The sequence below is a fragment of the Limanda limanda genome, chromosome 7 (genome assembly GCF_963576545.1).
Source record: "Limanda limanda chromosome 7, fLimLim1.1, whole genome shotgun sequence".
Taxonomy (NCBI): Eukaryota; Metazoa; Chordata; class Actinopteri; order Pleuronectiformes; family Pleuronectidae; genus Limanda; species Limanda limanda.
In genome coordinates this window covers 17,275,458-17,419,636 of record NC_083642.1, presented here as the reverse complement: position 1 = coordinate 17,419,636, position 144,179 = coordinate 17,275,458, and the positions used below count along the sequence as shown (strand labels likewise).

The 144,179-nt window shown below is 40.4% G+C and overlaps 2 protein-coding genes across 2 annotated transcripts; one reads left to right on the top strand and one right to left on the bottom strand.

The window, feature by feature from the left end:
* Nucleotides 1–50,341: 50,341 nt before the first annotated feature.
* si:dkey-178k16.1 (band 4.1-like protein 1) lies at nucleotides 50,342–71,145 on the top strand. Its single transcript, XM_061074628.1, has 22 exons — nucleotides 50,342–50,413; nucleotides 50,744–50,893; nucleotides 55,625–55,729; nucleotides 56,531–56,573; nucleotides 56,705–56,780; nucleotides 57,689–57,907; nucleotides 58,036–58,123; nucleotides 58,211–58,363; nucleotides 59,417–59,514; nucleotides 60,346–60,521; nucleotides 60,806–61,044; nucleotides 62,129–62,167; nucleotides 63,297–63,326; nucleotides 64,188–64,343; nucleotides 64,533–65,630; nucleotides 66,765–66,809; nucleotides 67,185–67,586; nucleotides 69,002–69,223; nucleotides 69,329–69,388; nucleotides 70,103–70,192; nucleotides 70,719–70,799; nucleotides 71,011–71,145. Exons 1-22 carry the CDS (start codon nucleotides 50,342–50,344, stop codon nucleotides 71,143–71,145), a joined length of 3,777 nt encoding a protein of 1,258 aa, XP_060930611.1.
* Nucleotides 71,146–78,606: 7,461 nt separating this feature from the next.
* Nucleotides 78,607–139,121, bottom strand: cntn3a.1 (contactin 3a, tandem duplicate 1). Its single transcript, XM_061074627.1, has 25 exons — nucleotides 139,017–139,121; nucleotides 138,684–138,851; nucleotides 138,129–138,290; nucleotides 137,812–137,869; nucleotides 136,051–136,183; nucleotides 132,166–132,341; nucleotides 123,697–123,792; nucleotides 112,772–112,975; nucleotides 111,966–112,068; nucleotides 111,439–111,623; nucleotides 108,586–108,725; nucleotides 103,172–103,304; nucleotides 99,404–99,554; nucleotides 93,480–93,607; nucleotides 90,015–90,190; nucleotides 86,741–86,858; nucleotides 85,009–85,167; nucleotides 84,677–84,826; nucleotides 83,857–83,927; nucleotides 82,904–83,138; nucleotides 81,926–82,041; nucleotides 81,506–81,692; nucleotides 80,809–80,921; nucleotides 79,555–79,723; nucleotides 78,607–78,698 (listed from the first exon to the last, which is right to left on the bottom strand). Exons 1-25 carry the CDS (start codon nucleotides 139,119–139,121, stop codon nucleotides 78,607–78,609), a joined length of 3,528 nt encoding a protein of 1,175 aa, XP_060930610.1.
* Between the last annotated feature and the right edge of the window lie 5,058 nt (nucleotides 139,122–144,179).

The following is a 144,179-nucleotide window of genomic DNA, read 5'->3' as shown; positions in this document are numbered from 1 at the left end:
GTGCGATGCCCTGGTGAAACCGGAGGGCATCAGCTCCGGAGGTGTCCCGCACTCCCGCCCGGGGTCCGGCGGCTCCGGGACATCCGAGGATGCGGTGCCCAAGCCCAGAGCCAAGCGCTGCACCTGCTACTCCTACAGGGATAAAGAGTGCGTGTACTACTGCCACCTGGATATCATCTGGATCAACACCCCCGAGTAAGAGCTGCTTGGCTGAATGCTATAAAATAATATGTAGAACATCTTTCTCCTAATCCAAACATCTCCGGGCTTGCACCTCATCGTCATCCTTCTTTGTCAGCGGTGGATAAAGAGCTGCTAGGCTGAATGCTATAAAATAATGTGTAGAACATCTTTCTCCTAATAAAAACATCTCCGGGCTTGCACCTCATCTTCATCCTTCTTTGTCAGCTTTGGATAAAGAGAAGCAATTAAGACTATTTAACAACCCCAGATTGGCATGCGGTTGATTTGGGAGCTCAATGGGAGCATTACAGTCAAAATACTGTTGCAATGCAAGCACGGTAGCTTCTTTCCCCGAGGCTCAGACGCCTTCTGGTTCAAGTGATGGCAGGCCCGGCTTTGAGGAACTCACTGTGTAAGGTCAAGATTTGACTCCAGAGAGGTGGCAGGGTTCTATTGGTGCCTCAGGTGCCTTGTTTTCCTTCACTAAACCAATCAAATGTTTAACCTTCTTATCCTCAAAGTGGCACAACTTATGAGCCAGATCATCTATTTTAGTCATATCCAGTGGACTAACCAGATGTAAAGTACAGTTTGGAAACTGTGCTGTGGGCCATTATACGGATACAACACATACACATACTAAAAAACACTTCTTTATTGAAAAAAGTCCTTGGCAAAGTTAAATTAGACAGTAGAAATGATGTCTGAGTCATACTCGTACAGTAAAGCGCTTCAATCTTAATGGCAAGTGGTTATTGATTAGGTTGCATACATCTATTTGCACGCAAAGGCCCAAGAAAAGCAAAAATCCACTACAGATTGTATACTGAATGCTAGATCTAATAAAGTATCCTCTTTCAATGCACCAATAACCTTGGTCAAAAGTAGATATCCTGATAATTGTGTGCTTGAGTTGTGTAGCTACTGTTTAGAGATTGTGCAAAGATCAGAGAGTTTTTTGGCGTGTTTGCGAGGGTCGGTGAGGAAGATCGCAATTTACTGGGCCAAATAGAAATTAATAATATTTATTAATAAGTATGGCACTTGATTTCATTTTGTTTATAAAATGTTATAAGGGCCTGAATGGTGCAGGTCCCTACCGGTTTCCGAGGCTTTAAAATGTTTCTCTGTCTTTCAATACAGTTTTTAAAGGCCCAAACAGGCTCGAAAAAGTTAAAAAGTTTACTCTAAAATGATTCATTAAATAATTCTAAATGATATATGTTATGGGTCTTGCACATACATGGCTGTACTGTGCCCATTACAGTCTTTAAAGTCAAAGCCCCTGCCCTAACCAGGCCCTAGATTAGCTTAGTCTTTCTTATGCAAACTCCTCCTGGGGAAATTAAATCGAGACAAATTTTGTCATTTCGCCGAACTGCTGGGGCGTTGAATTTCTTCGAATTTCTATGAAACAGAAATCAGTTTATGACCGGCCCGTACATGCTCAAATATGTTCCAGACCTCACATACCTCTTAAAATTATTGATTTCAACACATCCACAATTTTCAGTCTCAGTTACAGGGCCACCTAGTGGCAAAAGAAAAATACTGCCTTTAACACTTTGACGTCCTCATAGTACGTTGATCGTATCCATTTAAATTTAGTCAGAAAAGCCTCAAGACCCTGATGATATCAAATAGTAAATATCGTGAGTTTTCATTGACAGATGTCTTTAATCCTTCTGCATGAAAATATGACGTATTGTATCTACACTCCAATTCTGTAATCTTTGCCAAAACGTTTGATAAGAGTCCCAGTCTGAAGACATGTGCAGGTCAATCTTGAATCATAGTCATAAAGTCACCTATATAAAACAGAATGTTATTGGCTGTGTACTTATACTTATTACCTCTAGCATGTTATTTATATCTTGCTTAAATTTAGCCTCATAACACCTTCGTGATGGTATATAGTGAAGCTCCTACATTTTTGTGGCTGTGGTGGTATTGCTCATTTGCTTCGATTACTGAGAACTAGAAATGTTTTATTCTTATTTTGACGTTTCGTCCAAGTATGTTCCACAGATGTACCTAAGATCAAGGACGTCACTGACGTAGTGATGCATTATTCTGTTTGAGGGCCCTGGCATGATTCAAAAGTCCCCAAATTTGACACACACTTCAGATCTGATTGATGGCTCACAAGCACCCTTGCAACTTTTTACGAGTTGTATGTATAGGTATATGATTTAAATGCTTGACACATATATCACACACACAGACTCGAGTCGTATTATTTATGATATTGTTACTTTGCGGTTGCTCAGGAGCATCTTTCAGTTGTCCCTAATGTGCACAGCGGCTTGTTCTCCATTTACAATGCATGACTTTTCTACAAAGTAAAATCAATGCCCACTACATATGTGTGCATCATGCATTCATACAAAAGAAAAGTCTGTTGTACATAGAATTCATTCATATTCCACAACTAACGCAATATATGGCCTGTGTATGAACTCCAACATGACAAAGTGAGGTAGAAAAAAAACACATAAACCATAATGGAATGCAAAGAGGCAAGAACTCTGTCTATCTTATCTTACTCTGTCCAGGTTTTTGCACTTATTAAAATAAACAAAAATCTACAAACAACAAACAGTGATACCAGTGTGCAAAAAACAATAATTGCAATTAATTTATCATCAACAGAACAGTTTGCTCCTTCGTGCAAAATCAAAGATCATGGTGGTTAAAAATCCTGTCGTTCCATAACACCAGAGCATCTGCATCACCTCCTGACAAAGGTGCGAAGGCCCATCCTTGCTGCTGGCAGCTTCAAATAAAATGATGATCACTGTGCTATTGTCTTATAAAATTGTCCTAAGCATGCAGAGTGGCCATGCCGTGAACATTTTATGCTGTCACGTAAAAAAAACCCGGAGGAAAGCACATAATGAAGTTATTATCCTCCATAATAGGCATAATAGAAGTCATTTGGCGTAATTTGGCTCTGGGATCTTGGTTCTGAGACAAGACACGTTCATGTTCTGCTCAATAAGAGTCAGGGCCGGTTCTGGCCGGAGATACTACATGCTCCATAGCTGCTTTAAGCTGGTGCTGCCGGTGATGATGAACCATGAAACATTTCAAGCTGGCAAAGTTCCAGTAAGTGGATTTTTTTTCACAATATGCCCTCGCGCAGAGTAAGTGTAACATGTCCTAACATACTTTAGATAAGTATCAAACCTTAAAATATGATTTTGAACACCTTCTTGTGTAGAGGAATTGTGCTTTGTTCTACCATCTCCAAAGTGCATATTAAAATCCTTGGCAGGACAGTAGAAGAGCATTCTTTCTTCCTCTGTCTTCTTGCGCCAACACTGCTGTTGGCATTTCAAGTAAAGAGCTCACTTTATTACTGCTTAGCAAGTTGGGACAAATTGACATAGTTTAAAGACCGAGCGGGATGTTGACATACGCATCCGCAACTAAATATAAATGCAACAAGTGAGTTTTCAGATATGTCTGCTCACATTGTGTTCCTTTAAGTAGAAACCCATGATAGTAGGTAACTAAGAGGTTGTCTGCCCCCCCATAATGAAAGGCCTTTACCTTAAATGCTCCAGATGAGCCACTTGTTGCCTCATGCTTGCAACACTGTGTCAGAGACCTTAAAAGTGTCAATGTGTTTAAAGCCCCTTTTAAATATGTAATACAAAATTTGGTTGTTGCTAATTTCCAACCTTAACATTAACCGCTGTTTACTTATCAATCCATCAGCAACATTTCAAGTTCAGCATCAGTCTCCATTCATTCGCCAAGAGCTGTCTCCAGTGGTGAAGAGACATGCCAATGTAAACTCTAGTAATGTGAAGTAAGCATGCTAACCAGCTAGCCCCATAGTACAGACATTACACCATATTCAGGCCGGCAGAACCAGCGGCACATTGTCTGTATCTGTGCATCGTCTGTACAGTGCAAGATAGTAAAAGCTGTAAAAAACATAATAGATTTTTTGATGGGACGTCCACACAGGCAAGATTACTGAAAAAATGTATTTTGATTAAAGCTGGCTGGGTGGGCTGGTGCCACCCTGTTCTATTACTGACTATGTGTATATCACCTCTTGCCTTGTAAATGATGAATATGATAACTGTTTATCAGCTACGCTCAATCCCTGCAAGAAACTACATTCGCTTTCATGCAGGACATTTAAAATAAACCAAACCAAAGAAGCCGGCACAATGCCAGATTGCATGCCAGCGTTCTGGAATTAAAGCGGCAACATGAAACACAATAGCGTCTCTGTCCTGCACAATAATAATCCCCCCTCTCTTTTGAGAGCATACCTTTTGTACAGTTAAGTAAGGTGGCGTAAGGACACAACACGCTCACCTTGAAGAAGCTGAGTAAAAGGGGCAAATGATTCAGTTTTCAGTTATTAATTCTCCTGTACTCTATAATTAAAATCTAAATGCTTTTACTATACAGGAATTCCTCAAAGCCCTTCTTCTACCATCAGATAATACGCAGACATTATTAGAACCTTTAGTGATACAGTGAGAAGTAGAGGCCATTTCACTCTGAAAGAGTAAAAGGTAAAAGGCCCTTTGATGCTCAAATTAGTTTTAGGAGAAGAATCTTCTCCTTCCTGCCTGTCCCTCAAGACTTTAAGGCTCCAAAATCCACAACACACCATTGTATTGTTTGATAAACCCACACATGGTTAAAAATAGAAGAGTATAAACAAAGAGCAAAGGGAGAGAAAGGTGATAGCAATCTGAGAAGCATTCAAACAGAGATATCCAGAGGCAAAGAGTAGTGTTCGAACAGGCAAGTATACAGCAATGAACTCGCTGACTTTTGCAATTTGATCCATGTAGTTTGATCTATGGATTTCAAATTTCAAATTTAGCTTATTATTCACTTTCAAAGACCTCTCTGGCAGCCCCTTTTTCTTCCACTACCTGATACAAGGGGTCACTTAACTACACAAAAAATGTAAGCAGGAAAAACGAGTCATCTATAAAAAGGTAAAACACAAGGCACTTATGTGCATGATCCTCATTGAAGTATAAACTTCTATAACATGTGATATACCCATATCTCACACTTTATGGATTGAAAAAAGGGTATATATGACACAAATTATTAATGAAAATAATAATATTCCTAACAATAATAATAAGTATTGCATCTCTAAAAACATGTTTAAAAATTGCTTCTTAGACAAAAATAGAAAATACAGAGTGCAATGCATAACTGTGTTTTTTTCAATTCAATCAAGAAATTGAAACAAATTTAAAAGACAAAACATTATTTAAGAATAGATAATTAAGTAAAGTCAAAAAGAGAAATGAAATCTGTAATCAAAAGCCATCTTATAAGAATTAGAGATAGACTGTGTGATTCCCACATGATGGTTATTCCACAGTTGAGCCTCTCAGGCCTCCCCCTGGGGACCAAGAGCAACAGCTGCTTTACTCATCTATGAGTTCAACCACGTATTTAAAGGGTGAGAATGTCTGTAATGTCGATGGTTAAAGGCTGCTCAGTGATTCAAAAACAAATAATGAAATCTGTTTGTTCGTTCAGCTCTGTGCACCGTGGCGCCTTGTACACATGGAATGCAATGAGGCAAGAATAGGGGACATGTGTTTATATTATGCAGTTCTTCTTGGTGTGATTTATAGATGTCTGGAGCCATCTGACTCCAGATTGATCCTTCCATGTTGTGGCACTTACTAGGTATAACAATATCTGATGTTTGTTTATATATCATATATATATACTCAAAAATGTGATTTGTTTCATATTTTTTTATCAGTAAAATAAAGCCTCTGTCTGCTTTAACTTCGCAGACACACTGTACCCTATGGAATGTCGAGCTACCAAGGCTCTAAGAGAATCAAACGGGCAGTTGTTGGACGACCAACAGAACGTCAGGGGGCAAAGACTCAGCGTTGCTTCTGTGTGCTGGACGCAGACCCCAAGTGCCAGGATTTCTGTCTGTCAAGGTCAGTCTGATTATTTATGTAAAAAAAAACATTGGAGCCTAAGTTCTCATCAGTTATATTTACATTAATTATACTGTTGTAGAGTTTCCGAAAGTTGGGATATGTGAGTCAATTGTCCACAAGTAGACATTTGTGTTTAGGTCAAATATGCTGAATATAATTTTTTTACTATTTAAATTAATACAGATTAAAGTTATATTATTTCACTACGTTTATATCTCTTGAGGAGCTTAATCAAAAATCACATGATCGCTTTCTGTTTGCAACCCTTCACTTTTTCCAATCGCCCATCCATGATGGATGATAATAATTATTAGTGGCCTTTATCCAAGGCAAACTCAGTGTAGACAGACAGGGTTGGCAATAGCAGCGCGGAAGCAGCAACAGTCGTGTGGACACACACATGCCTAAGAGCCTCAACAGCTCAGGGAAGTAGCCGTCATGCACAGGTGAGGGCAAAAAGTCAAGCATTTGAACTCATCAATGGTCCGATTGACCCTTCACCCCATTGCCAAATTGTCCCTCAAGCCACTGTCCAGCTGAGATTAGTGAAAGTAAGCTTTCAAGAGAAAGACTTTGTTACAAAGTGCGTATTCATTTTGAAGGTCTTTGAGTATTTATCAGGAAGAGTTGGTCTAATGATGAGGTACTGATTTTTGCACAAAGGAAAATCTATTTTTCTGAGCTTTAACCCGACAGAAACTATGTCGGCCTCTGCAGCTTTGGTTTTGACCTGTTTTAACCCGTCTCCTTTGATATCGCTTACATTATACAAGTTTATTACTAAATTACTGAGCCATTTAATTTATAATTTGATGATGATCTTGACATGACATTTTTCCTTCACAGCCCACTGCAGAATGTGCCAGCCAGGAGTCAGGAGGGACTTGCCGGCCCTGGATGACAGTTCGAAGCCCCTCTGACCTCTTTTCTTCACCTCCGGGGCCACTGACACTTTACTCCTATTCGGCCCCTTCACTCACGGCTTGGCTCTCCACAGGCAAACTCAAGTCAAGCAAAGAACTTTGGAGCAAGTTTGATCAGGCTGAGCGGTTTCAAGAACTCTTCAGCAAATTCAGCAGAGATCCCTGGAGGCTATCCATGTTGCGTTCCCTCCTAAGCATCGCATGAGGATCATAATGCAACATAATGGAACATAACACAATAACCAACAATCTCCCTCCTGTCAAGTTTGATTAGACAATCCTCCGTATTCATGCCTGGTAACTGAGGGCTGGGGACTATACTCGAGTCTTGGAACATGTATCAACCTATTTGAGACAATTACTACTTCTGTAAAAACACTGAGAAGCTAAAACATTCTAAGGAAAGTAAATAAGAAGCTTGGTTTTCTTGATCCTTTCAAATGCCAAAACATTCAGTAAGTTTTTATCCACCTGTGTTCTGAGACATACTTTAGAGCTCTGGTTTATATAGCTACTTATAGCCAACCTCTAAATAACCATAATACTTAATTATTCCTTAAAACTGCATAGCTTTGGAAATGGGATCTAAAAGAACAAGTTGCCAGTTTTGGTTCGATCACAGCTGAAGTGCGTTTCATTGGCTTATTGTAAATAGTCACCTGTTCACTGAAAGTTCTTTCTGATAATTTATTATCCCCAATCTCTATCATCTTTTTGTATTGGACTGCATTGTCTCAAAACAAAAAGGTACAATCAAGTAAGCAGACAAGGCTTTGTTTGTGTCTGAGTTTGGGTCCATGTAATTACAGAACACTGAGACCATTTCCATGAAAAGGAAGCATAAGCATTGAAACCTATTCTGAGGCTGTCATGGCTACATTCTTATTAATTGTTGCTAAACAGTATCAGAATTGTAGCTGGTTATTCTTGCCTTTTTGTTGATGCTACAACTTAAATCAAAAAGTGGACATCTAAAACTTATTTCCATTCTGAAAGTTCCGATCTCATTTGTGTGGCTCATTCCAAAACTAATGCTACATCCATATTGAAATTTCATTCTAAAACAGCATTTTAAAACTAACAAAAGGTAAATGTTGTCTACTCTGTAGTTGGTAACTTAGTTACAGCAAATCTTAAAAACCAAAAACAACAATGGTGAAAAGTAACAGCAAGGATTTATTTTCTTGGGCCGAGGATTCGTTGACAGTAAGTGTTTGCAGCTTTGCTGCTCGTAGTCAAGTCGTGACTCATAACCGATCACAGAGTGAATGAGGGCGACTGCGTCATTGATTCCAAACGTCGGAAATATTGGCCGCTTTTTTTGCCAGATTACAATACCACCATGGAGTTTTCAAATTAAAATGGAGCCAACAGCGTATACAAGCTTCTAAGTTTTAGGTGCTCTAAACCTCCGAAGTAGCGTGTTATGGCAAGCGCAAACAGTGACGCATTTTATTAAAATTAATTAACGGTGTAGTGCGGATTTGGCCTAACTCTTATCTTCAAACTGACTATTTCCTCTGCTGGTCTGTTGCTGATGAATCAATAAACATCATAGATATAGATTTGATATGAGTAGATCACAAAATACTACCAACACAGTGTCGTAATTGTGTAGTCAATTGTGTCGATAAATATTTGTATGTTAGTTGCCATGGTAACCTTTTTTGTGCATGTATTTGTATGTGAGTATCGGAGAGAAACAAACAGAGAGCAAGTGAGAGACAGAAGGTGGACAGTAAAGAATGTGTAGAACTTCATACAATGGGAACATTCAGATCAATGCACAACAGTCTTGTAGAATTTTAAAAAGTGATTATTTTATGAGAAACAGGCAAATTACTGATTAATGAATAATCACAGAATTCATAGTGTTACAAAATCCAATGGTGAAACCCTTCTCCTAACAGGACAACAATCATTAACGCAATATGACGTTTAGGAAACATGGAGGGTAAAATGTGTACCCTTTCACTTTGTATTTGCCTCTTCACTTTGTACAGTATGTAAACTATGTATTTATGTACATTTATAAATCTCATATTGCTATATCTTTTTACATGTATTGGAATAATATACAGGGAACAAATATGGAACTGGAGGTGGACTGTGACAATACATGTCAGAAACTATGCTGTAAACCTGTAACTGTTGTAACTGCTCCTATTTATAATTTGTGAATAGTCACTTTCCTGTTTGTTATCAGCTAGTGATTGTGCTTTTACTGTTACTATGGATTCTAATGTTAAGATATTCATTTTCTTTCTTTAACCTGAATTTGATGTTTTCTACCAAAACCGATTTTGTCATTACCAGACTAATATTGTCTTTATGTTATTTTCATAAAATTAGCAATGACTGTTAATTTCACTCTTATACACGGCATCAAAATAAATGCCATTGTATGCCGGTCCCTGTGGTTTAATTAAGCACCACAAGTGGTTACACTCCTGTTCTTATTATTAAACATAAAGTAATTATTATGCCTTTAATGTAAATTGTCACTGTGTGTTTGTACTATGCTCTTTATATGGATAACATAGAAAATATTTATTCTTTTAGTCTAAACACATTTGCGTGCAGTGAACAACCCGCCGGTGTTCAGTAGTCTCAGAGCCAGACTACACAGTGGAAATAAGTACATAAATCCTAGGGGAGTAAATGTCTCTCATGGGAATGGTTGAGCTTCTCCTGTCTAATGTGGAGAGGTGGTGCACAGCTGGACAGCCTGGGGTCTTATTGCCTCTTGGGTGTGTACAAGGTCAACAGCAGTTCTTTAAGTCTTATTTTCCCTACATTGTATGCTCAAGGACATTTAAGTAGTATTCATGTACACAGAGTTACATTTTAACATCGTCACCAGTCCAGACCTACCCCACATTTTTTTTACTGAGCTCTAAAAAGCCCCTATATCCAGGTATAAGCCTGCCTTCGACTGTCTAGGCTACCTCTGGTGTAATTTCATATTTCATCTCTCTTGAAACGGCCTGTTTATGGTACATTTTCCAAATTTTGAATGTCAACCTGTCAATTTGTACATCAAAATTTAACTGAGCAACAGTGCCTGCATGAGGTGATTATGAATTTTTGGTTGTTTTTTTTTGCAGATGTAGATCTTGCACAAAAGTATACAACAGATATTAATAGGAGCCTTGCGAAGCCACGGCTGTGATATTTCCCCAGTATCACCAGATCTCATGTTAATTATGTTGTTATCTTGATCTAAAGTTATTTTCTTCCCGATAAGATCAATTTCTCATCATAGTGAGAAAATAAAATATAATGACCTGTGATGATGGGCTAATTTTCTTCTTGAATTGAGAAAATACTCTTTTGTTGTCTTGAGATGACGAGAACATAAATCCAGTAATAACAAGGAGCCTATTTATCATGAGATCACAAGATTATTACACTTGATAGCGGAATCGCAAGGCTTACTAACTTTTCTTTTCTCTCAAGTTGTTGACCATAAAATACAACATGTTATTTTGTAATAAATCAGAGGCTGTGTTTCATACGGAAGAGCAGGCTTTCTGTGGCACGAACACCTTTCCCCCCGTAGCCTAGAATGTGAGACCAACTGGACTGTTTGAACCCCTAATACCACCTATCATCCTGGAATGTCGCGCTGAGTCTACCGCAAATAAGCCTACCCTGGAGCCTCACTATAAACTATCTGCACTAAGCAGCAACAATATCAGTCCGTGAGCTAGGCCCTATTCCCACAGTACACCCTGGGAACAGTTCCCGTGCAGACATCCTGACCATTCTACAGGAGGTTCAGGGCCCCTACATAGCTTGCAGTTAATTGTTTGTTTTCACTTTTATTAAATCAATAGACATTTGATCACATACCCTTAACATTTGCTAATTACTGACAATTGGAAGATAATGACCACTCTAACCATGTAAGTCTTTCCAGATATGATGATAGTATGTATTTTGCATTTGATTTGACATATTAAACATATAACATAATATCTTACATTCAATTGGTCTCTAAGAGTTTTGCATTATACTTAGCTATATGCATGAAAGAAAAGCCAATTGTTTAAAAAAATTTAATTAATTATGAAATACGAAATATCAAAAATTAAAGCCATCTCTTATCACAATATTGGATTATAATATTTATAATAATCCTTCAGTATGTTTTTTGCTAACAAAGTTTAGAGATACATTTAAGGTCAATGCTAGAAGAGGGTGAAGGTCAAGCATTCTTCTTGGTTAGGGTCAGGGGTAGGGAAGGTCAATGAGAGTGTGTGTGTGTGTGTGTGTGTGTGTTTGTTTGTTCTTTCTTTCTTTAAAGCCTTCCACCTTCTTCAAGGATATTACAACCTTAACCCCTTGTAATCAAAGCTTACTCCAACCCTAACTTTAACTAATACTTTTGCAACCCGAAATCTTAGCCTGACCTTATCTGAACCTTACAACATGTCTTCAGCTTAAAAATTTAAAATGTACATCATGGGGACTTACTTGTTACCACTCACACTCACATTTAGTGTGTAAGAGCCTCTTCTGTTCCCTCTGTAGTGTTTAAAGAATTACAAGATTTCTTTGAGAAACCTCCACAATGTCATTTAAAAACATCCCATATCACACTGTAGCACGTTTTCCCAAATCTTGAATGATTATGCACTGTTTTCTAAATTATTAAATGTGTCCAATTTTTAGTTAAAGACAAAAAATATCAATAGTTACGTTGAAACTCTTGGTTTATTTATATTTATTTAAAATAACATGATTTTTTCCACATCTTGATATCTATTCATCGTTAATTAAATTTTTTTTATTTTATCAATAAAACAATAACTATCTTTCTGATAACTGTGATCTCTCTGAGGAAAATTGCAAACTGTAATTTTATATGTTATCTTATTTTTTTAGAGTCAGTATCTTTTAATTATTTGATTTAAGCTAATTTGAAAACCATTGTATTAGTTTTAAAAAATGTTTTGGCTATTAGGCCAGCACTTTGATTAAGGCGATTGAGATTTTAATTGCTTTTGGGTTATTTCAATTCAAATTCAGATGAACATAAACAAAACAAATGCATTGAGAAAATGGAACTATTAAAGCTAAATTCAATAGTATCTAATATGACTCGACTTGTTTGCACTGATTTATTAATGCAACTTCTATTGACTCTAAATGGCTTGGATGCTCTTTCTCAGCCACAATAAAATCCAGTTAAAAAATCAAAAGTGAACTGTGCCTTCTCCTATACCAAGACGGCAGTGAGAGTAATTTGATCTTTCAGTAATTTCACCTTTCCTTTATTTTGTATAACACAGAGGAAAAACAATAAAAGCTTGAACATTTACCTTTTTCATTGAATCTTCTCACATAAGTGCTTGGAATAAAAAGTGTTGCTTTAATAAAATTTAAAATGGGGTTAGTTTAATAAAATATTAATTACAAATGTAAAAGTGCAGTAATTGCTCAATATTTTATTTTAGTTTGTGTGTCAATAACTGGCACACAAAGACAGTGGTCGGCATGCTTACTTGAAGGGAGATCAAAAAAAAATATAAAACAATGCAGTAGACATGTATTTATTAACATGCTCATTATCAAATTATAAAATGGAGCGAGTTTTATAAATAACCCCAATATTGAATCCATGTGGAAAAAAAGGAATGACCTGAGCTCAGCATAAACAGTCCAACAATGTAGTTATCGGTAAAACAAACGTGAATTTACACGTTGGTCGAGCTATCAGATATTCAAGTGATATGTGCAGCTATTTATACTTATTAATAGAAGAGTGTCCTTGGGCCCTCATTGACCATCTTTGACATTCCTGAAATTATCAAAACATGATGTTTTTAATTAAGGCCCTATTTAGGAATGTGTGAATCAGACGTATTATACATTTTCAAACAGACAACAACAGTGATGCGTCTCTCTGTTGAAACAAAGTCTTTTGTTGGATGAAAATGTTATTACTTATTCAGGCTTGGTAAATTAAGACGGGTACAACCCAGGTAGATGTGGGTTTGTAGAGGAGGGTAAAGATGTGGTGGGTGCAGATGTAGACGTGACTGTGTAAAGGTCATTAAAGGCAAACTACAACAGAGTGCACTGGAAATTTGCAACATTTTCTATTTTTGGAGAACCCCCATTGCACCTACAGGATAAATATCAAAATGCACACTTCCTGGCCTTCAAGGTGGAGGAAGTTAGCTTCAGGGAGTTTTACAAAAATGTGTTTCCACCCTGAGGCACGAGTCTGTAGAATTCTTCACTAAAGTAAATCATACAGGTTAAATTCTTTCACAACATTTGACTTCTTAAGTAGCTGAAGGTCTAATCTCACATCAAGGAACGGTGTAACATGCAAACACTGGTTCATTCAGGTGGGGAATGTGAGGAATGTTCCTATTTGAACTACCGTTCACACTCAATGACCTTGATATTCATCCTTTGGTTTATTAACATAATTATAAATAACAAATTAAGCTTTGTGTGTGTTTATGTATACCTCATGAGATCACTGTCTCATTTGTTTGCCTTATAAAAGGAGAAAAACCTTCTAAGTAAAATAAGCGTGCAGTCTGCAACAAAATTGCATTTACTTACATTTTTTAAACAAGGATTGAAAGGCCTAGAACAGTGGTTCTTAACCTTATTGGAGGTACTGAACCCTGCAAGCTTCATCAGTGCATTCACCGAACCCTTCGTAATTGGACAAATAAAATATTATTTCTTTAAAACATAGGTATATATTTTGTTAGTGCACAAAATTAACCATGAATCAGGTGCACACAAAATCACTGTGTTCAAAGAACAAAACCAACAAACAGGAATTTCACACAAAAACATAACTAATATAATAAATAATATTTATTGCAACTAGCGACTTTTGCTGTTGCCTTACAGATACAGCGTCAGAAATGCCCGGCTTCACCTTGGCAAGTGCGACTCTTATATCATTTTCACAACAAAGTCTGTTCCTTTTCTTAATTTTCATGTCTACCATACCCGAAAAGCATCGCTCGCAAAAATAAGTTGTAACAAACGGTGTGAGTATCTCAAGGATCACCAAAACGTTTAGAGCGTTGTTGTTCTGAAGAGTTGCTGTTGAAGCTGGCTCTGCTGAATGACGTACAATTAGGGTTGCAAAAATTCCGGGAATATTCAAAGTTGGAAACTTTCCATGGGAATTAACGGGAATTAACGGGAATATACGGGAATTAACGGGAATATACAGGAATTAACGGGAATTAAAGGGAATAAACTGGAAATGTTGTCGGTGATTTATACTAAGTGTATTTACCTTGTCATATACAAAATAAACATTTTGTTTTGTCATAGGCTGATTTGAGCCCTGAGGAAACTTTGGGCACTTGACTATATGCTTCTGCATCTTTGTGTCATTCTTAACATAGGTCTTTGCACAGTATTTGCAAATGTACACAGCCTTTCCTTTTACATTGGATGGGGTGAAATGTCTCCACACATGAAATAGTGCACGTGGCATTGTTCTGTAGATAAGATGAGAAAAAAGTTTGTAAAAAAACGCTAATGCAATGCCAGAGATATAAATAGTTAGCCAAACAATTGGAATCGTCTGTAAACATATTTTACAATTGATGGATAAATTAATGGAAATAGGCTAGATGATCATAATATATTTTCCCCAGTAATATCATCGAAACTTACCTGACTAGTCCTGCACACTACAGCAGGCCTCAATAGCCCTGCTGTAGTGTGAAGGATGCTGGGAGTTATCTGTGCATGTGATGGAAGAATGCACAGTGGAGGGTTGAAACTCAACGTGCAGCGTGTGCTGCATTCCATACATCTTTAAAATAGAGTTTTGAATGATGTTTTTATTGCTCAGCGTTTAATTTGCGAATTTTTTTTTTATTTTTCAAAATTCCCCAAATTTCCGAGCTAAACTTCCCATGGCAAGTTTCCGGAAAGTTTCCGGAAATTTACCGCCCCTTTGCAACCCTACGTACAATCACAACAGCCACAAGTCGACTACTGAGCGCACCAAGTTCCCTGCAGCACAGATATCAAAGCTAAGCAATGTGGCGTGATCAGCTGCAGCCAATGACAGCCAAGCGGAGGGGGCTGAATTTCTTTTGTGTAACTAATTTTTACTAAGCAACAAAATATTTGTAATCTGACACAGCGAAGAAAAATTGTGTGTTGCCAAATTGTCTGCAGCCAATTTTTTGACGGCTGAAAAAAACGGCCAGATATTGCCAGTGTGAACCGAGCTATACTGTGTGTGTCTTGACCCCTGCCGAACCCCTGAGAGTGCCTCACCGAACCCCTGGGGTTCGATCGAACCCAGGTTAAGAACCACTGGCCTAGAAACTTGTTTCTCCATCAGCTTTTTAGATGAGCAATGTAATACTACATGCACACACTTTCTTCTGTAAAAGTGTTGGTAGTTTCACATTAAAGATTTCTACATATTTTAGTTTTGGCTTCAACCGTTGTTACATTAAGTAACTAAACGATTTGAGCACTTATTGAGTTCATCAAGGCTCCATTCTAGGGACTATCTTTTTCACCAGTACATTATCTCAGCATTGCTATGCAGACAACAATCAGCTATACCTCTTGGTTATAGAGGCAGCTGAAACTTAATATGATATTGACTTAGCTTTGAAATTCTGCAATCATATCACTGTTGTTTAAGGTTTTTAACTGCAGTAAAGACATTTCACCAAACTCAAAGCCTTTCTCTCTAAATGACCTGGAGATCCTTTAAATGAATCACGAATGAATGGATTTTTGAAATATTCTCTGTTGGGGTCTAACCCTTCAACTCGACTGAGAGACAGCCAGCTGGTCCTGGCTGTCTCTCAGTCGAGGCTGAAGGGTTACACCATTGTCTATTTGCTGAAGAGTTACCATTTACAATTAAGTGTTTCACTTTCGTATACATATTTAAGGCTAGAGTTTCATTTAAGCTGAATAAAGAAAAAAAACTTTCAAAAACAATTTGGTCTTTTTTTAACATTATATACAACAAAACATTTTGTGTTTCTGTACAGCATAGGGTTTAGGTCAAGTCCCCAGTTGCTTCAAAACAAGAATGTTGATATGCAGCCAGATGTTGGATGGTTTAATAATGTTAAGTTAGTATGTATAGGAGGAAAAGGAAAAAATAAATTACGGCAACATGGAAGACAACTTTTGAGATAAAGAATTGTGTAGGAGATAAAAACAAAACCAGCCACGGTGATAATTCTTCTCTTTCTGGATTTATAACCTTTGCGAGGGAGGTTGTGTTTTCACCTGTGTCTGTTCGTTTGTTAGCAGGATTACGCAAAATGTCCTGAACTGATTTGAACCATTTCAGCTGAAGGGATAGGGCATGTACTAGATACAATGACGTAAAACTGATTAAAGAGGCGTATCCAGAAGATTTTATCACTTTCATTAATATTGTGAGGCAATTTTCATATTCACCACATTTACAAAATGTTTATCCATTTCAGTCATGTGTAGAAAATCCTAACCTTGGTGCACTTGGTGACACAACATTTAAAAAAATAATTGCATTATCGATATAAACAAGCAGTAGTTATTTATAACAATGTGTTAAAAAAAACATGAGAAGAAGAAATAAAAACTTCTTATCCCAAAAACATAGTGTAAAATAGCAAACACAGAGAAAAGAAAATAGGAGCTAATGGCATTCACAGTAATGTGTTATACATGGTCTGTGTCCTGAGTTCCACCAGTAATGATTTCGACAGACCAGTCCCAACAATGGAAAAGTTCTGTCTTTATTTGTCTGTTTTGCTTTTTGCAAATTGGTTCCTTGTTAATGAATGAAATTAATTTGCTTGAAGTTAAGCAAAAAGGACGGGGGCCAAGTTGTAAATTAAACATATAAAGACTAAAAACACGCTTCCTACCTGCAGTAATATGGTTAAATATTTGTACTCGTAAAAATCTCTTTGGGATGATGATTACATTCTCATTTATCTGAATAGACCTGTCTGTTAGGGCCTCATTCGATGATATGCCCACAGGGAGCGCAGAGGTATAGTGTAGCGGTGCATGTTGTAGCACCACACCTGCTGCAGGTGTAATTATGTGTGGATTCCTCAAAGAATTTAATAGCATTAACTAATGATTAGTTGGCCTTTGGGCTTGATTAATGTTTCCCTATAACATCTGTATTTCTGCAACGTGACATCTGGCGCTGTGTGCACCAGGTGTCACAGATGTTGCACCGCACAAATCTACAGTGCCAATCAGTTCTGAGTAAAAATGTGCTTTGTTCCACTTCACTTCAATATCTATGTTTGAAGTGTTGATAATTATATGTTCTACATGCACAATATGTGTTGTGTCAATCAATAATCATTATCATTGTTTGTTTTCTTTGTTATAGTAATTTTGAGACTGTTTTTTTTATGGCTTAAAGGCCGAAACAAAATAAATCGATCAATCGCGGGGGGAGGTAAAAACATATCAAACTGTTTATTGATGCATGAAACTATTCTACCGCGAACAGCTTATCTGCATATTGTCTGGATTTTTTTCGGAATTTGTTTTGGCACGCCTGAACAAGCCTCAAGGACACATTTACTGTCAGATTGATAAAGCGATTCGGTGTAACAGCACATTGCTCAGTAAATCAATTCATGCCTGGCGATGTCGAGATTATTGACAGATTTAAACTTGCACCTTCCAAAATAGCTCTACATGCAAGAAAAAAAAAAAGACAACCATAAAATATCTTATGTCACAGCTTTCAATTTCCGCACGCGAGTCAGACAAACTGTGTAACCCTGGTAGTAATTATACGGTAGCAGTAGACAATATACAGGTTAAGAAAGGAAAAAAATGGAAAAGTGGAAATGATACAAGAAATCATGACTCCACTCGCAGCCCCTCTACAATTCATCAGTCTGTGGGATGCAACAGTTCTTAAGTAACAAGTATCTGAAAGTGAGGAGGCTCAACCTTGATCCAGGTGGATGGGGTTCAAACAGCAAACAGCCAGAACCTCAAGTGTACCCTGGTTTCTTGGTTTATCCATCCATCCATTATTTATAACCGCTCATCCCTTTTTAGGGTTGCAGGGGGAGCTGCAGCCCATCCCAGCTGACATTTGGAGAGAGGGGGGGGGTTCTTGGTTTTTACATCAAAGTTGGTAACTGTTATGGAAATTTTCTGGAAGGTGGTGACAGGAGAACTCAGGCAGCAGCTGATGTCTTAATCAGAAGAGTTTAATGTAGACTTGATGCATCAAGGAGACCAGAAGGTGGAATAATATAAAATAATATACAAACGATAACAGAGTTACATGAGTAATTGTCATCCGTAAGTCTGAAGATGTCTCCCACAGCATCCAGGTATATCTTTCTCGACTTCCTTCACCCATTCTAACAGCATAACTATGAAAGGTTAGAATTGCTGTCGATCTCTATGTTACATGGAGGTGTTTGCATCCTTTTGGATAGTTAAGTCTAAAGCATGCATTCCTAAATCCCATTGTGTCCATAAGTCTTGCCACTGGTGGAATACACAAAAGAGTTAAAGTTTGTGAGAGTTGAAGTTGGTGTCTCTCTGTCTGGCGCATTTGAGTTAGATATGAAAGTCCCTCAGCGTAGATACTACAATGCACTGTTGGTTGATCCTTTATCTATAACCTGACCTTGGGTACTGCTTAGAGAGAGAAGGGAGCACCTGTGGAATTGGACAGGCACTATTCTCCTGTACAGATATAATGTGCAATATACAATATACATAATATATAGTGGCATATATAGTAATGTGTGAGAATAGTCAAAAATTCCTCAACAATAACAAGGATCTGTTATGCATTTAACGATAAGATATACGAAAATGATATCTATCCATGGTCACTGGGGGCTGGGTCCTTATAAGGTAAGTACATTTAAAACTAAAATCTACTATCATTTCATGTCGTACAAAGATTAATGACCAAATTTAATTCAAAAACATTTGCCTTGTACAATGGATTACATTACTGCACAGACAAATTATTAATACTAATTTCAGACATGTGACCCCAAGGCATACGGCTGTAATTTACAGCCAAAGTCTCGCACCTATAGTGAGAGAGAGAGAGTGAGGAGGGTGCATTTTTGTAGTTTAGTACAGAGACAGGAAGTGTAAGAGACAGGAAAACACTGTTTTTAGATTGTGATTTTTTTCTCTGCAGTCTTTTATCTTCTCTTTAAATGGTTTGAATCTTGTCTTTTCCACTTGTAGGGCTCCCCAGCTGGATAACCAGTGAGTGGGCGATAATGAAAGTTCACAGCTCTCTATAAAGGTATTATCACGTTAAAATGTCAGCCTCTCCACAGGTGAGAGGGATATTGCCAGGTCTTGCTCATATCACATTTGAAGTCTTTATTATAGGGTGAGTATTTCAGATGAGAATCCTGAACATGTCGGAAGAGTTTATTATAAAAAGGTGATGGGGTCACTTAGTGGGACCTAAGGGTCTTTATTCATAACCCACCGCGGTATGGAAAAGGGAGGAGTGTCTTCCATGTAGTATTGTAAAGTGAATATAGTGAATTTCAAGTACCAGTGATAGTCTGTACTCATTGGGTTCCATACTAGTCTTCAATATTTAACAGCTACATTGACAGGTATCTCTATTTATTCATTAATATATTCAGTTGTTGATGTTTTGGCATGGCCCTACATAATTTTGGTTTTAAAATAAATGTTTTTTTTTAAATGTGTAACCTCCTTAAGAACTTGAAACTCGCGAGCTTTTGCCCAGGCCAGAAAATACTTTTCACTCCTGTGACGGCTGCTTGGCCTCTGACCTACTTTTGTTTTTTGCCAAAATACTGTCAATTCGCAAAAAACAGTATCCTATTTAGGTCAGGTTGTGGGGGAAGGGCAGGTTCGTCTTAAAGTTCTTACAATACAAGCATTTCCTGTTCCCTCCACTGAGAGTGAACTGTTGCGTTTCCTGGGGTTGGCAGGTTAATATCTGTTATTGTTTGCCTCTGTAATGGCCCAACTGATGTGAAATATGTTGGTCTCCCATTTGTCAGCAGGCATTCGATCATGTGGAGAGTCTGCTGACAACAGCTCCTGCGCTTGCCGCTCCCCAATGGACCTGCCTTTTAGCTGCAAGTACATGCGAGTGATATTTAAGTGATATATGGCCTCTGACCTACTTTTGTGTTTGGTGTTTTAGAGCTGGGAGTGATTGATTACAGTGATATTGGACACCTGAATTGTGTGAATGCATCACTTTATGTCCATCGGCGCCTTAGCATTCACCCCCTCTCTCATCACTGGGCTGGTTGGTTGGTTGGATTTTGATTGTTTAGGTATTTGATTTAAATCTATCTCCCCATATTCACACATCCACGCACTACAAACATTACTGATCAACTGAAGTGCACATTCCTTAGTAAATTTATTTGCTTAAATAAATTCTACTTTGAATGTGTGGTGTCCAGTTTTGTCCTTCCTTGAGCAAGGTGTTGACAATTCCATAGTTAATTGTATAGTAGTAAAATGAACATAAGACATGCGCCTTGGTCCTCGACTAAAATGTTCCAATCACTTGTATAGGTTAGATTTAACAAGACGAAATCACAGATTGGTTTAATCACCTTCTTCATCACATTTATTTTCAGCAGCAGGAGTAAACCTGCTTTAGCATTGATGGAGTGCCTGAGTCATAGCCTCAGCTTCTATTGTGTGACGAAGGCTCATTTTGAACTGTGACAAGGCTGAACTATCAAGAAGTGTGTTATTTATTCAGATGTACCTGTTTCCACCTCCTCCTGCTCTCTTCTCATCCCTACTGTCCTCTAGAGGTAAATGTTCTGTATTAATACAGAGCTTTTCTAGTCTTGATGACCACACAAAACTCTTCGCAGTACAGTTTTGCCATTTTCACATACATACAGTGCATCTATTTGCAGCACTTTCTCTCACAAACATCACTTACACACTGCCGGTACAGCCATCAGGTGCCATCAGGGGTTCAGTATCTTGCCCAAGGACAACTTCCAGACGCAGAACAGGAGAGACTGGGATCCCACCACCGACCCTCTGGTTAGTGGACAACCTGGTCTGACATCCTGAGGCACAGCAGACTTGCCAGGTTAGCCATTCAAACTGCACTATTCTATATTTCCATAGGTGGATAAATATAGTCATCATTGCTCATTATTCCGATTGAGCTGACAGCCATAAAACACAACAACACTGTGAGATGCCAACTACAAGTCAGTGTTCAATGCAGCAGAAGAAGTAAATCAGTCAGCACTCTATCCCCATCACTCTTCCACTGCGCACTCGTGTGCCTTCAAATTTCGATTTATTTTTGATTTACAAACCTATAATCATGTCGAGGTGTGTGTTTGAAATACTTGTGTTAATAAATTATGGTGTAAAAAAAAGTGTCGGAGAGCTACAGATCTAAACTTCCGAGCTGGCAAAGGACCCCTGTTCTTCACCTACCTGAACCTGTGCTTGTGTCCTGACTCATCCGCAGCTACAGCAACAGGAGAAAACACTTCCTCCACCTCCTCCAGCCTGAACTGAGCCTTGTCTTCATCCTTTTTCCTTTTGAAAAGCTTCCAATTGCCTTCTAGTCCATGACACAAAACATAACGCAACAGCCATATTTAAGAAACAGTGTTGGCATGCAAACATGAATGAGAATGTTATGAGTGGAGTGTTTGATGGAAAGAAGGAGAAACAAAAAGTAAGGACCACGGCTATAGAGCACCTGGGGCAGAGAAGGGAACTTAAAATATCAGAAACTCAGAGCCCATGTGTATGCAGACTAAAAATAAATAGAAATAATGTGAAAGTCAAAGCAATACCAATATTACCAGGAGTTAAAATCTGCCCCAGCACAAAAGCCTACCCTCTTCTATGACATCTGTAAGCTTAATGTGGGCAAGCCCCACATCGCTCATGTATGGGTTAGCCCTATAGGTCCCCTATGTGTGCTGTCTATAGCAAACCCACACAGTGTGTGGGTTTGCCTCCATAGAAGTACAATAAGTGGTTGGGCCAGAGCTGTCTGGGGCTCAGTCACAACAGATTTATCAAGATGTCATCTTTTAAGGAGCATCATTTGATCTGCTCCACAAATTCACACACTCACACAAATTCACACACTCACACACACTCTCCCAACTCTCCCAACAGCATGTTTAACACATCCACAGTGTTTTGGAGAAGCTGAAATGAAAGCTGCCTGTCTGTAATGTAAGTGATTAGGTTAGTTTGCCAATAATCTACATGTAGGTGTTGACAGTCTGGGGTCCCTATGTCGGCCCACTATTGGGCTAGGCCACAGCAAACCCACATCGGCTAGCAAATTAGGGTCCCTACGTGGCCCCTGCATGGGCTTCTCGGAATCGTTAAGAAAACCACAAAGAAGTTAAGGCACAAATAGACAATGCAGTTTTTAGGAAATTAGTTTGGGCCACAAATAGTTTACAAAAATAAAACAATGAAAATACACAGATTTAATGTGACACATTTCACTAAGGTCAAAGAAGCATGGTGGTAACGTCAAATTGTCCTTGTATGTGATTGTAAGTTTTTTGCTGACTGAAAACTCTTGAGTATCATTATAGTTTGAGTACTATATGTCAAACAAGAAGCTGAACATGAGCAGGTCAAGGTCAATTCTTCTTGTGCGTGCACTGTCATTATTCCACCATTTGGAGAAATGCACTTGTGGCTTTTAAAAGGTTATGTAACTAGTGAGTTTGTCATTAGTCTGGGAGTAGTCTCCGGTGGTATGAAATTCAGGGCTTTTTTCTTGGTAGCACTTGAGCTTCAGTAATTTTCCCCTAAAGGTGTGTTTGTGCATTCTCCACAATCATTTTGGTATCTCGTTCAGTTTCGCCCTTCTGTTTAGTTCCTGCTGACAGTGACTGTACTGGTTGTTGCTTTAGCTGCTACAACTGTGGCATCAGGGTCTCTCAAAATAGAGAAACCAGTGTTAATAAAATACTCAACATCCGGAAATCTGCTGGCATTTCTGTTGGTTATACTGATCTCAGCTTCTCAGGTATGCTTTTACATCTATCAATAGTACCGTCCTTTGCAAAGGCTATTGGTTTCCTGCTTCAAGCATGAAGTCTACGGAAAATGGAAGGTATTTGTAACTTAGCTGATCATGACTGAGACCAATGATGTTGCACTTTCATGCTAGGAGGACAGCAGGATTATTACTCGAGATCCAGATGAGTTGCAAGAGTTTGCTTCTTTAGTTTGTTGTTTAGCCTGGGCCACACTGGCAGCGAGGGCTGCAGGTTTTTGATGTGGAACGTTTTGCTTTTCATTGGTCCCTCCATGTTAGACGATGCAGATTAGAGCGTCCAAACCACCTGCATGAGCAGTTCCTGTACTAGAGATTCAAGGTCTCACCTATTGTCTGCGGGCACAGCACAGTTAATAGCAGAATTGAGCATCAAAATGATCTTTCACCTCAATTTCATTATCTATCTGTTGACAATGTCTCAACATATATATTTGCAATACCTTCTGTATACATTTCAAAGTAAAAGCATTCTCGCGTTTCTGGTAGATGAATCATTTAATTAGTTTGAACAAGGTTTTGATTGCTATTGCTGCATTGGCAGATGCACGGCTCCATACTGTGGTCTCCTGGTATTGTCTGTATAGCTCGACTTTTATTTAAGGATATACAGTAGTCAGACCAGAAACCTTGCGTATCAGCTCTGCTGTAGCCACGCAGCAAAACGCTACCTCAGCAGCAGCGACAAGCAGCAGAACGGATCCAAAGCACAGCCATCATGCTCGGCTCACACAGCCGAATGTCTAATCATTCCATCTCTGTCCAGAATAAAATGCGGCCCCTCATTTTTCAAACTCAAACACAGCCAGCAGCCTTTTGAAACTTTGTTTTAGTGGCTCGAAAACTCTTGAAATTGAGTATTGTGGAAAAAATACACATAGTTAACAATGTGCATCTGGGATATGTTCTTCTCAAAAACGTTAAGGTCATATTTAGTTACATGTTATAGGCCTCTGTTGTTTTTATGCCTGAAAGTGATGGTTTGACAACAAGGGCTGGTGTTTGCAAGGGACAACAACCCGTTTCTGACACCGCTTGTTTGCCTAATGATGCTCTTAAGGAAGCTGTGTTTAGCCTTAAATGTCCTCTTTCACAGGGCAGCCACGGGGCTAAATTCCTCAATGAGCTGAGGGAAGAAGCTTGTTGTCTGCTGAATACTTCAGGGATTTGCACCGGTTGCCATGTTGTCCAAATAACAAACACATACAAATTCCTATGTATGAACTGGAGACATGAAAAGGTGAACTGTCTAAAATGTTTTTGAACGTCAATGTATCATCAGAGGCAGCAGACACAATAAGCCTCGGTTTTCAAATTACCAGGGATTAGATGAGGATAATTTGCTTAATCACTCCAATGCTTCTATTATTATTGATCAAGATATATAATGACAAAGCCAATTCCACTGGATCACTGCCCTTGAGAAGGTTATACAAAACACCAGGAGTGTACTCGATTCAAACATTCAAATGATCCCACTACTAATTGTTAATTTTGGAAATAATACAAAAATCTCAGTCCAAACATTTAAGCTCCATATCAGAAATAATCTCCATCCATACTGACACGCCTGAAAACTTCTATCACATGTCCATTCATGTAAAATGTGCATGCACACATCAGAGAAAACAGCAAGTCGCGTCTTCTCTGCAGTTGGTTCCTTAGTTGCAGAAAAAACTACAAATATAGTATAGTGCAGGGATTTTTTTAACTGGACCAACTGAGAGATGGATCTGTTACTGAAAGTCAAGATAAGCAGCTATTAAAATTTGTTGTGCATGTTGCATTCACCGCTGGTAGTCGAGGCTGGGGCCTTTTGTTACTGTCCAGAAAAGGGTCATGGAAAAGGAGCGTGAGGATTCGGGAAGGATATGTCATGATCCAATCAGGAGACAAATGTCCGAGTCTGTTTCCATGCAAACGTATCTGTTTATGCCCGTCTATACAAAATAGTTAATTGAGCATTACTAGAGGTTTCAGACTGAAATGGTCCAAGAATCATTTCAAATGTGTACAATCGAGGTTCTCCAAAAATAGATTTTGTGTCATTTTGACATGAAAAAGTTTGAAGTGCAGAGAGAATGCTCCCTGTTTTGATCACACTATATCAACGGGTGTGATTTGCACCAGAAAAGAACATCTGAACATGTAAGGCTTAAATGTCTTAAGTTCTCCACTGAAAACCCAACTCACAGTACTTTTGAGGACTTTTCCAAAATCTGGAACAAAACGACCATGTTTCTTTACATTTTGAAAATCTGTTTAAATCACAGAATAGCTTTATTTAAAAAATACCTTGATCATTTGATGGAATGTTCCTTGACTCTGTGCTTTTTGGGGATATTCTGAAAAGGTAAGAAAATTATTTAATATAGTTCTGTTCGTCTGGTAATGTGACTAACAGATACCAGACATGAGGTGATTTCATGTATCTATGTTTGTGTGAAGTTTGCACCGAAGTTGCAGCTCTTGATGAAACAATGACTTAAGTGGCTGCAGGATGCTCAAATTGTCCTTATCTGAATAAATAAATAGAACAGCATAGTTTACAACTACTTGAATGAACCTCCCTTAATGAAAACCCCACGTTGTGAGAACACAAGCCCGAAGGGAAGAAGATGTCAACCGGAAAGACAACACGTTTCTAAAAATGTTGGTGTTAAGATCGACTCCAAATGTGGTCTGAATGGTTCAATCTCAGTCCTCATCTTCAATGGATTCCCACCTTTACTTAAAGCTGTACATCTTGTGATCGGACCACCAGAGAATGAAAAGAAGCCTGTGAGCTAGTTCAGGCAGCCAACTGGAGTTGCGTTGCTCCAATCATGTGACATACATCATGTGCCATATTCTTCACACTACACAATCATTTATAATAAACACCCCCCTTATTAGGCGCTCTGTTTAAGCAGACAATATGTCCCATCGCTCCCTTTGCTTGCCCCACTGCTGCTGGGGGTTATAGGTATTTTCTCACCACTCCCATCATATGTCTGAGCCTACATAACAAACACTTACCCGTTCAACTGTTTCTAACAACAAGAGTTGTCGGACTGAACTGGTGTTATTATAGGTCTGAACACTGCCAATGACACTAATTGTAGAGATTTAAGGACCATGTTTGCATAGAAGAAGAAACAGATGGCCACAAACAACCTCTAACAATAAGTTTTAGTTGAAAAATTTGTGAGGTTTAAAATTATTTTGTAGTTAAAATGTAAGTTTTAGCGGACTTGTCTAAAGACTTTAATGACCTGAAACCTTTATGACCTTTTTTTTTATCACTAATTTACTCTCCAAAGAACGGAATGTATGTCTGCTTATCTCCAAAGGAAACATATGTAAATTCCTGTGTTTAGATTCCTCTCTCAAACTGCGCCTACAGAACCAGTCTGAACTGGCTCAGAGAGACAGCCTTAGTCCTCCTATATAAGATCCTTGCATTTGACTGTCCTGCATCTTCACTCTGAGATCCCTGTGACTCTCTGTGTGGATCCTTTCTGCAGAAAGCCCCTATTAAAATACACAAAGACCAATATGGTGTTCAAGCCTCCTGTACACTCCTGATCAAAATCTTAAGACCAGTTAAAAAATTGCATGAATTTGCATTTTGCATTTGCATTTTGCATTTTGCAAAACAGAAATTAAAGTGTAAAAAACTGACTCAGTAATGAGTAGCTCCACCATTATTGTTGATCACTTAAAAAATTTGTTTTGGCATGCTTGATGCAAGTGTTTCCAAAAGGCTAGTGCGAATGTTGCGCCAAATGGTGAAGATGGCTTCACGAACTGCATCCACTGTCTGGAACTGAAGTCCATTTTTGTAAACTTCCCTTGCCATCCATCCCCAAATGTTCTCAATTGGATTAAGATCAGGGGAACACGCAGGATGGTCCAAAAGAGTGACGTTATTCTCCTGGAAAAAAGTCTCGGTCAGACGGGCATTGTCAATTGGAGCGTTGTCCTGCTGAAAACCCAGTCGTTACCACACAGACGAGGGCCCTCAGTCATGAGGGATGCCCGCTGCAACATCTCCACATAGCCAGCTGCTGTTTGACGCCCCTGCACAACCTGGAGCTCCATTGTTCCATTAAAGGAAAAAGCACCCCAGATCATGATGGCGCCCCCTCCATTGTGCCGCGTAGAAAACATCTCAGGTGGCATCTCCTTGTCATGCCAGTAACGTTGGAGGCCATCAGGACCATCAAGGTTACATTTTTTCTCGTCAGAGAATAAAACTTTCTTCCACCTTTGAATGTCCCATGTTTGGTGCTCCCTTGCAAAGTCTAAAGGGGCAATTTTGTGGCGTTGAAGGAGACGTGGCCTTTGAAGACGTTTCTTGTTTTTGAAGCCCTTCCTTCGCAGATGCCGTCTGATGGTTATTGGGCTGCAGTCAGCACCAGTAATGGCCTTAATTTGGGACGAGGATCGTCCCGTGTCTTGACGGACAGCCATTCGGATCCTCCGGCTCAGCGCCGGTGAGATTTTTTTGGGTCTACCACTTAATTTTTTTGTTCCATAACCCTGAGGATCTTGTAAGAAATGCAAAATGACTGTCTTACTGCGTCCAACCTCAGCAGTGATGGCACGTTGTGAGAGGCCTTGTTTATGCAGTTCAACAATCCTACCACGTTCAAAGACGGTGAGCTTTTTTGCCTTTGCCATCAAGAGATCTTCACAGTGTGATTACTTGACAGGAAATTACATGGAATCCAAATTTTTGCACAGATTTTGGCTTTTAAAGGCTGTGGTCTTAAACTTTTGATCAGCTGATGAACAGCCTATTTGAGTTAAATTGTTGTTTTCAATAAATTGCCTGCTCACAACTTTTGGTCTCTTGTTCCCATTTCTTCTTTTTGCATTTTGAAGCTCTACTTAGAACTTTCCTAAGATCCAACAGTGCAAAATGCAAATTCATGCAATTTTTTAACTGGTCTTAAGATTTTGATCAGGAGCGTATTTCCAGATTTCCATCACAAAGTAATGATGAGCTTAGTTCAATATGCAAGAGGCCGAGTCAGTGGCCGAGAATGACAAACTGCACAATTTAAATATTTCACACAAATAAAATGTACTTTTCAAATCATTTTAATTATGTATTTTTGCAGGATAATATATCAATGACTAAACTATTTTGTAAAAGAACAGACAATATTGCAGATTTAGGGTCAATCTATATCATTGATATGTTATTCCTTCTCTTGATCGCTTACGATCAATCATATTATTATTATAGGGTTGCTCCTAAAAGCAGCAATTACACCTTGATGTCAATTATGTCTTATCGCTCATAATCAACTTTATTAATCTTAACTTGATACTTAAGAGCATTTTAAAGTTTGGTTTGACCAATGTTGGTTTAAAGAAATACCCTTGTACAAGTTGTATGTGATTGTTTGAGCCTGATACCTGCAGAGTTGTCAGTCCCAGCGTGACATAGGAACCCATCTGTTAGAGGTTCAGTGATTTAGATATTCACACTTCAACAGCTAATTAACTCCAGGGGGGGATACTCGCCCGTTGGTCATTATGTCTCTACATATCTGTCTCTTAGACATTTCCATCTGCTTACAACTTCATTACACCTAGTGAAACACTGTCTGTGAAAGCTGCTGAGAACCTATGATGTATCATTTTGTCTTCTTAGAATTGAGATGTGCTATAATAATATTTCTGGTGAGTTATTGCATTAATGTTGGGTTTTAATATATTTAGGAGCAGTTTATTGAGAACAAAGTGAGCTAACAAAAACTCAAATATTTTATTAAAAACGGATTTAATGATTAGAGTTTATATGACTGTGTTGTAACCACTCATTACTTGTAAAGAGACTCAAATAGTTTAACTGTCTATTTAATAAACTTGAATAATTTAATAAAAATTTGACACAAACATGAAAATGTCAGCGACCTTTTGTGCCCTTTTCTCTAACCTTTAATGCTTTCAATACATCAGCTGCACCACACACTTATTGAACACATCCCATTTGATACCTTATACCCAACTAATCAGGCTTCATGACCAAACAGTAAATGACACATGCACATTTGAGGTCAAAATGATGACTTGGTATTAGCTCAACTGTGCCACTAAGTATAGAATTAGATGAACATTACTTGTATAATAATAGGATGAATAGAAGATTCTTGGCAAAAACGTAATCATATGGAAATACCCTCCTAAGTAATATTACCTCCATTTGAGTCAATCTGTACACACACACACGCACACACGCACACACGTATACACACACACACATACACACACACACACACACAGATATGTCAGTTAGTTAAAAGGATTATAAAGAAAACTACTGGACGGACACGAAGTTGGTGTAAGGATGGATCAAGTAGCAAACCATTCAATTCAGTGTGAATCATGGGACGGATCGAAGAACTTCTTTTCACATCCATTTTTCAACATTACATACAGAATAATTCAGGGATCGTGATGGAGAAAATGTGGCTTCATAACGGGGCTGTGGAGCCTTGGTAGATTGCTATTCCAGTTGAACGCTGTGATTTAGATTATCTTCAGGCTGTTGGTGGCTCGTCCACCCTCATTACGCATCATTTGACAAAAAACAGTATTCGAAGAAGGAGAGGAGCTGTGATACTCTGCTTCTCTCACACTTAGCTCTAATGCTTCGCTGAACACATTAATGGCAATCATTGCCTGACAGTTTAGGGACCATCCCTGTAGATGACATGAAGCTGCTGAAGTTCCTTATTCTCCACTTTTTTGTCTAGTTATCGAATCAAATCTGCACTTGGGTTAGACTTGTCATCGAGCAAGAGTTCAGCTCTCCCTGTGTCCATCAGCTGAGCTCAGTCAAGGGATTTAGAAACAGCAGATGTCTTATGCCGTGTTGATCATATTGAACCTAACTAGAACCCTCTGTTCCTTCTTCATAAATCAAGAGGCACCTTTGAATAATGCAGAATGTCTCCTATAAAATCAATCATTCAACTGATTAACAGTCAGTCTCTTCCTTGTATTGGAGCATGACCTCATTGTCTGAGGTAAACACACACACACAGAATTCTCCATATGATAACATAATAGGGCTTCTTTGTCAATTTAGCACATAAAAACAAACAATAGAACAATTAAAACATTGGAATTATTTGAATTAATTTAAAAAATGTATGCAATTAAACCATATCCCACCTGACACACATAAGAAAACATAAAAACAGTAACTCACAAAATATGTATAGAAGATCTCATACATTTGTAATGAGGAAAAACCAAAGGCCATTAATCAAAGATAAAGATACAATGATAAAGATAAATTAATTACACAGATGAAACAAGGAGTCTAAAATAGACAAGATGTTTTGAAGTAAGTAATAAAAGTAGGTCATTAAAGGATGAAATGAAAATAGAATCAAATGGTTTAGGTTGTATAATATATATCTTTATAAGTAGAAAATTACATGAATGAAACAAATTAAATTAAATGACAGACTGTAAAAAGTAGGTGTTGAGTTTGCTTGTAAAAAAATCATCACTCTCCGCCCCTCTCAGGTCTTCAGGGAGGTGGATCCACACAGGTGGGCCACAGTAATAAAAAGATGCTTCTGACTCTGGTGTCAATTCGGATCATTGCAACAGCAACTTACATACTTTCTGTCTTCAACTCAAAATCTGGAAATAATCTGGTTTTACAAGCCAAAGATTCCTGTCAGTCACCCAGCGTGATTTTAGGACTATCGTTAAAGATGGAGTTGTGTGTTCCATGCGTTAAATTTATTTGCATTCATACTCTCTATGTTTTTGGCCCAGCCTAAACTGAGTGAGGCTTCAGTAGAGACGACAGTCAGACTCCCACTATGGTCTTTATTTATTCTCGGTCAGACTCGCTAAATCAGGGTTATGATGAGCAGCAGGAGAAGGAGAAGGAAAATAAATTAGTGTACTTTGTGTAGGCATTTCTGTTTAGTCAGGTGGAGGCATTTGCGCTGACCTAACACACTGCACCTCATCCATGACCCTGCTATACGTGCTGTATATTTAAAACTTATCACATGTAACTGTAGGCACTTTTTGATACAGACAGTTTTTCCACAAAACCTGGTGGAGGGATGGGACATAGGCCAAGACAGAAACCATAACATTTCCGGGGGTGAATCCCAAGAAATGGGTGGATCAAGGATTTGCTCTACTGGGTGTCATTCCACGTTTCATTAATATCAGGAGACACAACCAAACAATTACTTAAAACAAAGTCACAGCAAGATGCCATTTTATGTGTTGTTTGTTAAAACACCATAAATATGTAACATCAAAATTCACACATATATTTTCAAAAACAGATGCCAACCCCCTGAATCTCAAACTCAAACTTGATAATAGAGGGTATTTTCTCACCTTAAAGTCCAGACCACAGTCCGAACCTATGTTCAGGTTGTTTACATTTGATCCACTAAATTTTGGTTTCACACTGCAATTTGGGGGTCTCTCTAATATTATTATGGTATTGCAACCAGCATCACTAGCTTCAGTTGCAGTACTCAACAGAATGCAACAAATGAACATCCTCATTCAAATATTGTATCTAGGTAAAGACTGCAAGCAATCCTGAGCTGCTAACGCTTTTTTTTCCTTTCTATTGTTTTATTCTGTCTCAACGTCCTGCAAATAGTCCAGAAGTCTGGTCTATCCAAAACTATCCACTGCAAACGATCCAAACCATGGTTCGGTTTGATCCAGACTGAGACCAGCTCTCTGGTTCAAAACTAATGTTGGTCTGTTGGTCCAGAGCAGGGTCCCAGGCACCATTCACACCTGTTATATTGGTTCAGACTGAGCTGAAAAAGAAAGTTTGACAAACCACTATTTTTTATGAAAGTATGAGCAGATATATGTAACTGTATGTATTAAGATGAGTAAATGAAATACTTTCAGGGGGTTACCTGAAACCCGATATATTCTCGTACAGCTGGAACACATAGAGACAATATAATACATACACTCTCCTTATTGTTGTGATGTGTGTGACGATGGCCACATGGTGGCAATGATATTCCATCATCATCATTAGCAATCACACACCATATCTCCTTACGCCTACTTGGAGAAACTTGAGTTGTTGCTCACTGTATGTGTTTATGATAAAAGTTATATTCACATCATCAGGGATTTTAATATGTGGCCATATTTTCGATACGCAATATCCTCCTTCATTCATTACTGGGATATAAAGACATGCATAGCATCCTTTTTACACTCCCCAAATCCTCCCCATATGGCTGTGAAGTTGGTCCCCTGCTCATTTCTGCACATCCTGTAAGCAGCTGAAGGACACCCACTGGAGCGTGACAGGAAGAGATTTTCCTGTATGAATATTTGCATTTGAACAGAACACTTGTGCAGGAGAGCCAAAAAGGTTTCTCAGCACAGTAGGTTCCTATGACTCACCAGTGCAATACATCACCCACTCAGCCCTCATTCATTTAACACTCCTCTTGCTATGCAGGGCAATGGCGTCACTATGAAAAGTGGTGGGGACACAAGGGCTCAGATTTAGAAGCATTTTTAAACGTGTCTTCACCATATGAGATTTTATTCAAAATAAAGGGGGGGGATCAGTATGATGGTGCATAAACTGTGGGCACAGCCTGCATAGACAGAGTCAACATCACAAAAATCCTCAACATGTAAGTCACAACAATGTCAACGGCCAAAGTAACAATATGCATCCACAACTGATGAACACAATGTTGATCAATCAGTGCCAACATGATATCCACTGCTATGGAAACACCTGTAACAGTATCCGATATCAAACCACTAACATATGAATAAATAAGAGCAAGTGAAGGAATAGTAGTTCATATTAATTATGTGTTTGTGTGTATAGTGGAGCTTACCCGTCACCTGGTTCATTACCACATCTGCTCAGCTCACGTACCCTGGCTCCACTCACCATCAGATAGTTCTGACTGCACATTGTATCTCTACTCTCTTTTCCGTACAGCACTCTGCCAGTGTTGAGATAATTCCTGGTTGTCTTTGCTGTGCCTCTCACAAAGCTGAGCCTGTAGACACCAGATGCCCTGGACTGCTCTGCTGTCGAAGGAAGGTTTGTGATGATGCGGTAGTTTTTATTAACAGGGACCTTCCTCTGCAGCAGCAACTATAGTCTTACTTTGCTCCAGCCTAAGTTAATCTGGAGACTTTAACACTGACATTCTTACTCACCACCTGTAGCATGTAGCTGTGTGGCTGGATGCAGTAACATGCAGGTACTCTTCACCCCCATTCAGGGAGATCTACTGAACACCAGATGAACTACGTTACCCAGAAGCCCATCATCCTCTAACTGTGCAATTTTCATATAAACAACATGAAAATGGTGTTGCACTACAATATTTTTTCTTTTGTATGAACTATTTTATGAAAATTTTTAACAGAGTATGCTTTTAAAAATAGTAGTCCTAAAATATTCCTCTTTAAAAAGTGATGTGACTCATCCCAAGCGCCCCTAGTGAAGCCACATGACACATGTTGAAGGGAACAATAGGACCAATTCGCTTAATTATTGCTGTGGGTTTAATATTAGATTAAGATACATTTTATTATCCCACACACATGCACAGAGAAATGTAACCTCTGTTTTTGACCCATCTGGTGCCAGACACACACAGAGCAGTGGGCAGCCGTGTACGGCGCCCGGGGAGCAGATGTTAGGGGAGTAAGGTGCCTTGCTCAGGGGCACTAGACAGGGTAGGGAGAATCCTCTTGGTTTTTTGGACAGATCAATCCAGGTATGTCTTTTTGTTGTTTCTCCGTGGAGTCGAACCAGAGACGAACCAGATACCTTTACTGCCCATAGTCCAAGTTTCTGCCACTAGTCCACTGCCTCTTCCAGATATATAAGCATTCTTCCAAATTTCAGTCAGGAGTTAAAGCTTGTTGGAAGAAATGTTCCGTCCTCCTGTCAAAAAAGGAGATTTCTCTCCCCAGTTGCAAAGTTCGTGCTCATTATGGGAACTGCCGGGTTTTTCTATAATAATGGATCGGAATGAGAATGTGGGTTTATTGCCAAGTAGGTTTACGCATCAAAGGAATTTAATGTGGTGTGTTTGTGCAATTATATAAGAATATATTATTAGCACCAGTGTAGTATGAATGTATGCATGCTGTGATTTGGTGCGATACAAGTGAATTGAATTAAATATAAGCTCAAGTGGTGAAGGGAGCTCTTTTCAAACACAGTAAAACTGGATATGAATCATAAAAAGTCTAAAACTGAACTCACATAAAATAAATTGCTGTGTGTAAAAGATACATTTGACATTGCGTCTCACTGGTTCTACATCTGTCCTTATGTCTGTGACCATCAATATCCATTTCCATTTGGTCAAGGCTGTACGAGCATTGATCAAATGAATGATCTCACGTTCACTTTGCATTTGGAGTTTCAGCAGATAACAGCAGAGGTGTCAAAAGTATTCACATTCATTACTCAAGTAGAAGTATAGATACTAGGGTTTAAAAATACTTTTGTAGAAGTTGAAGTATCAACTGTAGCTTTTTACTTTAGTAAAAGTGTAAAAATACTGGTTTCAAAACTACTAAAGTATAAAAGTAAAAGTAATGTAAGGGACATTTTTTTTCCATTAAGGACAAACTCTTAAGCCGCGTCTCAGGGGCCTATAGTGCACTACCCCCTCCTCCAAAAAACACATTTTTCTAAAGGCCACTATGACTATAATGTTATATTAAAATGTTATGTTGAAAAATGTGGGATGCACTAGGCTACCCGTTTGAACTGCAAATATGCCCATTGCAAATTATAAAATTTTATTACAATGCAAATACATATATTGTTGGAAGAGACCTTTGGACTCAACACTACCAATAATCAAACCTGACTATCTAGAGGAAGTAAAAGTCGTAACAAGGTCGTGTTGCCTTTTTTTGTGTGTGTTTTTGAACGATGACAAACCCGAATGAAAACAAGCCAAAATTAAATAGGAGTGACGAGGCTATTTTTTAAATGTAAGGAGTAGAAAGTACAGATATTTGCGTGAAAATGGAAGAAGTAGAAGTAAAAAGTCGTCTGAAAAATAAATACTCCAGTAAAGTATAGATACCCAACATTTCTACTTAAGTAAGGTAACGAAGTATTTGTACTTCGTTACTTGACACCTCTGGATGACAGATGCATAAATGACATCCAGGGCACTCAGACACTAACAGGCTGCAGACAGTATTGTTCCATGAACAGCAGTGGAACATAAGATCAGACATGAAATTCATGACAGGACATGGGATGTGCAATCTAGGATCATGAAACAAGTTGGAAAACGATATTTATCCCGTCAAATTGAGTTTCAAGGACATTTCAACAAACATAATTAAGAGTGAGATCGATTTTTCTTTGGTTTATATTTTTTTAGTGTCCTCAACTCTGAGATGGGCAGAGCATGAGTGGAGTAAGGTGCAGGCGGGCAGGGGAGGCTGCGTGTCATGAGCGGAGCGGTCCTCGCACATCGCGCATGCACGACGTGAGGAGTCCCCCCTCTGCCTCCACCGTGAAAACGCCCCTCCACTCTCCTCCGAGCCCTTCCCGACCGTGAGCCATCCTCGCCCGGCTCGTGTGTGTCTGCTGTACCCGGCCTGCAGGGCTTCATCTCGGGGGCAGAGGAGTGAGAGGGGGGGCTGCTCTCTCTCTCTCTTGGGCGGTGGCAGCCGGCGCCACGACCGCATCCCGGGACTGAAACCTGAGACGTGTGGACCTGGACGGTGACAGGTACGCTGTGCATTGCGTTTGTGCTCGATGGGGGGGGGGGGGGGGGGGGGGGGGTCGATGCTGATGCTGATGCTGATGATGACAGCGGAACAGGTGCATGCTGCATCTCGCCGGCTGCTGCGAGATGACATTGTGTAGATGAGGATGGGAAGCGGCTTGGCTCTGCAGAGACGCCGCTTTGTGCGGACGGACGGAGACGCTGCAGCTCTTCTCCCACCGACACGGTCCGAACGCGGGTTCACTGGGCTGCACAGACACACGGATCCCTGTATTTCATGCATATCAAGGCCTAGTGTGCAGCAGGAGTCAGCAGGTGCACATTTCTTATCGTCTCATCTCTCATCAGCTCATGCAACCTGCGCGTCCGAACCCCACGTTAGAGTGAGATCCATCCTCGGACATGTCAGTGCGTAAAGATTTAGGATTTTGTCTTTGTGGAGCTGTAGGCTAACAGCTGATGCTCGACATAATGAGCTAATTGTAGAGTGTGTGTTGTCGCGGGTGTGGCACAGGGGGCAGGCGTGGGCGCATCCACCGATCAGAAGGTCTCTGAGATGTGAGCATTGGATCACAGAACCTGCAAAAGACCTAAAGTTTATTCAAGGCAAGCGGTTTGGGCTATATGTCTGTCAAAAGGAGCAAACTCTAATGTCTTAAACCTATTGCTTTTGACTTAATTCACTTTTAAAGAGAAGAGACAACGAGGCAAAAGGGGGATGGGTTACACCACATGATCCTTTCGTAATTATAATCTTGCAAACTGTAGTCCACATGTGAGCTAAACTAAAATCCAAATTACGTTTAATACAAAAGGTTTCTAAATTGTATTTACATGAAAGACGATTTGAGTTGAATTTAAATTTGGCTGTGTTTTTGATTACATCTTCCGCAGACCGTAAATAATCATAATTGATAAATATTCATATTTATTGTATATGAATGCTGCCATCTTGGAACCAGAGTCTCCGAAGTAGCCATTTAGGGGGTGGAGCTGCGATAGCTCGACCAACCATGAGTCAGGCGCAGCTGTCAATCATGACCTTTCACCCAGTCTTTATCGCATCAAATAACTAGTTAAAACCAAACTTACCATGACGACTTGAACAAACATCAGTCTGATAAGAACTAACAAAAATGATAGAAACCGTCTTTGAGAAAAATTCATTTGATTTATTGATTGACTTGTTAGTTTGGCTCACGTCCCATCTGCTATTACAAACCTCTTTTACACCAAAATTAGGATGTATACACTGTTTTTTCAAACATGGGTAAACCTGCTAAAAAGGACATTGACTACTTTCCCATTGCCAGTAAAAGGGTTTGCCTTGAAGTTTTTATTAACCCCTGTGCTTCATGTTTGATGTCAGAAGCGCATCAACAAGTGCGGTGCTCTCTCACTTCGCTTTGTGGCAAATAACCTCGTTCACTCAGGTGAACCCAGTTGACGATCACTACAACCCTGTGTACTTCAGTCATTTGACCTTAGAGTAAATGACAATTGTATCCATTCCCATTGCAGACAAAAGCCAAATGTTTAGCGTTTTTTGGACCAGTGGAGAAGGGGGGCTATAGAGTGACCATAAAAATACAGCAGTCTGCAAGAAACATACAAACTATGAAGCTTGTTTCTTCTTTCCGGGACACAAACATCATTTGGCAAAAAAACAAAAAAAAGACAAATAATGTGCAATATGAGAGAAATGTACAGTATTGCACCATTCACCAAGTTTTATATCATTACCATCATAAGTGATCCATCCTTCTTTACGACTGTCACTCCTGTTCTGTTTGGCTCCTTTGCAAACCACAGCACAGGCAATAGCAACCTACAGGTAGAGTCAGAGAGGGGACAAATTAAATCTAAACTCCATCCATCTGTCTATTCATGACTCTGTCTCTACTCGCATGCTCCAGTCTCATTTTCCTTTCTTTCACCTGCTCCACTTTCAACCTCCCTGGTGTGCATTACAATGGTGCAACTGTAAGCAGTGTGGTGCTCCTCTATTATACCCATTTGCTTGTTGTGTTAGAGGGCAAAGCCTCTTTGTCTGGATGCATGTTGTGTTAAAGATCCCATGTTTATAATCTTCCAGTAATTTATTAGAGGTTTTGATATCCATTGAAGATCTATTTCTGGTTTTGAGTTCCAAAAATCTCTGGATAAGAAGGATTTCTAGTTAAATGATGCACGGTAAGGTCAATCACAGGTTAATTGATTTTAGCCTTTGGTTGTGGCCCTGTAAAACCTAATGGTAAATGCAGATCAGTCAGTGCTGTAATGAGAAGAAAAGACGTGACATATGGACTAACATTCTCTGGCTTTTTTGGTGTGGAGCTTAACAATGAGTCCTTGTACCTGGGTTAGGGCTAGTGGTGTTTGGTTGACCATCCACAGTGTAGCATCCAGTATCCAGGTCCAGGAGCAGTAGAGCCCAGCTAATCCGTTCCACATCAGGATGTTCATGCAGTAATGTTGGAATATGGCGAGTGGACTAGCAGGAGAAGGAGCAGTCTTTGTTTCTGTTGGATCCAGACCATTAGGGTTTTTGAATACGGTTGTTTGGGACGAGAGACTAGTGGTGAGGTAAAGGCGAGGGGATCAATAGAACGTGGATTTATTGGAGATACAATAAATAAATATCAGATGTCAGTTTAACAATCAGCGGAACCCAATCCTACAAGGTTACAAGGTGGGGCATGCTTGGGGCTGTGACATCAGAACATAATTGAAGACCTGATGGATCAATTCAAGGTACAGTTTGTGATTACAGGCTGTGTGCATTTCTCCATGGAATGAGTGCATTGATACTTCCACTTTATGTATATGGAACCAAGACCTTATATTCAACAAAGAGATGGAAATCTAGTTATTAAAAACATGGGACTTAGAAATACCATAGGATGATAATATAGAATATTAGTTTTGAGGTTCAATGAATTTGTCTGCAGGTAATACAATAATTGAAATACTCCTTAAGTTTCTCAATGATCTGTTTCCTCTTATCCATGAAAGATAAGATGTATCTCACACTAAAGTATACGCACTGAAAACAGCAAGACACCAACAAGGGTATATCATGAATATATCACTTATAGTGTTCAAGTGCACATGTCATAAGGGTCGAGGTTAGGTCTTATGGTGTGCAGCTGCAGGAGGCACTTGTGTGCATTTGCTTTTACCTCTGCCAAGGAGGTTATGTTTTCACCGCTGTTTGTCAGTTTGTTTGTTCCCAGGATTACGCAAAAACTCCTGAACCGATTTGAACTGAACTGAACTGAAACTTGGTCAAGAAAGAACCTTTTAAATGATGGGGTGGATCAAGGGATAAATGGGCAGATCCAGCAATTATCATTGAGACTTCTTGACATTTTTACTGATAACCTAGGGAAAACACCTGGATACTAATGACAAATATCAGGCATATTTAGAGTAGTGTGTGCAAATTTGTTGTGGCTTGATTGAGTCCGTTGGGCCTTGGCTAAGGTATGCTCTCTACTCTATGCCATTCCAGTTTGCGCATGTAAATCCAGCATTTTTGCTTGTTAAAGGTAGCACACATAGATGTAACACGTACGATTTCCCCCAAGTCCTATTTCAAGTCATCCTTTTATTGATTTGTAACAGCTCATTAAGGCAGGGCCAGAGGTGCGTTCACAGCCAAATTGGAATTCCTCAGAAGATAAACTCATGTTACCTGGACGTAAAATAAGCTTTCAAAGACACATCAGTGGTAAAAGCCCATATTAAATTGACACGTTTGGTATCACTGAGACAAATCATATGTTGTAGGAGACAATGCGTGACTCCCACAGACATTTCTTTAATTAGCGATCTCCTCTCAAACATCATATTCAATACGACTGATAACACAGGTACTATTGAATGCTGAACCACAAGCAGTCATAGGAGTGAGCTGACTGATGCTAAACTACAGGTTTATACATGAGAATGTGTAAATGTAAATGTTTGTTTTCCTGAGATAAAAAGAAAATGAAGACAGTTTGAGATATAAAGAAGGTTCAGCCCAGACTAACATGCTAAACCTTAATCCTATGTACTGTATAAACTATGATATCGTGTCCACATAATGTACAATTGATCTTCTTTTGTGTTAATGGTTAATCCTTTTAAATCAGACAAGAAGATGGCCACATACTTGAAATTGTTTGTCATCCTCCTCCACCCACTGCCTCCACTGTCACTTCAGCACCTCAACATGAGCTGTCACATTCTTCCGTACAGAGCCACGATATGCTTCACCTCTTCCATCACTTGAACGCATTAACTAGCAAAATAATGCCCAAGGCCTGCTTCTTTCTTTCTTTTTCTTCATCTTACTTTCATATGCTTGACAGACAATGTTAGGCTAGGGTTTCCATGGTAACTGCATTTCAAACAGGCTCGCCTGATGTCTCTGTGTTAACTATTGTCTGTCGTCTGTGGAGTTGCAGTGTGCTGGGGGCACGGCAGGGTGCCTGTCATTCTCTTGTCTTTGCGCTGAAGAGAAAAGATTGATGTTGTTTTTTCTTTTTGACTTTGAAAAAATTCACAGAGGGAAGAAATCATCATTGCGTACATGGTTAAAATGAGGACGAGGTTTGGGTGTAGCACGACCCGAGGAAGAATCTATTATATTAAGTTGCTGATCTGCACCAGGGAGCGGCTCAAGGGATTTTTCCAGTATCTTTAATATCGCAAGATGGAGCAGATTTTCATTTTAATGAGAAAATCTGGCATATTAAGGGGGCTGATATTTATGAGTGTGTACAATTTGGTGTAGAACGCAGTTTGAATGTGATTCATCAGGCGACCGTTTGGCCATGACAGAGGTTGCAAAACAATTATCTTACCTCCGAATGATAAACCTGGACAATGGAAGTGCTTTCATGCTTTTGTCTGACTTACTCTATCCAGCTTAAGTCATGCTGGGTACCTGGCTCCCTAAATGACCCATGGGTGTACACACAATAACAACAATGGCGATATGATTTTATCCAAGCAGTGAAATATCTTTGAAGGAAATATCAACTTAGACAAGCTCATACTGTTTGATGTCTGTAGAGGCTGACAAGGAGGAGGGGTAGATTGCTATGTTTTATTAATTGTATTGCATATTGTAAAAAGAGAGAGAGATAAAACCTGCAGTGTGTGAGTGAGTGTGTCTGTGTCTGGACTTTTCCAGTGAGTGAATCAATAGTATATCAAAATGTCAACAATCAGTCTTTACAGTAATGGCTCTTTAAAGAAACCTTGTTTTCTGATAGAAAAAGTCTAAATAGCAGTTAGCAGGGTCTGTATTCCAATCATGTTCAAGGTTTTTAGATTGCTTTTGACCTTTAATGTCATATTCCCATGCCGTGTTACATATCCTGACATGACCTCCTTTACTAAATGGATGTCAGATTACTTTGCCGTGCAGAATGGAAGAGGCTGGCTACTCCACTTGTGTAAAGCGATTAATATTTAAGATAGTCATCTCATAAATCAAACGAAGCATTTTGACATCCCATTCTGAGAGATTTCACCGCCTGATTTGTTTTAATCAGCAAGGATTAGCTTTACAATGACCCCCCCCCGTGCTCTAATAATTTTAATATGCACATTTACCACGTTCTTTGGCTCCAAGCGATAATGAGGCAGACACGGATAAGTTTGCCATTGCACAATCTGTCTTTTCACGTCACCTCAAAAGGTGGAACTTGGTACTTGAGATGTTCAAGTGTAGAAACTGCATTAACCCTTAATAACCTCCGCTGACAACCCTCCCTATGAGACAGCAGGCATTGACCATGTCACCTCAGGTAGCACACCTCCCTTGAACATGTGGGTTCGTTGGTCCTTATACGTATCATTCATCTCCAATGATTTGCAGCAGACCTAACAGACGTTCTATGCGATTTGCAAAGTTCAACCGTTTGGAGAATGTGTGTATATATGGCTTCCTCTGAACAAGGACATCATGCCACTCCCTCTTCCCCATCCCCCACTGCCCTGTACCTGGTTTCCCAGAGCCGGCGTCTGCCCAGTGAGCAAGGATTGATGGACTGCCTGTGTATGCCGTTAGAAGGGAAGCGCTGATTATAAAGCTGACATGCGTAGGGGGATGCATGATGAAATGGCAAGGCTCATTGAGGGATGTCCAGTGTTTGGCTAATGCAGTGGGTGGCTTCTGTGGATGTCCACGTTAATACAGTAATGCATACCATGTAATGCTATTACCTTCTAGCAACAGTAGCTACTTATGCCTGGAGACACGTTAATAACATAAAAGACACAGTGATTTTTGCTAGCTCTTATTGTCACCATTCCAGTAAGAGTCCATGCTATAGCAATTCTGTGAGGTTATACTTGTGATGTGTTGTGCTAACAGCTGCTAGTTAATTTGCTTGATGTGGAAATGCTAACAATCTTAGTTTAGCTAATGGGCGTGTTGCAGCTGAGTCCAACAGGGATGTCAGCAATTTTGCAGTAGGCTGTGTCATAAACCAAAGTACGCTAAGGGACAAATTAACGTTTTATGACATCCATTAAATAATTGTTGAGATATTTCACTTAAAACTAATCAATAGATCACCAAAATCAGGAGGAGTCCTCCTCTGGGGAACATGATACAGACAATGGTCTATGTGATAGACTAGCTATGGATTCAGATTGCATGGTTTAAAAAGAATAAAATAATGAAATAGTTCAGAGAAAATAAAAACGGAACACTTAGTGATTAGAATAATTTTTTAGATGTAGAGAATTTATTAAGTGAAATGGTCAAATCCACTCACTGTTCTGTGATTCCAGTGACAAATACATCTCAGTTATGTAGATGTAGGGTTTTAAGTTACTGTCTGAAGAGCTATACAGAATCGTGTGGCTATTACAATAGCAACAACACCTGTAAACAGACTGTCACTTTGCAGCTTTTCAAATACCAATGAAAAGAAAAACACTTTTATTTTCAGACGTCTGGTTCCAAGTGGCTATAACACAGACATTTAAACATCATTTAAACATAATCCTCATATTATTGTGACAGTGGAGTGTTGCTATGCCAGAGAACATGAGAATGCAGTTTGTGCCAGTCAAAGGCACCATGGAGAGGGATTAACTCCTCGAAAAAAGTGCCAACAATCCTTTAGGGTAGCCAACCTGTTCAGTTTACGCTCTGCAAAACAACAAAGGCACTTTGGACCGAAAAAGGGAGCTTGATCTAAATTTATGTTAATTTGACATTTCCCTTGAAACGTCCTAAAATAGACAGATGGTTTGGTTGCAGCAAACTTTCTTTGTTTCTGAGTGAGTAAGTAATATCTCTTTAAATCTCCAAATTAATGACTAGCCTAATTACCAGAAGAACAGTTCGGGGTGTGCTTTATTCACTCTTGTAAATGATGTTGTCACAAAAGTCCTTCTGGCAAAGAAGAAGAACACTGCCTAGAAAACAGATCAAGCACATTATCTACCCACAGTGCTCCTCTCTGCTGCACATAACACATCACTAATGACACTCTACTGTTGCTGCTTCTCCTGTTACTACTGCTATGTTGACATAACACTATTGTAACAAGATTCGTTATTTAGCAGGATGAAAACTAAAATATATGTCGAGAGGAGAAGCAGAGTAAAATATTGTTGAACCGTTTTTAATCAAACCCGTCTGCACAGCGCTAAGCCCGTGAAATCGGTTGTTGGATTCTTATGTCAAAGGTCATGATGGCCATCCTCTTAAAATAAGATCACATCAATCATTCAGAGATATAAAAATGCTCAGAGAGGCACTGCTGCATGACAACATAAAACCTAACAACTGAAATATAACAAACTGAACAAAGTTAAATTAAAAAACACCCACTTACCCCAATTGGTACCTTGTCAAAGAGATGTTTCTATTTTGATATCTGTATCTGTTTGGAATTAGATCTTTCTGGTCTTGAGATTATTTTCCATCTGATTGTTTTTTTATTGTTATTATAAAAACACTTAGATTTGAGGATGCTGCGGTAATCCCTGGTTTATATAAAATTACTAACCGCATTTTCAAATAAGAAGAGCTAATAGCAATTAAATGCTGTACAAAATACTTGCAGGAATGATGCTTTTCTTCCAACAACAGCAGCACATACATTTTTCCAAAATGAACAATGCTAAAATATGCTTCTGTTCTTATTCAATGTTCAGGTGTGACCAACCACAATGAGGTCAGCATAGCATTGTTTCTTCCAACAAGTCCTCCGACGAAAGCAACCACATACTGGTTGTTAGTGCTTACTCTCATATACAACACATCTCCTGAAATACTGCCCCTGTGGAGGCCATCTTACCCAACCTTTGTCGTCATGGTTACAGTATTAAACACATGGAGGGCTCTGAGAATATTGAACTTGTCGTCATGGTAACAATAAAGACATATGGTTCAGCTCATTAAGTGGTCAAGGTTTGGACACACATACAACTAGGTTTAGGAAAAGGTCATTGTTTGGGTTAACATACGTTCTCCCTTATAACCCTGAGGGTTGGGCGTGCCCAGGAAACCTCCAAAGAAATGTGCCCAGGAGTTATTCTTACTAGAGTCCCGAACCACCTCAACTGTCCCCTTTCCACATGGAGGGGCAGCAGATTCAACCCAGAGCTCGCTATCCAAGTCTGAACTCTTTACCCTCAATCTCTAAGGCTGAGCCCAACCACTCACAGAGAAATAATTTCAGCCACTTGCATTTGTCACCAAGCTCTTTCGGTCACTACCCAGAGCTTGTGACCAAATAGGGTCGGAACGAGATAAAAGCTTCACCTCGTGGTTCAGCTCCTTTACCACAACAGTCCGGTAAAACACCAGCATTACTGCTGACCCTGCACCGTCTTGCCTCTCCATCTTGCGTTCCCAACATCCCCGCGGTACCAAACTTCCGACATACTCCTTCACTTGGGGCAGCCCCAACCCGTAGAGTGCAATTCACCGTTTCCTGGTAGGTTTATCACAATACGTCACAATAAGCTACTCACAAGGACAACTATTTTTTTTTTTATTACGAGACATTCTTGTCTCCTCAGCTGTCAGAATAGTCTTGATTTTTTTTGTGTGTGTGAAATACTCCCAAAAGTCCCACTTTTAATGCAAAACTCTGATATTGTGACCACAGGAGGTGTTGATGACACTGTTACCCTAGCTCTCATCACTGTTTTTGTTTCACACTCTTATTATTATTATTATTAATTATACACATGGTTTTTCTTCACCAGTTCACTCTGGAGGGAGGTAACACATTAGATCCCTGACACTATAACCTACTTTGTTTGAGGAGCTGGAGGAAACATATTTGTGAGATGCTAGGTTTGAAAGATCTCTCCCGTCCACCTGCTGATGAAGAATGTGCCTCTGGGCAACCGGCACCTGCCTGACGGTACATCAATTATTGTGGCCTCTATCGAGAGGCCACACTGTCAAATAATAATAAATAATAATTTGACAGATGGCACGAAGACAAATGAGCTCAAGCGGTGAATGGTGCATCATGGACATCCTTCTGCCCTAGATGATCAGCCATTATGTCTGTCACCATGTGTCAGTTTATTTGAGCCGTCCTGTTGCAGACGATGAATGTTTCAGAGCGTCATGGTGTCTGCGTTCTCCTAACTTAAGAGTTGATGTACAAAAGTTTGGCACTTGGTTTTAGTGAGAGCGGATCTAAAATCTTTCAGTTCATGCAAGCTTTCATTTGGACTGTCGCAGCGCTCAGTAATGATTACTGTGTATCTGGGCTGATGCTGAAATATGGAGTGCATGGGTTGATATGCAGAGACAGACTGACAAGCCAAGGCTGATAGAGTGCCGAATGAGTTTTGCTTATCTCTGTCTTTTCTTCAAATTTTCATAATTGTGACACAGCTTATCTGTTTAATACCTGCAGTGTTCTTTAAAACGCTGGAACAGACACAACTTCTTTATGACAACAAAGCAGATTCATTTGACGTGAAGATCCAATCTGTTCCTTTTAACAGTCAGACAGTACAACATTACAAAATAGACATCAAGATTTATCATCTTAGCTTTTCACCCCAAACCCAAGCAAAATGTGATAAATGTTTAAAAAGCAGAGGCCAGTACTTCACCGCAGGGAAAATTTCCACTTTACTGATGTCTCATATTTCAGCAAAGTCCTGGACCATCTGCACTGGCTTCTTGTGTTGTGACAGTCAGCTTAGGAGGTGTAAATAAATCGTGGCTCGCTCCAATCCTGAATGATTTACAGGATTCTCGCTGGTGTTTACTATGTTCTTGCATGTTTTGTGACACCAGCAGCACAGGCTGTTGCTACAGATCATATCTTTTGTAGGTGGATGAGTTTAAAGGTTTTACATGACTACATTTTACAAGGGAAAGGAAGTATTTCAAATCTAATTCTAGTATTTGTTAATAAGTATGTTGCATGCATACACAGGGGTCTTCTCTCTGAAGCACATTACACAGCACTATGGCCAAAGTTAGCAGGAATTAAACTTAAATGTATTTCAAGAGGAAGAGCAACAAATGCAAGGTTTGCCTCAGGGCTTGGAAATAAATAAGTATTAATAATAAATGCAATACAATTTTCATCAACAGCAATTGTATGTAATAGTTTTAGATTGTGCAAACATGGTGACAGTGTGTAGACATAACAAATAAATAAATAAATCTACCTCATCTTGTTAAAATGTTTAGCTGTTTATCAAGTGCTATTCTCTGCTCATAAAGAATAGTGTAAATCCAAAACTTAAACTTAACAGAAATAATGATGTGACATTTATTATGATAATTATTGATATAGATATATGATATATTATCTTGACAAAGTTTGTGGCCATGTTTTTAAAAGAAAGCCTGGCAGTGAAAAGAAGCATTAAATACAAAGTCTGTGAAGGTTGTTGCATCCTTATGTCAAAGGTTCGGATGGCCAGCTTTTTCAGTCAAATATAATAAAATAACAAGCTCGATAAAGCCATACTCTTCGTCAAAAAGTAAATTGGTTAAAAGAATAGTAGTAATACTAATAATTATAATGATAATTTTTTCGAAAACCATGTCTTAGAGCTTTCCTGCTCAACTCCTCTTGATATTTTACCACAGACTTTTATTTTGATATCCTCCACTGGTTCAAGTGAGGGCTTCCAATGGTCTTGAGCAGTACAAATGAAACTCTGTGTTTCCAGATACTTTTACCATTTTTCTCCTTTTGACATTTTTTTAATAAATGTTTAATATTCGGTGAACTGACCCTGTATTTCGATTAAATGTAGAAGTATAACACATGGATTGTTTCAAAGTCTAAAGCACTTTTCCAGTGGTAAAAAATGAAATAACACTCACTAACATCTGGCTTTTTGTCTGCAATGGGAATGGATTCAAACTGCATTCACTCCTGGGATAAATGACTCTGCAGTAGACACGGTTTCTTATTGGCTCCAGCTCTGATCGGCAGTGATGGAAATGAGACACCTTTGTGAATTTGGCAGTGAGGTAAGAGAGCTTCTAAGTTGTTGATGCGTTTGGGATGTTGAATGTGACGGGGGAATAATCTGACAGCTGCTCCACGGGGTGATGTTCACGCTTGGTGTGGGTATTACATCGGATCTGATTGATCAAAGGGTCACGTCTGTGTTTACATTTTTCTCCGGTTAGTTTTGGTTTGCAATGTAGGGTGCGGATTTCAGATTTTTGTTTGCCATACTCACGTTCTGTTGTCTACTTTGATTGATTTATCAGTGCGGTGGGTAGTAGTCTTTCCATTAAACTGTACCACGCAACAATGTTATATACGTTTTTTCAAGTTGAGTCTTCCTCCGACCTAATTACCATTTCATATTTCATCTCCTCCTCCCTCAATGTTGTACCCGGCCTTGTTGTTTGCTTCTCTGCGGCTTCTTTATCTTCTTCTATAGATTAATGATGTCTCAAAAGTCTGAGCTATCCAAACAAAGACTTTTTATAGGGCAAACAAAGTAAACCATGGTTCAGTTTGAGGCCCCCTCTGTTGGTCTGACAAAATTTTGGTGAGATGTTGCCCGCTGCTCCGCTACACCTGTTATTTTGGTTTAAGACTTAACTAAAAGTCAGAAGGTCTGGACCAAACAATGTAGGTGTGACAGTGGTCTAATAGAAGCACATTACATCCTCACCTGTCCCTGTCTGAGTGATGCTCCTGTGTTGCAAGTCCTATTGTTCTCCCACTATCTCTCCCCGTATTTCTGCCTCTTGACTGAACATAAAAAATGTATGGCAGATAAAAATGAGAAATGAAAAGAGAAATGAAATATGGGTCTCTGTGATATGGTTGAAATCAATATGGTATTGATTTCAGGCCGTTAGTGCAAAGGCTCCGTTGCCTTTGGTTTTTAACCTGGTCTCTGGAACAGTGTAAAGGCCTCTGCCTGAGGACCTCAAGCTGATTTGAGATATTTTTAGACCAGTGGGTGGATGTCTTCTCACTGAAGTAACGTATACACATGCATTTAAATTCACAGCTCCCTTTGTCTGACTCGGTCTCATTACATAAACATGAGTCACATCAGGCAAGTATACACACAGAAATGTATAAATCACCAAGGTAATGTTTACCTGAAACTACCACAAAATGTCCAATATATAAATACATTTTTTAATTATAATGACCATATTGTTGTTTATCCATTGCACTGTTACTCATTTATTTGGTTAAATCAGATTGACACACTCCTTTTGCAGGAACCCTGCATTGTGTGAGTGTGACATCTGCAGCGCTCCACAGACAGACTGCTCTCCTCTTTGATCCGGCTCCCACCTGCAGAGGGAGGACAACCTATCATGCAGGATGAGAGATGCTGTTTATCCCAGCCTCCCAAACTGCAATCACAGAACTCTCATTAGACAACTGAAAATTCGTTAATCAGGACCTCTTCTCCTTCTTATTCGGTGGAGGGAACACTACCCTATCTTTTCCTGTTTCACAAACACTTGCTGGTTGTTATTAGTCCAAATTAGGCCTGTGTTTCGCTCCTCCTTAATCACAGTTTCCCCCAGATGCGTGGTACTACTTATCAGCACTTCCCACTTCCTCACTAATCTTTCCCTCTCCTTTATCTCAAGCTCTTATTTTATGCTTTTCCCATATTTTTCACAACCGAACTTTAAGGTTTACATTACAAAGGTCTTCATGTGAGAAAGTGCATATTTCGAGAGGTTAATTATACAGATTGTGATTTTGAAAGTATTTACTTTATATTTTTTAAATCTTTTGTAACAAAAATATTCTTTGACGAGAATTTGGGTCATTTTACAACCCCCCTCTGTGTCATGTGACCCTTCAAGGCGTCCAAACCCATTGTTTTGGAACCACTGTGCACGCATATGGCACATCATACATATCGTAGATTATGTCTTGAGATTTGAAATAAACTATTGACAGCTATTTTAAGTTGTATTATATATACTATAACAATAAATCTGAGCAAAGACGAAACCTAATGATTTAGCAGTTACCATTTTTACATTTTATTACTATTTTCCAGAATGGAAACATGAAGCACCTAAATTAAACTCTTATACTTTCTCTGGCTAAAGTAAAATAATTAAAACAGTCATTCAGAAGAAAATGACTAATGTTATCTTGGAAATTGTTAAGCTGATATATTAGGAACGTAAAAGCCCAGAGCCATGGTCTGACTCTGGGGTTTATCTCGGACAATTTGTTTCTCCCCGCTGTAAAAAAACTAATTTAAATATAGGCTTGATTTACTGTGTGTCACTGTGCGAGGGTCCGGCTCGGGTTATAGCAGAAGTCACCTTCAAATGATGGACATCATCTGTCTCCAGCTCTCCTTAATATCGTATCAGCACTGCATGTCTCTCTCTCCGGCCCCGTCTCTTATTCTGTCCCTGTCTCTCTCCCCATAACCACCGTCTTTTAATCTATACGCTGCTCTCTCCCTCCTTCCGTCTCATCCTCAGATTGCTGTCACGTTCCCGATGCCCTCTCCTCCCTCGTCGTCCTCCCTCTCATTCTCCATCTCAGTACGTCTGCTGTCTTGTGCGTTGCCGCAGGGCTCTCCGGCTGATGTAATTTGCTATCTCCTCTGGTAGTGTGAGAAGACAGGGTCCTGAAGCCAGCACTCTTAATGCAGAGTGCTCCCGTGGGAGGCTGTGAGCCAGCACCGACTGAGATACTCTCTTTCTCCATTTCACTGTATCGTTGTACATGCGCGATGACCAAGTGTGTGAGAAAGACACAATGTGCATTAGAAGATAATTAAAAATACTATGTTGGCTGTTGGTTGTGATGTCATCACTGGTACAGTCATTGCACAGTTAAGATGCATTTTGCTCACATCTCACCAGGTTGATTCCATCAGGAGTCCATGGCCGTATTAGACTTTTATCAGCAGTTAACACTCCACATATTTGATGTTGACTGAATATGTTTATGCCTGTTTGCAGGACTGCAATCCATTTCTATGACAACAGAGAAGGCTTTGGCTGAGGAAATAAGCAACGCTATGGAGGGTGACGCCATGAGGACCAATCAGGTGGGTGCGCCGCAGAATTTACAGCAGCTGTAGATCATGTCACTCAGGCATCTCAATCACTGAGCGGCCTTCCAGTTTTTTTCTGTTTGGTATGCAAGGCAACGAGCCGCCTGTTTCAGCAACTTAACATCTTAGCATCTTTGAGCGGCAGCTCCTTCTGACTCATGCATTTGGTGATTGCTTTACATGATCAAAGATTTTGGATTTAAATCACTTTGGGAGTCGAGCACATAATGCCTCATGTGAGTCTGAATACAAATGTTGAAATGAAGGAAAACATTCAGTGATCTGAAGCTCACTCACCCACAGGAAGGAGTTTCTCCCGTCCAGGTTCCTGAGGACCACGGTGAACTGGATGATAGCTCAGAGCAGACCCCCAGCAAAGCCTCCAAGTCCCCCCAGAAAACCAACAAGCGGCCCAGGACTGTCCCGGTCAAAGTCACTCTACTGGACGGCTCAGACTATGAGACTGCAGTGGAGGTATGCCTGTTCACTTGTTGTCAGTATGCATGGAGGAAATGACTGATCAATACATGCAAAAGGATAACAAATAATACCGAAAATATCCAGTAAACATCAGAGCAGTAAAACGGTCACAGAGGTTTAAATTTAAACTAAACACATTAGCCAAGTTAATCAGTAAGTGAATTACCCTTTAGCCTAACATGTAGCCCGGCTCACCCACTTCTGTATCCTCTCAGTTTTCTCCATGATTGTCTCATTTGCTGTTGTACATCATAACGAGGCAGCAATATTAAAATAAGACGACGTCATAACCAGTTAAAAAGTCCTCGTATTTTTTTTGCATATTTTTTTGAAAACTCAGTTGAAATCTGTGCTGCGTATGGATTGAACTAACTTTATACTTTATCCTCAAATTAAATTGTTTACATTTTTTCTTTAACTGCCCTTCGCAGACATTGTTTACAAAGTCGTCCTAACTGATGGTCATTGCTGAAATAAGTCAGACTTTCTCTTTATGGCTGTTTCCAATTTCTTGTCACACATCCTCTCCAAAGTCTTGTCCTTTGGTAATTCTTCAAGCATGCAGAAACATAATTAGGAAGAATTACTTCAAAAGGTTGTTAAGTGTGGCTCCTACTTTACGCTCAAATGCCCACACACTTAAAATGAATTCTGCAATGTGCAGGTGACCAAAAAATAAAGCACTTGGAGCAGCTGGTGTGCACCTCCGCCGGTGGAATGGAGCCGCTGACTCAGCACAGTGCACCACAGAACACCTCAGTGGAATCTGGTCTCCCCCGGTAATACGTGCTACTGAGTCAGGAAATGCAGCTCTGTTGCTATCCTCCCCAAGAGGGGGAGTGACAGGGGGAGGGAGCTGTGACAAACTCTGCATTGTGGGGGGATGGAAGGACTCAGATTAGCAATCTCCTGCTTTCATGAATCGTGATTCTGTCGCCTTTTGTGTTTGTAAACACACGCGTGAGTTTCTCCACCGCTCTCGGTTTATTTGAATTTCACAGTAGCCCACACGCCCGCATGACTCGAGTACTGCAGAGAATTAATTCGCTCCCGGATAGGAAATGATTTCTGAGGAAGAGAATGAGGTGTTGCATCAGAGAGAAATACTTTGCAGGACTCACTCACAGAGCTGCCATGAAGCGCGTTAAAGCCGGCGCCGGAAGCCCATTGGCCGCTACACACGGTAGTAGCGTGATTGGAATGATCTCGCCTGTGACTAGACCTCATTTATGTCAACTCTATACCTTTAATGGCCTACCGCCTCCCACGTGACCTCACATATGTTACTTACAAGAAGCAGCGAGTGGAGAAATATGTCAGGACACACACACACACACACACACACACACACACACACACACACACACACACACACACACACACACACACTCACTCAGGCTCTCCTCCTATGTGCGTGCATACACATTTCTTCATGTCACCTGGGCAGTGACACTAGAGGTATGGAGCACTGGCAGGAAATCTATGCAGCTGACAGATGAGTGCTCTTATGTTTGACCGAGGAGAAAATAGGATGGGAGAAGGAAGGAGGAGGAGGTGCAGGAAAAGATGAAGGGAGTGGGGGAGGAGATGGGGAGGAAGACAGAGAGGAGGTAGAGATACGGGGAGTGGTTGTTTGTGTATCGTAGTATTGTTTGTAAGAACGTGTCTGCAAATGAAAAAGAGGAGAGGGAACATAGTGATGAATGCAGTGAAATCATTAGTTTAATTACAGTCATGATGTCCGCTGCACAAACCGGCCCTGATGATAAACACACAGGGAGGCAGCCCAAGCCTCCTATTGACGTTCGGCCCCCGACATTATAGATATTGATTGAGCTCGGTGCATTTACAGTGAGGAGTCCTTAACCCAAAGCCAAGCTATTAAATCTCTCGTCATTCCTTATTTTTTTCCTGGAACTGCATTTTGAATGGAACATCTGGTTTCCTAAGCAGAAGGTCCTGAGGAGAGCACTCTACCTGTATTTTAACTACCGTCCATGAAACGCTTCTTTTTCACGGTTTATTCATTCCCCCTGGTTAAGCAAAGGAGCAGAGGCGTGTCGGCGACTTAAAAGAGGCAGAGGGGTTTTAGTGTCTGCTCTCCTGACTGCAGATGTTTCAGTTCTCCGACCCTGATGGCGTGAGGCCGTCTTCCTGGTGCCTTGTAATAGAGAGGTTCTTCACAGGGCGGATCGTAGGCTCCTCCCACATGTTTATGTTTCCTTGGGCAAGGCACTGAACAACAAATGGCTCCTGATTGTCAAACCAGCACCTTTTACTGCAGCCTGACTGTGTGAATGAGAGAAAGAGATGAAGGGATTTGGATAAAGTCATAAATCCGTAAATCATCAAGTTAACAGAACACATTTCAACACAAAGTACAAAGAGCTGCACAACAAGGAAGCAAATGGTTAAAATATAGAAGGAGGTACATAAATAGTAATATATTTTATTATAGACATGATCCCTCTTATAATCCCTTTTACTAAAGGATCATTACACCTATTTATTACAGTGGTAATAAGGATAACCTTTAAAAAGCTACACATCCCAAGTTTCACACACGCTGCCGCCTGTAGCCTCGCCCTCAGTTTATGGGTCTGAAGTGATGCTCTTTCATTAGCCATGGGGTAGTTAGCTTTCACAGCTGCAACACCCATCTACCAGCTACGACTAAAAGCAGACTGTTCCCTCAAACCTGTCATTATCTAATTTCTTCTCCTAGTCTGGACAAATGAAGAGTGTGAAAGTGACGCCAAGTACATTGCTTGAGCACTGAGAGGTGCTGCCTGTGAACACACTCAGCACACTGGACAGACATCCACTCTGTGAAAGGATGTGAGCAATTTTGTGTCAACATTTCTCCTTTTTCACAGACGTATTTTTCTCTGGTGACCGACATGAAGAGGAGCCTGCACTTAACGGTGTTGCATAACTCTACTGATGTAATGGGCATTTATCATTTAAAGCTGTCACAGACAATTTCGTGGAGATATAACTTTTCACCATTAGGGACTAAAAGTCAGGAGATCTTCCTACTGCTGCTTATATTTTGAACATTTGAATCTGTCTTAAGATTCCCTCATTTGTGTGGAAGTGCTGATAAGATAAAGTATGAGATTAGAATGTCTTGTAGCTCCAAACATACCTGATTGGTTGAGTACTTGCATTTTATTAAAGCCATAACCTTGAAAACCCTATAGCTACATATGTTCAGATCCCTTGTAACGACATCGTGATCCTGTTCAAGGAATCCTACGACAGATGGACCGACAACAAAGTCCAGGCCGCGAGTGGGAGCAGTCTTCGAGTTTATTGCTGTACCAAATCACTCCGTTTATTCTCTTTTAACTTGTTAAATTCTTCTTTGGAACACAATTTAAATAATTATTTTGTTTAGGTAAATTACATGGATCTATCATGTGTTTTTGCAGGTTTATTCATAAATGTAGCTATGGACATAGCCAAGCTATTCAATTGCATAACTGAGGCTACATACATATTTACAGTTTTTCAATATTTAATCTGAGTCACAGTTCTATATTTTAACTTAAGTTAAATGGATATACTCTCTCCTCAGCCATGCTTTAATCCAATCTCCCACATGTTGTCCCTCCTCGTCTTGTTTGCGTTGGATGAGGCTATCAGCAAAATGGATTTCTATCTTACACCAACTGGCTGCAAACACGATCATCCCACAGAACTAGTGACAGAAATGTGACAGAGAGACAGATCGCTTTATGATGGTTAATTAATCAGCCTTTCTTCAATTTTTAAAAAGTATGCTGACTGTTCTGCCAGCGTTTGTTGCAAGTGCTGAACAAAGCTGTGTGATGGCCTGGCAGTAACCACAGACAGTGACACAGACACACACACACACTCTCACACACACACACACACACACACACACACACACACACACACACACACACACACACACACACACACACACACACACACACACACACACACACACACAGAGGGGACCTATTACTTCTGTTTCTATGGTAACAGTTGCTTCCTTGCCTCGTCGCTATAGGAGCCAGGTTTCCCTTGGAGATGAAGCTGGCATGGGTGTGCCTGTGTGTGTGCGTGTGTGTGTGTGTGTGTGAGAGAGTGTGTGTGTGTTTCTGTGTCACTGTCTGTGGAAACAGTGTTTCGCCGAAGCCGTCTGTGCAGCCCTCAGAGACCTCGTGCTCAGCCTTGAGGGGCTGGACAAAAAATAGGTGTGGTCGGAAACACCATTTATGCGAATGTGCAATTCATCCCCTTATATAGTCACAGAGAGTGGTGCTCCTCCCACTCCGCAGGGGGGGAGGACAGGCTGGAAGCATCTCTCAGACCACAGTGGGGCTGCTTCTTGTATCTGTGATAATTTTGCCTCCTTTGTGTTGAGAAAAATGAATAAAGACAATATACAGCTATCCAGCAATTATTTTATTCGACAACCAGCCAATGAATTCTATAATAAATACAATGACTCATTAGGATCCCATTACGGGTTTACAAATGTCCCCTTTTTCAAGATTTCCGTTGCCTTCTTATGGTATATTTCACACGTATTTGCATTTCACAGTGTATAATTGCAAACGCATTTGCTCTCTTGTTTTCTGACATTGTACAACCTTAACCCACACTGTGTCACCTGCCCACTCGCTGTGTGTTCTTATGCCATATGATTTAAAAGCGCATGTGTGTGTGTGTGTGTGTGTGTTTGTGTCGCAGAAATTCGCCAGGGGCCAGACCCTGCTGGATATGGTGTGTGGCCATCTGAACCTGTTGGAGAGGGACTACTTTGGCCTGTCTTTCGTGGACACCGACAACTCCAAGGTCAGACAGGCAAGAACACGGAAACACATGCACCCACAACCGCACACACATGAAAAACAAAACACATCAGGACAGCTTCCTCGGGCAAAATAATGTTTACTTTAATCTGGTCTAAGGTCTATAAGTGATTAGTCTGTTTAAATTCCAAAATGAAGTCGAAACCTCATATACCCCTCCATGCATGTGTGGACTGGGTGTTTTTTTTACTTGTCTTGATTTGTATTATTTGATAAGCATTCAAGTCATTACTCATAAAACAAGCTAAAGGCCAAATATGTGTTGATGATGAATTTCGCGTTTCACATGACTGCCAATTAATGGATTATTTACTGCTTTGGCTGGATAACGTCACCGATTTCACAGCGAATGCCAACCACCAGCAAAGCAGCCCCTTTTTTCTCGACTTGATTCATCAGGTGTTATATAGCAGCAAGTCCCTGGTTGCCCTTTAAACTGTGCTTAACCACTTACAGCTTGAAAGTGGCAAACATGGCCTTTAACCTTTTAAAATGTGATTAGACAGTATGGCCTTTTGAAAAATGGTGCACGGGGTCCACGGTGTGCCATGAAAGTTCTAGTGACATTAAGAAGAGGTGGTGGGATTCAGCTGGCATTTATAGCCCCAATATTACTGCTTTCAGAGTTTAGAGAAGCTATCATTCATATTCTTGCGGGCTGAATATATTTGGTTCTCAATTTGTGAGGTGCTGTACTCGTGAGGAGCTCTTAAAAATCTGAATATGGATGCTTTTGTCGAGGTCAAATTTCTCAAAAGGGATTTTCTCTTTCTTTCTTTGTCAGAATTGGTTGGATCCCTCCAAAGAGATTAAGAAGCAAATTCGGGGTAAGTGCAGAATAGACACACACACACATACGCGAGCACACAATCACATGCGCACACATGCACACACAGACTGTGTTTTAATGAACAGGCCGTCCTTCATTAAAAAAACCTTGCTGGTGGTTTGTCCACAGTTGGCTCCTGGATTATGGGATTTTCTGTCAAGTTTTACCCTCCGGACCCGTCTGTACTGATTGAAGACATCACCAGGTATGTGTGGATACAACAGCAAAACACATTTGAACTCAATCCTTAACACTGATTTGTTGTGGTGGTTGAAAAATCACGATACTGGGTCTTAGTTGTGGCTGTGATTTAAGACCAGTAAACATAGAATTTACTGTTGACAGTGCGATTTGTGGATTATTTCTAATACAAGGGAATCTTTACTGTAGGTTAGGCAAAGATATCATGACAGGACCTATGTTCTATCTGTCTGTTATTGTTCATTTCAGTCAAACATGGGAAGTCAATCAAAGAAGCTTAAAGAAAAAAATAAACAGATCATGGTAAAGCAAAAGGTTATTCTGTTTTAAAAAATGAACAAGTCAGTGTCTACAGGTGTAATTTGTACGTTTGATAATGTCAACACGCTGATGTTGAGCAGGTTCCATGTTTATACTATTCTCCATCTTGCATGCTAGCATTTGAACCTTTGGTAATTATTAGCAATAACTAAAGAGTAATTTTGAAACATCATTAGGTTTTCTGGTACTTGGTTCTACACCAAAGTATCAGACTGAGTCAAATTTTCCCCTGAAGATGATACTCAATTCAATTCAGGGAAAGATTCAACCCCTGACCACAATTAATGTCTGTTATAATAATAATAGTCAAAATAATTGTATTATTTGTAGAACACCTTTCCCAACAGAGTAACAGTGCTTCAGAAAAGACAATAAAACAACAAAATTAAAAATAAAATAAAAATTTCACAAAGATGTTAACAACAGATGGGTATGAACTGATAAACGCTACCATGGCTAAAATATTGCATCAGCATCGACCATTAGTATCGCCTGAAACTGAGAACCACTCCAACAGAGAATCTTTCAGGTGTTTCCTGATATTGTGGACTTTTGGAGTCGAGGGTTAGCAGCATTTCTGTGTTTCCCCAGGTACTACCTGTGCCTGCAGCTGAGGGACGACATCCTGTCCGGACGTCTCCCCTGCTCGTTTGTCACCCACGCTCTTCTGGGCTCCTACACTGTCCAGGCCGAACTGGGAGACTACGAGGCCGAGGAACACGGCCCCGACTACGTTAACGACTTTCGATTTGCCCCAAACCAGACACGTGAGCTGGAGGAGAGAGTGATGGAGCTTCACCGTAACTACAGGTCAGAGAAAATATGGCTTCATTAATTAGATTTAATGCCGTGAGGATCATGGAGGATGATTTTCGTTTTCATCTGTAGGATGAATGTGAAAAAAAAGAGATGAATCACGCTTGACGTTTGTATGACAGGGGAATGAGTCCGGCAGATGCAGAGGTGAACTTTCTAGAAAATGCCAAGAAGCTCTCGATGTATGGAGTTGACCTGCATCACGCTAAGGTACAGAGAAAATAATCCTTGACTTTTCACCTGTCAATACTCTTCTGATACAAGTTAATTTGATGCTTTTAATACCCTGTTTGCCAGGATTCAGAGGGAATCGATATAATGCTTGGAGTGAGCGCCAACGGTCTGCTCATTTACCGGGACCGCCTCAGGATCAACCGGTTCGCCTGGCCCAAAATCCTCAAGATCTCCTATAAGAGAAGCAACTTCTACATTAAGATCCGACCCGGAGAGGTGAATAACAAACACAATAGTCTTGTCTTTTTGCATCTGGTTTCAGGTAGGGTGATTTCACTGTGCAATCACTGCATGCACTTCCCCACTAGAAAGAGCTTATGACAGTCACTCTATTTCACGGCTTCACAGTTGTTTAAATTACATCATTGTCTCTCTTGACGTGTCCCAAACAGCATAAATACTCATTTCACGGTTTGATAAAAGAGTATTTTCTGGGACTTATCTGCTGCACAGTGTGCGACAACTGACGAGGCGTATTTTCTCTGTCATTATTTATAGCCCTGAGAGCTGCTGTTCTCAAATATTAGGCTGGTGGGTCATGCTTTTGTTCTCCTTCTCCACTTTCTCTTGCTCTCTGTGGTGACTTTAAAGCCCGATTAGACAGACATGAGGACACTTGCACCTACATCAAGGATTTTAGAGCCACATGATACTTGCTCTCGTTTTTCTACTCCTTAAAATGATTATGATTTGCTGTTTTTTCCCCGCCATTCTTCGGGCTTGAGGGTGTGCGACGGGTGTTTTACATCCACTGTTAAACTGGCGTTGACATCTTTATGGTGAATACAAAGGCCGCCCCGTGCATGTGCTCTATTCTGCACGTCTATCCTCTTAAGTCGGCTGTCACTTCAGATTGGCCTGCAGGGCTGTCATTGTGTTTTAAAGCCCTTTTATTCTAATCTGTCCCGACAGAATTTTTGCGTGTGCGTGGAACAAAAGTTGGCCTCTCCTCTTGAAAGGTCGACTCCTGATGTTTAAAGACCTGTTATATTGCTAATAACCTATTGATTTGAAACCGTCTTCTGCTGCTCTGCCGCTGTGCTGATCGAGTCAGCCCATGAACGGCTAATTTGCTGGTTGGTTAGAGATGGAAAAATCTACGTGACATGGCTGATGCAAGAATACATTTCTACAAGTAAACAGAAAAATGATATTGATTTTTCCATTGCTGCGGAGTAAACACAATTCACCTTGCCACCATCTTTCACCCGGCACTCACTTCACTTCACTCCCCTCTTTCTTCTTCACCTTCACTCCTTCACCGCTCAGTATGAACAGTTTGAGAGCACCATAGGCTTCAAGCTGCCCAATCACCGGGCGTCAAAGCGATTGTGGAAGGTCTGCATTGAGAACCACACCTTCTTCAGGTAGGACTCCATCACCACAGACACAACCTATTCTGCACTGGAGTAGTTGAACCCTGCATGAACTGTTGACACGTAGACTATACACAGTTTTAATTAATTATTTAATGGTATAAAAGGGGTTAAATTAAATCAGTGACAGTTGAAAGTGACGAGCGATTGCCTGGACAGGACCTTGATACCATGGTTACTCCAAAAGCTCCAAAATCATAAGTGCAAAATGGCGGCGCACCTATCCAGAATATTTTGGCTTCATTTTGGTGGCAACGTGTCGTCCATCTTTCCATGCAGTCTATGTGTTGGCACAGTAGAGCTGTCCTTCATGTTAAACTCAGTATGCAGATGTGTTAATCCCTTAATTTACCATGGTGACACTTTCTTAGAGGTTCAATATGTAGAATTTTCGCGAAAGAAGATTGTTACCATTGGACAGAGCGAAGCTAACTATTTCCAGTCTTTGTGCTACGCTAAGCTAACTAACTTCTGGTGCTTAGAGTGTTGCCATTCTTTTCTCACCTAATTAAGTAGGTGTGTATCCCAAAAATGATCTTTGTTGTTCTGTTAAGAAAATTCTTCTGGAAAGTAGCATTTGCTTAGAAATTCAACAAAACTAGCCAAACTCAAGTAGCTGTGTTAAAGCTAACCTAGTCTTTATTTCCTCCTAAAATCCAAATCTCTCAATGTAGTACTTTTTCAACCTTCACAGGAAGTCAGATGGAAGTTAAGGACCAGGAAAATAAAGCGATACCCCTGATATATCTTTTTTATAAAGTAATCAAGTTACTTGAGCGTCTGAATAATTGTTGTACATATACAAACTGAACCTTCTTGCAGGTTGGTTTCTCCAGAGCCGCCTCCCAAGGGCTTCCTGGTGATCGGCTCCAAGTTCCGCTACAGCGGGCGAACCCAAGCCCAGACCAGACAGGCCAGCGCTCTCATCGACAGGCCTGCCCCGCAGTTCGAGCGCTCCGTCAGCAAGAGGTACTTGCTGCCTCGAAGCATTGATGGAGGTGAGTTTCTGGACAATGGCCACCCTGAAGTTCACCAATGTTTCCTGTGAGGCATCTATAGCTCCTCAGGTTTAGAAAAGGGATGCAGGAAAACATAGTGATCCTCTCACACACCGTTTAAATATTCCTCCCTAATCTCTGAGAACAGAGATCAAGGCAGGTCTGCTCCTTGTTGTCTCCTAAGAAAACTTAATATTTATTTTTGAGGTATGTGGTCCTGTTGAATGCAGTTAAGTAGATCACCTGAAAGTCAATTTTACCCTCCTATATCACTCTTTCACCAGCCTCAGCTCTGGGTGATAGCATGGACCAATTGTCGCAGCGAAGCTCCAGTGAACGCACACAGTTCATGTCCAGAGAAGACCTAGACCAAGAGGGGAGCCTGGATCTGGACCATGAGCAATACCCCTATCAGGACCAAGACCAGGACCAGTACACAGATCAAGAGCTGGAGCCGCATGAGGGTCAATATCAGAATCAGATGCGGGGCTCGTCAACGCCCACAAGGACTTTAGAGCTTAAGGTAAAGAATGAGAAAACAATGTTCATAAACACAGACACCTGCTTTCACTGCAGATCGCAATGTTAAAATCTAAGTAAACCTATATTTTGTGCTTGTTTGCTCGGGTTGAGTCTAAGTGTTTTTAGCTGAAAGCAGCAGGCTAATATTAGCTGTGAGGGCTGCTAACGTTAGTTGGGTTAAATAGTTAGCTAGAAAACTCCGTAAATTTGATTTAGGATACTAAAACAAACGGATGAACCTAAACAGGAGCTGTTAACAATTGTAGCAAGTTACACATTTCTCATATCAGTTTTCTGAACCTCAATATTCTGATCTCAACAAGCCGGAGAAACTAAACCGAGGTAGTGATATGCATCGATTTTAATTTTCATGAAGTAGTTTACAGTATTTCGTAACTACAAAAATACAAAACACTAGACTTTGATTTTGATAGAAAATAAAAGTAAATATCCATCAAATCTATCAATTTAATTTTTGAGTGTCATCAGCATAGCAGTGAAAAGAGATTTCATGCCTCCTGATGGCACTACCACGAGAAGCAGGAACAGATTCCAAAGTAGCTGTCCTAAACTTGAACCTTGTGGGACCCCTGGGAGCTTTTACTGAGCCAAAGCTTTCTGAGTCCAATGTTTTCATCGATGTCAAAAAGAAAAAATATTGCAAGTGTGGAAACCAACTCACAGTTTCGAGGCTGGCAGAGAGGAGCACAAACCCAGTCGCTTAAGCTCGTCTTTTAAAAAAGCACACAGCACTTACTCTGCCCCAAGTCAGAGAAATCCCTCATGACCTTTTGACTAACACTTCTCATCCCTCTCACTCACATCCCTTTTCCTTTAAAACTGTAAACAACAACCCTCTTGAGTCTCATAAGACTTTTGAGCATGAGTCCTCTCAATTTACTGTTTCCTCAACTGCCTCCCAAACACTTAACTGGACCTGTTTGCTGCAAATGTTTGTTTTTTTAGACCCAGTCTCCTGCCTTTAACAGCTCTTCACCTCTCACGGCTGTTAACTTTAACTCTCCTCTAACCTCTGCTCTCTTTCTCTGACATCTCAGTGTCCTCCACCTCATCCTTTCCTGCAGAGTGAAGAGGCAGGTTCATTTGTTGACTCAAAGCCGGAGGTACTTTGGATTTATCGGAACTCTGTGTCTGTTTTGTATGATGTTTGGTTGTTGTAGGTCATGCACTCTTGCTCCTTGGTTTTTAAGCACGATCTGTCTATCTTCTGTCTTGTTGAATGTCCCTGGAGGGGATGTTACGTCTTCTCATCATTTTCCGGATTCCTCTGAGCAGAATCCATGGAAGCTGCATGAACAGATCCACAGATGAATAGACACAAACTGTTTAAAATCCATTTATTGAGGCTCTTCTTTTTATTTTCCTCTTTTCTGCCCACTGGGAAATACGTTAGGTGGAAAGTTAGATTTTCTTCATTTGCAGTTAGCTCGTATCCATAGTGATTTGAACAGGCGTCTTTTTTTCCTTTTCTCAACACTTGCTAAAGAGCATGGATCTTAAACAAAGTCTTTGTGTTAAATAAGAGGGATTAGTTATCATTAGAAGCATAAACAGATGACCTTTAATGGCTGCCCAAAGTTTGATTGAATCAGGGTTGCAAAAAAAAAGCTAGAAAAGCAGCTGAGATGCATAAAAATCTCCTTATTTGATAATTATTTGATTAATTGACAATTTAAAAAAAACTTTTGCTGTGAAGATTAGCACAGCCATAATTTTTTTTATATTTATGGTAAAGATTATTCCAGTGTATAGAGTGCATATTAATTCATGCAGGTGTGTTTGGTAGTATTATTAAGTACTGTGAGAATTATTGATGCATTAGTCATTAAAGGATTTGTTCATTTGTGGTCTTGAAGTTTTTAGATGAAGAATTATCCCTGCGCTCCAAGCACTCACGTTCAGTCAATAACTGACTGTATTAAATTATCAGGAGGCTGACACTGAAATGGATTGTCCCTGTCTTCTTGGCAGAACATTGAACGGCTTAACAGTCTTAGTCCAAAGCCTTGATGGTGTCAACTGTTTCAGCTCTGTGAGTGTGTGTGTGTGTGTGTGTGTTTGTGTGTCCAACCGGCCGCCTGCCTTTTGACTCACCTGCAGCACTTTACCTCTTTGTCTCTGCACGCATCCGCCCCCTCCCGACCCCCTCACCCTTCAATCTCCTGCTTTGCTCGATAATACCTTCACTTCATCTCACTGCCCCACTTTGGGCTCCCCCATCTATCGGACAAGGATCTGGCCACCCCCCGGCATAAACAGGAGGTACTGCTCGTCCTTGTCTTTTATGGCATGTGCTGTGTTTGACGTTGAATAGGCGGCGCTGTGTTTTCTGGTCCATGTTTGTGCCTGTCAAATACTTTGAGTGCACATAAAACCAATCACGTTAAAAGGTTCAGGTTATCTTTGCTACAGCACACATTTTGTTTCCTGCAACATAATCATTGCATGTCAGTTTCATATTTTTTAGCAATATTAATAACAGTTATCTTTTAACACTCCTTAATGAGTCAATGAAGGAAAAACTATTTTTTCAATATTACGTATTCATCGCCATCTGTTTGTTTGTTAGTTGGTTTTCAATGTTTGTTGGTTTGTTTATTTGTTTGTTAGTGATGAAAATGACACGAAAACCACAAAATGGATTTTCAGGAAACTTGGTGGAAGTATGTGGTATGGGTCAGTGTAGAACCCATTCCTTTTTAAGGCAGATCTCGTTCAGGGGGTGTCATCCAGGAATTGTTTTCGCTTTCTTTGACATGTTTTTCAAAATGTAGGCACATTTAGGGAACTAATATCTATGAGTGTTAAATTTGGTGCTTGATTAAATTTAACGGGACTGTTGAAAGTTGAATACTGTTAAAAAGTTTGTCCCTGAGATTAAGAGGTGTTAAAATTCAACTTTTACTCAATCTCTTTGTGATTACAATTTTGGAAGGTAAAAAAGTAAATGTTGACAATCTGAGCCTTAATATAGTCCCAATCTGTTTCTGGTCATCATTGAGACGCCTATTGTCCAATCATACGATGCATTCAATACATTTTTCAGCAACGTCACAAAACTGAAAGAGCTCTAACACATTTGTTGCTTTGTGTCCCTGGTGTGGCCTCCACTCTGTGAAGCAGCAGTTCCTGGATAAGCCAGAAGATGTTCTACAGAAGCACCAGGCCAGCATCAACGAGCTGAAGAGGGCTCTGAAGCAGCCCAACAGCAAGATGGCCCAGAGGGAGAAACGCCTCTCCTCTGCTACTCCTGCTGGAGGAACCCCTGAGTGGAAATCTGTAAGAATACAATCGTGTCCCAACGTTACTGTCTTCACTGTGCCACCGTTATTTACGTGTTTTAATGTTGTATGGTCAGATCCTAAAAAAACATGAATAAAACGTTTACCGTATATTTATGTGAGGGAACTATATAAGAGCAGCGTACCTAGCCAGGCTAATGCAACTGTCTACTCTATGTCAACATAGGCGACCACTGATGGCAAATTGATTGAGAAGCAGGATGCTCATGATGGAGCGCTGGATGCTTACGCTAAAGAACCGAGTAAAAACACTTTTGCATCTTGGACTGAAGCGAGCGCGAACAATTGTCTAACACCCATTGACTCTTCAAGAACTAGACCCCAAACTTCTCTGGAACAGGAAACAGACTTTACGAGTAGGGGAGTAAGAGAATCGAACCCAACGGATGACAGCTTAACATCGAGAAGGCATGACGACTCTGTTTTCTCAAGAAACGCCTTTCAAGAAAATGGATATGGATCATCCCCGGACAAGCAGAGGAATGATGATGTGAGGCATTGTCTGCACGAACACAACAGTCATGGAGAGAGGCCGAGGAACTTCGAGAGTCCGAAGGCATTGGAATCTCCCCCAAAGGGCGAAGGGGGAAGGATTGACAGAGATGAGAAGGACTGGAAAATAAAAGACCCGAGCCCCGCGGGAGCGAGAGATTGCGACAAAACCGGGAGCTCCCACTCAGAAGTCCCCAAAGTCGTCCCTCTCAAGCCACAGCGTTCAAAGAAGTCTTTGAATACAGAGAACAAAGGTGTTGTAAACCCTAGAACCCAAAGCCATCCCGATGGAGACGTCTTTGGTGCGGCTGGCGACGTACAGACGACAAAATCAAAAGACGCATCCTGTGAGGCAGAGAGGAGACTCGAGGATAACACTGTGCCGCAATCTGCCACAGATGTCGTCAAGGAAAACAGAGCAGCTGCCAAAAGCCATGGTGAGGCCGCGATGTTGAATCAGCAGCGAACTCTAATTTATCAGCAGATGAAGAACGAGTTGTTCGGACAACAGGAGCTCAGAGACTGCAGCGATGCAACAGGGCAAAACCACTGGGCAAGAGGAGGTGGAGGAGGAGGCGTGCTGCATGAGGATCATTTTCTAAGCAACTCTGAGTTTAAAGAGAGTCTCTTCTCCAGCTCCAAGTTCCCAACGGCTCCCCCCCGAACTCTCCCTTTAAAAACCCAGTGGTCCAGAGACAGGCAGAGCAACATGGACAACAGCCACATCCACTACAGGACGCCCGGCCAAGAGAGTGCCAGGAAGAAGCAAGCGGTAAACCATCTGCCCCCCCCCACCCCCACCCTCACACCCTCCCACCCTAATCTTTCTGTCAATCATCGGAAAGTGAAACATTGCATGAGCTTCAGGCGATGCCGTGCAAATCTTGTTTTTAACCATCTAAAAACAAAGCAAAAATAAACAATCATGTGACTGTGTATGAGAAAGCAAAAAGTCCACGTTTCCTTCGCATCGCAGTCGGTCATCGCATTGACCGACTCAATTCACGTCCATGGGCCGGGGAACTCTTTGCTCCCCCCCCCCCCCCCCCCCCCTGCAAAGCTTGACATCTGCTTGGCCATCTCAGATCCCCGCGGGCCTTTAAGCAAACTCCCCATTGCTTAAGCTTCAGCCGCTTTTTATCCCACCTTAACTTGTCACGTTAACACCGGGTCTCTCCTTCCAACATCCTCACAGAATGAAAGGTGGCTGCTGTTGCAAGGAGTTCCAAGACCTTTCCACAATTTTTTCTTTTTAATTTAAACCTTTTTCTTTTATATATAAGTGGTTGAGAAGGGCATTTGAACTGAATGTTCTGCCTTGGCACCTCTGTAGCAATAGCAGAAAATGACAAAGGCGATTAGATGTAATCACGGGGCTGCAGACCTGCCAAACCTCTTCAGGTCTCAGGGATTCATATGCCACATTTGTGAATATGAATACCTTCTTCCTGAAAGGGATTTTGAGAAATCTAACCTTTCAGTGCATGGCATCACCATTGCACTTGCAGTCATTTTAATGACGTCAGCCTGTGAAATATAAGCCTGTGTGCATGCTTCTGACAGTCGCTTTTGGGAATCCTCATATGTGTTTATTGTGCCAATTTAACATAACCTTTTAGTAACATTTCATTTAGCTGATTGATAATTAATTGATAAATGCTACAAATAATAATGCAGTGGAAGCCATTCACTCTAAAACCACAACTTATTTTAAAATAACAATTAATGCTTTTATCAACCATGTGTTGCTGCTGCAAAGAAAATCTCTTAACTCTCTGCTTCTGCACTTCCTGATTGAAACTGTATTGATTGATGGAACTTTGTGGCTGGTCTAGATTCTGGATTGATGAATTACCTTCATTAATTTTCTCTTGACCTTTCCTTGTTGTTTGTTTCTCTTCTCCAGGAGACACCTCCCACACCTGCGATTCACGAGGAGCCTTTCAGCGAAGTGAGTCACCGCTCAGCTCCACCACTCTCTTATGTGTCTGATCTCTTTTTCAGCCACTGCCTTGGGAATTAAACAAACAGCTCCTTGTTGTTTCACACATTCCTCTGGGGCCAATAGTGTAGCAATATTATGTGTGTGTGCTTGTGTGTGTGCAGAGTTAAGTAGCTGAATCTCAAACCATGTGTGCATCAAATTTGTAAATGTGTAAAAAAGTTTTGTTTACAGTCAAAACTGTGCTTTAATGCATACATAGATAGTATAGACTGTAAGTGTAAGTATTTTTCCATAGTTTATTTTCTTCATAAGGAAATGGCCCAAGAAGTGTGAAATCCTGATCGGGTGTTAATTTGTTCCATGTTAATGTGTTTTCTGCAGAGGGAACCATGGGAAAGACGCCTGGGCTCTGTATCGGAAGATGACCAGGACCACGATAGCCTGTACCTGAGGGAAACCCACCTGGGCATCGAACGCAAGTGCTCCAGCATCACGGTCAGCTCCACGTCCAGCCTGGAGGCCGAAGTGGATTTCACCGTCCTCACTGACCTGCACACAGGCATGGAGGAGTTCTCCAAGGGCATGTTAGAGCTGGGAGACAGGGATCTGTCACCTGATGGCGGTCTGTGCTTCAGCATCGACTTACTCCAGCATCAAGGCCCCTCGGAGCCGCCTCCTCCGTTACTGGCTGCCCCTCTGCCCAGAGGAGCCAGCAGCAGCCCTCCAGCCAAACACATCCAGGCTGAAGAAGTCAGAGCAGAGGTCAAGCGTCCCGATGTTCAGGTAGATCGAAGTTTTCATGTTAACTGTTTCTAGCCCTTTAAGAGGCTCCTACACTGGCTGAGACATCCCACACAACCACTTTAATGGAAGAGACAAATGCAATCGCCACACAATGGAAACACAACTGGCTTTTGCATTTCTGTTGCAGCTTTTACATTCATATTTACCGGTAGTGCACTTATGTGGGACGTCTCAGCCACAGAAGGCTGCTGGTTATTTTGCTTGATTTGTTGTCAGATTAAAAGAATCAGAGGTTTGTGTGTGTGTGTGTGTGTGTGTGTGTGTGTGTGTGTGTGTGTGTGTGTGTGTGTGTGTGTGTGAACATACTCTCAGTGTTCCACAAAATGAAATCTAGGCATCATATGTCATATTGTATACCTATCTCTGCATTTTTGTTTTCATGAAAAACTTGATTGTGGCTCAGTAGAGTGAAACCCCTCTTCACAGTCCCCCCCCCCCCCCTTAACATGCCTGATTTCTCCAATCTAGACCCATGAAATATTCTGAGCAATCAACGCAAATGTTGAAAAACTCGTAATGTTAAAGAAAGTACAAAAAAACAAATCCTGGATACCCCCTGCTCCAGATTTGCACCAAATTTTTAGAGGTTCTCCCTTGGCCCCTGTCCCTTCCAGAGGGATGGAGAGGCAGTGGACTAGTGGCAGAAACTTGGACTATGGGAAGAAAAGGTCTCTGGTTCGACTCCACAGAGAAACAACAAAAAGACCAACCTGGATTGATCTGTTGGTTAAATAACAGAAAAGGGTACAGACAATTGTTTAACAAAAACAACATAACCTGCCCATATCTCCTATATCACCCTCCCAGTGCTACACACGTTTCCCACAAAGTGTGATGATGAGCAACTACAATGAGCTGTTGATGAGCTCATTCAAGTTTTGTTCACAAGCTTTGGTTTGTCAGTGCTTTTATTGGTCAATGTAAAGTGTCGTCACACCTACTGTCATAGAGACGTGACTCTCTGTGTCTGTTTATATTGGTTTCTAATTTTACTAGAGAAAAAGTTGTAAAATGTATACGTATCTATCTCTACATATATATATGTGTGTGTCAGGCGCACTGAAATGAACCAAAGTGCAGACAAGAGAAACAGGAAACGTGTTTCAAGTCTGATGCAGTTTATGAAGCAGCACTAAAGGGGAATTGTGAAAGGACCCTCTGTCTTTTCTCTTTCCTCTTCTTGCTTCTTTCTTTATCTGACTCCTAAAATTGAACACCTCTTAATGCCAATCTGTGTGTCACATTACTATGTGTTAGTTTATGCTTTAAACACTTCAATGAACATCCTTATTTTTGCAAGTAAAGTGCTTCCATCTCCTTCCCAAAGCCTTGTTTAGCCACTCAACTAAGGTAAAAAGTGAGGCATGTTTCCAAAGTCTTTTTTTCTCTTTAAGCCTGTAGTTCCCAAAAAACCAAAGAGATCGGTGCCGGTGTCGTCGTCAGTTGACCGAGAGCAGTGGCACAGAGAGGCCGGTCGTGCCCCGGCTGTCACGCCACTGAGCAGGGAAGTCAGCGATGTGATGCCCACACCGGCAGTGAGGAAGACGGATGTCAGGACGGAGACTCAGCCCAATGGGTCAGAGGTCACCACGACCATCGTGGAGTTCACAGATCAGGTTCATTGCATATTCAGAAAAAGAAGGAAAATACTGGAACTGAAAAAAAAAGCAGGTGGCCTATCAGCTGTTCGGAATAAAACAAATCACATTTGTCTGTTTCAGGATCACGGTATCGCCGGCCTAGGTGAAGTTTGTTACTCTACGAGACAGAGTGTTTCCCCTGTGAGTACAAACACGAAGACCTCTCCAAATTTAACTCAACCTGCAGCCGAGTCAGTCAATCTCAAGGGTTTAAACCTACTTACAAAGATTGGATGTTCTAAAATGTCAGAAAGAATGACTGTTTGTCTTCTCTACAAAGAGATGATCTGTTTTGCTGTTGCTCTTCTCTAGTCCTGATGATCACTCAAAGCGCTTTACAGGAGAGTTTAACATTCACACATTCATACAGTGCATGTGCAGCACTTTCTCTATGAGATGGGGCAATTTGGGGTTAAGTATCTTGCCCAAGGACACTTCGGCATGCGGAAGGGGGGAGACTGAGATCTTACTGCCAACCTTCCTGTTAGAGGACGACCCCTCTCAACCCGGAACCACAGTGTGTGTTCCTGTAGTCATACCTTTGTGAGGACCATTCTAAGCAGAGACCCTACAGAGTGAGGAGATTTTTGGAAAGCGAGGTCATTGTGGCTGGTCCTCACTTTTTCGAAAAGGCCTGTTTGAGGATTAAGACTTGGTTTAAAGGTTAGAACTAGGTTTAGGTTAAATAAGGGTTATGCATCTAGTTTGGAGGGTTAAGGTGAGGGTAAGGGGCTATAGAATGCATTATGCCAATGAGTTTCCTTACTAAGATAGAATTACAAACGTGTGTGTGTGTGTGTGTGTGTGTGTGTGTGTGCGGTATTTGTCTAATGCTGCGGTTCATTGCCTCCTCAGGTGCACATGAGCAGTCTTGGCAGAGAGTCGGCAGGGTCGCCCATCCTTGTCGCTGAAAACGTTACCTCGGCAACCACCCACGTCACCAAGGTTAGAGCAGCTCAAATCAAATCTTACAAAACACCCAGTTTGATGTGGAACTGTGATCAAGTGGATTTTGCAACACGGTGAGATGCAGCTCAAGTCTTCAGCCTGGATACAGGAATGCAGTTTGTAACCTTTGAAAATAAATGGTTCCCCCGGTGTGACTCTTTGACCTCTGTAATGCTGTGTCAGGTGGGTTTTGCTTTATAGTTTCCTTGTGTCACAACAACAGCTGTTGACCCAGAACTGTTTCAAAACATGTGTTTATAGATGATTAGTCTTTCCCACACAAATAGTATTAATTCAAGCGATATATTACCCTCATATAACCTTTTTTATGCTGTAAAATCTTGAACAAGGCCAAAGAAAAAATATACTTTTGACCCTGTTTGTGAATTTTTAACTTGTATGTTTTCTTCTCTCTGACTTGCTGCTGGTAAAATTTAAATTTAAATTTTGAAATTTTGGATTTATTATCTCATGTTCAGAGTGTCTGATACTGAGTAACAAGGAAAGCAATTGTGTGTTACAGACGGTGAAAGGAGGATATTCAGAGACCAGGATCGAGAAGAGGATCATCATCACAGGAGACGATGATGTAGACCAAGAACAGGTAATAAAAACATAATAATAATACGTTTTATTTGTATAGCACTTTTAACAACGCTCAAAGACATCTTGTGTTTTACAAGTCACATATTTGAACTGAGGTTCAGTCTGAGGCCTTTGGAAATCTCATCTTCAGAAATGATGATAAATCATTGCAGAATTTGTTTGAAGTATTATAGCTTTTAAAACAGATCACTTGTACTCGTTGCTTGCAGGCTCTGGCCATCGCAATACAGGAAGCCAAGCAGCAGCATCCAGACATGCAGGTGACCAAGGCAGTCGTTGTCAGGGAAACGGAATCGTCCACTGAGGATCGACACGGTGCATCCGAGGTACAGGGGCCATCTTGACTCTAAACAGATAGAAATCGGGCCAAGATTTAGTCCCACAGCCCCCCTCTCTGGTGTGTGTGTGTTTGTGTGTGTGTGTGTGTGTGTGTGTGTGTGTGTGTGTTTGAGGGGGGATTTAAGGTTGACTGCCTCTTCTCATCTGTCCGTAGTGCTGATTTGCTGTGACGAGAGCGCCCCCCTTTGGACCAGAAGCGCCAGTGAAATTGCCACATCCCTCCGGATAGACAACTGTCAGTGGTGCTCAGACTGAGCCTCTTGTACATGTTCAGACACACACACACACACACACACACACACACACACACACACACACACACACACACACACACACACACACACACACACACACACATCACACACATCACACACACACACAGAAGGCTGAACCTGGTCTCCTTTCAAACGCTCCTGTTTGATTTTCATACACGGTTGAAAATCTTCACCTTTAACAGTTTGCTAAACTTTAATCGTGGTCTTCAATTCCAAACATCCGGGACACTTAAATACATCATATAAATAAATTCCCCTCAAAGCTCTCAGGACCTCACTTGCTTCAGTCCTCTTCGTAGGTCAAGAGTCTTGAGTGTAGAAGGGGTTTGTTTTGATAATGTGTGCACTCATTCACACTGTGGAAATGTGGAAGTCACCCATCTCATACAGAGAACATCATCTAGAGAATTAGGAATATGTTAAACAAAATGCCATGCACACACTTAAGTGTTTCTTACCTGTCCGTCCTGCTGTATTTAATAATGAGAGATCATCCTGCTGTGTGTGCTGAGAACAAACCTCACTGTGTGCACTTTGTCACAGACTCTATCACATGCAACTCTGGTTGTGTAGAAGGCATCGAGTGGAGCAGGCTTTAGTGGGAGCAGAAGAAGCTCCATGTTTAGATTTCCCTCCTGCACAGCCAGTCACGTGAACGAAGGAGCATCTTCCCAACCACCTCACACTGACCGATGGAGATGCACGGATGAGAGACATCATGCTGCGTCCACCGTGTCCCTGGTGTCGGTTCAGGACCAAAAAGCAGAGCTGAGTCTGATCCACAAACTTCCCTCTGTCTGGTTTATTTCACCACGATGTGTGGGTGGCGCGGAGACAAGGACAACAAACTGCTGCATTGGGATAGACGCTTGGTTGGATTTTCTGCGTACGGCTCTGCACACTAGGAGTTGTTAATATACATGTAGCTGTTGTATTTATTCCAATGGTGGCAATGTAGATTGTGAGTTCCTCCCCCAGCCTTTAGACGTGCTTTCTGAATCCAGCTGGATGTAGTTCCACTTTGACCATTTTCGTGTAGTGAGTACATAGAGTAACGAGCATCAGTAAAACTACTACTTGAGATAAGACTTGCATGATGATTTCTTGCATTATTGGATTGTAATTGAATAATATTGATATGAGAAGAAGGATGGAAAACGACATCCAGGATCATGAAGGAAAATCACACAGATGTAAAGGCCCGAATAATATAAACACACTCTGAAGCCAAATCTATAAGCTCTGACGTGCAAAAGAGGAAATGAAGCTTCCTGACAGGAAATGAGAAGTAGTCATGGGAAAATGTGGGAAAGGTCGAGCACACAATGTGTTCAGGTTGTCTGTCAATCCCCACGTCCAATAATAACACATTAGCTACAGCTTGTTGTCTCAGTTTCAACCTATTTTGTTAAACATTTCAATCTAATATCCAGTCACTGGTGCTGATTAATATATCTTAACATATCCTGTTACTGTTAATTCAATCCCCCATGAAGAATCATAAAGTAACAGCAACTTTCAGTTGAGGTGACTGATGTTTTTCCATTGTTTTTCTTGATCTTTTACGATTCTCTGCTGAACTGGTTCTGTGCCTCATTGGCCGTCCAATTCTCTTTAAAGCAAAGTGCAGTGTTAGAGATGAATAAAACACACAGTACGGGCGGCATCTTTGAACTTTACGTTGTATGTGATTTGGTGCATGAATGTTAGCGGGATAGATGTGTAGTGTGCCAATTAAGGTAGCAGTGGAATTGTAAAAAAACTCTGATTTTGTATGAAATAACTTTATATGAACAATCTGCTTTTACTTTCACAAGTGCCCGAAAATCAAAACACATAAACTTGGCATGAAAAGGTTTGTCCTTTAAAATCCCTGTTCCCTCAAAAAGCTATGTAATAAATCAACCCTCGCAGCAGCAAATCATTGGATTGAAAAACAATGTTGAAAACAGTCCTGTCAGGTACATGAACTGTGTAACTTCGGCTTTCAGACACTAAACTTTACAGTTAACGTTTCACATGTGCAGTGTAACTCCTGTCGTGTTTCATATCTTGGTTCAGTCTCCTAAAGTGACGTTATCTCATGGATGTGGGTGTCAAACTGGAAGGTGTGCGAGGAAAAAAAATAATGCAGCCGTGCAAACCTTGTACTGTGTATTTGGTGGCGTTTGGTGGATTGTGACAATGTCAAGTAGTTAATGGCCAGGGGTTGTATGCCCACTAGGGGGCACTAGTCACCTAAAGGATGAGAGCTTCGCAACAGCACCGGGTAAAACCGGCTGAAAATCCTTCTCACACGGAGGCAAAATGATCCACGTCATCCTTGGGTCAGTCTGGAAGGTCACTCTCTCTCAGTCCAGAAAAGGAGGGCTCAAGGAAATCTGACAAGTGGTGACCTGAATGTGATTAATGACAGACACTTGGCTGAAGTTGAGGCTCTTGGTGCCTGACTGATTGGACGACCTCTGACTGACCCTTAAGCCTCACCCAGTCCTTTCTGTGAAGAGCCGTCCTCCCTCTCATCCACAGCAGCTTCGTCTCCTCTGCTCTTCATTGCTTGGTGCTGTGTCTTTGCTGTACATTAAACTTGCATTCCTTCCAAATGAATAAACAGAAGAGAGAAAAACGGTGAGATGAGAGGAAAAACCTCTTTGTCTGATCTTTACCATGTTATCTAGACTATATACCTTAGGAGTGAGGCTATTTTCAGTAAGTGGGGACATGTTGCCCGGTCATCACAACTTCAAAGGGCTGTTTCAGGGTTAGAAACAGGTTAAAGTTGTGTCATACAGAGATAGATTGTGTAAGTGTGTGTGTGTGTGTGTGTGTGTGTTTACATTAATGTCCGCCACAGGCTGTTGGTTTCAAAAGTACACACGGGCAGCCTTAGAAGAGGTTCATCAAGTCTGTCTAACCTTATCACTGAAAATGTTCCTCAGAGGGTGAGTGTGTCTGTGTGTTTCTTTTGCAGTATTATGTATCCCTTCATGGTTTGGTATGAACATAATTTAACGAACAAAAGTAGATGACTGCATAATAAAAAATGTGATAAAACAGAGCAAAATGTATGTTTTGTTACCAGGGCTTGTTTGAGTACTAATTCTTCCATGTGGTCCAAGTAGTTGCTGCAAATGCATCCTAGAAGGTTAAAAATAACGTTGAACCTGTGGGAAAAACATTTCTATGAAAGAGAAGTTACTGTATATGATGGAATTAGTGTGGTGATATCCAGATGTGGGTCATTGATGTGCTGCTCTATCAAGTTTCTGCTTTTCACATCAGATATTTTTGAGATATGATTACTTATTGTTAATTCTCACAGTCATGCAGATACTGTGATATAAAACAAGGTGATACAGTCCTGGGTGGGTGTCCTGAGGACCAAACAAATGATGATTGCACTTAGTGTGTAAGTATCTGTTCTCGGATTATTGATCAGGAGCATTCATGGAAGAATAAGAATCGCTAGTGTGATTTGAAACAGGAGATGGGCCGGTAACCACGATAAAACTGACCCTAAGAAATACATCTACAGCCGAGGATATTAAAGAAGTGGACAATTTTAAACCCACTTATTACACTTTTTTCTTTTGATTATAAGTGATTTTCATCCCACACTCTTCTACCACTCTTGCAGTTATTTCTGCCATTTTATCATATTATATTCATTTATTTATTTTTATATCTACCATTTTGGTCTCGTTTTTAAATTATTTCTAATTGTTTTAACGGTTTATTTTCTTTGTCCTTGTTTTTTTTCTTATGTCTGTCTTATTGTCATGTCTTCAATCATATGTGAAGCACTTTGAACTGCAGTCACCTGCATGAAAGGTGCTATATAAATAAAGTCTGCTTGAATGACTGATGTTACCTCTGTCATGGAAGTCATGTTTTAATTTGCATTTGTATGTCTGTTATCAGAAAGACATCAAAACTAGTGGACAGATTAGAATTAAACTTAGTGCTGGGATCTTGTATGGAACAGGAGAGGACCTGTTCAGAATCTCAAGAGCCAGCACACTCACAAGGCCGGTTTCAAAAAATAGTTTTAAACCTTAACTAAAATTTTGACCACTTGGAGGCAGCAGAACTTCTTTAGGTTTATAAGGCAAATATGGAAAAGAATTGCATTTACTTGAGAACAAGCATTAACAAAATAGTCAAGGCTCTCACTTTCATGAAAGCAAACATGTCCCGTCTGTTTAGTTCAATCCGGTTTTATTTTGGTTTGTGTTTGAGACATTTAGAGATACTTGTTCTTTACCTTTGTAATCATACAGCACTGATAGAGGCTGCTTATGGGTTTGGCTGATATGCAGTAACTGTAGCTTCCGTGCCAGATTTTGAGATATGATTTAAATATTTGTTAATCTCATTAATTCAGAAAAACAGGGCTGCTTTTCTGAATTAACCAGATTATTTTCTGAAAAATAATTAAATAAATCTGCTCAGTTTTTCTGAATTAACGACATACATGCAATATGCTTCCGTCGGCAAACTTATAAGCAAATGTTGCTTATTTCCACGTCCAGCAGTTATGTGGTAACCTAAGCTTTTCATTTGGAATCGTTATTTTGGCAAGCTGATAAACGTAATGACAGTATTTACTCTGTTTAGCTCTGTAGCTCTTTGTTGCCCAGCGAGCCACCACCGCCAAGGAGGTTGTGTTTTCGTCTGCCACAGATCGTTTGTGTCACGGATCTGAGATAAAGAATACTTTGATTTTGGTTGGACACTTTTTGATTAAGGACATTTTGCTTACTGCTTGTGTTTGGTTGTTTTTCCCCTGAGTTCTTGAGTCCCGGAGTTTCCTGTTTTATTTTGAAGTTCTGATCTAACCTCATGTGTGTTATTTTTAACGGCCTTTGTGTGTTTCCCTCCAGTTTTGATCGTTGCCTCGACTTGTTTCACCTGTTTGTCCTGCACCACCTGTCTCTAGTTTGTCATCACTTCAGTTTGTATTTAAGTCCTCATTTCTGTCTTTGTCAAGTTGTCTGCTTACTCTCTGCATCTCAATTTCCTTATCCTGCCTTGTTTCTTCTGTTTGCTTCCTGCTCGGCCTTCCCTTTATTTTGTGTTTTCAATCAATTCAGTTTTTTCTTTTTTTATTTGGACCTGCCTTCTGTCTCGCTCCTGCATTTGGGTCCACCTGAATTGTGACAGTTTGTAAGTGTGTCTGATAGTTAATAGGATTACGCAAGTAGCAGTACCATGAAGGATGTGATACAGGTATTGAAAGAACCCAATCAATTTAGGGGCACATCCATTGTCATGATAATAGAGCGAGATTGGGTGTTTTTTGAAATTGTTCCGAGAATAATGCGTGGATCTTGATTTAAAAATATATATATATATATATATCAGGCATGTTAAGAGGACTGATATTTATGAGTGTGTGCAGTTTGGTGAAGATCCAAACACACATCCGTATCTACATAATGTAAACGTGGTTTCATGAGGGGGTTGTTGGGCTTCGATGGAAATATGAGCTCTCCGAGTGACCTTCTAGTTTTAATGTATAACACAGGTGACAAGTTAAGGGAAATTAATAAGTTTGGTCTATATTTAATATAGAAATTCTGACCTTAAATTCCACTCAAGAGCTTTTCCACAGCATCTGCTAAGGTGGTGCATAAGTGCTCTGCTTTAAACTGCGTGGCCTGATGAGGAAGCAGCGCTCAGCTTTGAAACACACAACCCTTCATCCTGCCCTGACATCAAAGCAGGAAATGCAGAAAATGGCATTATGTTTATTAAAAGCAGGTTGATCCTTTCAGACGTCCTAAGCAAACGTAGCTACGTACACTGACCGATCTCATGCCGAACAGCAGCTGACAGTAAAATCCCCATCCCTACTTTGAAATGAGCTGTGTTACAAAAGTCAGTATCACTGCCACTTGTACTGTATTACAGGGCTCATCATGAAAGACATGGGGGAAAGGCATGTTGTATCTGAGACCAAAACGCCCAAAGATATGATCTACCAAGTAAGAAAAGAGGGAAAAACTCGATAGCGTACGATAAGGTCAGTTATTCATAAATTAAAGTAGGAGTGAACACAATGCGGAAAAAAAGCAGAGGAGGAAAATAAATACGTCTCTTGAATAATAACAGCATGGATAATAATCATAAGACTTAAGGCTCATTTGGGACCTGAGGATTTCATACATACAGTGTACAACAATGTGGCGCACACACTGCTCAGCATGCCTCTGTCACACACTTAATCAAGGGTGATGAGCGAGGAGGGTAAGACACCGATGGATCAACACAAGTCTGCTGTTTACGATGGAAGCCATACAGGGGGCGCACAAGTTGCATTTCCTCAACAAAGATACAACAGGTGGAACTGAACCGTGTCAGCTCGGTTACCTTTGGTTCCAGTCAGTGTCATGGTAACTCTGAGGTTCCGACGTAACGCGGTAAAACGTAAAAGGTATGAAGAAAACCCAGGCAGCGTTACAAAGATCCCAAATTCCGGTTTGTCAATAAGCAATTAGGCTTAGCTCCCTGTTTTGTTTTGTTTTTGTGGGGCTTTTTTTTTGTGTGTTTTAGTTTTTTGGCAGGGATTAGTAACCCTTGGTTTTCCTTCTGAGACGGTCCATGGAGCTTTTCCCAAACACAGTCCAGAAAGTGGAGGAAAATGACTTAATCCATGTTTTTGTCTTAAGTCGAGCTTGAATATATATTTTTCGCTCATTGAAGAATGGGTTGTGTAAGTGCTTTATGTCTCCTTCATCCCCACTTAAAATACAATCCCATCATCCGAGAAAAGTCCAGTGCTACATACATAAATCCTTTCAACAAAACCTGCACAGTCCAACAAAGAAAACCTATACACATCCTATTGTGCATCCCACAACTCCGAGCCTCCAAGGTGAAAACCATATGAGAATATCAATCGCATAGAAAGCAGCAGAGAAGGAAAAAAATCAAAGAGACTGCAGTCTTATTTCCGCGTCCTTTCAGTTCCATAAATGCAACTTCTGAAAGAACCAGTTTCTTTCAGCGACTCCTTCAGAAAGGTGGAGGAAAAAGACTCCTCCTCACAAAGAGATCTCTGTAGAAAGAAGACACAGTAGGTAAGGGGAGAGCGCAGCTGGAGATATTGCTGGCAGCCTCTTCTTGTCTCTGACCCGCGGTTTCTCCTCTTAATAAGCAGCTGTAGTGCCTGGTTCCTGCAGATGTTTGTCATAGCATGGCCGTGGCTGTGAGGATTAGGGCCGCAAGGTTAACCAAGGGAAATGCAGCGGCCTCGGGGGCTGCACCAGTGGCTACGGGGCCTGAAACACACAAAGAAATCAAAGTCCAAATTTGTCTTGCACTCTGAAAGACTCCTAGAAATCCTTGCCTCGAAATGTATGAAAAAAAAAGGTTTCACATGAATCATCACAAGTTTATCAAATCCATCGTGTGCAAAGGTGTAAGTGCAGCACTGCATCAAGAGATGGCACTAGCACATCACGCCCAGTTATGGGACCAATAGACTTTCACCAGTGAGTCGCACAGCAACATCCATACTTTGCTTTAAGGAAAAAAACTCCACATTTCAACAACCTGCTACAAGCAATATTATTTGCATGTCTGAGCCTATGTATCTGTTTGATGATATATATTTCTGTCTGTGGATAGGAGACTGTATTTTAAGTGCGAGAGATAAAAGAGATGAATGGCTTATTTGAAGACTCATTGTTTTGCACAGGCATTTAAAGGAAAAAATACCTCATAAATATGAGATACCGATTTATCTACAGACCAGAGCCTCACAAGTTCACAATCAATCAATCTAAATGTATTTGTATAGCCGATATTCACAAATCACCATTTCACTTAAATTAATTGAAGAGTTATTGTCAGTAATGGTAGAGTATGTGATAAGGCGTATTGTATATCAAGTATTCCTGTTGTAATCATAGTCATAATACTAGGCAGCTGCAGAACACAATGAGTTCAAAGCACTATGGGGTATTTTTACACATCGGCCATTGATGAACTCCAACAATGTCCCAGTTCTTCTCTTGGATTTCTCAGAAATTGTCCTTGATAGGACGGAAAGATTAGGACTCATCACAAGCTAAGCTGAATTCCTATGATTTCTCAAAGACGTTATGTTTCACACTTGTGTCGGGACTGTCCCACCTGTTATCTTGGGGATGGTTATCTGGCGGCTGCTGATGCCTTCCCCTCCCTCACTGAAGGGTTTAATCTGGATGACATAGTCTTGGTTGACCGGCAGCGACAGCTCCAAGGAGGTGGTGTTGGTCTCCACCACACTGGGAAGGCTGTGTTTGTCCTGGCTGTACATCACCTGCAGGAGGCCAGGGAGGGAAAGACGACGACAAAGTGAGACATGGCAGGAAGATGCCTCCAACACAATGCATATGAGAGGGTTCAGAGTCTTCTTGTTTACGCACTGACCCAGGAAATCTGAGTTCTAGCTTGAGTATGCAGACAGCTCCATGAGATGTAATGTGTTGCCTCAGAAACTAACATGAATCTAAGTATGTGCACACGTGAGATCAGCAGAGGAGCGGGTGCAGGAGAGATGAGGTTAGTGTAGAGAAGCATCAATCCTGATGTTTCTGCTGCAGCCTGACTCTGGGCTGGGTTTTCAATGATACACTAAGATCCACTTTCAAATCACCCCTTCAATGTAATGAGAATAATGTGTAAAGACTGCAGGTGAGTAAGACCCACACCCACAGTCCAAGTCAGAATGATAAACCTAAAAGGATTCATAATAACCTGAAATAAAATTCCTTAAGTAATAATTAAAACTTTAAGTATTTTATGCAGAGAAAGCTGCAAAATGTCACAATGTGGGAAAAATCAACTGTTAACAAGACTAAATACAAATTTCTTTCTTTCTTCTTTCTTCCTCCTTTCCCCTAAGGAACAATTTAAAAAGTTAAGTTAGCCTGAAGTCATGTATCTGAAAATATGATGAATAAATTAGTATGCACCGTCATAGCACAGAAAAACCTCAAAATTAAATAGGGCCTCATGTTCTTATTTTTTGATTAAAAGAAAATTAGCACTTGTTAATATGAATGCAGTTGAGTGCAATTGAAATCATGTTAAAGAGGCCAAACCTCCAAATCCTAATCAGGTCATCCTTGAGTCCAAGTGAATGTTTGTGCCACGTGTTTAGAAGTTCCTTATGGTTGCTCCTGATATATCACATTCACCGAAATATGTGGGCACCGTGACCGTGACCTTTGACCTTCGCCCAGCCAATTCTAATCAGTTACGCTGGCATTGAAGGATAAAATGTGAACTCATATGTCATTAATCGATCGACTGACAGTCTGTCAGCCTCTGTTGAGTTAGGATCTATAAAACCATGTGTGCATCACAGCTGCAGCCACTTTAGACAAGTAAAAAACATTTGACCTTATATCCTGTGACCTCTGACTCGTTCTCCAGAGCATGAACTTGGTCCCACTTCAGGATGACTTTGGAATTGGAGGTGTTCCACATTATTTTGACCGGGGCTTGACTAGGAGCTGGAGACAGAGATGGTGAAGAGGATGGTGTTAAAATATAAGAATAACTGTATATTTACAGGCTAGAAGAAGTGTGCATATATGCTATAATACAGAAGAAGACCAATAGGAAAAAAATCAGATGCAGAGGAGAGGTGGCTGATGTGTTGTCAGGACTCCACCCTCAGCCTGAAACATGTCATTACTGCCAGCTTGGCCTTTAAATCACGTATTGTTACCCTGCTCACATCGGCATTATGCCAAGAACCAAAGCAGGAGGTCAGGAGAGGATTGCTAGTTGATGCAATTTGAAACAAAATGTTTTTAAAATATTGGCTCTAAATCATTCAGGAGATAGAAAATACCTCTCACATATTTTCAAGCCTCAGCTACACACACTTAGAAGGATATAGTGGTAGGATTCCACTATATGTAGAATTACCTGCAGATGAAAACTCAACATGGTCTCTTTAAGGAGTGAAATCAAATTTCTTCGACTCTGATTGGTGAAAAATAAAATGATACAATAGGACAAATGGACCATGATAGTCAGATATAAAAATGAAGGAACACAAACACACACACAGTATGTAGTGAGTCCTTACGTGGTTTCTTAGTTGTGACATTGACTATGATGCTCTGTGGACCCACTCCAGCGCTGTTGTATGCCTGCAGGGAAATGTAATAGGTACTGCTGCCCTCCAGATCCCTGATGAGAACTGAAGTCTTATTCCCCACCGTCCTGACCACACTGGCTGTGTCCTGCTTCTCCCTCTCACGCCAGTACCTCAGCTAAACAACATATAAAAGAAGAAGAAAAACAACACAGGTTATTCTTTAACAGCTTGAGACTAATTGTAAGCTCATACCTCCATCTGCAACTCCACAGCTGTGGGCATGAATCCTGCATCACACTCGTACTGCCGTTTACTTCATGAATGAATAATCAGATAAGCACTGTTACGGATGGCTGATGAGACCATCCACTGTATTCATCCTGTTGTGTGGGCATGTGTTGGATTGACCTCATAGCCCAGGATGCGTCTGCGGTTGTTACTCCAGGCCAGTGGCCTCCAGGTGACCTCTACCTCGGACGCTGATACGCTCCTCACCCTCAGTCTCCCTGGAGCTCTGCTGGGCTCTGAGAGGCACACAGGATGGGAAAGAAGACATGGAGTCAGTACACCCACACTCACAATATGACGCTTGGAATGTACTGTAGCTCTATCAAACGTATCCACTCTGGTGAGTAAAGAGGAGAGAGTGCTCCAGCGTTAAGAGTAAGGGAGGAAAAAATTCGCTGGAATTGATATCACTGAAAGTATGATCAAACTTTAACTGGTGATTTACATAGAACACAACCCCCAGTGATGGACTCTGTACTTAGCATGTTTAGCACCGATACACCATCATGATTGTATGTCTATCGGTAAAGAAACTAAACTAATGGTGCCTTTGTGTTGTATCCTGTGAGCGTATACGTGGATAAAATGTAGATTAAATTACTGAAACACATAGGAAATCAACATTATTATCTACAGGTAAGTGGATAACTCGCCAGCTCTGAACATATTTGGATTCAAGCATTTCCAAATCCCAAGTGATTCAGAGCCACATGACTTTTTCTAACTGAGACGAAACAAACTGGTGAGATGAGCACAGATGAGAAACACGAGCACAATCTAGAAATAACAAGAACACTTTGAGCTTTAGCAGAAAATTTTGCTTTCATGTTGGACCACATCAATTTTAATAAGTTGATTGAGAAAATAAGGGTTTTCAAATTTCTCTGGTTTTTCTAACCAGTTGCAGACGTTTTTTTAAAATAACAATGATTTCAACTGAAACTAAAAAAGAGAGACAGAGATAAGACTCACTTACAATAAGTCTGATGTGATGGTGCAGTGTTGCAGTGTTTAATCAGTGACAGCATGTTACAGTTATTCCCACATCCCCACAGTGAAATGAAATCACTCACTGCCTGTAGCTGTAACAGTACCCACCTTCCTCCGCTGAGTGAATGGTGGTCACTGGGCTAATAGGGCCTTCTCCCTTGTTGTTATAAACCCCGACTTTGACTTGGTAAGGGGAGAAGGGAGGGATGCTCTCATTCTTGAAGACGTATCTGGAGGCATCTGGGGACGTGACGGCAGCCTGCATCCAACCTTGTGCCCCGAGTGGGCGGAAAGCCACCACGTAGCCGAAGCCCGGACCACTCTGCAGCTCCTCGGGAACAGGCTGAGGAGGAAAGAGATGACTCAGAGGAGACGACTCGAGATGACTGATATTAAAGATATGAATACATGGAGGAAATGCCGCAGTGCATGGATTTGGGCACTTAGAAGAATAGTTCTGGGAGAGGTGCTGCACCTCCAAGCCTTGGATTAATTCATCACTCTGTCAGATGCAGAGTTTTTATACTGATGGAAAATAAAATACACGTATCCAGACAGAGCTGGTGAGTTATTCTTTATAGTGTATATAATCCAGGTTCATTTAAAAAATAAATGAATGGCCAGTTATTCACTTGAGCACATACGTCTGCCACGGTCAAACAGGCATCAATATGTTTGATTCTTAACGCTAAGATCCATAAGGTAAACAGATGAAAATTCAAATCTCTCACAGAGAGTGATTTATAAAGATCCTGGATCTTACTCTTCAACCAGATCTGCACCAGCATTTACTGGGTTTTTTTCCACCACAAAGTTTGATGCAAATTAGTTCAGTATTTTGTTGTGTTATAATGCCCACAAATAAAAGACAGGTGAAAACATAACCTGCCTTTTTTAGGCACATGGGATTTTGCCAAAAATCGATTTCACCCAATATAGAAACTTATAGTACACACTGATTACTTCATGTGAGTGTTGTGTTACCAGGGCGACCATTATCGCATTCACTTGTGCTCACACACTCACACACACAGACAACTTGTATGTAACTGCAGGTTTACCTCCCATGTGATGACCAACTCCGAACGCCCACCACCACCACCGTCCACTCTGCCTGGAATCACCCTGGGAACTAACAGATGAACCACAGTGAGAAAAGTACGAAGCTCAAGGAAACACTGGACTGTTCAGTTACACATCGACAAATGGGAGCTGGCTATTAAACACTTCCAGATGTATTGAGAGTTAAACATTTCTCTCATCTTAAATGTGCAGCACATTTGATACAACAGTGATCTTATGTTTTCTTTTCATGTAAATGTTTGTGTGTGCATGTGTAATTATACATGTGGGTTTGTGTATGTTCACATGCTTGCAACTTTGTAGTTGAATATAAACACTCTAAATGAAGAGCCATTTATTTACATATATAGGAGATTTGATTGAAAAAATGTATATTTAAATCTGTTTGATCAACTTCTGTGTCTGGATCTGATGCATGTTGGTTTTGACCTGAACATACTGTCTCTTTCATACACTGCCCTGCGGAGGTCTTGTTTTTCTCACTTCACACACACACTCACACACACACACACACACACACACACACACACACACACACACACACACACACACACACACACACACACACACACACACACACACACACACACACAAACTGTCTGAAGCTTTGTTGTGAATTTGGTTAATTCATCTATTGTGTGCCCCCAGGAAGAGAATTCTCTGAAATACACTAGTTCAATAAGGTTCCCTGAACGGAGCTCTCTGCCATCCTGAACTGAATCTCTACATAAACAGAAACAAGAATTATTCCAAACAATCCGTGCCACTGAGGAAATGTAAGAAGCTGCGGACACATACGCGTGTCTTTGGTGCGGGCCTTTTTGGAGGGCTTGCTCGGCTCCCCCGTTCCAATGCTGTTGCTTGCCAGGACTCTGAACTCATACTCCACCCATTGACTCAAGGCAGCGACAGTGGCTGACAGCTGCTTTCCCCCAAGCAGCTCGGGAACTGAAAGACATCACAGGAATAACCTTTCATCAAAGCCCTGCAAGATCTACGAATGAAAGTGAGCCAAGCCAGTGATGTGTTATTTACTGTCATTTCAAATGTGCTGATAGAAAGAGACAGCAGTTGCCACCCTCTCGCTCTTTTCTATCTGCACATTAAACATTCGGGTAAAACCAGGGTACCTGTGGTAACTGCTTGCCACCCGAGAGAGAAGGGCGTTCTGGCCTGGATGGTGTAGCTGAGGATGGGACTGTGGTTATCTATGCCAGGTCCCCAGGACAGCGAGGCAGAGGTCTCTGTCATCCCGCTCACCTGACAGTCCACAGGGGGGCCGGGGGGGCCTGCAGGGGTAATTTGTCACAGTTCACTCACAAAGCATGATATACGCTGTAGAGATTAATGAAGACAAGTGGCTGCAGGACCGAGTGGGTGGGTAACAGCTGCTAACACACACTGACGCTGAAGTGCAAGACTGAATTACAACCAGTCCACAGTCAGTGTTTGAACGCGATGTAGCAAAATAATCCAAACGAAGAACAGAATCTGGTGCGTGATTTGTTCTAACAATTGTAATCTCTCTCATCTAATTTTCTGTTTTGCTAAAATGCAATATTTACACCGTAACAGATCAAAACGTGCCCTGAAGCAATAGTTCCCAACGTGGGAGTCTGATTCTCTCCATCGCAGTCGCACTATGATTAACAAGATGAGAAAGAAGGAAAACATGATGAAATTCTCTGTTTCACAAAATCCTATTCATTTTTCTTCAATCTTTGATTTTTTTTGTGAATGACCTGATACTTCTATGCTCTCCGTAAATTGAATTATAATTTAAAATCAAAGGCTGATGTGAGGAAAAATCTAAACAAAAAAATAAATCACTTACTTACTTAGATTATGTATTAGTTTCCAATGTATGTAACCTGTGAGACGGGGTCATGAGAGGATAATTTCTTTTTTATTTTAAGGGGATCAAAACCAACGAACCACTGTAATATAGGGATGTATTTAGGAAGGCAATATGGAAATATACACTGTGTCTGCATCATGGTGCAGATCTGCCCATCAACATGTGACTCACATTGACAGTCTTCATATCATATCATATCAGACCGTAACTTTGTTCACATGCTTCCATTTACAGGGTTAGAGACCGTTGCTATGCAGTTAGCTTTAATGCTCCATTGTGAATGAGCGAGACATTCATAACAGAAAGTTTGTTTCAGAAATTATTTTATGGCAAAAGACGAAGGACAGATTATGAGTGAGCTTTTCTCTCGTATCTCATGAGTTGTTATCTCAGTAGCACCGACACATTCACCGCTACATTGTTGCAGGGCATGTCAGATATGTCTCTGCAACACTGACAATGTGTGAGCGCTTTGTCACTTTGTCATATCCTCTTCACTACAGGTCCCGTAAAATATCTGCCCCTGGCTCTTGCTGCTTTACACTGGAAGTGGGAGTAGTGAATACACAAAGTTGTTAGGGAATAATTTATCTGCTTCATTTTCTGCAATAAATTGGTTCCTGGCACCATTTATACAAAGCGTATAACTACAAGCAATAAAACATAATATTTTAAACATGTACCTGAACTAGTCAAGTAATAAAACCTGATTTGTATTTAAACATTTGGTCCGCATAGAAATACATAGTTGAAATAGAGCAGGAGGATTGTCAAAGTACAAATCAGAATTCCCTGTTATCCCCATATTTTAGGTTGCTTATATAATGAGAATTTTCCCCTACAAATAAAATGTATTTGAGGTGTAAAAACACAAATAAATGAAATAGGAAGGTTGTACGTGATTGGACCAATGGAAATATTTGTTTGTGTCTATGAAAACATATTGTAAGTACTTGGATGTTGACGTTTGATTTCTTGTTACGTGTTGTGAGGGGCATCCTTACCTCTCACTACCACATCAGTAGCAATAGACACGCTGTCCACTTTGGTCTGAACGGCGCAGGTATATTTCCCAGCATGCCTCAGTTGAATGTTCCGAATCATGATGTCACCGGCTGAGCGCTGTCAGTGCAAGAGTTAGAGTAGAAAAAACAAAAACAAAACAAGTTAGGAAGAAGAAAAAGAATTGGATTGTCTCAGATAAAAGATTACAGTGTTTCAGAAACAAATGCGATATGCAAGGTATTTCTTTTGACATTCAGTTTATTAAATACTGGAAGAAAAAGATACAACACAAATCCGGGGATACACCAAATGACAAAGTGCAGATTTTCATGATCATCTATGAGGGCTGCTCTTTGTGACGAATTAAAAAGCTTCTTTCACCTTTTGTTCCCTCTGATTCTATTTACTCTGCACACATCCATTCAATGCCAAACGAATTATTGCGTTGGAACTTTTAAGTAAGTGCTAATGTTGATAGTGTCTTATCTGTGGAATTGAGGAACTGTGAAGCAGGATGAGACCCAGAAACTACTTTGATGTATAATCCGGGGCATTTTGCAGAGATAAAAATTGAGCTGCTTCAAGTCATTCATTTCTCACTTTGTGCACATCTTATTTACAGAAGGAAAAGCAGCTGACTGAGCTTGCTTAGTAAATCAGTTGAGACTCTAAGTCTGACAAAAAATAATGAGACATATGTTCTGTGCCTTTCAGATACAGAATAATGGGTAAATGATATTCACTGTCCATCGCACATCACATTTGTACCAATACCGTGTTAGGATTTGTTGTTTGATTATTTACTTATTTTCTGTCGTATATTCAGCTAATGGATCTTTCTAACATGGTTACAAACCATGATGACATGTTCCCATCTTAGCTCTGTTGATTCTCAAATTCTCAGACTCATTAAACACTATCCCATATGGTATGGAATGTATGCATTAACTCTCTCCCCCAGAGAATACTCTTTGACCTGTACAATGAAGACGCCTTACACTACAAGATACTATACATGTCCTTATTTAGGCTGAAGGCCCTGTTGTGTGATGTCATGTTATCTCTAGTTTTGGGGTCACATCTCCCCTATAAGACTCCTTGTCTGACAGTGGCAAGGCAGATTTCACTTATTCGCTGGTGTGATATCTCCGAGTTTCTAGAGCTCGTCCTGACCTGTAAAATTCTTATAATAAACTCTGTTTTATTGTAAGTTCTGAGTCCACGGTGTCCTCATTTCAACAACAACTTCAACAAGACTCTACTGCTTGAAAGACACGACACGTCAAATAAATGCTGATATTTGATATTTTTGAAAATGCTGTTTTACTGGGGTTTGGCAATGTGTTCTTCACTCAGTCTTAAGTGTTAAGTGCCTCTTTGGCAAATATCAAGTATAAAACATGTTAAAATTTAACTCTTGTGATTTTTATATGATAAAAAGCCTTCTGTTTTTTATCAGTAAACGACATGGCTGTGTGTTCTCACTTTAATGCTACAGTAAACAAACGCCAAGTCTGTAAATATAACAGATTCAGACAGCCGTGGTTTATGATGTCACAAACCAAAGAAACCAATCCTGTTAACTTGTGGGTGGGGCTCAGTAGCTGCAAAGGTTCCTCACCCACAGGAGCCTTCCGCAAAATGAGGAAGGAAGGTGTAGATTTACATTCACACCAGTTTCATTTTTTTAATGTGTAGATTCAGGTGTTATGATAAACAATTTAGGGTGGGGTTTAAATAATATACATAGCTGTGCTGGGTATTAGGTGTAAGTCAAGTTACTTTAGATGACAATGTTCATTCAGTTTGTGTTTGTGTTAACAATGTCTTCCTGTTCCACTTAGGATTTCTTATCCAGATTAGTCACAGCTGTTGTCACACAGCAGTGTTGTCCTGCACAAGGCATTGAGCATGGGACTATTTAGAGCCAAGAGAGAGAGAAATATAGAGAGAGAGAGGAGGTTGCAGCCAACACTGAATATGATGTAAATGCTGCTATGGAGAAAACTGTGTTGGTCTGAAACTGGCAAAGACTCTTGTTGCACCGCTTTGTCTAGAGAGTAAGATGGGGCCAACATATAAATATGTAAATATTACTGAGTGCATGATAAAGAAAAAAATTAAACAGATATTCAAAGATTGAAGGATAATCGCTACATTGATGATGCCTACACCTTCCATACAAACCAATTTCTCAGTGCTATTGTGCTTTGCAAGCTTTAACTTCCTCAAGCTCACAGCAGACTTTAACAATAGCGAAAAGCAAGTCCTATTTTGCGCTTGCAGAAAATACATCTTGAAATTATATTTCCTACAAGAATGTCTCTTTCCATATAGATCTGGCTAGAATAACTATCCACCATGATTATGCCCTTATTTGGCAGAGAATGTGATCGAGTCCATATTTAAATGAACTGCAGAGCTACATGCAATTATAAAGCTCTTGTTGTCGTTCATGATCATGTTGAATGAAAAAAAACAACAAGAGGTGATATAGAAGCCGAGACCTCATAATTGCTTTTCCTAATTAGGAGAAAAATGTATTTAGTGTTAGATGATCACATTAAACGCATGGCTGAACATTTCATAATGAATACCTCAGTTCAGTCTTTTTTCCCCCCTAATAGTAGGAGGTGTTAAAAAGTGGAACAGACAAACATAGAGCTTAAACTAAAGTGGTTACGGATGCCTCCACCAACCTGTGCAGTTTCAATCTACACACATTTATTTACCAGATTCATCTGAAGTCTATGAGTCACTTTCATCTTCCGCAATACGTGTAACATTTCATCTGTGACAGAAGGTAAGAATGTGTCATTTCCTAACACAGAAAATGGTCATTAGTAAGGAAGTACAGCTTGTGCACCTTTCTGAATCATGACTTGTGCTTTGATGGACATAATTGGCCTCTCTGTGTAAATTCTAGCCACTTGATGGTCCCTGATTAGATCCTAGATCCCCCCCCTGGGTGTTCTTTTATTAGAGGGGTAGAGTGAACATTTCAAAGTCAATCATGTTCAAGTGTGAGAATACAGATTGTCAAGAGAACACAGAAGTTCTTGTTTTTTATCTTAAGGAAATGCTACTTTGCCGATAGAAAAATCCGGAGCTTAAAAGATATAAGGTAGTTCTGCCATAATAAAGAGGTCAAAGGTCATGTAAAGACTTAACTCATTAACTTGTGTGTGTGTGTGACACTGGTCTGGAGGGGATGTTTGTGTTTTACCCTGCAGACACAGAAAGATGGAGGCTCAAAGACACAGGGGCACTTACCCCACCGACTTTTTCAAAATACGCCCCATGGCTCCCGAAGTGGATGAGCTGCTCGTTGAAGAACCAGGTGAACTTGAGGTCAAGCGTGGGGTCGTGAGATACCTGACAGGGCAGCACGATGCTCTCCCCCACTGTCACGTCCAGATGACCTGCTGGGCTGGTGATTGCAGTTGGCTCTGGACACAAGGAGCATCAAGTCAGAAAGGTAAGTTATTACAAATGGTTCTCCCTTGTCAAAGAAGATACGCTGTACCCTTTTCTGTTTTTATTTGGGTTTTTATTTCTTTATGTTCTCTATGATATGAGATATAATTGCAAAAAAAAATATGCCACACTCCTGTCCCAGATGTTAACTGAACAAGATGAATTGAGTCTGCCAGCGAGCTTTCTATTGCATCTCTTTCTGCTAGTTCCATATATCAGAGCATGCTCTTACATACCAGGAAACGACAACAGACAGAAAGGGAAATAATAAGCAAACAAAAGGAGAAGCTCAGCCATTACAGCAGGTCAGATCCGAGTCTATAATTTGACTCTGTTTGTGTGGAGGCAAAAAGCCATCCTATTTCATCCTCAGCGTGGTGTGCATCATCATAATCTTCGGTCCGCCTCAGCTGGGTGTCTCATTCGACAGCAGTGCGGAGAATATAGCACAGGAGGAGGAGAAGCCCATACACCACTCCAATGTAAATTATGCATGCATGTCATATGCATCTAATGGACAGGCAAGCCAATGCAGTATGTCAGGGGGAGTAAAGGTCTATATTCAGCTCTGTCAAAACAAGCCAGCTTGTTTATCTCGCACTCCCCTAAGGAGAAGTGACTGGCCACCGCAGTGCATTCCAGGTGAGTCGCGGTAAAGTTTGGCACCGGATGCAAAACGAGACGAGCAAAACTTTCTGCCTCTGATTGCAGAGCTGTCATGTTTGATGCTGGTTCGCCATTATGGACTGGATGGAAAATCACAAATTGGCTCGTCCATTTCCTACATTTTGTGCTTCGCATGGCAATTCTCATTCTGTAAACCTATGGAGGGACAGTATATTTTTAACAACCATAAAAAGATAAGGGACAGAATGGACTGGATTTTAATGCGCTCATTTGATGCGCTCACACAAATTGGTGGTATGTGTTGTTATTTCTGAATATTCCTTGTTAGCCTAATGTTAAATATAAAAAACCTCAAATATTAATATGGAATAGGAAATTTAATGGTAGCTGATATCAACTGTATAAATGTAAGCAAAATTTTAACATAATGAACTTTAATTAGACAGGAGGATGGAAAATGAACCGTGTTCTGAATCTCAAGGACCAGCACTCTTGCAGCGCCTGTCTCTGAAACCACTTTAAAAGCTGCAATAGTTAACATCACCACAATTTTATTTATAAGGCAAAGTAGATGGTGTTAGTAGATGTTGCTTATTTCCACATCCAGATTTGGAGCAACAATATCTTTCAGTAACTAACTAAGTTGTAAGGACAATATTTCCTTGTTTTTAGCTCTGTAGAGCTATGTTGACCAGCTTATTACCTCTGGCCAGGAGGTTATGTTTTTGTCTACATGCTTTTGTTTGTTGATTTGTGTGTCAGTTAGTTGGCATGATTGCACAAAAATTATAAATCATAGATGGCATGAAACTTGCTGGAAGGATGCGATATGGGTCAGGAAGGGACTCATTCAATTTGGTTGCGAATCGTGATCAGGAGGCAATGTCCAGGAATTTCTTTCACTTTCTTTCTTTGACAACAGATTCTGCATTTTTGTTGACTTCTCAGAGAATAATTCATAGCTTTGAAAGAGAAAGACTGGTGCGTTTAGGGGTATGATATTTACGAATGTGAGCAATTTGGTGAAGATTCAAATAATAATCTGGATCTAATGAATTTAAATGTGGTTTCATAAGAGGACTGTTGGGCCTTGGTGGAGTTATGCACCCGAGTACCATTCCAGTTGCTTACTGCAGCATTTCGGCTGTTTGGTGCTGGGAAGCTGGTACACAGGGTGTTTGTAGAGTTTTTTAATAGCTGCCTGCTGTGGCTGCAAAACACACAATGACAAAAAGAGTAACAGTAACTGGCCAGAGAGTTTGACACTGAGTTAAAAACTCACTGTAAAGCTGAGCAAAGCTGACAGCTGCTGATTTGGGGAAGAATTATCTGACCCGTTTAACACTTTCTCCTTGTTTTCACTCTGCCATTTCATAAATGTTGTCAAATATGTGAAATATTGTTGACGAGCCAAGAGCTTTAACTATTTGTCATGAATATTGCAAATCAGTGTCAGACATTCACTGTTTCCCACTAATCATGAGGATTCTTCTGAGCTTTTTCTGTCTCATATTGTTAGAAGGTGAATATTTATATCATAGAACGTTGTCCAAAAAGTCACTTAGGTCTCTGAAAAATTTTGTTGAGAATTTTTCACTCTTGTACGATATTTCAAAGACTATAAGCAAACAATTCATCAGGTAATTAACTCATTAACTTGCAAAAAGTATTGAATTCACAGTATGCATGTATAATCCTGTATAGTGGATTTGAATTGAGTCTGCCAGTATAGTGATTCCGCAGTTAAATGTATGCTTGAGTGCGTAATTGAATACAATGTTCCACCTCTGACCAACATTCTAAATATGCACATTCATGTACAGTATGTTAATTGAAGCCACGCTCGTGTATGTAAAGAGGCTGTGGCCAAAACAATATCAAATTGGGATTCTGCGCAAACTCATTTGCAATTCAAAAACCTTATGAAGGGGGAATCACCAAAAGGCATTTTAATAGAGCCCTGTTGTTTAGAAAGGCAGAGAAAACCCATTGCACTGCAGAAGTGTTTGATTTAAATGGATTGAAGTCTTAAACAAACCGAGCATGGCTATTGAACCACTGGGCAAAAAAAGGTATGAATTAAACATTGAAGTGCATGAGTGCAATGAGCCTTATGTCTCACTTCCTCCAGCCACTGCCACTCAACCAATTGAGCTGTTTATCTGTCAGGTAGGAAGAGGCGGATCTTACCAGCAGCTCGGCCTGTTTAGCCATAAGGTTTATAGTCAGGGTCAGTGCTGCTTAGTTTAAAAGCAACACGTGTCAGTTATGTCCTAAAGCTCTCGTGCAAACGTCAACATCCTTTGTTTTGTGTTCTCAAAAAATAGTGTGGACTGTAAATCATGTGTTGGTTTAGTTCATGAGCTTGAAAACAAAACCTGCAACAAAACTACTGAATCGAAATGGAAACATGCTGTAACCGGTTTTGTAACCTATATATTTGGGGGTAATAACAAACCTACTGCTTGTTTTTATATTGTCTGAATAAATGGAAATGATTGATGCTCTGTATTATGCACTGTGGTTTAAGACCTCTTATTGCCAAGATAAAGAGACAAGCAATATCCACTTATCACTTACAATAAATCAACAAGGGCTCATGTTTTAGACCAAGACAATAAAATAATATCTTACCTTTAACCAAAAGGCTGCCTGCACTGCTCGCTACTCCAAACTGGTTTCTGGCCACACACGTGTAGATTCCAGCATCCACTTTAGTGACATTGGAAATCCGAAGGCTCCCACTATCCAACACAGTTACTCTAAGGGTTGTAAAAAAGAGGATATATATTAATATATATATATAAATACGGTGTATGTAATACCGCATAGGCTAGTTGATAGTACATCAGAATTTGTTCAACAAGTAAAGCACAATCCCTACAAGTGTAAGCATGTAATTCATTTGATACACAGTACGTACAAGTTCAAAATGCATAGAAATATCTATTCTAAATGAGAACGCCCAGTGTCCTGCAGCAGTTTAACTTTAGCCAGGAGTTTATCTCAGTGAATTTTAATTGGTTTCCTGTGACAGAAGGAGAAGCAGTGAGAAGAGTTGCAGTTTGATTTCTCAGCACAAATGTGATAAGAACAGTGAAAGATCCCTTAATGGGAGGAAACTCTCATTTTCAGTGTTGTCTTTTATATTTCAGTAACATTTCACTGGTAGAGATACAACCTCAACCTGCCTGGCTGGGGTAAAGAAATACATTTGAACCGCTTTAGATTCCGAGTTAGAAACATTTCATTTAATCTGCTGGCTTAGTCAGTCCAGACTGATTCACCTGACTCACCAGTCAACAAGGTTCTGATGAGGCATATGATAGTAATAAAGCAACAAAGCTCTGTGTGATTTGAATCCCTCTGTATAATCATGTTGTACATTTAGATTTCATTTTGAACAGTACTGTTTCATGTCGGAGAAACGATTCAATTCCTCAATGATTCCTCTATACCTGAAACCTCCCATTAGTTTGTTAGAAGTGAAAAAGCCTGGAGAGGTAAAACATCCAGAAACACAAGTCCAGTTGCATATGTTCAATTTTACAACTTCTGAAAATATCTAGATACGGAACATTTCAGTGACATTTTTGCAGATGCTTTAATCTTAAGGGTTTCAGAAAAATAAAGAACTGATCCTTCAATACAATTATAGTTTTGGATGACAACTACAGAATTAATAAACTTTATATTATGCTGATCCACTAACGGCACAGAACATTCACTAAAATTTCATTTTAACATGATCTTACTTTAGACTTAACCAAAACCCCTTTGATGCCTCAAACTAACGACTAATTGAACTGCACATCCTGGTCTCACATGTGAAAATGCCTTCATCATTCATTTATTCAAAAAAAGGTGACTATGACGCTAATCCTGATAAATAAAATCTTTAGCTACTATATATATATATATATAAAGGTATTTTCCAGAAAAGGGAGTTGTTGTATTATGTATTAATTTGAGTTCTGGCAGTTTGATAAATTAAACCTTACAAATGTTGTGTGCTAAAAAGGCTTGAATGAGTCCTTTCAAAGTATGTTGATATCAATAAGGCCTTGAATACTGTACAGAGAAGTCGCACAAAGAACGTCTCTGGAAATATGCATAATGCCATTCACTTCGAGCAGATTCAAGGACAGAGTATAAAAGGAGGAAAACATTGAAATGGGTAACTTGTCTGTTAAGACCCAAACACACCTGGAACATCGAAATTCTTAATCAAATTGAAATGAAAGACAAGGCCACAGGTTGCTGAGGCGCACAACAAAAAACATTAATGGTTTGATTCATTCTATTTACCCTGACGCCAAAATGTATTCTTCTTCTAGTGAAAAGCCACATGCGGAACAGAAGAGTTTGATTAAAAGCCAAAATGGATTTATAAATGTGTTCAGCATGGGGATGATGCAACAGGACCATTCATTTCCATCAGATATCACTAATACTACGCCGGGATAACGAATCACTAAATTATTAATTTATAATACCTTAGATTCATGTTTGATCCGTTTGTCTTTCCTGTCATCGAGGCATTCCAGCTGATTCAGAGAAAATGTGATTCCCTCATTCTCTCCTTTGATCTCTGTAATTACTGAAGGTAATCTATCACATCCCTGAAAAGACAGTGTGACAGAGGTTTTTGCTGACTTCCTCCATTCACCGTCTTTTTCACATTACTGAAAAATGTTTCACAGCCCTTCTATGATTTGAGGCTCTGGTCATTTCTGTCTTTTCCTAATGCAACTCAAGGTAATCATTCTGAAATAAATACAGTTTAAAGATGTTTGTTCATATATAACGTGTGAGCAGTATGTTGTATTTTTTACATAATTTAGCTGTACTCTTTGTGTTAATTGCATTAATTATATATATTTGTCTTATTTCGGCTAAACGGTCTTATCCTGATGAGGTTGTAATCAAAGATTATACATAAAGATGGATGACATGATAAAGAAGTTAAAAAATTCTGCCTCCTCCATGTTAGAGGATGGAATAGGGGTCAAACACTTTATTTTTTATCAAAGATGGTTTCACTCGTTGTAGGAAGTTCTTCTTATTTATTTTTCCAGTAGGTTTGGTTTTAATTAGTGACTTGATGCTGCTCGATCCCCTGATTATTACTGCACAGACCCCAAATGCGCAAGATGACAGCATTGGTATCCAGGATATTTTGGCTTCTTTTCTTGATATTTGGAGGAAATGGAGATGTGTTGTCCATATTTACATAGAATCTATGATTGTAATCCACAGAGTCTAATTATCTATTTGTTAAAAAGATTCATTATGAAAGTGAAATTGAGAAATCAGATACACCCAGTAACACTCCAGCAGCTCTGCACACATGAAGAAAAAGATCCCTGCAAGGATCAATAAAATATCACGTTGTTAAAAATAGATTAGTTAGTTTATTTTGGCCTGATGTTATCAAAGTTATTACAAACTATGAAGCTTCATGAGCACAGATTAGTGTTTCAGGATGTTAAACAGTTATTTGATTTAGCCGACTTACTGTTAGCCAACAGTACGTATATTCAGGATAATATCCACATGATGGGATTGTTTCATGAGAGTCATTTGTCAGAGAGAAAAATTGCAATTCTGAATAAACACTTAATGTGTGTAGGAGAAATGTGTTATTGGCATTTCTGATGCAGAAAAGGGAGAAAATGCTTTAACTTCACCTCTTTCAGAAACTGGCGCTACAGTGGAAAATCCATTCACGGGTAATTTCTTCAGTCAGAAAGGTCATGCCAATTTGATCAGATTATATTCGACAAGTTGTTTGATACTTCCTTCCAAACTCGGTTGTATAACAATTTCTTGAGTCACGTTTCAAATGTATTAGCCCACTGATAAATGCTGTGCCCTGAGAATCCTTACTGGAAGCTCCCTTCTTATCTTCTGAACTGCGCACAACGGTGTAATGGGGTTGAGACGATGTTTCAAAGAAGAACTTGAAAGATCCCTTGAAGGCGGCCTGGACCTCCCCTCATGATCAAAAATGGCCCGTAATGCCTTAAAGGCTGGAAGAATTAAAATACATTTGCCTCTTCAAGAGAGTCCATTCCCCATGGAACCGGGGGTATATTCTCCTTACTGAACTGAGGGCTTCCTTTGTAATGGACTATAACAAAGAGTTATGGATATGAGATGTCACAGGGATAAGACTTGCCATTAAAGTGTGCAGTAGCCTATGTCAGGCTTCCTCCTCCCAAGGCTCCAAAGGAGCAGTTCAGGATAAGGATGTGCGGAGCGTTATCGGTGTGAAATGCCCTCACTTTGTTCCCTTTTTCCCTCGAATGTTGCCCTGGAGCAATTAAGGTATTGGAGAAATTTTTGGGATACATAAAATCTTGAGCAGAGAGATATCGTAAACAGCCGCTTCACCTCAACCTTATAAAGTAAGCTGCTGGCTGTAATTTGAAAGCCTACTGTGTCTCCCTATGGTGTGACAAAAACTAAGAGACTGTAAATGAAAAACATAATTCTAACCACTTAAGAAGGATTGTATAATCAACTCAGTATATTACGGGAAACTTGCCGTCTTCTCTGGCACTCCTTAATTAATTCACTAGCGATGCACTCTCCGCTTTGGCAACACGTCTGGAGAAGATCTCCGTGTTTTAGCAGCAGGATTATAAATGGATTAATTTACATGATAAAGCAATATCTTTTAGCATAACAATCTCAAAGTGGTTGAGTCTAAAGGTAATATTCCTAAGAGCTTCTTCCTATATCCCTTTTACAGATGCTAGCAGTGGTCAGCGGTGAAATTAAATTAGGGTAAGCCCTCTATCGTTAACCTCCTAGCTGCCTTCGTGAGTGCACTGAAACACACTTACAAGGATATCTTGTTATACAGTCTGGGATATGAGCTGATGTAGGTATCATCACCGCATGATTTCATTAACTAATCAGATCCTGCCTTGTTCTTCCTTGATTTGTTCTCCCCTGCTCCACATCCTTGAAAACATTATCCCCGGAAGATTAGAAGGAATTATGGGTATTTTAGTTGAGCCAGTGGGATGGATTAGTGTTGTGCCACTGCTGTAATAGCATTGGTAGCAGCTCCACTTCGATATGGGGGGGAAAGCAAATGCTAACGAGCCAGCACCAGGGGAATGGGTTTGCGAGAGATGTTGCAATAACGTTAAAGCCCAACATCTTGTATGCAGCTCAGCCGCTTCAGGGCAGGGCTGTAACGTTAAATCTCAAATGCGATATCTTTGCCTTTATGGGCTCGACCGACATTGCACATTGCAGTATGGATGCATTTTCCTCTCAATACTTAAGAGGATGATAAATCTGCAAGCTGGGTCCAACATTTAGCAGGGCCTCTGCAACACATAATCTTCGTGCTGATTCTGCTGCTCCCCCTCAAATAAAACATCTCTCTCCGGTAAAAAAAAGATGTTTCAGCCCGGTATTAAGCTAAACCTTTAGTTTCCCTAGCACCCTGTCTGACTGTACCACCCTGGAAGTACAGGCACATGTCACTGCATGTGCCAGCAGGTGTGCTTGTCCTCCTGCAAATAAAAAAGATGATGTCAAAGAAGAAAGTGGAAATGCGTGATTTGTGTAGGTCGCACTCGGTGTTATACAATGTAATACTATGAAAGCACAACTGAAAGTTAATGATTCCCACTGTAATCTTGTTTTCTAGCTCTTGTAACTATAATAGTGAAAATGTAACCAGATGGTGACATTTTATAAAATCATTAAATATGGTTCCTGTGACGGCCCTTTTTTGCAGGTGATTCTACATTTGAAACAAACAAAATGTGTGTCCAGCTTCTCAACCAATCACTTCCTGTTTGCTTCAACATGAGAAGAAACAGTATGAATGCGGATCAATCACTAACCACTGCTGCTACTTCTACCTTGAACAGCATTATACCTTCAGGGGGAGAAGTGTTTTTTCTTGTCTCATTACCAATTTATTTTTTTCTGCTCCTCTCCAACAAACAAGTATTGCATTGATCTGCACTTAACCTAATTTCTAATAAAACAAGGTGTCCGCCTATAGTTCCCCCGGTGCCACCATCACTATCACAGAAGAATGTCTGTATTTCAGCAGCTAGCCGCTGATCAGTCCTTTTGGGGATTTCATCTGCTTCTTCCGTGTCTCACTGGTAGTCTGGATCATCCTCTGCCTCTCGCTCTAATGACCCTCCAGGCCTTACATGCTGCTAATGAGCTGATAGATCAGCGCATCGATCCAAGCGCTGCAGTCTAGGAACAACCAATTACCTTAAGTAAACAGAGACAAGCTCTGAGCACAGGCAGGAGAGGAAAGTACAACGGAGTTCAGGGCAGACTTGAATAGAGCAAAGGGAGGAAGTGGTGGAATGCAGAACATGTTATGCAGTTTAAATTGTGTTGTTTCCCACTGTGGTTCCTTTCTTTGCAGTTTGTCACTATGAATATCAAGTAGGGAATAATGAAATAACAAGCGGATGAAATACTACCCTGAAGGTAGAACAGACAAACTAAACATCTGTGATCCCACACACAACGCACTTACTGCTCTACACAAAGAAACCTGGTACCTGTGGCTCTCTCGGAGGGCTTCCTTCCCCTTCCTCCAAGAAATCACGCCTCGAGGTGACATCCTAGGCTTGCATTCGATCAGAATGTCGCCCCCCTGTCGGGCCAGAGTTTGTGCCTTCAACAAGTTCTGGGAGAAGTCTGGAGCGATGGCTGATGGAGAAAAATAGAAAGAGAGGAGCGTAAGTCCTGTGAGTGAGAGAAAGAGGTTTCATTTACTGTGTGCTAAAGGGAGAGAGAGAGGAGCAAAGGGGTAGAGCTGTTGCAAAAATGACATCGGAGGGGCATCCTGTAAACATCCAGGTCACTCCATCCATTAGGTAGGTCAGCTCTCGCCTCCTTTCCTCTCCCCACACATACACACGTGTGCCTCACACACAGGGAGCCTCACATGCACACATCAATACAGACGCGGTACATCTGTTTCAGGAAGATATTTCTTTTAGAGGAAAGTGGGTTGTCTAGATCCCTGAATTTTCCTTAGAAGGACATTATGCATTACGAATTAAGCCCCAAGGATCTGAAGCAAAAACGAGAGAATGTAAAACGAGAAGGAGGCTTTGTTGCCGCTCCTTTAGGCCTTAATTACTAAGGCGCCGTCGTCTGGAGCTGTTTTGTATGCGCACCGACTCAGCGGAAAGCTCTTCAAAGTGAACACACAGCCTGGCGCCAGTGACATGGCTGAGCACCTGCCAACGCATGCTGGTGTACGTGCATACACAGAAATACACAACTTAATACACACGTATTAATATACACGGAGCACCTCAGCATTCGTTCTTGACACTAAGTGTGAACTGCCAGAGTTTCATTAATCAACAGAGGAGATATTTGTCATAGTTGTCTTCTCAAAACACATGGGCGGAATGTATTTGAACTCTTATCTTAAAAGTGCTGTTTGTCATGAACCTGTTTTCTTGCCGCAGGAGCAGGTGGTGGTGATGGTCGCTTGCCAACAGCTTCAGCCATTGTAGCATTAACAGGAAATGCAAAAGCAAAGTCCTTGGATGTGTGAACCTGCTTGGTAATAACACCTGATTGTGATTCAGAAAAGGGCTTCAAACACGTCCTTCGAGTTGTGCTACTTCTTCTGTGCAGACTGTACGCTACAGTGACTCGCAAATGAAAGGTGATGAGATGAGCCAGCTGGACAGGAGCTTGCTGCTGAGCATGCTAACTTCAGTGGAAGCAGAACAAAGTTAAGATTGGTGTTGCTTTACACCACAGGGAGACAGACGCGGCAAGTAAACGGTATGAAGTTTGTTACTGAATGACAACGTTTCATTGTCTGTCACTGCAATAGACATGTTTGCTTTCAAATCATCAGTATGAAGTTATTCGTTGATTGCAGAGTTTAATGGCAAATGAATATTGAAATCACTGGGATTTTCTTCCTGGGAGCTTTAAATAGGTAGCAATCCTGGAAGACAGTGGAACAAGTACAACGAGAAATCTTTTTAGTGCCATTCTGGAAAAAGAAAATTGAACAAGTGAAATTTAATGATTATTGCAAGACAGTAAATAAAGGGAAATCTTTCACTTCTATCTCTCAAAATGTCTATCAATATGGCCAACAGGCATTAAACCGCACACGAACATCATACTAATGCTGCGTCGAGTCTCCCTCTCAATACAGCTTCAATTCTTCATGGCATGGATTCCATTAGATGTTGGAAATATTCCTTCGAGATTCTGCTCCATGTTAACAGACATGACTGCTTCACATAATCCGTGCAGATTTGTAAGAAAGAGGTTCACTTCGCCAATCTCCCATTCTACCACATCCCAGATGGATTAAGAGCTGGAGACTGGGGAGTCCTCTTAGTACAATGAATTCATCGTCATGTTAATGCGATCATTTTTCTTCGTAAGGTAGTGCTTTATCTTTCTGGGAGAAACTAAGATTGTAAGTTGTTGCCATAAGGGGATGCACATGGTTCGATAAATTGTGGCATTCAAATAATGATAGACTGGTATTAAGGGGCTAAGACTGGTTACAAAAGCCTTAACCCTAGATATCAAAAGCCTTGTAATACAAAATGTCAATACTCTAGTCATACTCTTCCGCATTTATGAGCCAGTAAGCATGTAGCATGTTTGAACCAAGATCTAATAATGCTGGTGATTGGCTGTCTAACTTGCACACACACATCATAAAGGTGAGCAGCAGAAACTAAACGATATAGGCCTTGTGTGCCAGTGTGTGTGTGTGTGTGTGTGCTTGTGTGTTGTTGTATTTTGAGAGGCTTGAGTGCAGTGTGTGTCGCAAAGTAGGTATAAAAGTGTCTAAGAAATCAAAAGTGTGGCTCCATTTTTATCTGCAAATATATTTTATATGAATATGCAGAAAGAACATTGCTGACAAGCCTGGCAATGCAATGAACTTGATGAAACACCTGAACGTGCGTGAAATAACTGCGGGAGCAGAAAGTTTCTCCGTGTTCGACTGCGAGAAGAACTGACCCCAGCTGGATACCCTCTCATCCAAAACTTCTGAGGACAGCGCTACGGCTTGTATTTTAGCAGATAAGGTTCAGCAAACAGGGGAGAATATAGGCCACCAGTAAAAGCTGTAGTGGATCTCTACAGCTCTAATCAGCTCCAGAAACGCACACACTCCCCACCGGAGTTTGCGTTGCTCTTACAGGAAAATTATATAAAGCTATGGCAAGAAAAAAGAGTGCTTCTATCCCTAATGCAATTGATATGCTCAACTACAACTAATTTTTTTTAATGTCTACTTATCTTTTCATATTTATTTACCTGTTGGTGGAAATTTTCCCTCTACCTACAAGAAACTCTTTTTATTTATTTGGCTCATCTGAGATCAGTTTCAGGAATACTCAATCTATATAACCATATGACATCAACAATCATGCCACATTCAAAGTCACTAGAATCACATAATTTATGATGTTTGTGAAGAAAAGCTCCTGAATTGTATCAGCATGAGTGTATCCATTATACTGCTGACGTGTGATTGGCTGATTGGATAATTAGGTGTACAAGTGATCCTTATAGAGCACTCGGGGGGGACGCCCCAGTCAAGACAATCATATTTGTAATGTCTCTGCTTTTTACAGTTAAATAGAAAAAAGTAGGATTACACATTAACACACAGCAGTACTCTGGGAAAACCAAAAAGGAAATTAGCCTATGTGCTTAAAAATCACAACACGTAACTATAGAAACCAAGCAAAGTGTTGCTCTTGTGTTCCTGCTGCAGCTAACCGCTCACTCCCATTTTCCAACCTGACGGCAGACCAGCATCTCATGTGGTCACTTGATTATGTGACTTGATGCCGTGCACTTCTGGACAAGGTTCTTCAGGCGAAGAATTGTGGACCTAAATGTTTTAGCCTCCGCCGAGGAAAAAATAGACACAAAATTGGACTTATGCCTTTCAGCTTTCATTTAAAAGGTTGGACAATGTGTTTAGCCTTCAGAATGAGGATTAAGAGCATTAGGGTTTTTTAAATAGAATATGTTGGTAAGCCAGTTGGCAAAATAAATGCACTACACATGTTTCAGACATGTGTAGCAAATGTTCTGCCAATATGACTGTAAGTGTAGGAGATATGACCTCAAATGTACCTTTAATTACATTGTAGTGCTCCACCAAGCTGGCTGGTGTTTTACAATTTTGGCAACATTCGCCCAAAAAATGTGTCCATCGGTTACCATTTAAAAATCATCACGGAAACGGCCCAAGCACAAGTTCACACAGTGCATTTAGAGAAATCTACAGTCTTGCATGCGTTTGGACTTACCTATGACTCGCAGCTCTGCGTTGGTGAATATTCGGCCATGCTTGTTCTCTGCCACACACTGGTACATGCCGATGTCAGCCAGATTCAAGTTATTGATTGTCAGCACTCCATTATTCGCCTGAACTCTGTCCTGCTGAAGACACACACACACACGCACACACACACACACACACACACATATATGCATTTAACGACCACGTGACTTGTGAATGGAAGCTGCAGAGCAAACCTGACAACAAACATAAACTGGTTTTGACAAGGTGAACAGTCAGCAGAAGGTGCTCGCCCTCTGGTGTAAATATAAGCCCCAATACAGCCCCAGGTTTAAATCCAATCCTCCTCTCTGCTGGTGTCTGTGTGTGCTCATTCAGGTAATAAGTACTTGCTGAAATAATATGTGATGAAAGCACTGTAATTAAAATCATACTGTTTCTCTGCTGTGTCCCATTGTCCATGTTTCTGGACACTTACATCCAATATTCAGTTTCCGTCTGTCCTCAAAAATAATATCTGGTTCTCAGGCTTGTCATTAACTGTGTCTGTCTGCTGTTGCTAGGGTAAGGGGGTGCACTGCCTGTCTCTCACATTAATAACCTGTCTCTCACATTAATAAAGACAGACAGCATGCAAACTTCTTTTCAGCAGGTAGGATGTTGGAAGGTGCATAAACAACAGAATCGCTGTCTCCAGATTTTGATTGCACTCTTGGAATTTGGAGGAAAGCAATCGACTGTCGCTTGACCAGGATTAGGCCGGTAGATAAACTGGTCACATGTCACATATATAATCTTGGGTCAGATTATTAAATGCTTCATACAGACTAGGAGCAAAAAAGTCAGTCCTGTTATAGTCAGTGGAGTTGTTTAGCAATTGGGTGATGATTACAGTTTTTAGTCCTAATCAGAATGTAGGCTGCTGCATTTTAGTTGACCTTCAGCTGCTGAACAGCTTTAACTGTGAAGAGGACATTACAATACTCTGTTCTGTTGGTGAAAAAAGGACAATTATAATCAAACCATCCGATATAATGATTAAACCATACAGTCTGTAAACTGTTATAACTGCAATTTATAACTGCATCACTGTTTTATTCTAGACATTGGTTAAAATGTTGGATGAAATAATAAAAGTTGTAATGTAACTGTTCATTCTACTACTTCTCATGTATCAAATGGGCTTTTTTTCAAATATCTTGTTATATGTCTGTGCTTCAATCTAATATTTACATGTTTTGTTTTGCATTCAGAAATTTGGGTCATTCACCTTCATTTAGACAAAACTAACATTTATTACTTATTCAGCGCAATTTACACGGTTGTGTCCTGACCTTTCACTTAATATAAGAAATTGAATAAAGTTCAAAACACTATTACATAATAGAAATCCTGGACTAAAACTCTTCTGAGGTGAGTAATTAGGGCTATGTATTGCCATTGTAAGTACCCCAATGCTAACTATATTCACTCTGATGAATGGCCTGATCTAATTTAAGCTTTAGCCACACTTTTCCTCTCCTTGGGGGGGGGGGGGGGTGATAATTGAAACACTGCTAATTTTCTGTGGTCTTAATAGGCCCGCGGTGAGTGGATGTAACCCGCTGCTTAACATAGCACTGGGACATCTTAAAACTGTGGCTAAAATCAGAGCTCTAGGGAGTTAATCAGGAGTAACTGCAGCACGCAGGATAGTTTGTTCTCCACTAAGTATCATGGAGAGCATTGGGTGTCAGAGAAAAAAATGCTCAGCAGGTGATGCTGTTTGTTAAAAAATAAAAGCATGTCATTTTTAAACTGCCTTTAAGGAGTGTAGAGCATAATAACAACATCAGGTGTTGTAAAGTTGGTGTTTTTGTCCCCATTGCTTTATTTGACCTTTACACGGGTTTGGCACAAGCTTTCTGCTCCCTTTTTATAGTTGTGGCAATTTGAGTGTGGCAGCTCTCATTGTTCTCGCCCTTGATCTTTCCCATTGAGTTTAGCCGGACCTTTTAATGTCACTGACTAAGTAGTCCAGAGGGTCTTGCCGCCAGTCTGTCTGTCGTCTGGAATCATTACAACACGGCCGCTTGAAAGGACAAGGACTGTCCCTTAACATTAGTCAGTGATACTGCTGAGGATCTTCAAAAGGGGTTCTTTCATGACGGGACACAAAGCTGACCTGGCGCTAGAGCCAGCGCCAAAGGGAATCCTGGGTAGTGTGCTAGTGGAACACAAGTCCTTGGCATTTCGGCCAGGACTGGATGCTTACTTGGCTTTAAGGGGAAAAAAGGATGAGCTAGACAGGGAGAGGACCAGAAAGAGAGAAAGAAGGAGTAGGGGCGGGATGGAGGGAGAGAGCGAGAGAGGGAGGGTGAGCCATAGCAACTTTGAATAGATAATAGATGGTCCTTTTAGGTTACACGGTGCAAGCGCCCAGGGGGATGCGAGATGAAAGAGATCTGTAAGTGCATGGGCTGCTGCCACACTACTCTGTACCCATTGCCCTATTAAAAAACCCTCAGAGACTCCGTGGTGGCTCTATCACAATCTCTTTAGCAGCAGAGACAAATGACTGCATTCGTCTGCTTTATGGCCATCATTAATTATGTTTGACTGTTCTCTGATAGCAGCACAGTTGAGCTTTGAAAAGGCAGATCACGGAACACAGTACCTCCTTCAGAAAGCAGGTCCCTAGCTTTTGGAGGTCGAAGGTAGAAAAATCTCAAAAACACACTCACGTATGTAACTAAAGAGGGAGCTGTTGTTGGAGTGGAAAAATACAAGTGAGCGCAGGTCCTTGTTTCAGTACGGTGACATTTTGAAGTGACAGCCCTCCTCTGTGCCATTTAATTCCCTTGGAGGCGGCCCAAAATGAGGTGGAGAGAGAGAGAGAGAGAGACAGGGAAAGAAGTGGGAGGGAGGGAGAAAAAGCTTAAATGAGAGAATAAGAAAGAGAAAGAGTGCACCAGAGATACTGAGATAAAGAGAGAGAGAGAGGGAGAGAGGGATAGGAGGACTGATCCATTCTAATGAGGAATAACAAATAGCCCCTTTGGTCTTCCTCTCTCCCTCTCTCTCCCTCTACATCGCTGACCTTTGGATTTGGAAATTGATTTACTGTTGCCGCAGTTGACGGTGGCATTTTGAAAATGGTAACACCCCATCTCATTAATATAGCCACATGTACGGAGAATAGGTTACCTTGGCCACCTGCCACAGGACTTTTATTTCAACGTAATTTATAATCTAGCGACTATCGTGCGATGGGATCACGCCAGTCATGATGCCCGCTAACATGCTGACGTCCCAACTCATGAGTAAGCAGTATAGTCATTATTATATCATCAGGAAAATTCTGCGAAGAGGGAGGTACTCACGGGTCAGACCACACCCATCTTTGACCTTGGCCTTCATTTTATCCTAACTACACGCCTTTGTGACTGTATGTGTGATGGTATTGTGGTGATTTTAAGAGGCTGCAGTGCAGAAACTGGAAAATAAACTATTTTGTCTTTTGCCAGTGTATGCTAATGTTAGCAAGCTAATCGTAGCTTGGCATCGCAGGAAAAATACTGCGAGGAAAACAACAAAGACAAAGAATTACATTTTTTTTTTTTTTTTTCAAATTGATGATTCAGTTAAAAAATACGTGATGTCAGTAAATTCACAAGTTCTGACTTTGGTATTTGGTTGATATTGATATCACGTCACAAACTAGAAGTTGTATCCAGGACTAAAAACAATATCAGCCGCTCTGTCACCGCTTTTACGCCCCAATAATGGAGATAAGGGTTTCTGGTGGTTAAGGATTTGTGGCAAACAGAGGAAATGACCTTTGACAATCGATCAATTCTCACAAAATACTAGAGCCAAGTAAAGTAGACGATGACCATTCGTACGGATTAGATTTTTATTCGCTCCACTTGCAGAATTTGCTGATAATCCTCTGTCATAAATAGCTACCAATTTTTATGGCAAAACTTTATAATCTTTTTCATTGTGAGTGCACCAACATTTAGCTCTCTAATGTAAGTTCCCAGCCCTCAATCCAAGTTAGACAAAACTATACCACCCCCCCAGCCAAAAAGACAACAAAACAGCAGGCCAATCTTGGGCTCGTTACCCAATCCAAATAGTGACACTATCAGCAAATGTGATGCGCTGGAGTTAGGCAGAAAGAGCACCAACTCCAGCAGCACAATAACACAACATGAGGCAAATTGCCTAAATGTGAAACGTATTTTGGATGATAAGGCTTTTTTGTCACCCTCCCCAGAGAGAAGGGACTTAATGACAAAATTGAGAGTAGCAGATAGGGGAGATTGAGTGCTGAATTGTTGAGTCCCTGGTTGATGACAGGCAGAAAATGGCATCACTTTGGCTTCCTTGCAAAACACATAAAACCCTGTCCCTGAACACTCACACACATACATACACACACACACTTTGGATGCCAAATTAAGTCCCAAGCAAATTCAGCCATTTCGAGGTAGCCTGTTCTTGCCAAGTACAAGCCTATGAGTTGGAACCATTTGAATCCAGCCAGAGTCCTTAACTATATGTCATCCCTCTCTCTCTCCCTGCTTCCTTTTCTTAAACTCCCTTCTGACTACAAATAATTAAACTGGTGGCAATCAATCTATCAGTGTAACAATCTAAATGATCTGTATTTATATAGCGCTTTTCTAGTCTTGATGGCCACTCAAAGCGCTTTACAGTAAAGTTTATCACCCACTTTTTCTATAAATGACAATTAGGGGCTCAGTATTTTGCCCAAGGACACTTCAGTATGTAAATGGTTCAGACTGGGATCGAACCCCCTTAGCCACAGCCACCCCTCTAGCGTGTGCCTCTGAGACTAATGGATGCAGGAAACATTGTGGTAACACATACTTATTCCCACTGACTGAGATGCTGTCGTATTAACAAAGAAATATTGACACAGTACCATTCAGATGAAAACCTGTTAAATTGAGTAATACAACTTTCCGCATTTATGATATGTGTGTTGTCAAAAAGGTGTTGCAGAGCGCAAATCACCACAGATAATCTCATGTTTCTTATTTGTTTTGTTTCTTGCTCAGTGGTTTGCACCTCATATAAAGATGGTTTCTCTGTGCAGTCTTGCTCCCTCAGTACATCCACATGCAGATTGGAGTTAGATTAAATGGAGACTCTAAATTGACTGTAGGTGTGAATGTGAGTGGTAACAGTTGTTTGTCTGTGCACGTTGGCCCTGAGATACCCCACCTCCCACCCAAGCTGGATTGGCTGTTCGCCCCACAACCCTCAGAAGATAAGCACTATTGATGGATGGATGGAGTTTTTTCTTTTAATTTTAAAGTTGAAGGTGAGGATCCAGCCTACTATAGTGCAGGGGAATTGAGAAATCAATATTGTGTTAACGGAAAACACAATTTAAGAACAATCTCTTACCTCCATGGGATCCAGGGGCTCTCCGTTCTTCAGCCAGCGGTACGAAGGTTTGGGCTTGGCGCTGGCTTTACACTCCCACACCAGAGTGTCATCTATGGTCTTCTGAACATCCTGAGGCTTCTCGGTCAAGTGAGGTGCAGCTGAGAGGTCACAAACCACATACTGTAAATTAAATGCAACACAACCGCTTGCGCATTGCCACTGTGCAGCGCTTTCACAATAAATCAATGAGCCAACCAAGCAGGCAATTACTTCCATTTAACCCACTCTGACCTCTACTTAACACTCTGTATGAGGTTTAAATGAGAACGGATCAAAAGTGAATGTTTGACACTGTTAACACTGTTCGCGGTGAGGTTAAAGGCTAAAAGATAAGATTTATATTTGCTTTAATCAGCTGCAGTATATTGATGCAGATCTTTTACAAGAACTGTAATTAACTAACAGTAACATATTTGATGTTATTCTGACAATGAATAGTTTTTTTTACCAATGTAGTTAATTACATTCCTGTTTGTCTTTTGAAACATCAGAAATCCATAGAAACGGCTTCAATATTTATGATCCTGCTCCTGCTGTCATACAAATGACTAGCACCTTATCTGTGGCGACCGTGTAAGAAGATTTATGGCCCTTGTGAAGCACCCACATAAATAAAATACACCCTGCCAGGGTCAGGGGGAACAAGGTATTTAAGTCAGCCTGCTCTGCTTGCCGTGCTGTGTTACTTTGATTATGTAACAACTTTAATAATACAATACAATTAATATGTCCTAATTGAAAAAGTATCATTTTTCAGGATCATGAGAGTAAAGCTAGGTCAGTCGCTGGGGTAGAACCAGTGACATGGGCCTATAAGCAGAGCAAATACTCATCAACACACAGGGACTTAAGCTGTTTCCATACAAAAACCGTCTCTTCTATCACTAGGGCATAATGTGCTTACGAGTGTTGAATGTGAATCTGTTTAAATCAGTCGTAATGTGCTCAGAGAACCCCGGAGGGGTTGTTTTGGAGTGACACTGACTATCATATCCTTTCCAAAACAGTTGGAGTTTTAAACCTGTGTGCCAAACAACTTAACAGGCAAAATTAAATGTAAAGATGACAACAAAGTGATCAAGAATTTCCTATCTTTGGTAACAGTGCTGTATGCATCCAGTTTACTTGATGAGAAGAAACAAGGATTTAGTAAAACATTTAGAGGAGAGTGTGAGTGTGAGCAGCAGTTTGAAAACTAAGACAATATTTTGTTTGAAAAAAAACATGCCCTCTTTGCATACTTTTCTCAAAATAAATTGGATAATAAACATATTTTGTTCATCCACATTCAAAATTGCTTCCACCCCTATTTCTTACAATAGTGTGCAACTAATAAATAATTATCCAAGTGAATTTTAGTGAGATAAAGGTCAGTGAGATAGCCTCAGCTAACAGCAGCAAACAACATAAATCATACTAATCCCCCCCATGCCTCAGTGCCCCCACCCCAGTTTAAGGTCTGCTGCTATACAGAAACAAATATCACATGAAATCCTGTTAACAATATTACAAATGAGAACATCAGAGATAACAAAATGGAAACGCAGACATGATGCAAGCATTTTCTATGCAAAGTCAATCTAATCGTGTGCGAGCCCATTCAAATGCAGTCAACTGCCAAACCATGATCTGATTTCATATCCCCTGGAACTACAGAAGGACAATTAAGTGGAGAATCGAAAGAGAAGTCCGCCCTTATTGTTTCCGTGTCCGCATGGGTAGGGTGTTGCAAACACCAAATCCCAATATTGATTCTCCTATTCTTCCATATAGTTGATGGATGTCCCACAAATGCCTGTCTATGAGAGTTTAAAATGAGATTACAGATTTTTATCACCTGGCTGGCGGCCGGCCAGTCTGTGAGTCTTTGTGATGAGAGGAGACTTAAATCTTACAAGGGGAAACATGACTTCCACACAGCTACAGTGGAGATAGGGCATTATCGGAGCCATGCAACATGGTGCAAAGAGAGAGATAGGTCCAAGTTTAAACATCATGGCCTTATTGACCAAATGATCATGACATGAGCATATACCAGCTTTTAGACTCTTAGCTAATCAAGATCCAGTCAGAATACTGTTTTATGAACACTCCTCTTTAAAGTTAAGCATGCTTAATCCCCAGCCTACCTACAGGTACTGTGAGCATTTCATCTTTACCCACAGGTGCTGAAAAAACCCTGCATTATCATATCAAAGGCATCCTCCTTCACAGGAAAGAAAAATCGTGATTTGATGATTTCAGTCAAGCACATCCCTACAGGGCCTTGTGGGCGGACACCATCGATGCATAAACAGCAAAATAATGGAGAGAGAAACCATAAAAAATCCTTCATCAAGGGCCATTAAAAGCTACTCAGAATATGGGCCATAAGTCCAGTGTTGGTGACGGAAAAATCACCTCTCCCTGAAAGGTGGTATAAATCGTTGTGCACCACGGCCCCTGTTGGCCGCTGGCACAAAACAAGAGCTTGTCAGAAATGAACTACTGTTAATAGCTTAATTTACTACCACATTCCACACATTCCACTGTATGATGCAGTTATATATGAGTTCTAATAAAAGCTACAGATTGCCAGACAACAAATAAAACTTTTTGTTAGTCTCACATCAAAGCCAACCTTTGATTCTGCAAGATTTTTGATCAGGCAAGGTCGAAGTGAACCTTTGAGGCTATGAATCAATGGGTAGAAGATTTGAAAGAGGTCTATAAATGTAAAAGTTATCAGAAAGTTGACTTGTTCCTCAGAAAAGACGTGTGAATAACATAACTTTTAGAATCAAAGTCAGCAGAAACCATCCGCCTACTCACCATAGAAAGACAGTTTCCCTTTAACCAAGTTTCTTCCTCTGCTGTTTTCAGCTACACATTCGTATATCCCGGCATCCTCCTGCTGGAAGTAAGGGATCTCTAAAACGCCGCTGGCTTTATTAATGTCCACCTTCCTGCCAAAAGAGGCTCCATCCACTCTTCTCCAGCTGATGGTTGGCACCGGGCTAAAGATACAAAGATAAAATACACACAGCGAGGCCATGAAATGAAAAATACTCCTGATGATCGTTTTATCTACTGATTTAGCTTAATTGAAAACACATTCAGGAAATGACACAAGGGAATATTAGGGGACACTGATAAAGCACGTCAATGTTAAATTAATGTGAGACTGGTGATGGTTTTTTCTTTGTGTATTCAGAACCTGAAGGAATCATTAAAATGTGAAATCTGCTCAAAATCACTTCACAAGGGTCTCCACACATTATCATGCAGCTGAGATTGGTGCAGTAAACAAATTATAGCATAGTTATGACTGTGGCATAATAATACTCAGTGGGACATACTTTCCGAGTGCAAAGCATTCCAGTTTGACAGTTGAGCTCTTCGCAACGGGGACGACTTCAGGGAACTGAACTTCGATCTTTGGCTCATATTCACCCATCACACCTGGAGTTACGAAAAGAAACAAAATGCCACAGAGTTCAGTTAAAGAGATTATTTTTTCCAGTTTAAGGCCTGAAAAGGTCAAAGAGCAATATAATCAAAACAAAGTTTAGGTGATCTCTCAGGGAGAGAGGTGTCTACAGCAGACTTTTCTCACCACCGGACTAGTTATAATACAATCGATAAATTTCACTATAGAGGTGGTCTACTTGGTATCAAACATCTACCAAGATTAATCAACTTGTTTCAACATGAAAAGAAAACGAAGATGAAATGATGCAGCTGCTTGTTGCCTGATGGGGTCCACACCAGTCCTTTTTTCCAAACCAGTCAGCTGGATAAAAGTCAACTTCAAAGAAAAAACTTTTGATGATTTGATCAGCCAGACTGTTTAACCAAGAGACTCCCTGCTCTGTTGGGCATACTGAGCAGCAAAGGCAGTCTTCTTTCAGCGGCAGTGCGTACAATCTCAAGATTCCATTTTTCAACAGCACCAGACAGTGAACAACTACATTTTGCTGAATATTCACCGAAATAACTGTAAATTAAGATTGCTGTAAACATTTAACAGGAATAATACATGATCACCTTTCACCAACTGGTTATCTTGTTAGGCTACAGCTTACTTAAGGAATTAAACCTGCTCCACTTTTAATTGTGACAGCACTAAATCTTGTTGTTTTTAGAAAGTGGTGTGTTTTCATACCATCGACCCGCAGCACTAGGGGGGTTGGCGGTCCTTGCACGCTGCTCTTGGTGACGGTGTTGGTGACTACACATGTGTAGTTGCCCACATCAGACGGCTCCACTTTGGCGATGTAGAGGTTGCCGGTCTTCTGGGACACAAATCGCCGCGTGTCCTGGATGATAAACGATGGGTACTCGTTGAAAATCCATGTGAAGGTAAGCTCTGCGAACAAAGTCAGGGATGAAGGATGTGAGACATGTAGGGTGAAATTAAAAAACACACACTGCATTAATACATCATCTACGCCCATGTGCAGATAAGTTAACCTCATTGGCAACTTCATTACTATGTTGTGCGATCCTGCAGACTGTGTTTTATTGACCGCCTTTTCAAGGAAGTGGATATTTACACTTGTCTTGAAGGTTGAATGACCAATTACAACCTTATGTACAATATTGAATATTCAACTTTGGCCACTAGAGTTCTTCTGCATTTTGATGAGGTTGTGAAGCAGTGTTAAATCATGGAAGTTGTTGTCCTCACCACCACTGAGCAAACAAAATCGACCTGGAAATTTACAAGGCATCCGATTCTATTTATTTATTCTTGTGCAACAAACATAGTCAAACAGTGAAGATAATAAACGGTAGACGAGCAAAGCAGGGTTTTTCATACTGTCTCCACAGTAAACATAATAAGTACATAAGTTTAAATGATTTTTTGGCATTTTAATGAAGATATTATATCTTTAAGACAGTGGAAGCCTGCATCGGTGAGGACATATACTGAGACAGAACCAAAACCTTAAAAAGTGATAAGGGATTATAAAGGAGGGAAAGACTGACAGTGATCATCATGAGTTCACATTACAAAGTTATCTACCAGGAATGTGTGAGTGCATCTCTCTGATTGGCCACCACAGTATTTTGTCGGATCAGGTGTAAAGTAAGGTACAATAAGTCTGTAATTGTATCATCAAATTACTCCCTGTTTGATTACATCTAATTTTATCTACCTTCTTTGTTCATAACTCTTATCAGGATTTATGACTTGAACACAGAGACAGTGGTTGAACATAAAAAACACAACAACAAGCATTTCCCTGTGTGGCTGTCCTGTGGCAGCAAAGGGCCTTAAATCAACACTGAAGCTGCAGCTCCTGCATAAAAACAGTACATAATATCTAATAAAACCATTCTAATACAGACCATGTTATTCAGCATGGTACCACCAAGTCTACTATTAATCATTCATGATAACAAGTTTCTGTAAAAGACTCCCTGTACTATCAACCAAATGGAGTGCAGTCAGAGAAGCTTTGCACTAACTATCAGCAACATTATAAAAACGAATGATGGTGTTATGACATATTGACACGGGGATAGATTGCTCTGGACCATATTGCATCCCTGTCCCAAAAGCAATCTTGGCCGTTGGTAAAAACTTGTCTAAGTGATGACTCTGCACTACGGCACAGGGAATAATTGAGACGTGAGCTGGACACTCACCCACTGACTCAGGATTCTTCCCTTCTGCTCTTTAGGGGACGAGAGGATGTGTGGGCTTTGACATATTACTGCAAACCTTGCAAATCATCCCATGACATAGAATCCTGAGAATGAGTGATGTGCATGTGAGAATGTGCCTTTTTACCAAGTAGTACAGAGTGGGAGTTTTCTTTGTTATGTGGGTTGGATCAGTGAAGGAAAAACTGACCTTGGGTTCATCCCACGAACACAACACAAGAATGAAACCTTGACCACATTGTGCAGTCCCACCTTTCTCTCTCAGTTTACTTTGAGTTTCATATGCATGCTCACAATTTCTAGTTATTGATAGATTTGCTGTTGCATGAAAGAACTAGTTTGGCATTTTGAAAAGCAAGATTTTTCACTTTGTTGCCAAGAGTTGGATTACAAAGTCAATACCCCTCTTATGTCAGTACAGTTAATACACACATGAGGGGAACAGGGACGTACAGATGGGAGATTTTCCCTACAAAGATTTGAAACGGGGACTTGCATGAGCTCTGCCATCTGCCTAAAAGCAGCTGTAAAGCGCACTAATTATATTGTCTATGTGTAACAAGTGAGATACATGTTAAATACACAAGATTCAATTTAATCCATACAAAAAGCTCATGGAAAATTTAAAAAAAATCCCGTTTGGACAGAGCCAGTCCAGGTATTTTCAAGTCTTCATGTCAAGCTGTTAGCTTTATATTTCAGCAGCATGTTAAAATGGTGAACCAACCCCTTGATAACTTCCATAGACCTTTTTGAGACACAAAATAAAAAAGAGTCAGTTTCAACAAGCATCTCTTGCCATGAACTTTGTCCTAACCTATGTGACTTGTACCAACCCGAATTTCCTGGTTTGATCCATCTGACCCACACTGTAATACTGTCTCCTCCTCTAAATAATACATCCTAGCTCTCATCCTGACAAACATATCTATATTTAATGTCTGCTTTGAAACAATACGTTCCAAAGGTGCATGGCACAACAGTCTGGAGCAACAACAAGTAAGAGGTCACCGATTGGTTAGTTCAAGATTGATGGAGAGAAACAGGAAGCAGGAAATAGTAAGTGCAAAGCACCATTGGTCGTACTTGATGGTTTGACTTGAGAGGCTCCTGCAGATGTGCGGTAATGGAATAATGCGATCATGAGTGACAGTGAGTGGCAGATTTTCATTGTGGTTCCATTTAGCCTGTGTATAATGAACAGGCAGCATCCATTCCAGCTTAATGATCTGAGAAGAGGAAAGAGAAATGGAACATGACAGGCCAAGGACAGACTGAATCCAGAGCGGGGGCTTTGCACAAGTGCGTATTGAATCAAAGAAAAGTACATGCACAACTTGTGTTAAGTTTGAACTCGTAAAGTATGCTGCCTGAACAGTGAGAGCTATTAACCAGGGCCACCTATCTGTATTCAAAACACGCAACAAGTTCACTCTATGAAATGGCTCAGGTCACGCGCATGGGAGAAATCCCTGCAAGCTATGTGCGTAGTGCCTGGCCAGTGAGCAGCCTCTGTTTTTGGGGTAGATGCGCTAGATAGAGAGAACAAAGTGATTTCAGCCTTGAGTAAATCTAAAAGGCCCGTTTCCATTAGCGAAAGGAGGTCAGGGTGTATTACGTCTCGCATGAGCCAGAGTCATTCTGACCCTCTCAAAGCAAAAGACGACACATTCCGATGTCCAATGCAAATATGGGACAGCACAGTAGGTGATCCCTGCTGGGACTCCTCTTGGATAATTGGCAATATTTTGGCCACTCTCTAAGTGCAACTCCAAACTGCCGTACAGTTTTAGAGCATCCCGCCGTACCAAACTACTTCCTGCAGCTGTCTTGTGGGTTCTGAGGCATCGTTAAAATGAAATAATGGCTTCCTGAATCATGCATGGGATATTGAAATCCTTTAAGGGGGAGATGAGGCAGATCCTCGTCTAAGGCTGCATTGTGCTGAGCATGAATTGTGTCCTGTCACACTTTTATAGGAGCATGTTTCTCAATTCGCAACACTATTTAAATGCCAGTCAGGATTTTTATTTGTTTCAAATGTGCAACAATACAGTCATGTGGCTGTAAATATAAATCAGCATTCCATTATTTGTCTCAGTGTATCCATGCATTTGTCACATCCATATAATTTACTTGAATGGATTTCACATTTACCAAGATCTTTATAAATATTTTGCATTATATCTGGAAAATATGCAGCAATATTTCTCCACTACACCTAATTCAATTTTAAACCAAACTACATTTGACTACACAGCCACAGCCGGAGTTCAAAATGCCTTCTTCCAAATAACAACTTAAATTGGTAGTAACTCAAAAAACATCTGACATTATATTCTCCTTTTTCTTTCTTGCTAAAGTGAACAGGCAGAGTGTATCCATTCATATTTGTATTCCAAACACAGGGCGAGACAAGACAAGGAAATGTCACTGTGCTTGTATAAATGTGAGCATATAACTAAATCTAGATGGATGCATCATTACCACAGCAGATATGGTCAGAGCAGCCTTTTCTAGCAGCAAAAGTGTTGGAAAATTGGATATGATTCATCCTAATGTACATCCCAACGTCCTCAACATCTCCATCAATAGGCATTATCTAGGGTGACAGCTGCCGAAAATATTGCTGGAAAATGGATCACCGTGAACTCTGCGCTAGGTCTCCAGAGGAACAGCCGTGATCCATCACAACACGAGGGCACGGAGGGGGCTGCTGGTGTAAATAAAAGCAGTCTGTACATTACTGGACCGCTGGACAACAGCAGGCTCCGGCTGTGTGTATTCAAAGTGAGGACGCAGGGAAGAAAACTGACCCAGTTTGAACGGATTTGAACAACATTTGCAATTACTCACCGTTCACCCCCATTCCCAAACATTGTTGACATTGTATTTCACGTTATAGCAGATTTCTTGCATTGCATGTGACTGTTGGAGTTATTCATCAGTTCAGAACATTGCAGAGCAAAATGTGTCTCTGTTTCCTTCGAATAATGTATTTCTGTTTTATGTCTTGTTTTATTTTTATGTCAAAATAGCTTACCAAGAGAAAATGAAGAGGAAAAAGACAAAGTAAAATGACTCCTTTTATCCAAGGCATCTGAAAGTCGTTCATAAAACTGCCACTTGTTATGACTGATCAGTTTGGCTATTACACATGCAACAGAGTATTAACAACTTAATCATGCACACAATATACATATCAATGTATTTCCACTGCTGTGTCGAGGATTATTATGCAAACATTTGAATGTTTGTGACAAAGTGAGTGAAGACACATGTAAATGTTATAGCGTGCTTATTAAAAGAGCATGACCTCCATCTTTAACCTCCAACACTAATTACTAATGTTGGTTTATTAATAGCAAAACATATTGTCACAGTTACACGGACGGGTTGAGTTAGTTAGATTAATTCATTCTGACAATACATTTATGGTAAAAGGAGTCATTTACCAGACACTTTATGTTCTATTTATGCTTTCAAATATATTTTCTGTCATTTTAGGCAGCTTTCATCACCCTAATGTACATCTAAGTACTATTTTTTACAGTAAGTTTAGTCCATCCCATGATCACTCACTCAGAACTCTGGCTCTAAATTATGTAAACTTGGCAAGATGATGGCGTAAGTACCCGGAATATTTTGACTTCATTTCTGGATAGTGGGAGAAAGTTGAGAGGTGTCATCCACGATTATGTGCAGTCTACGGTTTGGATTGAGACACATTTAAGATCTGCACTATATCTGGTTATTGTCTAGTAGAGAGAGCATTGTCCATAACTGTGTGCATGTGATGTTATGATTTTCATAAATACATAGGGGAAACCCTATTTGCTTTAGGACACGAAATCCGAACTTACACTGTGTAAATATAACTTATTTTTTAATGTAAATACGTTTCTTGAGCCTGCCTGCAACTGCTGTACCTTCCTGGATCCCCTAGTCAGGCAAACTCACAATATGCCTGAACAAATTAACCAACTTTTACATTCTTTACTTTCTAACAACAAAAACTCAGAAGAACTGTAGCTAATCGTGTGATGACAATAGCAGTAAAGACAATTGCTACCCATTGTGAATAAACATAAATCGGCACAAATGATATCAAATCTAAAATCAAAAAATATTATGTTCATCTAACGAGAGGAAGCATCTTCTACAGTCGCAGTGTGAGTTTATGTGGCTCATATGGCACAAAAAGTATTATAGGTTTGTGTTTCAGCTACATCTTAGAAAAAGAAAAAAATATGCTGCTATTAATTATATGTAAGTGTGGATGTTGTTATCGTTTGTCTTGAAGAGCAGGGAAAGGCTTTGTATGAGACTGAATGTGACAGATATGGGCCGGGTTCAATGCCACAGAGCAGGATACTGACAACAAACCCTCAGGTACTGTCGTCCCAAATGATCAGTGTCACATTGGAGAGAAGCCCTCACAGGGTTTCAAGCCTAAATGAACAGAGCTAAGTTTTGGAAACAAATGACAGACAAGATGCAAGAATATGAATTATTCAAATAAATCTATTAACATTCCCCTAAAGACAAGAACATCAAGACCCAGATACTATATTTCCAAACAATTTTTTTTACCCAACCATGTTGATTAACATTTGAGAAGCAAGATTTTGTCAAATATGCAAGATCGCAGTTACAACAAAGCAGTTGAAGTTCTTAAACAAGGTCCAACATCATAAGCTTGGGGGATATTATGAAAATGAGTTTATAAACAAGCAGGGTACATTTTAATCTACGTCAATAGTACAATGTGTCCCCAAATTCCCTTATTGCAAGAGAGCAAAGCAAGAACGAGTGTAGAAGCCCTGCTGGTTAAACCAGTGGTTTTAGTTAGAAGGTAAAACAACACAATTCATCAGTGAAATGTCAAATGAATAAATAAATAAATAAACTGCAACTGAAAGCAAAGTACACAATGTGTAGGAGAATGAAATAACTGAGATGATTCACTTGATTAGCAGGTGAGGTTTTTAAAATGACAGGAACACTGCAGAGTTTCTCACAGGGGCAAATCTCCCACCCGATGGTTATATAAATAAAACAGGATTCATCATCAGATGTGTTTTTGTGCTTTAAAATGCAGGTGAGCTGTTCACATTACGAGAATCACGACCTGCGAACAAGGTCATTCAACACGTCCAGTGCTTTCCAAAGCTCAGGAGCAGCCTCCTGAATCATTTGTGAGGTTTGGAAATATGAGAATAAGTAGGTTCCTCAAGTCAGAACCTTTCTTGGTCTTGCTCAAGTATGTAATAAAACCTCTCTCAAATCTAACAAGAAAAAAAACGTTCTGTTGTACCCGTCATGTGAAAACCTGTAGATGTGACTTTATGCCTCTTTTTCCCCTGTCCAGGACACCCAATAACACCCACTATTTCTTATTGTCTTAATTTTGTCTGCAATCAGCATTCTCTCCGCGGTCTAATGACTCTGTAGTAGACATGGGCTTTATTCCTCTACAGCTTCAATCAGTAGTTATGGAAACGTGACACAGGGGTGAACGCGCTAATCTGGCAAGAAAGCGAGGTGAGAGAGTTCCTCAGTTTTCTGCAAATGTGTGATGTTGAATATGATGCACCGTTGGGATAAAGCAGAAAAGCATGCTTCTGGTCACCTTTTTGGCCATCAGGATATATTTGGACATTTAGAGAGAAAGTCTTTAAGGATTCTAACTTAATTTGTAACCTATACCTCAGTGTTTCCCCTACCATTCTATTAGGGGGGCGCTGCGCCCCCCCAACGGGACCTCCCGCCCCCCCTGGAAGGTCAAGTTAATTATTTATTTTATTTTTTATTTTTTAATATAGCGCCAGATCTCTACATAAATCATTTTAAGGTTACATTTCCTATAAAACAGGTCTATAGCTTGCATTTCTGTCTCGACATGGTCGCGCGGTTAGATTTCTCCTCTGCTTTCTGTATCGCGCACGGCGGAGTTCCATCCAGATGCGCGCACACACAGACACGTTCGCGCACACACAGCCTGAACCATTATTAACCCCGCTTCGTCACTTCCTTCTATCACTGTTTAACCGGCAAATCTGATGTGAAAATATTTTTATTACAGACGGAAGTTTCAAAACGTTAACTTAACACAAACAAGGGTTATGGCGAAGTGCTCTATTCTAACTAGTCCTGTTTGATTGCTGTGGTAACAGTGATTTCAGGTGGTAGAGAAGTCGTTATGCGGAGATTGCTAGTAGGATCTCGACTTTTGTCTTCTTTCACTTCATGCGCATGCTCCATGACGTCTTTATAGCGATTTCAACCACTCCGCTCCAGCGTTTCCGTGTTTTCGTGACAGGGCTTCGTGTAGACCCGATAAACATAAGTACTGGATCCAAAAATGTTACCGGATTCCGGCAATCCAGGTTACGTATGGAAGTCAGTGAATACATACATTACATACATACATATATACATGCATGCATAAATAAATAGATAGATAAATTACAGTTCATAGAGAATGAATAGGGGATTATTTCAGTTTTCTTTTTGGTTTTAGTAATGTTCTGTCGAATACGTAGACAGCATAGACAGGCAGTTGTGAGAGGAAAACAGACCCGGCCCTTTATAGAGTCTCCCTGCCAGTCCTACAGAAAGGACAAACTGGACAAACACATGATGTCTGAGCATCACAGAATAGCCTGTCAGCGCTGGTCAGAAATCCAATGTAAAGTTCAAAATCATTAAAAGAAACACATTAACATCTTGATTCCCTTAAGTTTTTGTGTCCCCCCCCCCCCCCCCGCGCGACGCTCTACAGCCCCCCCCAAAAGCTGTAAACCTAGGGGAAACACTGTACCTGTTATATTTGTGTGATTCAAACATCTATATATGTTCTGGCCGCAGTATGCCAAAAATCCAGGGATGGTTCTTACTCAGTCGGGAAATGAAATTACAAACGACAAATCACTTTCTCTAAATAGAAACGGTTACCACCTGTAGATATTAAAATTCATGCTCCGTACACCTGTGCCTTCACTGTGTATAAATAACTCACTAACTGACAGACAGAATAATGCTGCAAGAATAAGATGCAGCATTCGATATTGCTTACAATATATACCGCACAGCCATACAATATTTGGTATGACCTACACTGACTTCGGCATTCATTAAACATCTAAACAATACAGATTATTTTCTTGACTGAAAGGTGATTTAAAGGTGACTCATTAAACAACATCAATATATTTCCAAGGAAATAAATAAGGGTTGTTTACCTCCTCTTTTTCTGTCAGCCTTACGAATATTTATGTGCCGTGTGCAATTCACCAGCAAGAATTCAGCCCATGTAATCTATCCAAGGAGAAGTCAGTCAATGTCAAGTCATTTCTGTGCCCATCACTGAAAAGATGGCTCACCCAAACGGTTGTCCAGGGAACCCTACACGCCTTGCCAATGCTCCTCGATAAAGAGGAAGCAATCTTCCTCTTCCAAATCGTAAACATTAGCCTGGTGAATACACGATCACCTTCACAACAAACAATTCATCATGCTTCTAGAAAAGAGCTAGACAGGATTTTTGCATCTGGTGCATCATCCTGTCTAAACTGGCGCTGTTTCCCTGTGAGTAATGAATAAACCATTGGATTTAAATCGCTGTGCCCTGAGTTTTCACAATATTTTGGACAATGCGTGACACAGCTAGTGCAGCCCAACAATCCTGACAATTCTGCTGTTCGTTTTTTTTGAGCAGGTTCGAACATGTGTTGGCATTTGGACACCTTGCACCGGTGGATTTGTCGACAATATAAAGAAAGCCGGCATGCAATGAGGCTGCCAAATGTAAGCATATGGCTCATTGTTCCAGCTTTTCTTGTCAACACAGGGTGAGATGTCTCATTATAACATATACACTACAAATATAAGCCCACTGTTGGGTTTGCAAACAAACACCTCATAATATTCTCTCTGCAGCAGCTGAACAGTGTGGCTTCACACAGGAGTGAAACACGAATTAGTTGACTAAAGTTTACCTAAAATGACACCAATTTGTTTGCTCTCAGTTCGTACATTCAGCAAAGCATCCAGCAGCCAAAGCAATTTTTTTTGTTTGTTACTGAATCTCAGTGGCACACTGTATTGTTGTTTAACAAAGCAGAAGTATTTTGTTTTTGCACAATTATAAAAGTAGACCGCTTTCAATCCAATGGGAATCAATACAATTATATGGAAATCTTTGCTGTCACTTGTGTTACATTTATCCATAAATCGCACATTAAGTTTTTTTGTACAATTGTTTGGAATATAAAAGATAAAACTGATTAAGATTCAGTTTGCTTGCAATCCCTGAAATTGGCAAAGTAATTGATTAAAATCAAACAAGATGAAAATAAAATAAAAACTTCATTAAATAAGTTCTCCAAAAGTTGTTAGATTATAATAAGCTACACTTACTGCACTGTGGTTGTGCGCCTCTGGCAACCATTGCAGTAATTCTAGTTTCTTGCTTTTTTTTTAAGGTGAAACTGGTCAAAATTTGAAGATATTCCTTAAAGGCAGTTTTGAGATATCGTGTTCAAGAGGCTGAATAAGTGTTTTTGTGAAGCTGCTGTGGCCTTCGTCCTCAGACCACCTGAATCCAATCAGTAAATCTGTGAGTCTACATGTACCTTTGACATAAAAACACTGATCATCCAGTTGAGCATTCATACGATGGAAGTACAAACAACCTTAAAAAAACATAATGCCACTGGCTGTCGCTGGTGTGGACGCAAAACCAGAACATCTGCATTTCCTGAAGACAATGTGGTGCATCTGCTGCTGTTATCTTATCGTGTAATGAGTGTCATTTACATAACAGTAAAAACACAGTCACCATACTCTTTAAGACTGATGCTTTAACATTGTGACAGTATGTTGCACTGGTGAATTCCATTCAGCCTCGCTGACTGGAAGAGTAAGAAGCCAATCTTCAGACCCCTGCTCAGAAGTTAATAGCACTGGATGCTTACACCCATTGATAATGTTATGGAAAGCAAAGGGCTGATCTGAAGCAAACAAAGCACCTTCAGAGAGATGCACCATTACTCCGCCTGGCAGGGACCCAGCCACAGACAGCCTCTCCACTCTGCATGCCAAAGTTTTCCTTCGCCCCCACAGAAAATTAGACTCACGGGCCAGAGTGTCCCAAAGTAAAAATGACTCACTCCACTGATCTCAACAACACAAACAAACAGCGAGGAGATCTGAGGGGGAGCGCACAAAACACGACTTCCTCTTCATCCAGATAAACAAGCGAGATGTAGAATCAGACAAGTCATACTGCACTTTGTCTACATTTGTGTGTAGGACCTGAACTCTTAACTAAAACTGAGTGTAACTGATCTGCAGCTACAACTGGTGGAGATTCAAATGTATGTATCTTCACATGAGAATAAAAAAACAACTTACCTCCAGAGTACGGTGGCGGGCCACACAGTAAAACCACTCCTTGACCCTCACGAACCCTCACTGGACTTCTCCTCTGCGTCTTGAAGTTCTCCAAGTCTGTTTACCACAACACAAAAGCAATAACACGAAATAATCAATTCCTTCTAGAGCCATAAACACACAGGAAAAACAAAATAAACATGGCGAGCTGTGTACAGAGGTAAAAATGCCCTACAAGTCAGATCTATGGTTGCTCAATAATTTCACACTGACCATAGTATAACTGAGACATGTGATGCAGAACTTTTGCATATTTTCATGAACCACTAATGCTATGTTTGCATAAATGCAGACGTGGTGCTATAAAGTCCCGAACACTTCTGACTGGAGCAAAAAGCAATTCCTCAAGTATAAGTCACACATGAGTGAATTTAATTGGAACTGCACATTGTTATCACTTTCTGTGTTTCATCCAGTGCACACAGACCAGCAACAATTAAATGACTAAGACTGAAACATCATTTGTATGGAGACCGATTACTTGTTGACAACCTGCCGAGAGAAAGCGAATAGAGACGGCGATCCTTGAACACTTTGGCTTTTCTCGCCTGCTGCGGTTCTTGTAGATATGGCAGGCAGCGCAGCCAAATGTGCAGCTGCCGTATAACAACATAATCAAGACAATTCAAGAACGGAGGGAGAGAAAGAATGCAAAAGTGACAGATCTGGTATACAAGCACAACAGGGCGGCCCTCTGCATATTAAATCATAAATACATGATCTCTGCAGACTCCGTCTGCAATGGAACACAGCATCCAGTAAAACAGCGTTTCATCATCACAATTGAAAACAGCTTTTCTTTGTCTTTTGCTCACAAACAAATAACGTGAAGCTCCTAATTTACTTCCCAAATTAATGAATAGATCTCATATTCGGTGCCGACAGATTGAGTGAATGCCTCAGTGGCCAATTCTTAATCTATGGATGATCCATGGTTAACACAAAATTACATCCTCTCTGTGCATGAACAGATTTGGCACAGTTAGGCTCCCTCAGCAAGACATCTATAAATCCCCCTGGAGCTGATGAAGCTCCAGAGTAAATGTGAGGAATCTATTAATTTACCACTATCCCATATTTACGCAATGTGTATGCCAGTCTAACTTCACGCAATTTCAGATTTTAACGTTGTTAATCACAGTATCAATTTAAAACCGAAGTAAGGAAACAATAATAAGTTGCTGTTGAAGGTTTCCTGATTGCCATTCGACCAAATTAAGCTTTGGCTCTGTCCTAACATCCAATACTTGGTAAAGACCATCCCTCACAGTTATAAATACACTGGTTTTGTCGATGCCAGAGAGACAGAGATAGATTTGACTTATCATCCAAAATTATAATCATATTTAATCTGCTTTATTTAAAGATTTTGACACCAACAGCTTAAAAACAAAACAAGTGGAATGATACCAGGACCATGAAACTATAGCAGCAGAACGGAATCTAGCAATAATTACCTCCGTCAAGGAGGTTATGTTTTCACCCCTATCCGTTTGTTTGTTCGTTGGTTTGTTTGTCAGCAAGATTACACTCAATATGTCTTTACAGATTTCCATAATACTTGGTGGAATGATGCAATAAAAGTCAAGGAGGAACCCATTAAACTTTGATGTAGATCTGGATCATGTCGTGGATCCAGGAAATTTGTTTTTCAATTTCTTAAACTTGCGGATTTTTTTGTCATTTCAACTGTTCTCCCAAGGAATCATTGGTATTATTGATGAGTGATGATGTAAAAGATCAGGCACCTTTAGTGAATTTATGTCAGAGTATGTCAAATTTGGTGCAGCTTGAAATAAAGGCCCATCTCCATTCAAAACCACAAGCGTAACCCTGCTATGATGATACATCATCTGGGAAACGTCCCATGACGATAAACATTTCAGTCTGAATTGAAGTGATGGACATTGTGAGTGACACTGCTTTTCACCCATTGCCTGAGCTATGTCACAATAGGTCACCTAAAAAAGGACAGTGTTTTTTTTTTTTTACCTCTTCCCACCAGTGTATGAGCTTATTAGAGAGATAACCAGTTATTTGATGACTTATTAAACTATAGCTGCTCTGGCAGGTTCAAATCCCAGTATGCAGTTACTGGAGCATGGATTTTGAAATGTTTGATCAAGTGGTTATTACTCTGCACACTGTCGTCATGCCAATGAATGTTCAGAAACACACACTCTCTACAGTGAGCTATGGACAGCAATTTCAGGCTTGATGCAGATGGCACACTATAATAAAACCAACTGTGTGCGTGTGTGTGTGAGATCACATTTTCTACATATATGTCATACGTCAGAAAAAATACGTTAAATATATATATAGCTAAAATATGGAAAGAATATTGGATATTTTTAAACCAAAAAGTGAAATAACCTTTTTTACTAAAAGAAGGATCTTTTTCATATAGTTTTGAAATGGTAATGCTGGGATATGGATATGTTTTGAACGGCAAATTGATGATTTCATATTTGAATTATTGCATTATGTTTGTTTTGAAATCATGTAAACAAACTATATATTTTGACAAAAGCGTCAGCTAAAGGAAATGTAATGTAATATATGATTTAAGTAATTCAAATGCGCATGTGAACATGGTTCTCGACTTTAAAATGCTATGAAACAACCATGACATCAGTCATCTGCCCTAAACAAGTGTGTGTGTGAGGAGCTGCGGTGGGCTGCACAATGTCTCACAAGTGTCGGAAAACGGCATACATCAAATCAAACATTTTACCATAATGAGACAGAAACATATCGGGCCAGACGTCTCTTCCCGCTTCGGGTGATTTTGTCCCTATATACCCGTTCTGTCAGCTGGTACTATAAACGACACATAGACTCAGATTGAACTCTTTTCCACCAAAGCAGGCTCACATTGTCGAAAATATCCCGAGCTGCTCAACTCACGCTGAGAGAGAAGCTCTCCTGATTAATATTCCTTTGGAGTATGGCGGGGCGTAAATGAGCTAGACACACTAAAAGCCAACAATGCCTGACAACCCAAGCTGTTCTGCACCCTGTGGATCATCTTATCAAGCCTATCATGGCTCTGCACCTCCGTGTGCTTCTTCATGGCCGGGTTCAGGCTATTTTGAGTGTTTTCAGATCCATGAAATTGGATGTGAATTTGCATTTATTTGGACTTGCTACTCCAATGTGACCCATTGTGGTGAATGAGAGGAGATTGCAGAAAAGGGGAAATTGAAGCCATTCTGTCAGAGTTTGAGCTCGAGGACAATTTGTGATGTGGTTACATTTGTCTCCTTGCCTTTGGACGAAAGGGAAAAAAAAGACTTTCAAAAAACTTTCTTTATATGAAGTTCTTCAACTATGGCTAATTTGCTTCCATTAAGCTTCTGTCTTTTAATGAACAAAGGGTTATTCTGTATTTCTGATGTAAGCTGAGCAGCCACAGCAGGATCGGGTGAATAAATAATCTCCCCATCACTACCTTTAATTCTACATAATGTAAATTTACTAGAAGCTTCGCCCAGCAGAGCTTCTAAAAGGAATTTTTAATGTGATTTCTGATTAACCGAAGGGTTGTAGAAATATAAGGAAAGAGCCTTGGAATCATTTAGACTTTTTTATCTTCACCCACTAATGCCACCATTTTCAAAACTTTCACCTAACCATCTACCTTTTTCTCAATTACTTCGAATGTGAAAGTGCCTTACGATCTACCAAAAATTCAATAAGTAGGAAACTGTAAAAGGTGGGGTGCGAAGGCAGGAGGTGGTTATGTAGTTATGTTTTAAGGAGATTCTAAATCGATTCTCACAAAATTATGTTGATATCTTTTCAGGTTTTTCTCCTCTCCTCTCCTCTGTCGCCAAGTGCTTGTGCTAATTATGGGAACACTGTTGGGTTTCTCTATAATATTGTACGGTCTCGATCTTACCATGTAAAGTGCCTTGAAATAATGAAATGATTGAATGAAGGATAATGATTTGCAGCCATACAAATATAAATGTATTGAATGAGAACACTATAACTGACTTGACTTGCACTAAAGACCAACTCCATTTCTTGGACCACATGTGTGAGACATATGCATTTGCATAATATGTGACATCAATGTATTATTGTTGCTATGAATGTTTTTGCTAGTTTTTACTTATTGAATGATTTGTTTCACTTTTAAATCCCTTATATCTTTTGATGCAGCTGTTTTTACCTCCGCCAAGAGATACCCGTCCGTGTGTTGATTTGTTTGTTTGTTTATAAGCAAGATTCTACAAAACACCGCTTAACCAATTTCCATGTAACTTGGTGAAACATGCAGTATAGATCAGAGAAAACATTTTTTTGTACACTTTCTTAGCAATGTAAGATAGGGTGTTTGCAACAAGTTCACAGATTTCCCAGGAAATAATCCATGGATCCTGTTGAAAAAAGTTAGACATGTGTGGAATGTAAAATCTTTGAATGAGAGAAATTTGGTGCAGTGTGATTGAATTTAAGGGAACTGCATTTGAGGAGGTGTGTGCTCCACTGAGTGCATTTCTACTTATGAGATTGTCTTTCCATCCTGTCCCTGCGCAAATGAAACCTTTTTGGGCTCTGGTTAAAATGTGGTGCTATCATTTGTAGTGTAGTAGCAGCAGCAGCAGCAGCAGCAATAGTGAATGTAGTAATACCTAACGTGTATTCATTTTGCATGTGTGGAAAAGTGAGGAAACTTACAAAAACAAAAAAACAGCAGTAACCCCTCAAAAAGGTGAGAACCACTAACCTTATTCGACTAAATCCTATAGTGGACACAGTTATCTATGGGAGGTCCTTGAACTTACTTGTAACTTACAGTAATTTACAGCTAGCCAATATTCCTGACATGTCGTATCTGTAGTCTTTATTGACCAAGTCAAAAGGTACAAGTCTAGTCCATGAAACCAAAAAGCCGCCATCAACAAGTTCTTATCATGAAAGCAAACATATATGAAATAACTGCAATGAATATTACTGATGATGATAAAAAAATGATTCCCCTCTCATGTCTGTCTGCTTCCCTGCCCTCTCCTCTCCCTCCTCTGTTCTCAGAGAGGTGTCTCGCAGTGAGGCCCTAACAGTGAGTGACACGTGACATTTGAGCAGTGATCAACATCAAAGGGGCCTAATTCTTACACAGCCCGACCGCTGCTCCCTCCTGACAATTACACCACCGCCGCGAAGCGCAGCGTTCAGGAGATGTCCACCGCCCTCCTCCCTGACAGATGATTAGAGACCCAGATTGAGCACTTAGCATCACAGCGCTGATGAGAAACATTATTGTCCCTTCCTCAGATGCATTTCAGCTGAAAACAGACTTAATTTTCACCTGAGGAAACATCAATGTGTAAGAGCACAAAGCTAATGGAAATGAGAGAAGGAGAAGAAAAAAAGAAGAGATAGAAATCTTGCAAAGTAATTATACAAATAAGGCAGTTAGGTTCGACTGGAGCCAGTAGGAAAAAATACAAATGAGGTGCAATTACAGGCCTGAATTTGATAGGAGGAAGCACGAGCACCGAGATACAAGGGAGTTGCGTCCTGCATTTCTTTCATAAATACAGCAATTTCATCCTTCATTAAACACGGTGTTACCCTTGTGGCTCTATAAGCAATGCGGCATCTCGGTTGTGGCATGTTCCTTCTCCAGGATCAGACATCCAATACACTCTGCTTGTAGTGCAGGCCTTGCAATCTGCTGTATGATGTTGCATCTTGCAGTGGTGAAAAATCCTTTCACTTACAGCTAAAAAAATATCCCTGGGAGATTAGGAAACTCAATCTGGTTTGATAACCAACTAGATTATTCCTTGCAGCGCGGTCCCAGCAGGCGAGCAGAACCTTTTAAACATTTAAGTCTGTATTGTCAACAGGATCAGGAACCTTTATACGTTTAGAGGTTTAAGCCCCGACCAGATGGTAACAGAAGCTGTTATATCATCCATCTTTCAGGGGATTAAAATGTAGGCTGCATCAACTTTTATAGAGGGGCTGCACACTCAAGCAATACAAGTGTGAAGCAGGACATTATAAGTTGGCACAAATCTAAGACACTGATCTTCCGTCCTTCATCAGCATGAATATTTTATTTAATATTAAAAAAAACACAATGTTGTAATCACTGTTCTACATCTGTTTTCTGCAGCGGGGACTAAAAGCTTTGGTTCTAGGCTTTCATGCCTGGGCCGCACTTGATGCGCTTGACGGCTGCGTAGCTGATCTGCTGCGTCTAGCATACGTCTGTTGTTGACACGGAGAGCGTGTGTCTGCCAGCTGCCTGATACGGAGCTCCTACGTGAGGATTCTATAACTGCTCCATTTACTTGAATAAAAGTAGGTCTATGTTCTCCACTAAATACCAGGATTCTATGGTATTAAGCTGTGCATCTTCCGGTCTTGCAGAAATTTCACAATAAAAACCTTGTCAAAACTAAAGAATTAATTGAGTCAACAGAAACGCTACATTGCTTTTACTTCGAAGGAGACATGCTGCTGCTCTAACCTGTTAAAATGGGCGCCAGAGTGAGCACATGAGACGCTCGAGCATCCAGTGCAGCCGAGGCTTCAGATTTGAAAAGATTAGGAGATGGATGTTATTGTTGATCCTTGTATTCCCTTCATTAATGGTCCTTAACTTGGTTCTTGTCTCATGAAGTTATTACAAGAGCCCCTTAGTGTCATATTGAGCCACTCTGAGTCCGTTACAAATGACACCACTGACTCATAACAGGCGGCTCCTCCAATGAATTATTCCCTTGACCTGAGACCCGCTCAATCATCCGGCACACTTAATTAAGTTAAACCAAGAGCAATAAATAAGATGTATGACATATCAGCATCGATGCTTGTTCTCATCCGTTGACAAAACCCGCAGGTTCCAGGTCAGGCCCGGGCGATGGATGAAACTAATCACAGTGACATGCAGCTTAGGTCAGGACTGGGAAACTAATTGGAATTGTGAATATGATCAACAGCCCTTGAGCAGCCCAGGACACAGATTTGCCCTAAACATGCTGAAGATTGAGTGGTGCTTTGAGACAAAGACGCGCCAAACAGTGGTGAGATGGATACCTCTGATTCTCTCGCTGCCCAGCATCATCTCCGTGTCTGCTGTGGCAGAGACACAGACATCAGAATTCAATCTAGCTGCACCATCTGTTCACAGATATAAGGGCTGTCATTTGATATGGGCTGCCCATCAAGAGTGGAGACCTCAAGTTCACCTTGCCATCAGAGAGGCCTCAGACTCAGGTCTTATAAAATGTGATAGATGGAGGTTGTAAAGCATCAACCACACTGGGGTCTGTCAAGGCCCACCACACAATAAGGCAGTCTTCATCACAAGGGTGTGAGAAGTTTAAAAGCACCAGATAAAGTAAACACCGGCAGAGGAGCTTTAATCATTGTTAAAGAAAAAAAAAAGTTTTGCCATTATACGACTGGATATGATAATGTGAGTAACTCGTTTCCTCATTAGTAACCTTAACTGTATCGGCCTACTGTAAGAGTCTCCTGTCGCTGGTTGTTTTTTTGTTAGTGAAGATCTGACAACAAACAATTTTAAGTGAATCCTACTGGGTCATTATAGTTTCAGTGAACCAAAACGTCTGATGCTTAATTAAACTTTTATTTTTTGAAGCAACAAAAACTGAGATAAACTCAAAAAGATCTGAACTTGATTTGAGGTGAACGAAACTTAACTGAGGTGAAATAATAAAACTGAACGTAACACAAATTGTTTGTGGTAATAAGAACAATCAACGTCGAAGATTTTGCAAAATGTGGTTACAAGTAACAATACAAGTAAAATACAATGATCCTGATTAACGTGCTGAAAACTGTAGTTGGCAAACAAAATATTTGCCCTGCACTCCGCCTTACTTGCTCAATTTTTCTCTCTCGTCAAAATCTTTTACTTCCACTACCTACAATGCAACTTGACTGCTCATAGTTTGGTCAGAGGCTTTTGTGTGTCTTGTGTAAATTTCCCAATCACCACAAATACTTTGCACAAGCACTGTGCGAGATATATCACATTTCATTTTTAAATATTCTATCGCAGAGTTTTCTCTTTGGCCAGTGTTTATCATTTTCTTCACATAAAGTATGTTTAAAACCACAATTAACTGTATTTATCCACTAAGGAGCAACAATCGGTCTTTAAATGTGAAAGAAAAAATGTTCACAAAGACTTATACGACAATTTGTATTGTGATAACCGGTCTGAGCCGAAAGCTTCAATCTAGCTGGTGGGGAGAGGGCTACAGAAGTCAGATAAGGTCACTTCATTTTCAATCCCTTCAGACGCTGCTTTAAGTGACATCACTTGCGGTAAATCCTAAAAACTCTGTCCACATCTTCTTTTGTATGTAGTAGTGCACCTCAAGATGTGTGACCAGACTTTGGGAGAATTGCAAAACCAGTGTACGTTCTACTTACATGCTACGTGCAGACTGGACTCTCTGCTGACGATGGTTCCAAAAGAGTTTGATGCCTGGCACTGATAGACGCCAACATCTTCCTCTTTATTCAGATGGCTGATGTGTAAGTTTCCTCCCATGAGAAAGTGACGTGACCCTGGTCTCGGCAGGATGAAAGAGTCATTTAGCTTCCACCTGTGAAGGAAAGCACATGACACAACAGAAAGTTCAGGTGCTTTGTATTTTGAAATCCCCACGTGCCTGGTGTCAGAATAATGATATCAGACGGATGCTGATGCAAAAAGACTGAAGTGATGGAAAAAGTGACCGCCCAGGGGCCTAGGCTATTACCAGTTATTATTCTGGCTAAAGCAGGCATGACACAGTCTGCTGCACAACGTCGGCAATCAGCAGCATGATCATTCCAAAACATACTATAATTTTAAGCTCACCCGTTAGTCACTTTAAACACAAGTCTTGCTCACTGATCAAATTTTGCAAATTCCTGTGGCATTTCCCTTATCAATGCCCGTGAGGACTGTACTTTCACCGGCATCAAAGCACTTCCCTCCAAGTGATTGTCACGTGGGGTGCTCAAACAAGTTGGCTACAGGCAAAGCACGGGATAAAGCTACCTCCTGATTGAACCCCTTGTTTACATAAATACACAAGTCCAGTTATTTTCCAGTTGTGTGTGTGTGTCAGAGAGAGAGAGCAGCAGAATGCCTGTCTCTGTGGCTTGATTTAGGAAGGCCTGCAGTTGTTCACTTTGCATAATTGCGGCTCGTTTTCCAGGAGGACCTGCTGCGTTGTTGATGCCAGTTCAACCAAAGTCTGCATGTGACCATAACTTCCTAAATACTTACACAGACTCCGAAGTTCTGTTTACATCAACTGGGAACGGCAAAGAGCTTAAAAAACACACGAAAAAGCATCAAACTCCTCGATTTTGTTTAGCGGAAAAGTTTCTAATCATATTCTGTTTCGTTTAATGTATTCAGCTGCTTGTGGAAATTGTTTGCATTACACTCGGGGAAAGTAAGCGTGCAAATACTTTCATTCTCATACAGGGAGGGAATGGAATGAGATGAGAAAAAAGTAAAGGCATAAACATGGTCTAACAAGAAAAGTGACATTCGCAAAAGGAAAAAGGTTTTTTATCAAATAAATAAGGCGCAGTTTGGTTGACTGTTTGGTCTTAATGAGATATTCACAGCTCTCTGAGGAACAAATAAAAACAAGCTTGAGGTTTCAAGCTCATCTTTCTTCCTCCTTCTTTTTCCATGGGTAAGATTTAGACAAAGAGAGTAGGAGGCAGGGTTGACGAAGAAAGGGAACAAGTGGGGGGGGGGGGGGCTTATGCAGCACAGAGGTGCTCAACAGTAGATTGACTGATTAGATTGATTTAGTAATTTGGTGTTGCAGCTGGAACAGTTCCAAGGGCTCCAGATGAGATGAATCCAGGGGCCATGGTGACAAGCTCGATGTGGCGGTGTCGTCGGGTAGTCTCAGACAAATTAATTTGTCCTTGGTACCCCTGAAATAAAGCCATTCAGCACCTGGTGTCCCGCTGCCGAACACTCACAAGGTCCCACAACCTTTTTTCAAAACTAATTTCCAAAGTGGTCAAAAGTGACCTTTATTTTGAAAAAAAAGGTATATACCCATAGCAATGACAGCACTATGATGTGTGCCTAGGCCTGTCGCGATATGCAATAAATCAATTAATTGCGCGATAAATTAAAATGAGCGATAATTTTTTGCCGGCTGCAATAAATTCAGGGATTAAAGTTTTCCGTCGCTATGACGGATTTCCGTCAACTCCGCTCGCATAAGGCTAAAAATGAGATCGATGCAGATCCCATCCGGCAGTCGGCCGCGGCTGCCGGTGGACAGACTCTTGTTTCCGCGCTGCCCGCGCCCCGTGTGCGTCAGGGCTCCCGTGCAGGTGTGGGAGGATCTCCTCGCGAGCCCTCTCCCAAGCGCTGGCTGGCCCCCGCCGGGCGCATTTCCTCCGTGGTGCGCCGCGACGGCTCCGGGTCGGCTTGGAAAGGCTCGGGGCGGGAGGAACGGAGACCACGGCGAGAAAGGTTTCACAAAAGCGTTCGGGGGGACGAAGGCGGGCGGAAGCCTGCCTGCGACACGGGGTCTCAATTGGCTCAGGCACCAGTCACGAGTCAGAGTCAGAGTGTGTCTGTTTTGTATTTATTTTTATTTATTTAAGTATAGTGTAAACTTTTGTTAACAGTTCATATATTATTCATAGTTTTAAGTTAAAAAGTTTTTGTATTTATTTATATTTATAATCTACTTTAAACAGTTCATATATTTGGCAATAAAAAAGTCTTTCTTAAATGTCTTCCAGATGTCCAGTTCCAGTGTTCTTTAAAAATAAAAGTTTATTGATCTTCGAAAGGGTGTACTTGCATTATTATGCCATTATCATTATATAAGTTGAAAATGGTGTCAAAACGGCAATATTATCGCTTATCGCAATAATTTCTGGGGCAATTAATCGCACAGAAAAATGTGTTATCGTGACAGGCCTATGTGTGCCGACTGAACAAACACAGCAATATCAGTCCTGTCCTTTTAAAGGGATGAAAGAATGACACAACAGCTTGTGATCAATCTGAGAATCACTTCCTAATGTGGTATATAAACTCCCATAGTTGGTGGCACTTTCTTTAATTAAAGAGCTAATTAAAGCAAAATTATTTTGATATGGAGCCGGGCACGCTCTCAGAACTTGAACTGAGAAGGGGGGAAAAAAACTTTCAGATTCAACTCGTAAATTGGGTTTAATTTTTAAAAAGTGGGACTATCTGGACAGTGAAAGAGCGATTGATTGCTTAATAAGTATTCCAGTTTATCCAAGTGATACGATTTGTACATTCATTTCAATTTGTGTCCATTAGGCATAGCACCAAGGATCTTCAAGCCACATTAACGGCTGCATATGCTGATGTTATGAGAGATCGTTTCAACCTATTACACATTAAATGCTTGGCTTTGCAATTTGCATTTAATTACACTGACAGGAGTACAACATCTATGTGGCCCCATTTGATAGATTATGAATTAATAGCGTGTGCACTCGATGCACTTCATCGCAAATCATCGTTGGCCATTTGTTTTAATTTGTCATCATTTTTCGCAGCCGAGGAACTGGACATCAATTTGCTTCTAACACAACACCCTGGAGGGACGGCTCCACCACACAGGGTCAGTGCACTGAATAAAGGCGGAGAACAGCCACTGTTTCCCTGCACCTCCGTCTATCAAGCGATTTGTGTAACGATAACCTCCAAATCTGATGCCCGGTGGCACCGTCTGTGCAGTCTTTGGCAACGATTCTCTACATGAAGCATTAAACTGTAGCAGGCCCGAAGCAGAGATATAGAAAGAGATCTTGCACCGCATCATTTCTGGTAAGTGAAATATACTCCGCTCGTTTTTTTTTCATTCTTCTTCATCTTCTTCTTCGCTCCATCTCTGTCATAATGGCAGCCAAGCTTTGGTGTGAGATTCTCTGGGGTCACTTGATCTTTTTCAGTGGTCACTGATACTGATGACAGGAAGCTCTCAAATTGGATTCTCCAGCCGATCAATGTCATGCAACAATGCAAATATATGGCTGAGGAGCAACTAAGGCTAATTAATTCATCATTCTCAAGTTAACCATGACTGACAGCGAGGCTAAGCACTGCCGGCAGCGAGCAGCAGCGAGCCATAAGGTCCTCAAATCCCCATGTTTTCCCAGGGCAATGAATCCAGTTTCGCACAGGTTTTTGGGTACAAATGTTGCACTTGAAAGCTCTGGGGTATTACCTGAAGGTTCAGCATCACAAAACCAAAAACCACACAAAACGCATGTGTATCAAATTATGCCTGCAAGTGTTACCTGTAGAAGGGCAGGGGGTGTCCCTGGGCCTCACAGCTAAACACCACCTCTCTGCGGTTCTCGCCAGCTTGAAGGGGGAACACCACGCTGCCAGGTTGTTTGGTGAACACAGGCCTAAGCTGGATTCCATTTCCTGTGTGGGGAAACAAAAAAACGAAAAACAAAATCAGCTATCATATTCTGCAGAGCGGGAAACCCAACTTTTTTATACATATAAATAAATGACTTAAGATTTACAGGAAGCAAGAGAGCTCTGCTCTTGTGGAACACACGAGAAAGTTGAATGACTTTATAACTCTGTTTGGCACGGATCTACATTTTTTACATTAGTCGTAAAAAGAGAAACTTGCCAGATCCCAGAGGTACTGCATAATCAGCTGTTAACCTTCATACAATTTTAATGCTACACTGAAAGCCCGAATAAGTAAGCAGTACTCAAAAAAATTGAGGCAATCAATTGCCACAATTTTTTTGAGTTCATAAACTCAAAAGTTTGAGTTAATGGGAGCTTGAATATTTGAAGTTGAAGGTACACATACTTTTTGATTACAGTTAAACAAAATTACTGATTAAGCTAAATCAAATATTTTCAGTAACATTTACTTAAAAATAACCATAAGCAAACTCAAATGTTTTCAGTAACATTAACTCAAAAATATAAATTTGTATTGCTCATTGCAATAAGTTAATGGAACTGAATAGTTTAAAGTATAGACACCCAAGTATTTTTGTGTTCAATAAACTCAATGTTTATTAGTTTATTTTCCAATGTTTCCATTTAGTACAAATCAAAACACGAAAATCAAAAAACTACTAGTACTACCAACTTGTAAAATATCAAACATCAAAGTTTGGCTTTTTTCTATTCACAGGTTGTCTTGCAAAGACTGCAACAAAATGAATATTTAAAACCAAACAAGACCCATTTACATAAAAACAACAATTACAAAGGCACAATTGGAGCCATTTTTGTAAACCTTTTAGTTTACATGTAAGGCAGCAGCTCTTCATATCTCTGAAACTATCAAGATGTGCAAAGGCAATGTGGAACATACTTTAGGTTTAAATCTACCATAACTCTTAATACAACCCATTTCACAACAATGTTAAAAGGAAACATTGCCACTGCATTTCCAATCAGTGGTGATGGTAAACATAGCCATAAATTCCTCAGTGTGTGCCATATCGCCCTAACTGCTAAATCTGTTGTTCCTGTATCAGTGATGTCGTCGACATGAGCATAGCCTACATAGCTCTGTGGTCGAAAGACCTAACGTTTCCTTTTTTCTTGAACAATATAACAGCACTGAGGAAATTATTGCTTGAATGGATAACATTAACCATAAATACTGCGTCAACATCAACCTAAAAATGGCAATGTTTCACTTTAAAATATAAAATTACAAAGGCAGTGTGTAATTTGTGCAGGGTGGCTGAAAGCCTAGAGTACAGCAGCAATTTGAACATCAACAGTAGAACAGTACAATCAACACAGACAATTAACTTATCATGTTGCTCTTAACAGTGAGACTCCAGAGTCAGAGTGAACTCAAATGTCTTGGTCAATTATTTGGAATATCTGAAATGTGGGGTGCATAGATGAGGCCAAAAGTAACCAAGAAGGCGTCAGCATGTTTTCGTTCATGCTCTGCATTTTCATCACAGACTGGGACAAAAATATTTCAAATCAAAACGAAGAATTAACAATTAAAGTAAACACAAAAATTGCATATGCACACGCTGTGCCATCTGGATGCCAACCAGTGAGGTAGCAACAAGTGCTTGACAACTTATAGAGCAGCAATTTGAACATTAACAGCTGAACAACAGTTAACACAGACAGTAACATTATTATGTTATGGATCAGGCTCTTAACTAAATGAGCCAGATGATTCCCTTATTTCTTTTCAGATCTTCCAGTTCTACACATGTCCCATCAAGTCATTCTTCAAAGACTGCAGTCTGGGTGACAATTTACATTCTTCCAGACCAAGTAAAATTTTCTGAGTGAATTCGAAGGTGTTGGTCAGTCCTTTGGGATAGCTGAGATGTAGTGCATAGGTAAGGCCGAACATTACCAGAAAGGCATCAGCGAGTCTTGGGAGGGTGGCCACCACATCACCCTCTAGGACAACTGAGATTTTCTCTGGTTGGTAGTGAACTCGACTCATTGAATTGTCGCTGATGGTTGTAAGTAGAGCAACTGAGGCATCCCCAATATCTGGCTCATCCAAACCATCCTGAAAGAATTTGAGACAGAGAGATTATATACTAATTACATCCACTGAAACACCATGGGCAATAAGGGTGTGGCAAGCAAAACCCTTTGGCATGTCAATAGAAATTTTGACAAATGTGTTGTTTTATAAATATATATAAACAAAAATTTAAATATGAATGGTTAATATACAATGGGCCTGATATTTATATAATTAGACTTACCACACATGTTTGGAAAAATCCAGAGGTATCTTCACGCAGATACACAGGAAGGGCATGGAGAACAGTCGTACGCCTTGAGTGGATATCATGTAATACCTATGGAGATTAAAATGAATGTTGTGAAAAAATGTTGATCATGGAACCTATTACCGGCATAACATAAAGAGTTAATTTGGGATCTATATAATCACCTGTTCATCATGGATTTTGAAATTTCCGGCTAAAGCATCTGCATTCTTTCCAGTTCTAGAAGCCTTTTGTCGGAATAAAGCCATCAAACGAGGAGTGTGGCGATCAATTTCGGCGTAGAATGTGTTAGGCAGGTTCTGGTTGGTTATCCGCTGGAATTCTGCAAACACCTACAATTTAGAAGAGGAAAAGGGGCAGTACACACAGCACAGTAATGATGAATAGTTGATTATAATGCAAAACAACACATAGAATAATTTGCCACCAAATGGAACATATTAAGATTAAGACATTATTGGCAAAGCAGAACAGGTGAAAAAATCAATCCATATTACCTCAGACTGCATGCGAAGAGCAGGCCACAGGTCCAAGAGCTGTTTGACTGGTGGGCAGGACATCACTATGGTCTGTCGCCGCAAGGCAAATGTGGTCTGCATCATCTTACTAATAAGAGGAAGGTTTCTCTCAGTCTTCTTTACTTCTTCAACAATAACTTCCCTCAAATGTTCAAGACTTGAGGGATCTTCTCCTTGGGGAAAGTTCGGCAGAAAGTTAACTTCTTCCCGCTTGGGTCTTTTGATGTTAGTGTGTGAAGGTTCATTGTCAGGGTTTGTTCGGCTTCTTTTTCCAGCATTTACTGTGACCTCTAGACAGCCGACCTTTCTCATCTTGGTCCTGTAATTGCCCATTTTAAACTTGATGCTGTTTTTCCAGCCATTCCATCCACTAACAGATCCTGCTTCCTTTAAACACGGATGTTTGGCCACAAGAGCTTCAGCTGCCCTAGCTAACTCTTTATCACATGGGTAAGCTTTAAAACCATATATAGAAGAAGCAAGTTGCTCCAGAATAACATGCTTTTGGTCCCTAGCCAGCCGAAGAGGGGTTCCATTTTTCTCAAATTCCTTATTGCCTTCTCTAAGCATTAGCTCAACAACAAATGAAAATGTGGGAATCGGAAAAGGACCTGAAGGCCATCTGCTTAGACGTTCTGGGGATGACACATCTGAGAGTGTATCAGTTGATGCAACAGAACTGGAATCATGTGAAAGTGAAATATGGAGAACAGCTTTTTGTGGCAACTCGTTAATGTCAACTAGGGAAGTAAGTTTTCCATCAAAGTCTGGATCTTCATAGTGTAAGGTAAAGTCATTGTCCAATTCTAGTTTGTGTTTCAAAATGTTGATTAGTTCGTCCACAGAGCTAGGCCGGGAGCTGAGTTTTAATTTTATAACACGATCTGCCTCAATGACGCGGAGGATCATTTCTGGAGCTTCAGCTGCCATTGCACTAAAAAAATGAAAAAACATTGAGGGATTACGCACTGATTGATGCACACATTTTTGTATTTAAAAAAGGTATTGTTAATATAGCTACTTACCAATGAGTAGTCTCAATTCTGTCTCACTTGTAGGAACCTCTTTGGAGTCAACAGCAGCAGTTCCCAGTGCACCTAGTGTTAGAAATGTGCACATGCAATCATCATAGAGGCATGGTAGTGGGCTTACTCTTGAAAAGTGGCTGTGCCTCAGTCTACAATGTTTAAATAATTGTGTCCAGGTGGTGAAATAAGCTGAACACAACTTACAGTTCCAAGTCATATTAGGAGCAGCTACCTGAAAACACAAAATTTAATAATTTTATTCCATTTGTCACGTCAAGTAATAGTAAAAATGCAAACTTAATGTAGAAAGACAGGGCTGAGAGTATCAGCCCAACAGCAGCAGTGCTCTCTGTGTGTGGACATGCATAGGCAGTGTGTCCTGAGCATCAAACAAGGACCCCCCCCCCTCCCCCCCCTCCCTGCTTTCCCCACAATTTTACAGAAAAACACTGCCAGATCGAGCATTTTGGTTGTTGCAGTCACACAATTATAAAATGAGTTACATACATTTAACCTCTTAACTTAACTAACAAGATGATATACAAGTGGGGTAGGATAAGATTCGGTGTTGGCTTGCCCAGGAGGATGAGCATGCTCCAACACAGATTGGTTTACCTGGATGTTGAAATTAGAGTTTCCTTAATGAACACACTAAAAAAATAACACACTGCCATGCATCATCAACACTTTACATCACATAATTTCTTGCTAGCTTAGTAGATAGGACTACTGTTATACATAGAAATTGTCATTGTGTAATGTGTGGCTCAAATTCTTAACTGCAAATTGAATACTTACAATTATATCCTTTGGCGCTGATGACTGATAACCAGGAGCACACAAGACGGGTCTGCAGGTATTCTCTGTCGTTCTCTGTCCGTCACGGTGGGGAACACGATCTCTCGGTACCAGTTCGATGCGCGCCTTCTACAGATTAACTTTCCGGTCAAAGCCCGCTCAAACGGAAGCCTAACGGTCGGAACAGGAAATGAACCTTGAACTTCAAAGTAAAGTGTAGCTACTTCCTGTGGAGACGATTTTCTAGTTTGGTAATATTTATTAGATAAATTTACACCGTACCGTGGGACTGTTTATTTCTTAAAATGCACTAATACTTTCTGTAAATATTCCCGTGACGATCGGGAAACACTGTCTGCGGATGCGCCGCAGACCGGATATGCGTCGCGGGCGCAGAGGTGTGTGGCCGCAAGTCCGCTGCCGGTGGCAGTTGTTCAGCAGGGCTGCTGGTGCACCTGATGCATCTCCCTGAATAAATGGCGATTTATGTGCTTAACGAAATGGCAGGACACTACGGGTTTTTTTGCCGCTGCCGCCGCCGGGCTGGTCGTCAGGGGGGGGGCGGGGGAGGGGGGGGGTGCGTGGCGGCGGCGGAAAAAAATATTCGGGATACGTACGCCGGGAGGGGGGGGGGGATACCAACATGCAGTAGCAGCTCCTCTGCAGAACATATTGTGGAACGGAGAAGCTATATATTGTGTATTGAACAGATGCTGTATATTTGAATAGATATTTAGGTGGAAATTATGCATTGAATAGATACAGCTGCAAAACAGTATTTCTTTGTGTGCATGTAAGCTTGTACATTGAGCCTGTTTTAACAGAAATTGCAAAAATAATCAATATGATCCTCAAACATTTTTTTTTAAAGCTAGAGAGATCATAGATCTCAGCTTACACTTGGAGTAAAAAATGTATCTTGGAAACTGTAGATATATGAGTCTCTGCACATTTAAAATTTTAAGTAGTGCTTACACAATCTACAAAAAGAGTTCACGTAAATCAAAAATTATCAGTTACACATACACTAAAATGAGACTATCGTTTTGGTACTCAATATGTTTAAGTAAGTACAACTTTTAAACAGATTTTAAGTTTCCACTACTTAATCCAGTTGATTAAGTTGGGCATTCGGGTTTACAGTGTAACATCTGAGTGTAGAGACTTGTCAGAGGCACGCTGCACTGTTGCCACGCATCAGCACTATTTTATCTAATCCCTTCAAACTTATCACCACTTTCCCAAGGGATGTCTCGCACTCACACAACAAAGACTGAGAGTAATAGGTTCTCATAATGAATGATCCTCTCGTTTCACACATTAAAATGGTCTCCTTTGTGAATCATAAACAAAAAAAAAACTATAATTTGTCAAGTAATTTTCAAAATGCTTGAGAGGCAGGTTGGTTTGTGTTTTTGTGTCTTGTCATCGATCAGGTTTTTGTTCAGAGATAAAGGGACAAAAATTGCTTTTATTTCAAATTTCATCCCAACTACCCATCATTATTTATAATGCCATCTGTTACAAGAAATCACCAGCGCTGCCTGTAAATTGCTTTGAATTACACTGTAATTCACTATGCATATATGCAGCGTGGACTATGATTGTCATTATCAACAGTAAATGGTCAATGGTCTGTATTTATGTTGAGCTTTTCTAGTCTTGATTACCACACAAAACACTTTATCATAGTTCAGTATTTTGCCCAAGGACACTTCAGCATTCGGACAGGGGGAAACAGGAATCAACCCACCGAGGATGTCCGCTCTACACCCTGAGCCACAGCAATAATACTTCTTTATAGAGTGTCTGAATTTAAAATACATACAGCATATCATACATTTTTACCAGAACTCAAAATTCCTTGCACAACATTATAGCTTTTGTTGGATTCTTTTCTTCACAGAACAAAGACACAGGCAGCAGTTTGTTGTGCAGGCAAAGCCCACAGTGACCCATGGGGCCGTTAACACTTCACTGGAATAAACATTTCTTCCCGTGATGAAAGGGGAATTCACTTGGATTCGTCAGAGCACATTTGCATTTCTGAAATGGTACAATAGTGGGAAGATACCGTAGCCACGATAACTTGGATAATTGTATGAGAGGCAGGTAGCCCTTTCAAGTGTCTTAAACCCAGGGAGGGCAGGCTTATCCTCAAGACCCAAAATAATTATCTGAGAGGGTGTGAATGTTTGACAAGGGACCTTGTACACTAATTGTTCCTCTCCACAAGGATACACTTCTCAGAACGTTACACAGAATAAAAAGACCGCCTAATTATAATCTCCGTTAGATGAAGCGTGTCCTCTGAAGCGCTGTTGAGAGATGATTGATTATCCGAAGGCTTTTCTTGTATATTCAAACCCAAACCCTCTCACTTGTACACAAGCTTGCCTGCAGTAAACATGATATTAATCACATCACCTTGGATAAATAATTTCAGGTCACGAACATTTCCATTCCGCATATTTTCTTCTTAAATGATGGCAATTCACGCCCAAAAAACTAAACCAGCCCGTTATTTATTAATTAACTGTCTCTGAGCAGTTTAGAGGTCAGAAACAAAAGTTTAAAATTAATCAAGGTGTATTAACCTGTGTAATTTATACACCCGCATAATAATAAAAAAGAACTGCAAAAAACTAGGGCAGGGCGTTAAGAGAGTATCATTAAACATTGCAATATAAATTTCATCAGTAGCAAAACGACAAAGGCTTAATATCGCTATATAGTTTAAAACCACAATCTTCACTCTGGATGAAAAATCAGTCTTCAAACTTCAAAATAGTGTCACATTTAAAGGGAGAACTATCAATATTGAATCATATGAAAAGGTTCGTGTTGAAATAATTTCGGGCCATATCCCCCATTCCTAGAGAAAACGTTTGAGGCAATTGGTTATCTTGGATTGCAACTACACTGCAATACTCTTAAATAGATAAAATTCATTAAGCTCCAATGTCACACCATACCACAGAAAATAAGTTCAAAAACTGGAGTGCAATGAGAACATTTCATGGAGGTGTATTGAATTTGTTTACCTCTTTCTCATCTTGGAAGGTGCTAAATCGTACTGTATATATAGCACAGTTTTACTGAGTGGTTCACAGTGCTTGTTTAACTTATCATGCTGATATAACACTTAAAGCACAAACAAGAGAACAGAAAATATTGCTTAACCTGAAATGTAACCACAAGGACGCCTCGTATTAGGTTCTTAATCAGACCCTAAATGGATTGGACGACTTCGGTGCTCAATATTCAATTAATGGGAAATAATCAACACCAATATTTGGCTGCAGCCATAACTCTC

What these genes read in the sequence shown, in the direction of transcription:
- cntn3a.1 (XM_061074627.1), bottom strand. Translation starts at nt 139,121, where the DNA reads ATGATGCAGACCACATTTGCCTTGCGGCGACAGACCATAGTGATGTCC. An exon ending in GACTCGCTGATGCCTTTCTG is followed by an intron (nt 137,870 to 138,128) that starts GTAATGTTCGGC and finishes ACTGTTGTTCAG; the next exon opens with CTGTTAATGTTCAAATTGCT. An exon ending in AACCATCCCCAAGATAACAG is followed by an intron (nt 78,699 to 79,554) that starts GTGGGACAGTCC and finishes TGTGTGTTTCAG; the next exon opens with GCCCCGTAGCCACTGGTGCA.
- si:dkey-178k16.1 (XM_061074628.1), top strand. Translation starts at nt 50,342, where the DNA reads ATGACAACAGAGAAGGCTTTGGCTGAGGAAATAAGCAACGCTATGGAG. An exon ending in CAAGGACTTTAGAGCTTAAG is followed by an intron (nt 61,045 to 62,128) that starts GTAAAGAATGAG and finishes CCTTTCCTGCAG; the next exon opens with AGTGAAGAGGCAGGTTCATT. An exon ending in CAACCACCCACGTCACCAAG is followed by an intron (nt 70,193 to 70,718) that starts GTTAGAGCAGCT and finishes TGTGTGTTACAG; the next exon opens with ACGGTGAAAGGAGGATATTC.